Source organism: Pongo pygmaeus, chromosome 2 (assembly GCF_028885625.2).
Source record: "Pongo pygmaeus isolate AG05252 chromosome 2, NHGRI_mPonPyg2-v2.0_pri, whole genome shotgun sequence".
Classification (NCBI taxonomy): domain Eukaryota; kingdom Metazoa; phylum Chordata; class Mammalia; order Primates; family Hominidae; genus Pongo; species Pongo pygmaeus.
Window position 1 is genome coordinate 54,808,901 of NC_085930.1, and position 106,192 is coordinate 54,915,092.

Here is a 106,192-nt window from a genome sequence, read left to right on the forward strand (position 1 = left end):
CCCTCCTGGATCTGGCTTCTCTTTTCCCCAGTGGGCCTCTTCTCTTCCAGAGAGTAAATTCAGGAAGTATGTGGCCAAAGATAGATGGTAAAATGTTTAGGAGCCTTATAGGTCTTCCGTGGAGGGATCCTAGCACAGCAGGAGCAGCAGCAGCAGCAGCAGGAGGAAGCTGCAGTGTGAGGGTTGGGGGTCAAGTCCCTCAACCCCCTCTAAAGACCCTGTACATGCTCCCAGCAACACTGTGTATGTTTGGATGTCTGTGATCCTGAGGGATTTGCATAGTTTCCGGGTTTGTGAATAGTCTTCGGCAAATGCTCAATTCCAGTCTAAAAAGACATGTGAGCCCTGTCTTTCCCACACCTCCCCCCTATACCCCTCAGCCCCCGCTTTGGTATAAAGGCCATTTTAATATTCATCTAAGCCAGCATTTCTCCCATGTTTGTTCCATTGAACAGTAGTTCCCTGGAATGTTAATACACAGTATATGAAAAAAGGGCCCTATTATTAAGTCAATTCAAGAAATGCTGGATTAAACTAAATGAAACAATTTTTCAGGACATATTAAACCTTAGAGTGTTAATGTACATTTGAATATAGAAAGAAATACGGCACTCAGCATTCCCCCAAAGTCATTCAGCCACAAAACCCTTTTTTCTCACATATGGTTTAGGGCAGATGCTCCATGGAACATATTTTGGGAAATCCTGGTGCTGTAAACCAAACATAATTGGGAGGATAAGTTGGAGACTTCTATATAAACAAATGAAAAATAGCTTTAATAAAGTTTATCTCAAGTGCATTAGAATTAGAATTTCCTTATTTTTCCCTTGGGAATTACTTATCCAGTTGAACATCTACCTTCATTGCTTCTCTTGAAGTGAACACTTAGATGACTTATTTTCACCCGTTTCTCTGTCTACCGTGTGCATCTTTTTTCTTCATCATTTATTATGTACTATGTACCAAGCAATGTTCTTAGTGCTTCACATGCTTTATTTCATTAAAGTCTTACAGTAACTGCATGAAATAAGGGCTATTATTATCAATCCCATTTTATAGATGTGGAAACGGAGGTACAAAGAGATAACTTGCTCAATGTTACGATGCTGGTAAATGGCAGAATAATGAGCCTAGGTGAGGTGATCTGACTCCAGAGTTTGTGCTCTTAGCTGGTACACTGTAGACCCTCACATAGCTATTAATATATTTCCATCTGTCTGTGTTTACAGCTAGCTGGCTCTGTCAATGTGTGCTAATACAATTTCTTTCCACATATGTTATTTAGCTCTACATAAGGGAAAACTGAATCCCACAGCTCTGGGCTCTTTTGGGCCAGTCATTCTTCCTACATGTGCCATTCGTCCAATAAAGATTAAATAAGAGTATGTACTTGGCTCAGAACAACAGCAGTTCTTTCATTGCTAGATATAAAGTAAAAATCACTTGACCTGCTGATAGTGACTTCCTCCTATACAAAGTTATAATAATAGCTACCATGTATTAAACACATTGTCTTAGGCACTATTCGGGGCACTTTTTTAAAAATGCTAGCTAAGTGCGCTAGTGAGAATGGGGGAAAGACAACAAGGAATTCTATCTGTAGCTGACTGGGAACAACCAATTGAGATAACTCACTACGCTCAAACTAGCTTCCAAGCACTTTCATTATTGAAGTAAATACAAATACAATAATTTGTATTGAACAGCACTATGATGCAGGGATCATCATTGTCCCCATTTTACAGATGAGGTGCAAAGGTTCATTAACTTACCCAAGTCTACCCAGCTTGTAAGTAGCAGAGCTGAGATGCAAATTTAGGCAATCTATTTTCAGAACACAATACCCTTCACCACCCTAGCTGTACAATGCTTCTGTGTGTTGACTGAGCTAGGATCTGACCACAAAGTACTAAGCTGTTATCTCATCATTTATAATCGTACTTCCTAGTTGAAACTGTGTCTATGAATGTTTCTGAATACTGTGTGTTTTCTGAATACTATATATGTGCATCTGTATTTGAGAATAATGTAATATTTGTACATTTATATGTGTACGGTATTTATCAAGAATGGGGAAGATTTTGTAGACATACAGGGAAAAGAATGAAGAATCAGGTAAGTAAAAATCATGCACCAGGCACTTAAAGCTAAAGGGAGGTAAGAAGTGTAAGTAGGTGATTGACACTAGAAGATTCAGACTATGTCTTATGCATTTTGTATTCCCAGCATCTAGCATAGTATCTGAAATATAGATATACTCAATAAATATTTGTTGCACTCTTTATCAATAATTCCTGGAGGAAGGGACATCTGCTCTAGGTTTGAAAATGAATATGACTTTGCCAGAGCAATCCAAGCAGAGAGACCAGCCTATACAAAAATCACAGCACCAATAAACAGCATAGCTGAACAATAAGCACTTAAGTTTTGCTAGGCTGGTGTGTTAGAGAGCTAGCCAGAATAAAAAAAGAGTTTGTATGACCAGCTGGAGAACTAAGACTTCATGCAGGAGACAATGGAGAACCAATGAAGCATTTTGAATCCAGAGAGGCATAATGAGAATTGTGTTTTCAAAAGATAAACTTGGCAGCAGTGAGAAGAATGGTGTTCAGGAATTTAGAAGAAAGACAGGGAGACTAGTTAGGAAACTGTTACTATAGTTAAGGTGGGAGAACTGAGGGCCCAAGCCAATAACTGGTGTTGGAAATGGAGAAGAGAGAATATTTTGACAGTTATGTAGAATGTGGAACTGACATAATTGATGATCAATTAGTGTGGGGATTGAGAGAAGGATACAGGTTTCTGACTATTGACCCTAGATAGATGGTGATTCCTTTAATGAACATAAACATATAGAAAGAATAAAATGTTTTCAAGCACCTCAGACACATTGCACTAGAGAGTACTGGACCACCAAAATAAAACTCCTAAGGATGGTTGGACACCTTTATTAAGCGCAACTGGCTGAATGAGGTTTGTAGGAGCTGCATGCCTGTACAGGGAAGTCTAGGTCAGCAGGGACTGAGAGACTTACTTCTTGGCTAGTGGCCTAGAACAAAACAATCTTGGAGTAAGGATAAAAGCAGGAGGTGGTGGAAGCTAATGAAAGGGGTCTGGGAACAAGTATGTTTATTATTACAACTCTTATTCAACATGATACTGGATATTCTAGCCAACACAATTATAAAATAGAATTAAAAGGCTGAAAATGAAGAGTAAAAATATTATTGATAATATTACGTTATCTACACAGAATATTAAGAGAATCTATACATTATATATAAGAACTAACAAGAGTGGTTCCTGGAAACAAGATCAATATATTAATGTCACTGACATTTGAATATACCAGCAACATATATTTGGAAGATATGACTTTAAAATACACAATAAATCTATTAAGTAACCAGAAATAAGTCCAACAAAATATGTGGAATAGCTTAATGAAGAAAATTGTAAACAGTTACTGAAAACACTTTTTTCTTTTTTTGTAACTGTTTTAAGTTAGTATCAAGCCAGCATTCTCAATGAAAACATGTTTTGTTTTGTTTTGTTTTTTGAGACGGAGTTTTACTCTTGTCACCCAGGCTGGAGTGCAGTGGCGCAGTCTCGGCTCACTGCAACCTCCACCTCCCAGGTTCAAGAGATTCTCCTGCCTCAGCCTCCTGAATAGTTGGGATTACCGGCCCCCACCACTACGCCCAGCTAATTTTTGTGTTTTTAGTAGAGATGGGGTTTCACCATGTTGGCCAGGCTGGTCTTGAACTCCTGACCTCAAGTGGTCCACCCACCTTGGACCCCCAAAGTGCTGGGATTACAGGAGTGAGCCACTATGCCTGGACTGAAACATTTTTTTAAAGACCTAAATAAATGCAAAGATATATCATGTTCTTGGATAAGAACCCTCAGTATCATTAAGGATGACAATTCTTCCCAAATTAACAAATTCTATGTATTTCTAATAAGAATCTGAAAAATTTTTCAGAATTTTACAAACCATTTCTAAAATTAACTGGAAATTATAAGGTAGTAAATAGACAAGACAATTTAGAAGAAGAAGAATTTGCATTGTCAGACTTCAAAATTAGAAATCTAGAGCAGTGGAAAGTGTGGCATTGGCACATGGATAGACAAACAGACAAGAAGAATGTAAAACTCCGTAAGTAGATACTCATATAGATGGGGAACTTGATATATCACAGAGGTGGCATCGTAATTCAGGGGGACAGCCATAAACTATTCTATAGGTGATGCTGGGGCAATTGATTTTTCTTATGTTAAAAGATAAAATGTATTCTTTCTTGATACCACGTACAAAATGAATTCCAAACTAATTAAAATCTCATTGTTAAATGCAAAAACTTCAAGCTTTTAGAAGAAAATACAGAATACCCATATGACCTTGAAAAAAAGAATGAAAATTTCAACAGAAAATAAAAAGAATAACTCATTAAGGGAGACTGATATATAAACTATTGCAACATAATAAGAAACATGTATTTAGTCTCCCTCACCCCTTTCCTGGCATATAAAACCCTTGGAATCTCTGGAGTAATAATTATGTTTTTGTGTGCTAATATGGTTTGGCTGTGTCTTCACCCAAATCTCATCTTGAATTGTAACTCCCATAATTCCCACATGTTGTGAGAGGGACCCCATGGAAGATAATTGAATCATGGGGCAGTTTTCCCCCATACTGTTCTCAGGGAGTGAATAAGTCTCATGAGAGCTGATGGTTTTATCCAGCATTTCCGCTTTTGCTTGGCTCTCATTTCTCTCTTTTCTGACGCCATGTAAGATGACTCTTTCGCCTTCTGCCGTGATTGTGAGGCCTACCCGGACAAGTGGAACTGTGAGTCCATTAAAGCTCTTTTTCTTTATAAATACCCAATTTTGGGTATGTCTTTATCAGCAGTGTGAAAATTGACTGATAAATATGCTAATAAGATGACTGATGACTCCTAGTTTGTGGATGGGGGGTAGTGCCAGGGAGGGAAGAGGGGCTGGAGATTGAGTTCAGTCACCAATGACAAATGATTTAATCAATCATGTCTGTGTAATGAGGCCTCCATAAAACCCCCAAAGGATGGCGTTTGGAGAGCTTTCATGGTGCCGACCATGTGGAGGTGCTGAGAGGGCAGCGCACCTGGAGAGGGCCTACCTTCCCCCATTCCTTGCCCTGCACATCACTTCCATCTGGCTGTTCCTGAGTTGTATGCTTTATAACAAACTAGTAATCTAGGAAGTAAACTGTTTACCTGAGTTCTGTTAGCAATTCTAGAAAATTATTGAACCTGACAAGGGGGTTGTGAGTACCTCCAATTTATAGCCAGACGATCAGAGATATAGGTGATAACCTTGACTCGCAATTGGCATCTGAAATTGGAAGGGACAGTCTCACGGGGCTGAACCCTTAATCTTTGGGATCTGATGCTATCTCCAGGTAATTGTATTAGAATTGAGTAAAATTGTAGGATGTTCACTTGGTGTCCACCAAGAAGTGGAAAACTGGCCAGGTGCGGTGGCTCATGCCTGTAATCCCATCACTTTGGGAGGCCAAGGCGGGCAGATCACTAGGTCAGGAGATCGAGACCATCCTGGCTAACATGGTGAAACCCTGTCTCTACTAAAAATACAAAAAAAAAAAAATTAGCTGGGCATGGTGGTGGGCGCCTGTAGTCCCAGCTACTTGGGAGGCTGAGGCAGGAGAATGGTGTGAACCCGGGAGGTGGAGCTTGCAGTGAGCCGAGATTGCACCACTGCACTCCAGCCTGGGCGACAGAGCGAGTCTCCATCTCAAAAAAAAAAAAAGAAGAGGAAAACTGCTTGGTATGGAAAAAATACCCTCACATCTTGTGTCAGAAGTGAAGTATTGTGTGAAAGGAAAAACAGTTTGTTATTCTCATTCAACTATATTAAATTAAAAAGTTCTGTAAGCAAAAGACTACATAAAATTTTTTTTTAAAAGTCACAAACTAGGAAAAGATATTTGCTGTTCATGAAAAAGGCAAAAAAGTTATAACTGGAAATATATAAAGAACTCCTTAAAAATCAGTAGAAGACAACCCTCTGCTAAGGCATATAAACATGTAATTCACATAAGAAGCAATCTGATTCACTAGTAAACATTAGAAGACACTCAACTTGTACTGGTAATCAGGACAATGGAAACCAAAACAACAAATGGTATTTCATATCCATCAAATTGGTTAAAATGTAAAAGTCTGAGCTAGCTAAGTATTGGCAAACATGTGAGAAGTATAAATTGAGTCAACCACTTTGTTGAACAATTTGACAATATCTTGTAGAATTAAAAGTGTACATATCCCAGGACCCTGTAATTTCCCTTCAAGGTCTTTACTCTATAGAAACTCATTCTTGAACACAGGTACATGTGCAAGGATGTTCATTGCAAAGCAATTTGTGCAAAACTTGGGAACAACTTTATAATGGAGGAATAATAGACAAATAGGGTGGTGTTTATTCACAAATGAGATTATATGCAGCTGTTAAAGTGAATTAACTAGATTTACAACATGGGTGAATATTAAAAATATAATGTTGTGTGAATAAAGAAGCTGTAAAAGACTAAAGCATTATGCTAATTAAGACACAAAACAATATCGCATAGTATTATGGAAGATACATATGTATGTAGAACAAAGTATAAAAATATACAGGGGGCCAGGCGTGGTGGCTCATGCCTGTAATCCCAGCACTTTGGGAGGCAGAGGTGAGTGGAACACTTGAGGTCAGGAGTTCATGAACAGCCTGGCCAACATGGTGAAACCCCGTCTCTACTAAAAATACAAAAATTAGCCAGGCGTGGTGGTGCACACCTGTAATCCCAACTACTCAGGAGGCTGAGACAGGAAAATCGCTTTAACCAGTGTAGCGGAGTTTGCAGTGAGCCGAGATCCAGCCACTGCACTCCAGCCTGGGCGACGGGTGACACTCCGGCTAAAAAAAAATATATATATATATATATATATTCAGGGGAATGGGACTCACCAGTCTTAAATGTTGTTACTCCTGAGGAGGGAGGGAAGAGAGAGATGGATTAGGGGGTGCTTTAGCTGAATCCTTAACATTTTATTTTTTTACAAACATATGAAACACACTAGACATGCAAAATCATTTAAATTTAGGTGATATAAGATAGACGGTGCCTATTATTTTATGTACTTTTATGTACCTTTGGCATATTTTATCATTATAAATATTTTAAAGACAAAAACTAGTGACCTTTTACTATAGAATTAAACCAAGTGTGTTTGTACCTTGACATTTCCCCTGACATACTGGGTAACCTTACATAAATCACTTTTGTTCAAGTGTGTTTTTAATCTACAAAATGGAAACTGGATGTAATAATCTCTTTGGTTCTTTTCACTTCTGGCATTCTACACTTCAAAGGGGAGAAGAATCCAGGTTAGGAAGATGTCAGGCTCCCTTAGCTGGAAAAAGGAATGGAGAACTAAAGTATCTTTAAGGGTGACCTCTCTCAGAGAAAAGTCTTGCTAGGATCCACCCATTATAAGTAGAAGTGTAGACTCCATGGTCTGCCAAAAGCCACTTATAAAACCAAGGAACTTTAATTGCACTTGCCATGCACAGCCTAAGAATCTAATTCTTGCAACATTTTATTATAAGGGGAGAAACCAAGGACAAATGGGGGCTGCATTCCTAGGACTAGAGCCGCAGAGAAGAGGTTCAAGTCCTCAAGTCATAGCAACAAAGGTAGAGTGTCTGAAGTTTGCCACCACCTCCTTTGACAACATGAAGCAGGGGGAGGGGAGGGAGAGAGAGAAAATTATTAATCAATATGGAAACAGACACAATACCACTCAGCCACATGCTTCTCCCCTTCCCTGTCATTGCCAGTTGCCACTGTCCCCACATCCCCCCATCTCTTTGCAATCTCTTCTTGACCAAAATGCAAGAGGCTGTGATTAGTAGATGTGAATTCCTTGTGCTGAATCATGCCACCACTTTGTAGCCAACTATGGATGATTTTAATGGTTTCCCTTTCATTACCTCTGTGAGCTCAGTCCCAGAACAAAGAGGCAAGGGTTTTGTTTTGTTTTTTTTTTTCTCTCTCTCTAAGTGTTTCTTACTCTTCTGAGCAGTCAGAGCTACTCTGAAATGATGAGGTCAGTCCACATACATCTTGGTTAAGCTCAGTGAGGATCAAAATATCCTATTCTTTCCAGCTCACTCCAGAAAGTCTGTTTCAATTAGTATTTGGGGAGGCCCAGGAAGCAGTATCTTATTAAAGTTCTCAGGTGGTTCTGATGTGCAGCCAGAGCTGAGAAGCTAGTTAAAGCATGAGTTGAATGAGAGAATGTCTTGCATCTTGGTGACAAAATAGGGCATTCCCCAGGGCAACCCCTAAATGGAACACTTTCTAACATGTTTTATATCTCAGCTTCTCTTTGCTAACTTTCTCTTTTTCATCACCTAGAATGACAGACTAGAAGAGTACCTACTCCAAAGCTCATGGCCCTGAGATGTGTAACATTTCCCCTTTCTTCCTTCTCCACCAGAACAGCATAACCTGTGATATTACATTCAGATGGGAATGAATCTCTGGACATTGCCACAAGTAGCTGCATAACTCTAAACAAGTAACAGTCTCTCTAAATATTAGTTTCTTTATTTGTAGCACCAGGGAGTTAGCTAGATCAGTAGTTTTCACACTGTGTTCTGAGAATTTCTGACATCCTGTGGAGTACCTAAGGGGTTGTCTCTGCCAGGGAGGTCAGTTTGAAAAATCACTGGACCAAATGATCCAGAAGGTCTTTTCAGAACCAACATTCTACAACTCAGACTTTGTGGGAATAGACTGATGCTTACCACCAAAGTCTACCACAACTATATGCTTTGAGGCCTGCCACAGATTGCATTTATCAACTGCTAGAGACTGAATATTTCTGTGCTCCCAAATTCATATGTTGAAACCTAGTCCCCAAGGTGATGGTATTTGGAGATGGGATCTTTGGGAGGTGATTAAGTCATGAGGTTGGAGCCCTCATGAATGGGATTAGTGCCCTTAAAAGAGAGACCCCCAAAGAACTCTCTGACCCTTTCTGCCATGTAAGAACTCAGAGAGAAGATAGCCATCTATGAACCAGCAAGTCTGTCCTCGCCAGACATTGAATCTGCCAGAATCTTGATCTTGGACTTCACAGCCTTCAGAACTATGAGAAACAAATTTCTGTTGTTTATAAACCATCCAGTCTATAGTAGTTTTTTATAGCAGCCCAAATGCAATAGGACACCAACCCTGGGTCTAAAGCAGATATTACACACTGGCTACTTTCAAGCCAAATTGCACACATACCTGTTTTCTTTCTTGCTGGAAGAGTACTGTTTATTTCCTTGATATCTTAACAATTTTTAAAAATTGAAGTATAAGGCAATTCTGAAATATGCACAAATCAGTAATGCATGGCTGAACGAGCTATCACAATGTAAATATACCTTTGCAACCACCACTCAGGACAAAATATAGAACGGAACCTCCCTCTTGTAACTCTCTTGTAACCCTGCTTAATTATTCCCTCCTTGCTTCTCCCCAAAGGTAACCACCATTTTGACTTCTTATATTTTAGATTGGCTTTGCCTCCTTTTAACATTTGTATAAAACAACAATGTAGTACACATTCTGGGGGTTTATCTCTTTTGCCTAATAATATGTTGGTGAGATTCTTCTGTGTTTTTGCATGTGTTTGTAGTTTATGTTCATTTCTGAATAGTATTCCATTGTATTAGAATATACTGCAATGTGTTTATCCATTCTATTATTGATAGACATTTAATTTCTGCTAATTGGCTATTATGAATAATGATGCTATAAACATTCTTTCACATGTTACGCTGTTTTGAGGGTCACCCATCCATCCATTTTTGCTTCTATAGCTCGAGGTAAAATTGTTTGGTCATAGGATATGTATGGTGATCTTAATAAGATATGTCCATAAATTCTTCAACCGTCCTCCCTTCAAAAGGAGGAGACTAAATCCATGACCCTCAAGTGTGGGCTGGACTTAGTGACTTACTTCTGGTACACAGAATAGCAGAAGTGGTAGTGTAATACCTCCAGGCCTAGGTCATAAAAGGCATTATAGCTTCTTCCTTGTCCACTCTAGGAAAAGTCAGTTGCCATGTCATGAGAATGCTCAAGCAGTACTATGGAAAGGTCCACGTGGTGAGAAGGGATGGCTCACTCCCATGTGAGGAACCAAGAATTTCTGCCAATAATCAAGGGAGTGAGCCATCTTAAAAAGGAATGTTCCAGCTGCAGTCCAGTCTTCGGAAGAATTGCCACCTTGACTTCTAACTCATGAGAGACACTAAGTTAAAAACCATACAGCCAAGCTGCTGTCAAATTCCTGACGCACAGAAACAGTGAGGAAACATGTTTGTTGTTTTAAATCATTAAGTCTTAGGGTACTTTGTTATGCGGCAATAGATAACTCATGTAGTATGCATATGTCCAAACTTAGTAGGATACGCCAAAGATTTTTCCAAATTTACCTACACATTACCAGTGTTTGAGATTTTTAGTTGTTCCACATCCTTGGCAACATTTGGAGCTAACAATCTTTTCAATTATAGCTCTGCTGGTGGGTGTGAGACGGTATTTTGCTGTGGTTTAATTTGCATTTCCCTAATGACTAATAGCGTTGAACACTTCTTCATGTTTATTGGACTCTTGAACTTTTGGATATCCTTTCTTGAGTCTCGGTGGAATCTTTTGTTTTTTTATTTATTCACTTTCCTTTTTCTTACTGGAGTTTGTAGAAGTTTCTTATGTGTCCTGGATATAGTGTGTTTGTGATTATACAAGTTCAAAGTACCTTCTCTCAATTTGTGACTTGCCATTTTGCTCTCTTAATGCTATTGTTTGATAAACAGATATTTTTATTATTTATTTTAATAAAGTTTAATTTATCAATCTTCTCCTTTAAAGTCCTCAAGATTTTTGTGTTTTATATAAGGAATGCTGTATTCCCCAGGTCATGAAGATTTTTTTCTTCATTATCTCCTAATACTATTATATTTTGCCTCTTACATTTAGATCTACAATCCACGTGGAACTGAGCTGTGAGATAGGGGTTAAGTTTAATTATTATTTCTTTTATGGATAAACAATTTTCTGAGCACATTTTCATTGAAAATGAAATTTATTTCCTGCTGCCCAGCAGTGTCATCTTTACCCCAAATCAAGTGACCATACATGTGTAAATCTGATTCTGGATTCTCTTCCATTGGTCTATTTGCCTGTCCTTGTGCCAGCATCACACTCTTTTAACTATTATAACTCTACAAAAGTCTTGATATCTACCAGAACAAGTCCTTCCACCTCATTTTTCTTCTTCAAGAATGACTTAACTATTCTTGGTTCTTTGCATTTCTACATATATTTTGGAATTGGCTTGTCAATTTCCATAAAAATCTGCTAGGGTTTTAATTGGGATTGCATTAAATCAATAGACCAATTTGGGAAGAATTGGAATTTTTATGTTATTAAGCCTTCCAATGTAAGAACTTAGAAGAAATTTCACATACCCCTTGATGTTAAATAGTATTATTTAATTTTTAACATTTTATTTGTTGTTGGTATATAGAGGTACAGTTGATTTTTAAATATATTGACCACAAGGTTAAATCCAGCAACTTCTTGTGTCTGGTTAATTTTCATTGAGTTCTAGAAATTATATATTAAAAGTTATAGATATTAGTTCTGATTTCACCTCAGAGATGTAGAGAGCTAGAAAGAGAGTTGTTTTCATCCTTATGACAAGAAAATCCTGGACAAACTGCAAACAAATAAAATTTCTTGAATCCCTAAGAGAACTGAGGTCACAGGGCAAAAATTCAACAAAATCTGGAAAAAGCAAGCTCATACACGGAAAAACAAGATCAGAGCATTTTATTACCTTAGCTGATGCTTCCAGATGCCATGTAAGCCAGTAACAAGAATCAAGCTAGAAAACTTTAATAAATTGTTAAATGCTAAGTATGGGCTACTGTGATACAGTAAACCCCTTAGAGTTCACACTTTCTCACAGGTTTTTTTTTTTTTTTTTCTATAAGAACTCTGTGTTAGTCTGTTTTCATGCTGTTGATAAAGACATACCCGAGACTGGGGAATTTACAAAAGAAAGAGGCTTAATTGGACTTACAGTTCCACATGGCTGGGGAAGCCTCACAATCGTGGCAGAAAGCAAGGAGGATCAGGTCACATCTTATGTGGATGGCGGCAGGCAAAGACAGAGCTGTACAAGGGAACACTCCTTTTTGAAACCATCAGATCTTGTGAGACTCATTCACTGTCATGAGAAGAGCATGGGAAAGACCTGCCCCCATGATTCAATCACCTCCCACTGGGTCCCTCCCACAACGTGCAGGAATTCAAGATGAGATTTTGGTAGGGACACAGCCAAACCATATCAAATCCCACTAGGAGCTCAAGAGAAAAATTGGAAAAAATTCTTAGAAAGTTTTCATCACCAGGCTGGCTTGGTGAGGGGACAGCAACTATTGCCAAAACTCTGCCCAGACTCATCTACTCTATCTTCCCTATGGAACAGAACGCTTACCCTGTAGGTATAAAGGAAACAAAAATTTTGTTCTTAGGGTGCTGTGGCAACCCATTGCCACTGGGGTAGGAAAACAAGAAAAAAAAGTTTATCCCTGGGAGAAAGGCAAGAATAGGTTCTAGGCTTAGTACTAGAGCTAGAGGAGGGGTTGTAACACCAGTGAAGGCCCCCATGAAGCAGGTTCACAATGCCTGATTAGAATGGAAACCTAGGATAATCACTCTATGGTTCTCCCTATGTATACATCAATAAATTTGTATGTCTTTTCTCCAAAAAAAGACACCTTATATGGTTTGGATTTGTGTCCCTGCTCAAATCTTATGTCAAATTGGAGGAGAAGCCTGGTAAGAGGTGATTGGATCATGGGGGCAGATTTCCTCCTTGCTATTCTCATGATAGTGAGTGAATTCTCACAAGATTTGATGGTTTGAAAGTGTGTGGCACTTCCCTCTTCCCTCTCTTTCCTGCTCCACCATGGTAAGACGTGCTTGCTTCCCCTTTGCCTTCCACCATGATTGTAAGTTTCTGAGGCTTCCCACCCATGCTTCTGTTCAGCCTGTGGAACAGTGAGTCAATTAAATCTCTTTTCTTCAAAAATTACCCAGTCTCATGTAGTTCTTTAGATCAGTGTGAAAATGAACTAATACAGAATATTGGTATCAGGAAAGTGGGGGATTGCTACAAAGATACCTAAAAATGTGTAAGTGACTTTGGAACTGGGTAATAGGCAGAGGTTGGAACAGTTGGGAGGGCTCAGAAGAAGATAGGAAGATGTGAGAAAGTTTGAAACTTCCTAGAGACTTGTTGAATGATTTTGACCAAAATGCTGATAGTGACATGAACAATGAAGTCTAGGCTGAGGTAGTCTCAGATAGAGATGAGGAACTTATTGGGAACTGGAGTAAAGGTCACCCTTACTATGCTTTAGCAAAGAAACTGGTGGCATTTTGCTCCTGCCCTAGAGATCTGCGAAATTTTGAACTCAAAAGAGATGATTTAGGGCATCTGGTGGAAGAAACTTCTTAGTAGCAAAGTATTCAAGAGGTGACCTTGCTGTTTCTAAAAATGTACATTCATATGCATGAATAAAGAGATTATCTGAAACTGAAACTCATATTTAAAAGGGAAGCAGATGCTAGGTGTGGTGGCTCACGCCTGTAATCCCAGCACTTTGGGAGGCCGTGGGCAGATCACAAGGTCAGGAAATCAAGACAATCCTGGCTAACACACAGAAACCCCATCTCTACTAAAAATACAAAAAATTAGCTGGGCATGGTGGCAGGCACCTGTAGTCCCAGCTACTCAGGAGGCTGAGGCAGGAGAATGGTGTGATCCCGGGAGGTGGAGCTTGCAGTGAGCCGAGATCATGCCACTGCACTCCAGTCTGGGTGACAGAGCAAGACCCCATTTCAAAAAAAAAAAAAGGGAGGAAGCAGAGCATAAACGTTTAGAAAATTTGTAGCCCTGCCATGTGGTAGAAAAGAAAAACCCATTTTCTGGGGAGAAATTCAAGCCTGCTGCAGGAATTTGCATAAGTAAAGAGGAGCCAAATGTTAATAACCAAAACAATGGGGAAAATGTCTCTAGGGCATTTCAGAGACTTTCATAGCAGCCACTCCCATTACAGGCTCAGAGGCCTAGGAGGGAAAAATGGTTTCATGGGCCAGGCCCATGGCCCAACTCCTCTGTGCAGCCTCAGGATATGGCACCCTGCATCCCAGCTGCTCCAGCTCCAGCCATGGCTAAAAGGGGCCAAGGTACAGCTCAGACCACGGCTTCAGAGGGTGCAAGCCCCAAGCCTTGGTGTCTTCCACATGGTGTTAGGCCAGCAGGTGTGCAGAAGGCAAGAGTTGAGGTTTCAAAACTTCTGCCTAGATTTCAGAGGATGTATGGAAATGCCTGGATGTTCAGGCAGAAGTCTGGTGAAAGGGTGGAGCCCTCATGGAGAATCTTTATTAGGGCAGTGCAGAGGGGAATTGTGGGGTTGGAGCCTCCAAACAGAGTCCCCACTGGGGCACTGCCTCGTGGAACTGTGAAAAGAGGACCATCATTCCCAGACCCCAGAATGGTAGGTCCACCAACAGCTCACACTGTGTACCTGGAAAAGCCTCAGGCACTCAACACCAGCCCATGAAAGCAGCCAAAGGGGCCGTACCCTGCAGAGTCACTGGGGCGGAGCCACCCAAGGCTGTGGGAGCCCACCCCTTTCATAAGTGTGCCACGGGTGTGAGACATTGAATCAGAGGATATTATTTTGGAGCTTTAAGATTTAATGACTGCCCTGCTGGGTTTCAGACTTTCATGGGGCCTGTAGCCCCTTTGTTTTGGCCAATTTCTCCCATTTGGAATGGGAGCATTTACCCAAGGCCTGTACCCCTATTGTATCTTGGAAGTCACTAACTTACTTTTGATTTTACAGGCTTATAGAAAGGACTTGCCTTGTCTCAGATGAGACTTTGGACTGTGGACTTTTGAGTTAATGCTGAAATGACTTAAGTCTAGGGGGCTGCTGAGAAGGGATAATTGTATTTTGCAATGTGAGAAGAACATGAGATTTTGGAGGGGCCAGGGGCAGAATGATATGGTTTGGATTTGTGTCCCCACCCAAATCTCATATTGAATTGGAGGAGAGGCCTTATGGGAGGTGACTAGATCATGGGGCAGATTTCCTCCTTATTGTTCTCATGATAGTGAATGAGTTCTCATGATGTTTGATGGCTTAAAAGTGTGTGGTACTTCCTCTCTCTCTCTCTCTGTCTCTCTGTCACTCTGTCTCTGTCTCTCTCTCTTTCCTCTTCCACCATGGTAGGATGTGCTTGCTCCTCCTTCACCTTCTACCATGATTGTAAGTTTCCTGAGGGCTGCCAGCCATGCTTTTGTACACCTGTGGAACTGTGAATCAATTAAACCTCTTTTCTTCAAAAATTACCCAGTCTTAGGTAGTTCTTTATAGAAATGTGAAAATAGACTACTACAAAACCTGATCAGAATATCAGAGAACTGTCCCCCACCATCATAACCACTCTAATAAACCAAGTAAAATAAGAACAGAATATAGCTCAGAGAGTTGCAAGAGACAAATTCATTCTGTGGAGCAGTGTGAAGGGAAGATCCAAAACAAAGCAGGGAAACACAAAGCCAAGTGGGGAGCAGACATTTAGAGAAACACTCTGGCAAATAGCCCATACCCTAGCATAGGTATTACTAAAGAAATCTGAAGCCTATAGTGCACTGAGGTCAAAGATACTAACAACAAACTTCAAATCCAACTGAACTCCATGCTAAATTAATGTAAATCCCCATACTACTAAAGGCCTTGCAGAAGGAAAGGCATGTTTGTCTGCAGCATATAATATATTTACCTCAGTATTTACTATCTTATACAACACACCTAACTTGCAACAAAAAAACTATAGGGCACACAAAATGGCAAGAAATAACAAAATTTGAAGAGACAAAGGAATCTTCAGAATCAGATACAGATATGACAAAGATGTTGGAATTAACTGACATGGAATTTAAAACAGCTATAATTAATATATCAAATAACTTATTGCAAAGGGTAAATAGCATGCAAGCTCAGACAGATATTTTCAGCAGAAAGACAAAAACTGTAAGAGAGAATCAATAGAAATGCTAGATATAAAAAAACGCATGGACAGAAATAAATAATGCCTTAAACCAACCTGTCAGACCACAGCAAAAGAAAGGGAACTTCTGATCTGATCACCGTACATTATGTGTAGCAAAATATTGTTATGCACCCTTTGTGTACAATTATTAATTGTCAATTAAAAAATAAAATTCTGAAAAAATTTTAAAAAGAAAGAGAACTTGAAAATAGGTCAACAGAAATTACACAAACAGATATGCACAGAGGAAAAAGAGAGTGAAAATAAAACAGAACCACTAAGAGCTGGAGGAAAACATCAAGTGATATAACATACATGTATTGAAATTTAAGAGGATCAGAGAGACAGAATATAAGACATAAGAAATATCTGAAGAAATAATAACCAAGAATTTGTTAAAATTAATAGCATACCTCCAACCACAGGTCTAAGAAGCTCAGAGAACACCAGGAAGTATAAATACCAAAAACCAAAAGCAAAAAACTCACTTCTAGGCACGTTAGATTCAAACCACTAAAAACCAAAGACAGAAAATTTTAAAAGTAGCCAGAGAAAAAAAGATATCACAAGTAGAGAAAAAAAGATATTACATGTAGAAAAACAAGATAAGAATTACAGCAGACATTTTCTTCCAGAAACCATGTAAGTAAAAAGACAGTAAAGGGATATATTTAAAGTGCTGTAAGAAAGAAAACTGTTGACCCCATACTCTTTATGCAGCAAAAATATTTTTCAGAAGCAATGGAGAAATAAAGACTTTTTCAGACAAATACTGGTAAAATTCATTGCCAGCAGACATACACCGCAAGAAATTTTAAAAGAAAAAATGTTTTTCAGGCAGAAGAAATATGATGTATAATATGGGTTAGAAACTAGAATATACACGAAGAAATGAAGAGATTTGAAAACAGAATAAATGAGGGTAAGATAAAATTTATTGTTACTTATATTTCAATGTGCTAAAAGATAATTGATTGTTTAAAGCAAAATTTTAACAATGTATTATGTGTTTATAACATGGGGAAAAATAAAATAAATGTTAATAGCACAATTGTAAAATTTACTGACAAGTTCTTAAAAGACTCAGTTAAAGAGAGACTACATTTTAAAATACGATAAAATTACTTCAGAATGTAAATAGAAAGGATAATTACTATGACTTTTGAAGATTTCAAAAATAAATTAAGAGATAGCCTTAATGGATACTAAAATTATTATAAGATATTTTAAATCTATGTTAATTAAGAGTATGATACATAATTGTCCCCACGCTGTATATTATTTCACATACATGAAAGATTTTACAATATTACTAAGAAAACATCACAAATCAGTGGAGGAGTAAACCAGAATTAAACAAATAACAAGGGAACAACTGGTTTAAAATGAGGGAAAGGATTTATTTATATTCTCACCTCACCAACTTAGTAAAGTCAATTTTACATAAAGTTACATGTAAAACTGCAATCTTCTAGTTCTAGATCCCTGAGGAATTGCCACACTGACTTCCACAAGGGTTGAACTAGTTTACAGTCCCACCAACAGTGTAAAAGTGTTCCTATTTCTCCACATCCTCTCCAGCACCTGTTGTTTCCTGACTTTTTAATGATTGCCATTCTAACTGGTGTGAGATGGTATCTCATTGTGGTTTTGATTTGCATTTCTCTGATGGCCAGTGATGGTGAGCATTTTTTCATGTGTTTTTTGGCTGCATAAATGTCTTCTTTTGAGAAGTGTCTGTTCATGTCCTTCGCCCACTTTTTGATGGGGTTGTTTGTTTTTTTCTTGTAAATTTGTTGGAGTTCATTGTAGATTCTGGATATTAGCCCTTTGTCAGATGAGTAGGTTGCGAAAATTTTCTCCCATTTTGTAGGTTGCCTGTTCACTCTGATGGTAGTTTCTTTTGCTGTGCAGAAGCTCTTTAGTTTAATTAGATCCCATTTGTCAATTTTGGCTTTTGTTGCCATTGCTTTTGGTGTTTTAGACATGAAGTCCTTGCCCATGCCTATGTCCTGAATGGTAATGCCTAGGTTTTCTTCTAGGGTTTTTATGGTTTTAGGTCTAACATTTAAGTCTTTAATCCATCTTGAATTGATTTTTGTATAAGGTGTAAGGAAGGGATCCAGTTTCAGCTTTCTACATATGGCTAGCCAGTTTTCCCAGCACCATTTATTAAATAGGGAATCCTTTCCCCATTTCTTGTTTTTGTCAGGTTTGTCAAAGATCAGATACTTGTAGATATGTGGCATTATTTCTGATGGCTCTGTTCTGTTCCATTGATCTATATCTCTGTTTTGGTACCAGTACCATGCTGTTTTGGTTACTGTAGCCTTGTAGTATTGTTTGAAGTCAGGTAGTGTGATGCCTCCAGCTTTGTTCTTTTGGCTTAGGATTGACTTGGCGATGCGGGCTCTTTTTTGGTTCCATATGAACTTTAAAGTAGTTTTTTCCAATTCTGTGAAGAAAGTCATTGGTAGCTTGATGGGGATGGCATTGAATCTGTAAATTACCTTGGGAAGGATGGCCATTTTCATGATATTGATTCTTCCTACCCATGAGCATGGAATGTTCTTCCATTTGTTTGTATCCTCTTTTATTTCCCTGAGCAGTGGTTTGTAGTTCTCCTTGAAGAGGTCTTTCACATCCCTTGTAAGTTGGATTCCTAGGTATTTTATTCTCTTTGAAGCAATTGTGAATGGGAGTTCACTCATGATTTGGCTCTCTGTTTGTCTGTTATTGATGTATAAGAATGCTTGTGATTGATCTAGAACTAGAAATTCCATTCGACCCAGCCATCCCATTACTGGGTATATACCCAAAGGACTGTAAATCATGCTGCTATAAAGACACATGCACACGTATGTTTATTGCGGCATTATTCACAATAGCAAAGACTTGGAACCAACCCAAATGTCCAACAATGATAGACTGGATTAAGAAAATGTGGCACATATACACCATGGAATACTATGCAGCCATAAAAAATGATGAGTTCACGTCCTTTGTAGGGACATGGATGAAACTGGAAATCATCATTCTCAGTAAACTATCACAAGAACAAAAAACCAAACACCGCATATTCTCACTCATAGGTGGGAATTAAACAATGAGAACACATGGACACAGGAAGGGGAACATCACACTCTGGGGACTGTTGTGGGGTGGGGGGAGGGGGGAGGGATAGCACTGGGAGATATACCTAATGCTAGATGACGAGTTGGTGGGTGCAGCGCACCAGCATGGCACATGTATACATATGTAACTTACCTGCACATTGCGCACATGTACCATAAAACCTAAAGTATAATAATAATAATAATAATAATAAAAGAAAAAAAAAAAACTGCAATCTTAGAAACCAAAAAAGATAAAATCGAAAAGTTTTATTTCAAGTTGGGAAATGGGTTTTGTCAGATTCAAAGGGGTTGGAAGAAGTTGCATAAAAAATATCCATAGTTTTACTACAAAATATATAAAATATCTGAATTTCAAAAATGTCTTAGTGCAAACATGTTGGGAAAGGAAAATATAAAAAATAATATCTTAGAAAATTGAAGAAAAACAGCAAACTTGGAGGACTGATACACTTAACTTCAAGACTTATTATAAAGCTACAGTAGTCAAGACAGTGTGGTATTAGCAAAAGAATAGATTATAGATCAATAGAGAGCCCAGAAATAGACCTACAAAAATACAGTCAAGTGATATTTGACAAAGGAGCAAATGGTATACAATGAAGAAGATACCATTTTCAACAAATAATGCTAGAACAACTGGAAATCCAGATGCAAAAAAAAAAAGAAAAGAAAAAAAAAACAAGAATTAGCTCAAAATGGGTCATAGGCCTAAATTTAAAATGAAAAACTGCAATACTAGAAGATGACATAAAAGAAAATATAGATGACCTTGGATCCATTCATGACTGTGTGGGTACAACACCAAAGGCACAATGCATGAAAGAAATAATTGATGAGTTATACTTTATTAAAATTAAAAATCTCTGCTTTGTGAAAGACACCATCAAGAGTATGAAAAGACAAGACACAGACTAGAAGAAAATATTTGCAAAAGACATATTTAATTTTTAAAAAACTGTTATCCAAAATATATAAAGAACTCCTAAAACTCAGCAATAGGAAAATGAACAACTGATTTAAAATGGGCCAAAAACCTTAACAGACACCTTACCAAAGAAGATATGCAGGTGACAAATGCTGTGCTTTGAATGTACCCCCCCAAAAGCAAGTGTTGGAAACTTAATTACCAATGTAACAGTGTTGGGAGATGGGGCCTAATGAGATAATTTTAGGTCAGGAGGACTCCCTCCCTTATGAATGGATTAATGTCATTATCACAGGAGTGGGTTTGTTATCACTGCCATAAGTTTGTTACAGAAGTGAATTAGGTCCCTTTTTGTTCTCTCTCACTGTCTCCCTGTCTTGCCCTTCTGCCTTCTGCCATGGGATGATGCAGCAAGAAGCCCCTTGAAAGATGCTGACAACTTGTTATTGGACTTCCCAGCATGTGAAGCCACGAGAAATAAATTTCTATTGTTTATAAATTACGCAGTGTCAGGTAGTCTGTCATAGCAGCACAAAACAGACTAAGACGGCTATCTTTCCATTTATCTTTGTCTTCTTAATTTCTTTCATTGATGCTTTGCAGTTTTCAGCATATGGGTCTTTTACCTTTTTGTTTAAGTTTATTCCTAAGTTTTTAAGAATTTTTGGTGCTATTATAAATTGAATTGTTTTCTTAATTTCCTTTGCAGGTTGTTCATTGTTAGTGTATAGAAAAGCAACTGATTTTTGTATGTTGATTTTGTATCTTGCAACTTTACTGAATTCGTTTATTAGATCTAACTTTTTTTTTCTGGTGGAATCTTTAGAGTTTTCTATATATAAGATCACATCATCTGTGAACACAGATAATGTTACTTCTTTCTTTCCAATTTGAATGCCGTTTATTTCTTTTTCTTACCCAATTACTTAGCTAGGGCATCCAGCACTGTGTTGAATAGAAGTGATGAAGTAGGCACACTTACCTTGTTCCTCATCAAGGAAAAGCTTTCTGTTTTTCACCATTAAGTGTGATGCTAGCAATGGGATTTTCAAATATTCCCTTTATTATGTTGAGGTAAATTCCTTCTTTCCTTCTATTCCTAGTTTGTTGAGGGTTTTATGATGAAAGAGTGTTGAATTTTACCAAGTATTTTTTCTGTGTCTATTGAGATGACCATATGATTTTAATGATGTACCATATTGATTTTCATATGTTGAATCATCTTTGCATTCCAGGGATAAATCCCACTTGGTCATAGAGTATAATCCTTTTAATGTACAATAGAATTTGGTTTGCTGGTATTTTATTGAAGATTTTTGCATCAGGGATATTGGCCTGTAGTTTTCTTTTCTTGTAGTGTCTTTTTCTGGCTTTGCTGTCAGGTTAACACTGGCCTTGTAAAATGAGTTTGGAAGTGTTCTCTCCTCTTCAAATTTTTGGAAGAGTTTGAGAAGGATTAGTGTTAATTCTTCTTTAAATGTTTGATAGAATTCACCAGTGAAGTCATCTGGTCTTGGGCTTTTCTTTAATGGGAAGTTTTTGATTGATGATTCAATCTGATTACTAGTTATAGGTCTGTTCAGATTGTCTATTTCTTTATGATTCAGCTTTGGTAGGTTCTGTTTCTAGGAATGTGTCCATTTCTTTTAGGTTATCCAATTTGTTGGAACGTAAGTGTTCACAACAGTCTCTTACAACATTTTTTAAATTTCTGTGGAATCAATTGCTATGTCTCCTATTTCATTTTTCCTCTTATCTGAGTCTTCTTTTTTTTTTTTTTGTATAGAGACAGGGTCTTGCTATGTTGCCCAGGCTGGTCTTGGACACCTGGCCTCAAGTGATCCTCCTACCTTGGGTTCCCAAAGTGCTGGGATTACAGGCATAAGCCACCTTTATGTTTTAATCATTACTTCCTTTCTCTGCTAACTTTGGGCTTAGCTTGTTCTTCTTTTTTTAGTTATTTAACATGTAGAGTTAGATTTTTTATTTGAGATATTTTTAATATGTTTATTGTTATCAACTTCCCTTTTAGTATTGCATTTGCTGCATTCCATAAAGGTTGGTATGTTGTCTATTTTCTTTGTTTCTAGATATTTTCTAATTTCCCTTTTGATTCATTCTTTGATCCATTTGTTCAAGAGTATGTTGTTGCATTTCCACATATTTGTGAATTTTCCAATTTTCCTTCTAATATTGATTTCTGGTTTCATTCCATTGTGATTGGAAAAGATACTTGGTATGATTTCAATCTTAAATGTGATAGGACTTGTTTTGTGATCCAGCATGTGATCTATTAAAAAAAAGTTCTGTGTGTTCTTGGGAAAAATGTGAATTCTGCTGCTATTAGGTAGAATGTTCTGTGTATGTTTGTCAGGTCCATTTGGTCTATAGTGTCGATCAAGCCCCTTGTTAACTAATTGATCTTTTGTCTAGATGTTCTAACCTTTATTGGAACTAGGGTATTAAAATCCTCTATTATTATAATGTTGCTGTCTATTTCTCCCTTCAGTTTTGTCAATGTTTGCTTCATATACTTAGGTATTCTGATGTTGGTGCATATAAATTTATCATTGTTATATCTTTCCGGTGAATTCAACCTTTTATCATTATATGATGTCTTTCTGTGTTTCTTTTGACAATTTTTGATTTAAAGTCTGTTATGGTCTGAATGTCCCCAAAAATTCATGTGTTGAAACTTAATCCCCATTGTAGTGGTTTTAAGAGGTGGAGCCTCTTGGGATGTGATTAAATAATGAAATATCCGCCTTCATGGATGGATTATAGCCTCATCAAATGCCTAGAGAGAACTGGCTTAGGCCCTTTTTGCTCTTCTACTCTTCCACCATGTGAGGACACAGCAATTTATCTCTTTTTGTCCTTCTTCCACCATGTGAGGATACAGCAAGAAAGCCTTCACAAGACTTGAATGCCAGCACCTTTGACTTCCCAATCTCCATAGCTGTAAGAAATCAATTTCTGTTATTTATAAATTACCCAATTTCAGATATCTTACTATAGTTGCACAAACTTACGAAGATAAAGTCTATTTTATCTTTTGTAGGTATGGCTACTCCTGCCCTCTTTTGGTTATCATTCGCATGGAATATTTTTCCATCCTTATACTTTCAGCCTATGTGTGTTCTTAAATCTAAAGTGAATCTTGTAGACAGTGCATAGTTGGATCTTATTTTTTTAAAACTCATTCAACTGTGCTATGTCATTTGGGCAGCTTAGTCCATTCATATTTAAAGTAATTATTGATAGAAAAGGGGTTACTATCAACATTTTGAAATTTGTTTTTTGTGTTGTAGCTATTCTGTTGCTCTTTTTATCTCTTGCTATCTTCCTTCGTGTTTCATTGATTTTTTTATAGTGACATGATTTTACACCTTTCTTACTTTCTTTCGTGGAAATTCCACAGGTATTTTCTTTGTGCTCATCGTGGGACTTACATAAAACAGCTTATAGATATAACTATCTTTTTAAAGCCGATAAAACTTAAATTCAGCTTCATATAAAGACTTTGCTTTTACTTCCCCCACACACAGTTACGGATGTCACAAATTATATTTTTAATAATGTACAGCCATTAATATATTTTTATAATTATAATTACTTCTATGCTTTTGTTTTTTTAACTTTTATACCAGAATTAAGTGATTTACACAATACTGTTACACTATTACAGTATTCTGTACCTGTCTATATATCTATCTTTACCAGTTAGCTTTATACTTTCATGTTTTTGTATTGCTGTTTAGTATCTTTCCATTTCAACTTGAAGGACTCTCTTTAGCATTTCTTGAAAGGCAACTCTAGTGATGAACTTATTCTGCTTTTGTTTGTTTAGGAAAGTCTTTATTTCTCATTTTTGAAGGCCAGTTTTGCCAGAGAGAGTATTCTTGGTTGGCTGGTTCTTTTCTTTCAGCACTTTTAATACATCATCTCATTCCCTTTTGTCCTTCAAAGTTTCTGCTAAGAAATCCATTGCTAATCTTATAGGAGTGTCCTTGTATGTAATGAACTGCTTTTCTCTTGTTGCTTTCAAAATTCTCTTTTTGGCTTTTGACAATTTGATTATAATGTGCTTCATTGTGGATTTGTTTGGGTTCATCTTATTTAGGCCTGTTGGGCTTCTTGGATCTGTAGTCCATTTTCTCCCTCAGAATTGAGAAGTTTTCAGCCATTATTTATTTAAATGAGCTCTCCAACCCTTCTCTTTCTTGGACTGCTCTAATACATATATTGGTCCATTTGATGGTGTCCAATAAGTCTCTCGAGCTTTCTTTACTTATTTTCTTTGTTGTTATTTTTATTGTTCCTTTTTGCTCCTCTGGATGATTTCAAATGACTTGTAATTGAATTGCTGATTATTTTTTCTGCTTGATCAAATCTGCAGTTGAACCCCTCTAGTGAATTTTTTAGTTCAGTTAAAATTGCATTCTTCAGCTCTAAAATTTCTGTTTGGTTCCTTTTAATATTTTCTACCCTTATTGAATTTCTCATTGGTTCATGCATCACTTTCCTGAACTGATTGAGCATCAATATGATGGTTATTTGGAATTTTTTTGTCACATAATTCATATACCTCTGTTTCTTTAGGATCTGTTTCTGGAGACTTATTTTGTTTCTTTGACTTGACCATTTCCCATTTCTTCATATTTCTTAGAACTTTGTGTTGGTATCTGCATATTAAAAAACAAAACAAACAAACAACAACAAAAACCAGCCACTTCTTCCAGTCTTTACCAGCTGGCTTTGTACTGGGAAAGACCTTCATAATCTTTAGCCTGGCTAAAGATTCTGGGGACCTCGCAAACATTTTCTGTGGATACGTTTTCTCTGGGCTTGTGCACGTAGATTCCTAAGTAGAGAGATTTTCTGGCTTCTCTTTTTGACGAGTTCATTATCTCTTGCTCCTCCTGTTGTCTGTCTTCTATAGTGTGTGTCCTCCAAAGTAGCAGCACACGGTCCAGCTCTTTTTTTTTGTTCTTGGCAGCCCCTAGTCTTCTAAAGTATGTTAGACCTTCTCTGCCTTAAATGGGGATACATGGAAACCAGTCCCTTTGGCAGCCCCTTGAAAAGCCAGAATTCTGGACACATGTTCTATTTTTCTCTTGCCTTCCTGAAGAAGAGGGCACTGAGCTATATTGGCCTCTGCTGTGCCACAGGTCCGCTGAAATGGCATCATGCTGTTCAGCTCTTTGGTTTCTTTTCATGGGGCCCCAGGCATCTAGAGTATGCCAGTGATTCAAGACAGGCAAGAAAGAAACCAATCCTATGGGCATCTCCCCATTTCCCCAAAACGCAGGAATATTGGTTGCATGCTTCACTCTTTTCCATGTTCCCTAGGGACAGGCCACTGAACTGTATCAGTCTGTATCTGCTGTAGCAAGAACCCTCTAGGACAGCAATATATCACCCAGTATTTTTTTGTTCTCAGTGTCCCCCAGGCATCTAGAGTATGGTGGGTCCTGTTAACTCTCTAAGACAGGTAAGACAGAGGCTAGTCCCTCAGGCAGCCCCCAAGAAAGTCAGAACTTTGGGTTTTTTTGTTGTTGTTTTTTTGAGACGGTGTGTCGCCTCTTTGCCCAGGCTGGAGTGCAATGGTGCAATCTCGGCTCACTGCAACCTCCGCCTCCCGGGTTCAAGCAATTCTCCTGCCTCGGCCTTCCAAGTAGCTGGGAGGAATGTGCCAGCATGCCTGGCTAATTTTTGTATGTTTAGTAGAGATCGGGTTTCACCATGTTGACCGGGCTGGTCTCAAACTCCTGACCTCAAGTGATCCGCCTGCCTTGGCCTCCCAAAGTGCTGGGATTACAGGCGTGAGCCACTGCGCCCGGCCAAAAAGTCAGAACTTTGGTTATATGGTCTAGTCTTCTCATTTCTTCTTCAGGGAGAAGCCAAGAACTGGGAATTTCCTCCTAACCATGTGGCACTGTGCCAAGAGGACAGACTATGGTGAGGGTATACTATGAATTTTCCCACTGGCTTCAGTGCCGTTGCTTTTTTTGCTCATCTAGCGTGATGTAGCCTCTTAGCCAGCTTCTGGATTTCTCACAAAAGGAATCGGTCTGTGTATAGTTAAGTTAGTGTCTCTGTGGGAGGGAGCACAGGCTGGGGTTTCTTATTCTGCCATCTTGCTGACGTTCACTGTGGTTTTGATTTGCATTTCCCTAATGACTAGTGGTTTTGAGCACATTTTCATGTGAGTATTGGCCGTTTGTATATCTCCCTTGAAGAAAGTCTGTTCAACTCTTTTGCCTACTTTTTAATTGTTTGTTGTTTCTTCTGCAAAGTTGTAGGAGTTTTTTTAATCATATATTCTGGATATCAATCCCTAAACATTTATTGTTTTAAGGAAATAAATTTTTGAGATACTTTGTTATATGGCAATGGATAACTAATAAATACTAAAAACTCCTAAATATATATACTAAATATATTAATCAGAAAATTGTAATATAAAAATACTGAAAGCTAAAACTGTCTGATATTAGGAAGATAATTTTACTACAATATATACCTTTTTTGTGTGTATAAGACAAGGTCTCATTATGTTGCCCAAGATGGTCTCAAACTCCTGGGTTCAAGCAATATTCCCACCTCAGCCTCCTGAGTAGCCAGGATTACAGGTATGTGCCATTACAGCCAGCTTTCACAGTGTATACTTGATGTACTATTAATGTACTATTTAATGACTACTAAAAAGTTTATGATAACAGGAGAAAATGCTTATGCTATCTTAAATAAAAATTTGAGTGTATGCATTGATACCAAGAAATGGAAATTTGAGTGTGTACATTGCTACCAAGAAACTGAAAAATGACATCCCATACCTTTAATATTTATACTTATAACAAATGAGATTTACATGGATTTTTTTTATCTCATCTTATTTCTGATGTGTCATGTAGTTATAAATACTATTTTATTTGCACTCCTGCTCTGCAATAATTTTGAAGATAGATAACTTATTTTATATCATTGCTGTCTTCATTTTTAAAAATTCTCAAATCCGGATGAAATTATCAAAGTTGATAAAATAATAATTGTTCTATCTTCTTATTTGAAGATTAATAATTGTGTTGATTTTGCTTCCTTACTCTAGTTAGCAGTGATGTCATCTGTTATTTTTAAACTTCCTTGAAATAATATATGTAATCTACTTCTAATAAGTTTTTCTTATTTAGCATTTTGGTCTAAACTAATTTATAATTATTTAATCTTATTTCTCCATGTTTAACTTGCTTTAAAGCTCAGCACTGGTGTTTTCAGCCATGGCTTCTCCATTTTAAGGCTTTCTATTTTAATTCATTTATTATTCTGGAATATATCCTTAAATAATTTATTTAGGAAGGCTGTCTTGGTGGTGGTATTTCTGTTGCACTTGTTGTTTTCTTGCCTGCTTGGTGACATATTTCTATTGACTTGACACTTAACTGGCATCTTATCTAGGTAGATAATGCTAACTCAAAATTCTGCAGATATTGTTCTGTTATTTTTTGCCATTTAGGGTTGAATAAGATGCCAAGTTGTTTTTTGTTTCTCTGTAGTCATTCTATGTTTTCATTTTGTTTTTAGTTTTGCCTTTGGAATTTAAAATATTCACAATTATTTGCCTGGATGAGAATCAATTTTCATAACTTTTGCTTTGATATACTAAACAGTTTGAGTTTCTAGATGATGCCCATTTTAATTCATACGAGGAAATATCTTCTAGTATAGTTTCTGTTTATTAATTCTATGTTTATCTCTTAGGGACATCTATTAATTTTATAATGCTGCCTTTTTTTCAGACTTCTGTTTCAGAATATTTGCTTTCATCAATGTAATCCTTGGCTATAGAAGGAATGAAATAATAAAAGCAGTAGCTTCTGTTTGCCCTCCTTGGTTATGCAGTCCTCACAGAACATCTCCCCATCTCCCACCGCCACCCCAGCTCAGTGAAACTCTCCAGACTTTGGTTGTGGAAATTGGCAGGGTTAGGTGGCTACTCACTCCCAATCCACATCCACAATAAATCACTTTTTATTATCTTACCAAAATCTGTAGAATGCCTCTTTATTCTATTTTGTAGCTGCGGAGGTTTGTTTTCTCTTTCTAATTATTTTATTTTCTAGGTTTTTTGAGGGAATTTCAAGAGGGGAGATTTTTTTTAGTCAGGCTCATCTTAACCTCATGTCTGGAACTCAAGCTACTGAATTATATATTCTTTAATACATGTAGACCTATGTCAATGAATTTAAACTGCAAGGAAAGGGTTAAATTTCTTCCTCAAGTGTGGTCAAAATCTGTAGAGAAAAGAGGAACAGCTTCTCTTAAAGAAAGTTAGCTGGGTAGGTATACAGTCATTGCCGAGGAAGACTTGCACAGGGTGAAAGCTTTGCTTCTCTGCTGTTGTAACAGGGACTAGCACAGACACACGGATGAGTGGGGTCATTTCCAGGTATTAGGTCACAGCAGAAGCAGCCAAAATGGATCCCCAGTGGTGAGTAAGAATTCTTATTCTTTGCAGAGAAGTTATAAGTTGTGACTGCAGTGAAAGGCTGAGGTTGAAGATGGTGCTTTGATGTGTGTCCTTCACTTAGTTCCTAAGTGGAGAAGCTTTTTTTTTCTACAAAAGATCTTTGTCGCATGAAGGCAAGAATTATTTGCAATGCCCAAAGCAGTTCATTGGTGGTAGTTATATATATTTTTAGGTGCCTAATTTTGGTTTTGTAAATCTGTTATTCAAATACTGAATGTTACAGTCATTGATTTTAAGTGAAGAATCAGGAATTTTTAAAATATCTGCATACGAATGACAAATAACAGGGAATATGTTTTTTGTCTACCAGGGTCAGTTTGGTCTGAGGGTGGAGGAATGAGATAGAGAAGGTAGAGGGAGAGAGATCAAGAAAGAGAAAGAGAAAAAAGAGGTATAAGGAGAAAATGCAAAACTCAGTTAATATGTCATAGTCAGGCCATGGGAGATTTTGGGCAGGGTTGGGTAGTGGAAGGAGGTAGAGTGATTAAATTAGTTACCATGTATTGAACATGCATGGTGTGCTGGGTACTTTACTGGTGTTATTTCACTGAATTTTATTCTTCACAATGACTTTTGGAAAGATACCGTCATTCTTTTTGACAGATGAGGTAACTGTGGCTTAAAGAGGCTAAATAACTTGCCCAAGTTCACACTATTCATAAGGGATAGAGCTAAAATCTTTACTGCCCGCTTCGCTGTGTGCCAGAAGGTTTCTCCATGCTGTGGAGACTTCCTGGAAGGAGTCACACCCGCCCTTCTCTTGGATGGCGGCAGCTGGCACCAGTCACTGTGTATTTATTTATTTATTTATTTTTAATTATTTATTTTTGAGACAGAGTCTCACTCTGTCGCCAAGCTGGAGTGCAGTGGTGCAATCTCAGCTCACTGCAACCTCTGCCTCTCGGATTCAAACGATTCTCCTTCCTCAGTCTCCTGAGTAGCTGGGACTACAGGCACGCACCACCACGCCCGGCTAATTTTTGTATTTTTAGTAGAGACGGGGTTTCATCATGTCGGCCAGGATGGTCTCAATCTCTTGACCTTGTGATCTGCCCACCTCGGCCTCCCAAAGTGCTGGGATTACAGGCGGGAGCCACCGCGCACCCGGCCGTCACTATGTATTTATAATTACTGTTCTTTGAAAATCGAAGTAACTTTCATCTACCCAGTGCTTACTGGTTTGAGAAAAAGCTTTGTTGCTTTTATTTCAGAAGATTAAAATTTAATTTTCCAGTAAAGATTCCTTTTGCTCCAGGGGAATTTTGAAGTGTTATACTTGTATGAAGAAAAAAAGAATTTCAAAATTTATAATTTTTGTGGTACCATAGAGGGGATACTACTTAATTATGCTAGCACTGTCTGCAGAGGTCTAAAAAACCATAGGCTGCTGTCTATATTGAACTTGTTAAGATTCCTTTTGTTTCACAGTGCCTGAAGATTGGTCATGAACCAATAATAGCCATTAAACAATGTTTGCTCTCATAAGAGATGAAATAAATGCAAATTAAAACAACAGTGAAGTATCATTTTTTTCTCTGTCAAAGAGATAAATATTAAGTTTTAAAAAGCAAGCAAGCAAGAATCCTCTATCTTGCTAAGAAGGGAGGATTATTTGTACCCTAGTTGCCCACTAGTGGTGATATCATCTTTCTGGAAAATAATCTAGTGATACATATCAAAAGCCTTTAAAATGTATATGCCCTTTAACCAAGCAATTCACCTTTTAGGAATTTATTTTAAGATATAATAATACATGTTTGTAAAGTTTTAGTGATGGATATTTTTCTTGCTATTGTTTCTAATAAGGAAAATCTTAGAAACAATTTACATGTTTAAAAACAAGTGATTGGTTGATTATGGAACATCCATAATGGAATACCATGTAATTATTTGAAATTCCATTGTAGAACAATTCATAATGGTTTAGTTAAAGGGGAAAAATGCAGAATGAACAGTGCTATCACTTTTATACATGATACATGTATACAAACAATATTAATCAGAAATATAGGTAGTTTGTATTTTCCACTGTGTGCTTTTCAATTTGAATCCCATCTGTTGGCAGAAAAATAAAGTTAAATATTTAAGATTAAAAAAAACAATAGCTGGTTTTTCTCAGAGAAGTAACCATCTAGCGATGTGTGATAATTTATAAGTTGTGAGATTCCATAGTTAGGGCTTTAGCCCTTTGCATTTATCTTTCTTCATCTCTTGAATCCTCTTCTAAATACACCCACTCTACCCATAACTCATTAGATCTTGAAAGGCATGTTCTGATAGAATTTTATATTTAGAACAGGCTGGAGCACTCTTCCCTTATTTTACGGAAGTGATCGCATGGCTCTCTAGGGTGAGTTGCATATTGAGAGGGAGGACAGTGCAGTGGCTAACTGGCCGCACATTGAAGCCAGGCTGCTGGGGTTTGAATACCAGTTCCCCAACTTCCTAGCTGTGTGATTTTGGACAAGTTGCTTAACCATTGTAATTCCCAGTTTCTTGTGTGTAAAATGGGAGTATGGTAATATGTCATAAAGTAGTTGTGAAATTTTAATGAGATAATCCATATCCTGCTAAGTACTCAAGAATTGTTAGTAGTTTTTATTACTATTACTGTTTGGATTAAGAAACAGAGGAAAAGTGATTTGTCCAAGATTATACAACCACTTAACGGCATTACTAAGAACAGAATGGAGGAAGGTTTTTTCCAGCAGAAATGTTCAGTATCCTCTGAGCCTGGCAGGACAACCCCAAGTTGTGCTTTTGGGATGGAGGAGCTGATCTAAAACAAGCAGAACCCAAGGACAAGGCCAGCCTCCAGGGAGTGACTGATGATAGCGGGAAGCCAAATGGTAGAAAGGCAGGTGAAGTTAAGGAAACTGAGAGTCAAGTTAGGAGCAGGAATGAAGCCTGGAGCAAAGAGCTAGTGCAAGAGAGAGCAGATGACTCAGAGACACTGGGGCTTTTGTAGGCCACCAGCTATGGGCTTCATGGGAGGTTAATGTAGTTTAAAGTCTCAAGGCCTGGGTAATTAAATAGACAAACGGGGTCTAGGTGCATGGGGGAATTTTAAGTATAGCTTTGAGAAGATGCCTAATGGGGAGTAATAATAGAGGATGAAGCTGGGTGGGGCCAGAACAAGGAGCCCACAGTCCAGGCATCCAACTATAATCATCCTAAAGGAACAGCCTAAGTTTGAAGAATCATCAACAAATAGAGACATGATAAAATTTACTTTAAAAAAATCCCCTGGCAGAAGAATGCAAACTGATTTGGAGTGACACGGAGATCATTTAGGAGACTATTGGAGTAAGCCAAGGGGAAATGGTGAGGGCATGAAACCAGGGCAGTTATGGTGGGATCAGAGAGGAGAGGATGCATTTAAGAGATATTTTAGCACCAGAATTGACAGAATTTGGTTTTTGACAGATGTAGACACTGGGAGAGGAGGAGAGATCTAAGTGCATAGTGGCATCCTTCACAAAATGGAAGGTATAGGAAGCAGAGTGGGTTTGCGTCAGGCAGAGAGAAAAGACAGATGGTGAATTCCTTCTCTAACGTGTTGAGTTTGAGGTGCCTGTGGAGCAGTTGGATGGAGATGTCCAAGCAGACAAGTAGATATTTAGGTGCAAGTTCAAAAAAGAGGGATGGCCTGGAATGCACATGAAGAGTCTTCTGCATAAGTACGGTTGACAGTTGAAATTCTCACTGTGGGTCAATTCAGTAGCAGAGAGGATGGAGGATTGAGAGGAAGCCAAGGACAGAACTTGGAAAACCTTGACATTTAAGGAGGGAGATGAGGAAGAAGAATCTACAATAGATACTGAGGAGGGGCTAGAGAGACTGGAGCAGCTCAGGAGAAAAGTGGTATCATAGAAATCAAGTGGGCCTGTAGTCCCAGCTACTTGGGAGACTGAGGCACGAGAATAACTTGAACCCGGGAGGCAGAGGTTGCAGTGAGCTGAGATAGCACCATTGCACTCCAGCCTGGGTGACAGAGTGAGACTCCATCTCAAAAAAAAAAAAAAAAAAAAGAAAGAAATCAAGTGGGGAGATGGGTGCAAGAAAGAGGAGAATGCATTCATGGAAAGAGCATATTTACCAAGCTTTCCATGTTGAACACATGAGATGTGGCATGAAAGGTAACTGTAGTGACTACATGTTAAGCATTGAATTGTGGCTCCCTCAAAATTCATATGTTGAAATCCTAACTCCCAGGACTTCAGGATTTGATCATATTTGGAGATAGGGTCTTTACAGAGATAATAAAATTTAAATGAGGTCATTAGGGTGGGTCCTAATCCAAGACAATTGTTGTGCTTATTGTAAGGAAGGGAAACACACAGCAGAAAAGCGGTGTGAAGACACAGGGAGAAGGCGGCCATCCACATACAAGCCAGGGAGAAAGGCTCGCAACAGAGTCTTTCCCCACAACCTCCAGAAAGAACCAACCCTGTGGAAACCCTAAGTTTGGACTCCTGGCTTCCAGAAAAAAAATAAATTTTTGTTGTTTAAGCCACCCCAGTTTGTGGTACTTTGTTACCACAGCCCCAGCAAACTAATACACTTGGTGAGAGTGCATACAGCCAGAGAAAGAAGTTGTGAATAAGTGCATCAGGGAGGAGGGAAAGAAACCAAAACAGGATTACATCACTTAAATTAAGAGTAGAAACATTTCACAAAGCAGAGTGTAGTCACAGGTCAAATTCTGCAGAAAGGCGAAGTAGGAGAATGACTGAAAATGTCAGTCCAGAGGCCCTCAGTGACCTTTGCAGAACACTCCCAGTTGAGTGGAGGCAGTAGACTTTGGAGAGCTCGGAAAATGGAGGCAGCACAGATGGTCTCCTGCAGAAAATCTGGTGATAAAATGAGACCTCCTCACTGGAGTAAACTCACCTCTGCTGTCCGTGGAAATAATCTGGAGCCAAGCCAGCCAGACCCAGAGTTCTTCCTTCCTCCATTTTAAAGGTTAAACAGCGCTGAGGTCAATGGCTCATGCCTGTAATCCCAGTGACTCAGGAGGCTGAGGTGGGAGGATGGCTTGAGGCGAGGAGTTCCGTTCAAGACCAGTCTGAGCAACATAGCGAGACTCCCATTCCTAAAAAAATTTTAATTTAAATTAAAAAAAAAAAAGGGTAACCAAAAATAAAATCCAATACTTTATTTTTCCCACCCAAAACTAGTTTGGGAAGGATTTCAGGAAGAAAATAATTTTTGCAGTCATTTTACTTGTTGGATTTTGAGTGCACATAACATACAGATTCTATTCTGTATTGTCAGTTCAGAGGCAAGTCGAGATTTGAGGCTTCGCAAAGGTAAAGCCTCTGGTGAATCTGGTGAGATAAAGAAGAAAACAAGCCCAAGAGGAATTTCAGGGATCATTTATAATTTACATCAATAAACAGAATGGGGAAAAAAACCCATTGGAGATTGGAATAGAGAAGTATTAAAACACTTTCTTAGAAAGCTTTGAGTCAAAATTAATCTTTCTGTAGTGGCAGGAATATGATAAGCCAAACAACCCTAATGTCACAGCTCTATATTATTAGGTGCCAAATGAATCAGATTTGCACTGAAACATCAAGTAAAAATAAAAGGAATGAACATTTGGTTAAGTGAACCAATTAGTCAATACAGGCCAGAAAATGGTAAAACTGGATAAACCTAAAATACTCGACTACCTAGATTAATCAAGGCCAACCTAGATTATCACCCCAATATTACAACTATTTTCAACCAACTAAACAATAAATCTTTATCAAGAGCCTGATAGTTTAAGGTACTGTGATGAATACAAATGAAATTGCTGATACTTTTTTTAAGTCTATTTAGAAATAGAAACCCACAATTATGAAATGACAAAAGCAATTAATGCAGTTAATAATTCAGTAATTGTTTTAAAAAGAAATAAACATGACAAAAAGTTCATTCTCACCAAATACTAAAGAAATGCCAATTCAAACACCAATGAGATATTTTCCTGTATCAGATTAGACAGTAAAACAAACAATCCAATCAGAAAAATGGGCAAAAGATATAAAAAGACATTTCTCCAAAGAAAATACACAGATGGTGAACAACCATATAAGAGAGTCAACATCATTTGTCTTTATGAAAAAATTAAACCACTACCTACCTATAAAAATGGTTAAAATAATAAAAGATAATGACAACACCAAATGCTGGCAGGATGCAGAGAAACTGGATCATGCATAGATTGCTTGTTGGGAATGTACAATGGTTAAGCCACTCTAGAAAACAGTTTGGCAGTTTCTTATAAAACCAAACATGCATTTAGTATATGACCCAGCAACTGTATTCTTGGGTTTTGATCCCAGAGAAATAAAAGCCTATGCTCCTTCAAAAATCAGTATATGAATATTTATACCAGCTTTATTCATAATAGTAAAAAACTGGGAAAAAAAGTCCCTCAGTGGGTGAATCGTAACACAAACTGTGTATGCAAGATGTTACCACTGAAGGAAGCTGGGTGAAGGTACACAGGACTTCCCTGTACATTTTTTCAACTTCTTTTGAATCAATAATTATTTAAAAATGAAAAGTTTAAAAAGTAAAAAAAAAAAAACTAAAAATGTTCATCTTCACTAAATATTAAAGAAATGCCAATTCAAACACAAGATATTCTCCTTTTATGTGGATTTTGGGATGGTTGGGAGTAATCATGCTAATAAGTATGCAATAAGAGGATACTTTCATATACTACTGATTGTGGGAATATGAATGGGAAGAACATTTCTGGAAAGCAATATGTCAACATATATCAAGAGTCTTAAAAATGGTTGTACAAGCAGACACCCATTCTGGGCACTGCCAATTTCTCCATGTCCTTAGTACATTTTTTTTCAGTTCATTCAGCATCTTTGTTCCAGACACTGTGCTAAACATTAAAAATACACCAAAGATGAGTATGAGTAAACATGATTTCTGTTCTCAAGAATTTCAGTTTTGTGGTAAATATATGAAAGGTGATTTTTTATAAGATTTTTATAACAGGGTGTGACGTTTCACAGGAGCATGAAGGTAGCTGTTTCCTATTTGTCTGTAGGCAGTATGATGTCTTAGATAAATGCCAGGGTTTTGAGCTAGTTTGGTTGGTACCAAATAATAAGTAGTTAATAAATCATCTTCTATTTATTAGTGGTATCACTTTGGGAAACCTATCAGCTTCCTGAACTTCAGTGTCCTCTGTAAGATTAGGCTACTAAGCACTTGCCAATGCCATGAGGAATATAACAATTTATAATGGACAGGAAGTCCTATGGAAATAAGATATTTTAGGACTCGCATTCTTTGCTTTAAAATCTATTATTTCCTATATTTTTAATTGTCAGAGTTCTTTAGTTCTGCCTTTTCTGTTTGATTTCCAGCAGATGGACTCTTACCTATAACCTAGAAGTTGCTATAGTAGACCTCCTGACTATAGATAAGAGAAGGGCATGCCAAATGCAGTTGAATCAGGTGAAAGTCAAGCAATAAAGCCGCCTAAAATAAATTTCATGTAAGGTAGGATGCCAAAATCATTAAAATAAAATTCTATTCTATAATAGTAATCATGTAAGTGCTTTCATGAAGTTGTCTGTGAAAACTTTCTTTTTCTCTTTCTGGACTTCAAATATTTTAAGTTTGCTTTTCATTTACAAAGATTTTTTTGCTCATTAGTAATCAAGAACTGTATTCAAACTTACACTTCTAATTCTAGAAGATATATAAACTACCGTTTTTTAATTATAAAAATATTTATATATCTTGCTTTAATAATTTCACCTCTAGGGATCTAACTAGTTAAATAACAAGGGCTACAGAAACATATTTGTGCACCAAAATGTTTATTACATTATTTAATATAATGAAAAATAAGAATCAACCTAAATAAGTAGATGAATAGGTAAGTAAGTTAAAAATGAAGTTAATAATGACTCCTTAATGAGAGAAGACAACATAAGGCTACATACAGAATTGTAAAGAAAATAATCCACAGAATGTGTGTTTTATTTTGGTAAATGGTTCCTAAAACTAAGTAAGTACATAGAAAGAATTTTTTTTTTTTTTTTTTAAAGACAGAGTCTCACTCACTTTGTCACCTAGGCTGGAGTGCAGTAGTGCAATCTCAGTTCACTGCAACCTTCACCTCCTGGGTTCAGAACACGCCACCACACCCAGCTAATTTTCTTGTATTTTTAGTAGAGACACAGTTTCATCATGGGGCTGGTTTCAAACTCCTGACCTCAAGTGATCTGCCCACCTCGGCCTTCTAAAGTGCTGGATTATAGGTGTGACCCACCGCACCTGGCCTAGAAAGAATTTTAGAAAGAAAGCTCCATATCAGGAATTGAGAAGCCGGTGTTTTAATTGAGAATATATTTGCACAGAAAAACCTTGGCATAAATATTGGTTTACAAAACAAATAAACAATGTTCTTTAATCTTGGATCAGGAGCTGCCCAACAACTCCAAAAAGTCAGCTTATGCAAAACCATCCAAGGACAGATGAATCAGCCAAACAAGAGAGAAAGGGGAAGGGAAAGTGTCTTTTCACAGGCAGCCTTTGAGGCAGTGCATAAACCATGCCTCTCCACCATCCAGACCAGACAGTTGTGACACACGGCTGACAAAGCAGGACAACGAAGCGTAGCTGCTCCTAAGGTGGGGATGATGCTGGAGCAAGGGGGAGCACCAAGAGGAAAAAAAAAAAGCATAAAAATAACATAGCAAACAAATATGTCAAAATAGTCATAGTAGTTACCTCTTGATTGGTGGGATTATGGAAATAGGGTTATTTCTTTGACTAAAATTGCCAGATCTTCAGTACAATTACATTGCTCTGCTGAGCAGGATGAAATCAAGTTGAAAAGTAATCTAGTAGTGAGGTACAGCCCCTATGCCATGAATGGCAAACATAGATCCTCAGATGACGGAAGTGAGTGATGCAGGCCTGTGGTTTATGTACAGCTCTGTGACGTATGAATGGTAGAAGCTGTGTATGCCCACAGGCGAGCCCCATTTCGAGAAGTGCTTCTGGTCACCACTCTGTTGTCCTGTGTATAAGGATGTGATTCAGAACAGCCAAGTCTTATATTTCAGGAGGAGCCAGAAAGACAAACTTACCAGTGAAATCCTAATATTTATATAATAGCTCAATGTCTGGAGGGGCTGGTTTGGTATAAATCACCAGTTTTACCTCTGACCTCTGTTAGTGCATCAGAGGTTCAGGAGAGAGTGAGAAAATTGTAAATGGAATATTTTAGGAATATTATATTGGGGCCCAGGCTGTAGTGAGTCAGAGCGAGAAAGTAGTGGGCTGAAACTATTTGACTGTTAATTTATTCAATAAAGTTTTATTTAATGTTGGAAAGATGAACATGAATCAGATAGAAATCCTGTTTAGAAGTTTCTATGGGAAGAGATATCACCATATCTAATATGTCTTAGCCTCTGACAGTAATTATGGTATACTATATTGTATCATATATGATCTCATTTAATCATCATAACTGCAGGAGGTAAGTAGTATTATCCCTGATTTTCCATAAGTGAAAACTGAGTCTCGCTTAGTTACATAGCTGACAACAGAATCAGGATTCCAAATGCCAATCTGATTCCAGAGCCAAGCTATGAACAACCATGCTATATATTATGGCAGATCAGGGAAGGAAGACATTACTTCTAGCAGCAAGAAACATTTGTGGATGAAAAGATTTGAGCTTGGAGAGAGCTGTGTTGAGCCATGTCCAAAACAATTTCTGGCAACTATACGATAAAGGTAAAAGCCAGAGATTGAAAAGTAAAAGCTGGTGGACTAAAAATGGTCCATAGACAATGGTCATCAAAACAACAAAACAAAACAAAAACCTTAATCATAATTAATTGCCAATATTTCAAAAATCTGGAGAATTCACATAAGTTTAGATTTCCAGCTCTTCTGGAGAATTGGAATATCTAGTAACAGTGTGCTAATAATCCCACATGGTAACAACTGGTGAATCTGGCAGAGGCTGCCCAGCTTCCAGTGGGTATAAACTCTCCTCTTCCTATGCAACCTGCCTGCCTCATTTATATGAGCTGCTTGGATGCTGCAGATGCTTGAGTCTAAGAGCTTTGGTCTGGAAAGTGAGGCCCCAAAAAGGAAGAAGGAATAACCTATGGATCAAGGAGGTGAGAACTGGGAGTCCAGAAATGAAGGTCATTTGCAAGTCTGGACCCAGCCATTCCACTCCTTTGAGGAGATAAGATTCTAAGGAAAAGGCCATTTGCATTCTGCTCTCCAAGATCTCTGGGTGTTAGAAGAAATTGAATTGGGGGAGAGGGGGAAACTTGACTGGGGGCTCAATACAGACATGTAAATTTGAAGGAAACAGAGAGTTTAGATGACAGGCAGTAGAAAAGTTAATGTGTCCATTCTGTGGCTGACCCAAGATTCTGTTTCCAGGAGACCTCTCTGGCTTGTTAAGTGTTCATGGTTGCAGGGGAAAAGTTAGAAAAAAAGAAAAACAAGCCAAAACCCAGCTCCTTAAATGTTTCTAATTTTATTTTCAAACAATCAGGCAGAGTAATCCCTTTACACACTCTTCAGGCATTGGCTGAGGGTACCAGTCAAGAACCATTCAGTTCTGGGGGCCTTAGGAAAAATATTTCCTATGATTAAAGGAACTTTGGACAGGTTATTACCTTCTTTGAGCCTCAGTTTCTTTGTCACTTAGAAGGTTGAATGGTTTCCACGTTCCGAGGGTAAGGAATACGAGGGTGAATGAAGAAATATCAAGTGCATAGCTCAGAGTCAGAAGAAAGAAGTGACCAGGGACAAGGCTAAGAACTTACTTAAAAGGTGCCCAGCTGCTCAGCATTCTATCCAAAAAAGGGACACTGACATCTATCCAACATTCTAACAGCAGTCACATAGCATTATCAGCTAGAAATGAAAACAGATTCAATTCTATATCCTGCTAAAAGCTTGAGGGTCACACTAGCTGTGTGATCTTTGGCAGCTGGCCAAAACCCTCTGAAAGTCAGTTTCCTCACCTATAAATTTTTTAAAAATATTTATTGTGAGGATTAAATGAAGTAATGCATTTAAAATACTTAGGGTGCCTTAGAGTTCTAGCAGAGTGCGTAGCTCATAGTAATCAGTTAATAGAGATTGACTTTAATAAATAGATACTTAACTGAGCCTCCACTCTGGGCCTGTTACTATGCTAAGTACCAGGAGTGCAAAGGGAAATGAAACACGTTCCCCAAACTTGTGGAACTCAGAGCAGGCCAGCTGTATGAGTAGTGGATTTTTAACACGATGAGGAAACTGTTATAATGGAAAAACAAATAGTGTGAAGAGGGACTAAGGAAGATAAAGATATGGTGAAAAAAAGAGGGAAGGGTTCGGGCTCCAACTGTGGCATGATCTAGATCTGTAAGGAAGAGTAGAGTATTGCAGTAGAGAAAGCAGGGAAGACATTCCAGGCAGAAGAAACAGCTTCCAGAAAGGTAAAGACAGCAAAACGTTTTCAAAGGTTCTAGGGGTGGGGGATGGTGGGGAAGATGGTCACGGAACAGTGAATGGTTCAAGTGAAACTGTTGTATGGGTTGTGGGGGCAGTTTTATGGGTTGGGTGATAAAATCAGAAGAGAAAAATTGAATTCATGCTTTGAAAGGCCTTGTGTTTCTTGCTGAGAAGTGTGACCACTAACTCATGAGGAGTAAGGCATGGGTCTTTAAAGGAAGGAAGTTTCATAATCAAATTGTTTTCCATGAAAGATAATGAAGGGAGCCAGCCACAAGGCTGTTGCAGTCAATCGTCCAAACAAGAGATGACAAAGACTCTAAAACTGGCCACCAATGAATTGAAAGTGAATGGTGAGGAAGAAAGAATACAGGGTGACATAAACACAATATGTAAAATCCAAGGTATGAAAATGGCCTGGTCCCTTCGTCCTTACCACAGTCATCCCAAGAGACCAAAACAAAAACACAGAAAATCTCTTTTTAAAAATAATCTCTTTTGTTTGTATGCAAATAGGCCATCCACAGTGAAAATGCAACTCAAATGCAATATTTTATCTGCAGTCCACCAAATGCAAAGATCAAATTGGTTTACAAATGCTGTCCTTCTTAAAAATTCCAACTCCTCACATTAAAACTGTAGCCAGCTAGTGCAAGTTAAGATTGTTTGCAATATTAAATAAGATTTGAGTAAAGCTGAAATTGAGACACTTTTCAAAAGAGGCCATCCCTTACTCACATTGCTGAAGAGTAGAAAGAATGACACCTTCTTTCACCAGAAAATTTCTTTCAGGCAGTAATGCCTCTGTGTGGTGGCAGACCCTTCAAGTCTTCCAGATAAAGCATGTGATGGAAGTAGCAAGGAGCTGCAAAAATTGCAACTCTATGATTCTGCATCACCGACTTGAAAACTACAAGCCCAGGTTGACAAATGTACATTTTAAGTGTTCAGAGAAGTCTTAAGTGCCTTGCTTTGGTCACAAAGATGCCACAGGGAAGTAAGTTTTTGAATGTGCAGTGCCCCGTCCCCACCTCTGTTGTGAAATGGAAACTTAAAAAAAAAATCACTGATTTAAAAAACCACTGGTTTTGTTTTTTAACAAGTTTAGTCATATTGCCTGTGTTCTATATACCCCAATCTATTTTATTTTACTTTGTAGTGTACATTTAATTTATACTCAAATAAATATTTTACATAAGGTGCTTTCACAGATCTTCATGCTTCCCTAAATATTAAATATGCTGCTCATTTGTTAAAATGTGTTAGTTTTGTTATGTATTATATCCCTTCCCCTGCACACATAGAAAAAAAATATGAACTTAACCTTCAAGCAACTTTTATGTTTAGAATATTACCTCATTTTATTTCTTCTAACTGAGGTTATAAAGAAAATGGCAAATGTCATGTGCTTTGTAAAGAAATGACAGTTTCTCAGAATATGTAAATGCACACCCTTAGACAAATAGGCCACTTAAATTCAGAATCACAGTCTTCTGAATATTGGTTTAATATTCTCAGATAAAGATCGAAAAGATAACAAGTTTTGGAATCAGGTATTTACTTTGAGTTCTGAAAGGTGACATCACAGGTGTTGGTAGTTTATTGATATTTAATTTTTAAATGTGCCGCTGTATATATTTCATTTGATTAGAAATATTTTACATAGTTATGTTATTTGTTAAATAATAGACCATCTTTTGTATAACCTATCAGAAGAAGCCCTGAGATTGTAAGATTAGATTGTAAATCCTACTGAATAACTAGAATACAGAATTATTAAATTGGAAAGGAAGTTAAATCATTTAGACCGTCCTTCCCCCAGGAAGTCCTCTCTACAGTGTTATCCATGACAAATGTTTATGCAGGCACCCTAACCATTTAAAATATGAAGAGAAGAACAGATATATCGAGAAACCTATTCCTGAGACAAGAGACCAGGGGAAAACTTTTCTTAGTTGTAACCTACACAACTAACTAGAATCTACCTCCTGCTCTTAAGATGGTGTTTAATCATGAGGATATCATACATAACTGAAATTGTATAATGTTGAAAATCTTTTGGTGACTAGTACCCTGACTTTATTAAATCAGTGTAGGTCTCCTGCATTCAACTATGGTCTCTAGGAGGGCGGGGACCACACTTCTTAGCTCATCTTGGATCTCAAGACCAGTCCAAGGCCTTCATTCAGTCAGAGCTAGTTAAGCATTTGTTAATTGAATGAAGGAAATAAAAAAAAAAAAACTAGAAATTCCAAATGGTGAAATTACATCTGTGAATTTTAAGGTGTTATTGGAAAATGGGAAATATTACTGAGATTCGAAGATGGATAGGAACAAAGGTAAAGCATGAAAATGTGCATATTTGTGTGTTGCTAGAGTCAATAGTGATTGCCAGTTCCTATGCAGCCCTGGCACCACCTCTGAAACCTTGGCCAACCCCTGCCATGAGGTGTTGAGATACACGACAGGCAGGTGAGGAAGGAGGGGTGCTCTGGATGTAGTCTTGCTGCTAGACTGTGGTCTTTAGTGTCCGTGTCCATGGAGTGAGTTGTGAGCCCATCAGTTTCCCACACTACACTCCTTCTCTGGCTTAGCCTTCCTTCCCTGCCCTGTGGTCCAGGTTCCCCCTGGCCCCTGTGGCCTGCCTCCAGGGATGGACCTTCCTCCACACACTTCTCAGGAGCTCCTGATTGTGGGCATGCTCCAGAACACCTCAACTCCACTCTGCCCTGTCTCCATCAGACCAGAGACCTCACTTAGACCCTGGGTATGGGGTTGTTTGTTCTCCACGTGCTGCAGTTGTCACTAGCCTGAGCTCTATCCAGGCACCCATCCTTCTCATCTTCCTCATTGCCCTTTCTGCTAAAGCAACTGCACATCTGAAGGCTATACTTATCCCCAGTACAATGGTACTTTTTCTAAAATGCATACACCCTAATGCTTACCCTTTTGACAATTTTTTCCTGAACCTACCTTTTAATATAAGCAAATTCAGTCTTCAATCCAAATAAGTGTATTTTGCTGCCGAAGCCACCATGTGATTTTGAGAGACAGTGAAGACAGTCTTCTGCATTCACTTGTAGAATCCTGAAAATACCTCTTGGTATCCCTTGCCTTTCTGACTTCTTGCTTGAAGACATCTAGAAAAAATGTGTCCCTGGGTCCTAGTTTCTGGGTTCAGAAATTGATCGAATGCAAGAAAACAATACACATTGCCTCTTCCTTAGCATGCATGAATGGTAGGTGTGAATTTGCATCATGAGAAAGTAAATAAAAGAAGATTCCCCAGGGCAGCTAGGGAGGCAGAAAAACCCAGCCTAGGATGGGAATGGAGGACGTGTTAGAGGTTATGAGAGTGAGGGTCCATCCCATCCCACCTCGGTAACTCACTGGTATGGTATAAATGCAAAATTTTGGCTCACACAAAGAAAAATACTCAACTTCTAATGCTTAACTATGTAAAATTTGCTTTTAAAGTACAAGTTAAAATTGTATCGCCCCCTCAAAGAAACAAGAAACTCATTACATTTCTAAGAATGTTCCTTCAGAAACATGGAACTGAAAGCTATTTTTAAAAATTGATCTGGCCCTTAGAAAACTGGGGCCTTTTCTTTAATTTACCTAAGGAATTGACATAAAAGTCTAGGGTTCTGCACCAGAAAAATGCAGAAAGTGTCAAAATAAAAGGTAGAAATACAAAAGGAGACTTTTTGCAACAACGTTCTATGTATAGCATTTGATTCCAAGGTGCAACATGGGGAAGTGAACACGTGGACTGTGAAATTGATGCTAATTTTCTTTCCCACTAGTCTAGCAGCCCTCTAAAATGTCACATTATTAATTTAGTTACTTTACCAGAAATCTGTGTATGTGGTTAGTGAGTGTGTTTTTTTTTTAATTAACAGACTTTACTTATTTTTAGAACAGTTTTAGATTTTCAAAAAATTGAGCACATAGTACGAGAATTCCCATCTACTCCCTTTGTGGCACACAATTTCCCCTATTTTTACCATCTTGCATTAGTGTGATGTATTTCTTACAATTAAGCCATTGTTGCTTCGTTATTATTATTATTTAAAGCCCATAATTTACATTAAGTTTCTCTCTTTGGGTTGTACAGTTCTATGGATTTTGACAAATACGCAATGTCATGTATCCACCATTATAGTATCATACAGAATAGCTTCACTGCCCTAAGAATCCCCTGTGCTCTGCCTGTTCACCATTCCCACCCCTCCCCAACCCCTGGAAACCACTGATCTTTTTACTGTCTCCACAGTTTTGTCTTTTCCAGAATGTTCTATCTTTGGAATCATACAGTATGTACCCTTTTCAGATTGGCTTCTTTCATTAAGCAATATGCATTTAAGTTTTCTCCATGTCTTTTCACATCTTGATGGCTCATTTCTATTTATTACCACATAATATTTCATTGTCTGGATATACCACAGCTTTACCAACTGAGGGGCATCTTAGTTGCTAATTATGAATAAAGTGGCTATACATATTCATGTGTAGGTTTTGTGTGGACATAAGTCTTCAATTCAATTGAGTAAATATACCTAGAAGTGTGACTGCTGGATCATATGGTAAGAGTATATTTAGTTTTTTAAGAAACTGCTGAACTATCTCCCCAAGTAGTTTTACCGTTTTGCATTCTTACCAGCAATGAATGAGGCTTCCTGTTGCTCCACATCCTCAGCAGCATTTGGTATTGTCAAATTTTTGGATTTTAGCCATTCTAGTAGATGTGTAGTGGTATCTTACTGTTTTAATTTGCAATTCTCTAGTGATGTATGATGCTGATCATCTTTTCATTTGCTTATTTGCTGTCCGTGTACCTTCTTTGGTGAGGTATATGTTCAGATCTTTTGCTCCTTATTAAATTGGGCTGTTTGTTCTTTTATCTTTGAGTTATAAGAGTTCTTTGTGTATTTTGGATACCAGTCCTTTATCAGATATATCTTTTGCAATTTTTTTTTTCCCAATCTGTGGCATGTCTTTTTATTCATATAATGGTTGATACATGTTTCTGCTTTAAGGAGGAAGGGTTTTAAAAATACAATTTACAGTAGCAGTAAAAACAAAAATTTATTGCAAATGTCTTATGTTCACTCTCAGGTGATGTCAGGGAACTATGGACCCAGCAGGGTTTAATTAAAGGGGAGTGTCAAGTCCTGGGGGCTGTGGCTGACAATCCTGCTTTATTGGCAATTGTGCAGCAGGGCTGGGAGTAAGAAGACAACCCAGTCCTGAGCTGCATCACTTCTAAATTAAGAATAATTCAGGAACTGTGTTTACAGTGAAATCCTGGCCCTTCTCACATAGATTATATTATGCATAGGATATGAATTTCTGTCCATGAATCCAAGTACATGCGAAATCATCACTTTGAAAACTTCCTTTAACTCAACTTAATCCTACCTGTGAGCCTCAATTCTGCCAGTTGAACAAGAGACTGTAACTGGGTCATGCAGGAGTCTCCTTCCTTTCCTGCAGCCCAGTCAGAATTCAAGAAGTTCACCTGGTACCCGGAAAATGATGGAAGGGCCTCAAGTCCCTAGTCTGTCCTGGTTGCCATTGGCACCCTTACTATCTGAGCCCATAGTGGTCTGTGAAGTCCGGCAGCTCCCTGCCCCCATGCCACAGTGGGGAAAGAGAATATCTACTGACGCTGGGCCCCATGAGCAAAGCACGCTGCCTTTCTAGGCATGAGCCATCACACCTGAGGTTGCTACACCCTCGGGAGCACTGACAGAGGGGCAGTTGGGTTTCTACTGCTCACAGGACCCAGACAACCATCCCCTGCCCTCCCTTCTTCTTGCATTTCGAAAGCACTCTCTTCCTCTCTTTTCACCTCTAAGCCACCGGTATCACCTCTTCCATGGGCTTTCACAAAAGTCTGGATGAACCTTTGAACTTGTATCTCTTCTGCTTTCCCCCTTGCACAAACCTCTGCATCAAGAAAGCTTAGGAAACAAACACTAATTAACGTTTCAATAAATAATGCTGCTCTAATTATTTGTGGAAACTATTCTGTATTAGAACTACCATCAGCACCACCTCCTAGAGTGCTTTTAGACTTGACCACTGGCCACAGGAGGCCACTTCCATATAACAACAAACAGATGGCTGAAATTGGAAAACTCAGCTAAATGTTCAGATGTTTCTAGACTCCCACGGGTTTCTGGCTCTGGCACATGGAGTAGATCTTGATTGTGTGGTCCTCAGGGGACTCTCTCTGGTGAAGTTTGGTGAGGTCAACTTCCACACCCACACACACCAGCTGCTGTGTGTAGCCTCTCCTCCTCTGGTTGCTTCTCCTTGCAGCCTTGGCCTCTTCAGTCCTGAGAGCGTTGGAGAATGAGGCAGTGGAGGAAGCAGCGCCACACAGAAAGCAGCTTTCTGAAGTAACCTCAGCAACTTCCTCCTCACCAAACACAAGGAACTGATCTTCTCCACCGGGCTCGGCCTCTTGTCAGCCAAGGACAACACTGTTGGCCACCATCACAGTTGGCCCCGCTCCACCCTTGGCTCTGATGACATATGTGGGAGTCAGAGGAATTTTGATTGGCTGACTGCTAGCCTGTGACACAAACAAGATGGGGCAAGGGGGTTGCGATCTGACTTGACATGTGAAAAAAAAAAGCCGTGGTCAGCAACCCCCTGCAACTGTTGAAAGGCTAATTCAATCTCTGACTCATTAACAAAAGTGATCTTGTTCGCTGCCTGTTCTGCCCTGAGAGCCTTCTCTGCTAGGAGGTAGGTTGACTGACTCAGGGAGAAGGGTTCTGGTGGCAGAGCTGCCAATGGATGAGGGTCCTAGAGACCATCGACATGAGGGGCAGTTGAGAACACTGTAGTATTTAGCTGAGAGGAGAGACTATTAAGAAAATTTACAAAATCAGCTTTCAGCTGTTTGGAAGGGTTTATATAAAAGGATAAAATAATATGTTCTGGTAGTTCTAGAAAACAGGACAGAGACAAGTAAATGGTACTTACGGATTGGAGGAGTGAGTGGCAGTAGTTTGGGGATTATTTATAAAAAAGACATTTTTCTGTTAACTCTCTTTTCAAATAGTGAATTTCCCAACTTGACAAGTAAGAAAGTACAGGCTAGACACGCATCTGTCATGACACTGAAAGGGTCCTTGCTTGAGTGAGAGACTGGAATGATGACTTTTGAGGTCCCTTACAGTCCAGCAACTCTAGCTAAGTTGGAGAATAAGAGAATTCCATGACACCGTATCACCCCTCATTTCTGCTGCCTGCCTCACCATTCATCTCTCTTTACTCCTTTTAATATCATTCTACGTTACAGCATTGAAGGAGGCTGCTCTAAGTAGGAACTGAAATAAGTAGATTAAAGAAGTGCTATGGAAGGGAAAACAATAAAACAACTTGTTTTTTAAGAGTCTACTATTGCCAGGATCTGTGCTAAGCACCATATATATGCCATTCTATTTACCCGTCATGACATGCCTATGAGATATTTAGTATTACTTCTGTGAGGAAGCCAAAGCTCAGAGAGGTTAAATAACTGCCCCAAGAACACACAGGCATTAAGTAGTGGAGCAGGGTTTGAACACAGGTCTCTATGACTCCAAAGCTCAGTGTGATATGTTATTTTTACTGATATGTTTATGGATAATGATACTGCTTTCTAATTTAGTATTAACACAAAGATTTTTTTCTAAACAGATTTACTTAAAGTATGTTATAAAAATACTGTATAAATAATGAAACAGATTTTACATGAGTATGAAGTGGTACTAGTAGCTAGAATGATGAAAGTTTGGGAAATACTACTCCAAATATTTTGATAGCTAGCCTTTCAATTTAGCCTGTCTTATATTTGGACTGCTGAGTACAAGGAAAAGAAGGAAACATGAAAATTAAGTGAAATATGAGTTACTTCCCCTATGCTCTGATAGGTGGGTAATTGATCATATGTCACAATAAGAAAATCAAATGAACCTTTTCAAACAACAGCAAAATCTGTGATTGTAAAATCCAGAGGAAAACCCCAGATGGGATCTATCTGTATGAAGGATGAAATTTCCAGGGTCTGAACATAGAATGGCTGAGAGGAAGTGATGACCCTGTGAGTCAAGACCCTGGACCCTGGGGGAGCCCTGTGGGTTTGAGAAGCCCTGGGTGAAAGGTGAAGGGTTTTACAGACCTGTTTACAGACCTCTGTAGTGACAGAAGGGAGATCTTTGTGCAAAGGTCAAAGTAAGAATTGGGAAAGTCTGAAAAGAAAATAGGAAAGTAATAATGAAGACGAAATAACTACTTGGCATACTCTGCCACATGATTTACAGGCAAGGTTTCCTTTGTTTTTCACAACAATGCAGCAAAGAAGTGATTATAAGTCACATTTCATAAGTGAGAAGACTGACATTCAAACATGTTCAATAATTGGCCCAGGGTCCAGTGGTCAAGCCAGGACTGGACCTCGGACCACCAGTTCCAAACCCACACCCCTTCCCTTGCACCACACGCTTTTGTGTGGATGAGCCTTCCCAACCCTGTCAACAACAAACTGTCACTTTGTCACTTTTAATGTCTCCTGCTTCACAGGACACAGCTAGCCTCCAAGAGATCAGGGAGGCATGCCCAGAGGGTGCTGCTTCTCTCTTTTTAAGCTCAAGTGCCACAGACCTCAGAGGCACATAAATGTCCCCCACACTGAGCAGAGGACTTTGCAGTGCCTGATCAGGGCAGAAAAAGGAGGCACGCACCTGGGGGAGGATCATATACGAGTGAAACTGTCCCCGCTGAAGCACTAGGTTTGGAGAAATCTACTGGGCATTTACACACTTTTCCCACTTCTGCTTATGACTTGTAGCCAAACTCAAGAGTACCACCCACTTCCAGGAATAGTGTACCAAGGTAACAGAAACATTCTAGATTCGTACAATTGGGGTTAGATTAGGATCATCTGAAAATGAAGTTTGTGTATGTCAATTGCCTTCTAACAGGATGGGTGGAGAGATGTACTTAATGAATGATTTTGGGGAAGGGCTAGAAGTGAAGCACATGGCCTCTCTGCCCTCACTCATTGAAGGCTGTCTTCTGAAGCCCTGTGGAGCTCAGTGCCGTCCACATGGTTGCCCACATTTGTTGAACTGAACTGTATTTTCACCTATGGGCTTCAAAGGCTGTGTGTACTCTGGGATCTCTGGGAATCTGTCAGGGAAGGTGTCTTTGTCACGTTTGTGGATGGGGCTGCCTTTGGGGGTTTCCCAGGGCTTTACACTCATGCTCCGAGGGTACGTTTGTAGTCATTCTCATCAGTGGAAATGCCCACCTGCCGGCAGAAGTTATTTGGAACCAAGCAAGAGCACTGTCCCTGGCTGTGGTGTTGTTTCTCTAGTCAGTTCCCCTTTCTGTATTTGAGTTCTACCGTCAGTCCTGGCATTATTTCTCTCTCTACAAGGAGCCTTAGGAGGTACGGGGAGCTCGCAAATACTCCTTTTGGTTTATTCTTACCACCTTGCTTCTGTGTTCCTTGGGAATGCTGCTGTGCTTATGCATCTGGTCTCTTTTTGGAGCTGCAGTGGACAGGCATTTGTGACAGGTATGTTTGTGGAGGCTCAGACGCCTAGGGAGTGGCATGAGATAAAGCTGCAAGCTGCATCTGGGGCAGAGATGCTGATGTGCTAATGGCCGGCCAGAGACTGAGTAAAAGGGATTGCAGAGAGCATGCTTAAAACCTCTGACCATCAGGTTTGCTTCTCAGATTGACTACATTGGAGGTAGGATATTACAAAAATCTGTCTCTTCCTGCCAGATCCCTTCATCTGTTTTTCGTGAGCTGAGACAGAATAGGCAGGAAATAGAAGGTGCCACTTACCAAATAACTGGCAGCTGTTCTTGGCTTTGGGGTGCTGGGGTCTCCGAGCAGCCTCTGTTCTAGAAGAAGCAATTCAAAGATGTCAGCTGGCCCCGCCTGAGTCCCCTGTGCCAGTGGGAAATCCAGAGAAGGGGGATTTCCTCCTCTTGCAGCCTCTCTGCAACGGACTTACTTGGCTTTCCTGTTTGACCTTTCCCTTCTCTGGTCCAGAGACCCTTCCCCAATATTTCTTCCCATCCAAGTGCCCCATCCCAAAATTAGCCCCACTTGGCACCAGAGACCAAGATCTAATTTAAAAAGAAATATTCTTGGGTCAAAAAAGAGCCCAGGCAAGTGATTGAACATACTGTGTTTCACATACGGTGAACCTATTTGCATTTGTATTTGCAAACGGGCTTAAAATATCATCTCTATTAATAGTAATTTAAGGTTCTGGAGAGCCAGATGAAAATAGTTTTTGACAAAGGGAACTTCCTACTCCTGTTAAACTGTAATAATGAAGGAAATGAACTGCTTATCTTACATGTAACCTCAATCTTGGGACTAAGGCCCTGTACTAAAATGTGTCTATTTATGTGCTCAGACTTGCAGTTCGTGTTATGTCTGCTGCTGCAGATACCATTAATATTATTTATGTGAGCTATCCTGTGTATAATGGAAGCTTTTATAAATCTCTATTTATGTATTCCTAATATAGTTATTAAGTGCTTGCTATGTTCCAAGTGCTAGGGACTTAACAGGTAGCATAAAAGACATAAGGAAAAGCTGTACTCTTGGTTTCTAGCCTAGTGGGGAAATCACATTAATTTAATCACACTAAACATGACTACATAGCAATAGTGCTTTAAAGGGAAGGAAATTGTTCTATGTGACTATATCAGCTGATTAATTACTAAGCCTTTGCATTTGATATTTTGGTTAGTCTATTCTTGAATTTCATATTCCTCTTCCTGGGTGGGGGTGAGGATGGGATTGTATGGAGTTGAGGCTAGGGCAGGTGGGGAGAAAACATGAGAAAGATGAAGAGATGAGCCAAGCCAGATTCTTCAGTAGAAAAATCAAGGTTGAAATACCATGTTTCAAAAATCAGACTGAGGTGGGAGTTGAGGTTAGGGGTCCCTAGGCCAGGGGATTGAAGCTTCAAAGAGATAAAACTAGAGCAAAAGCAAGCACAGAGAGTGGCAGAGAGGTCCCTGGGCATTTTTCCACAGTCCATTCTAGTGCGGGCAATCCACCTTTCATGGCCGGGCAGGTAAGAGTATCTGTGGGGTGGGAGAAAGGATAGGGCCATAGGCTGGGCACACAGCCCTTTACTGGCCCTTATCTCTCCTCTCTTCTCCTATACAGCGCTGTTTCCGAACTGTACATTGGCTTACACTCGGGCTGAGGTTTGGGAAATAGGCGCCATTTTGAATATGTGTGGAGGAAGAAAAGTGTGTCTTCAGCACTTTCCACCTCCCCATCACCACCCTGAGACCTCAACACCAGGAAGCAAATCGTTCCCAATTCGTCCTCCTTTATTCATGGATGGATATGATTCCTTTCTAAGTTCCATGTCCTTTTTAGATAAATCAACTTGAAACTAATGTCTAATAGCTTAAAAACAAACAAACAAAAAAACCCTCCTCCTTCCAGCTAGCATTTGCATTTTAACAGGGGCTTTCAAAAAATGCCTTAGCCCAAAGAATGAGTAATGTGGGAATTCCAAGCAGCAGGGTAGGACTGGTGCACAGAATGGGGAGAGAAGGCCCCTCAAGTTGTGGCCCTGAAACGTTGGCTTCCTCTCTTTGACCATGATGCTGTTTCTGAGAAAACAAGAATCAGGCTACCTTAGGGGACCAGGATGGGCATGGCTCCCTTTTAGTGAGTTCTATGAGCCTCATTCCTGGCAGTCAGAGCCCTCGAGTGGGTGAGTACAGACTAGGAGAAGCACTGTGAAACTTTGCATGATCCTTACCTTTTTGGCAAAAAGGAAAAAAAAGTCGTTTTCAAATTCATCAATAGTTTGAAATAGGGTGTGCCTTGATTCAGAAAGTTTCGATTCTAGATACAACTCGGAGAACTAGGCGTATGTCTTGTACACAGATTTGCTCTTGGGGGAACGGAAAAGCTAAATGCTATCGCCATGCTATGCTCCTTCTTCTAGGCCAGTGAGGGGAACACACTCTTCATTTTAATATTTCAGTTGCCTACAATATTGGAAGGTGGATAAAAGCACTCTCTGCTCCTTCTAAATCTGCAAAGACATTTCTTCTCTGCACCTACACATCCCTGATGCAGCTCTCCTCATGTCTCCGTGGAAACACTGTGCTCTCAAATGAGTTTCAGAAAGAACAACTCACGAAAGAAAACAAGCATTCGGTCAGAAAACTCTCCACAAATGGGGATAAGGGGGATTTGCTCCAAGGAGAGACTGGAAACCAAGTCAGACATAAAATCCAGCCTAAGCCAGAAGGAGACATGGCTGGTGGGAGCTTGAGGAAAACAGAGCTCAGGATGGAGGACGTCTCCACCTCCAGTCGTGTCCTCTGTCCACCAGACACCAAGAAGTGTTCATGTTCCATCGAGGCAGCCCTCACACCCATCCCTTCCTCATCATGCCGACCGCCTCTTTACTGCTTCAGGCTCACCATCTCAAGTCGATGAGCCTGTAATACTGGCTTTCTTGATCACCCTGATACCAGCCGTCACCTCTTGACAGGCTTATTTTCTTTAAGCTGACATTACACCATTTTTCTGCTCCCAAACTATTAATTCCAAACTTCCAATTTTCTGTTAAATTAAATATGAATTCCTTATTTGACTTTCCATGCCCTATTAAGCTATCTTGCTCCTTGCTTTACTTATAGAAACTAATCTCCCGTTATTTATCCAAAGACATCCTCTGCTGCAGTCCAGTCAGCTTTTCTTATTGTCCTATAAAAATTCCATGGTCACTCCTCCATTTCCATGTGTACTTAAAAACTGTTATTTGATTGTGTCTCAGAAAGCTGTCAAAGAATATATACCAATGAAAATCATCAAAAAGGTTATACTTGATGTTTTTACATGTGCGTGCATGTATGTGTGTATCAAAAATATGGCTGAAATATTTATCCAATGAAACTCAATCGACACTAAAAAGTGGTTCTTTCGGAAGCATCAGTTCTTTGAGACCCATTAAACAGATGCCTCGGATGCAGGGTTATATATTATCAGGAATCTGTCTAGGGGAGAATTATTGGAAGCTTGCAGAGCCTTTCAAGGACAGAGGAAGATAGCTACCACGTTGAGTTCTAGGAAATTAACAATTGTTATTGTTAAAGGAAGACAGCGTTTCTCAGAGGAAGACTGTTAAACAGTGCAGTGGCCCAGGCTAACAGCCCTCATGAGTTGGAGTATCAGAATGAGTGGACTTAATTACTTAGAACCAATACAGGGTGGAACCTCATCTGCTATAACAGAAATCGACTCGTGCAAGTTCTAACATGCAGGGTACAGTTCTGAGACCAAGTCTGACTCACCTGTCAAAGCTCAGCTCAACTATTACCACCTTTACACCACCCTTCCAAGCTGTAGGAGTGCTTGCTATTCTCCTTCTGAAGCCCTGGATCACTTGTAGCCAGCTCAGCAGACTCTACCCAGACAGGGATTCTTTAAATGTACCATATTGTCTACTGTGTTAAAAATGAGAGGAACTGACTCAGGGTGAGAGCGATGGAGTGTCCAGATGTTCTCCTTTATTTCTTCTTATTCCTGGAAATGTAATGAGAATCTTAGAGGTGAACTGAAAAGTTATGAGTTCAACCACTCACTCAATTAGAGATTCGCTCCTAAAATGTCTCTTCTGTGTTATTACCCCCTCTTTGGTTTGAATAGTACTTGTGACAGGGAGCTTATCACCACACAAGAAATGGTTGTAGCTTTCTATTAAAAGTTTTCCATCGTCTGGAACTGAAATCTGGCTCCCTGTAACTTTTAGTTATTGGAACTACTTGCCCTTCAGCAACAGTGTATGTATCCTCCCATGGAAGGGCCCTTACATATTTGCAGACACCCAGCATATACTTGCAATCTTTTCTTCTTCAGGTTCATTACCCTAGTCCTTTTAGTTGTTCTTCATTTTACATAATTTCATTATTCACTAGTGAACCTTGCTGCCCTTCCCCTTGATAAACCGAATTTGTCAGTGTCATTCAAGTATAACTGACCTCACAGAATGTGATACCACAAGTGATGTGGTCTGATTAGCACAGAGTTCAGTGAATGAATCCTACACTAGGATTGGATGAAATTTTAGTTAGCCATGCCACACTAACATTTATGTGATTTTTATGTTTACTATGGATAGACTATTTCTCCTGTGTCCACTTCTTCCTCTTACACAGTGGTTATTTCAAAACTGAAGTACAGATTCTTACACTTACCCTCAGGAGATTCATCATGTTAGTATTAGTCTCTCTTTTCAGGCTTTATGAATATTAATTCAGCTAACCCATTTTTGAGGTATCTGTCTCATTTTGTGCCATCTGCACAGCAGAAGTTTGATTTCTGTTGCTTTTATTAGTAGTTTTACTAAATACATAAAAGTGAAATAGTGAAACACAGAGTCTTGTAGCATCCACAGTGGGATCAGTCTTTTAGACAGGAATGATGCAGTTGCTGAGTCAAATGAATAAATGAATAAATCAGACGATACTTTGTGCTCATTTCCCGTATTGATCTATCACCACATCCTGTTAATTATTATTCTAAATATTTCTTGATCTATCCACTTTTCCCTCACTTCACCTGCTACTATCCCAGACCAAACAGCCATCTTCTTTCACTCAAACAATTGCAGTAGCCAACTGATTGGTCTTCCTGCATCTGTCCTGGCTTCCCTATCATCCATTTGCTACACAGAAACCACGGTCATCTTTTCAAAATGCAAATCTGATGATGTCACTCTCAGTTCTAATTTCTTTGGTGGTTCACATATAAAGACCGAAATCTTTAACTGACCCATAACACAAGTGTGATCTGGCCCCTGCTCACCTCTTCAGCCTTGTCTTTCACCTGTCTCTTCATTTTGGCCACAGGGACTTCCTCATACCTTCTCTCACGTGTCTTCCTGCCTCAGCACCTTTGCATATGCTGTTCCCTTTGCCGAGAACTCTTCCTGTCAATTCCCAAGCCCTTCAGCTACTTAGCACCTACCTATTCAATCTGTTCTGTTTGCGTATTGGTACGTTACAAAGTGTCCCCAAACTTAGCAGCTTAGAACAATGAATCCTTTACCCTCTCTCACAATGTTTGGGGTCAGGAATTTGAGCAGGCCTTGGCTGATTTTTCTGTTCCTCATGCCATCAATTGATATCACCTGATGTTATTAAGCTGATGGATGGGCTGATCTGGAGATGCACTGTCCAGTTTGGTAGCCACTGATCACCTGAAATGCAGCCAGTTCTAATTGAGATGTGCTATAACTATAAAACACCCACATGATTATTGGAGATTTGGTACCACCAAAAAAAATTTAAAATATTCATTAATAATTTTTATTCTGATTACATGTTGAGATTATAATATTTCAGATACATTAGACAACATAAAATATGTTATTAAAATTAATGTCACCTATTTCTTTTTAATTTCTTTAATGTGACTACTACAAGTTTTCAAATTATATCTGTGGCTTGTAATTGTGGCTTGTATTATATTCTTTTTTTCTGAGATGGAGTCTTACTCTGTTGCCCAGGGTGGAGTGCAGTGGCGTGATCTCTGCTCATCGCAAACTCTGCCTCCCAGGTTCAAGTGATTCTCCTGCCTCAGCCTCCTGAGTAGCTGAAATTACAGGCGCCCGCCACTATGCCCAGCTAATTTTTGTATTTAGAGACGTATTAGAGACGGGGTTTCCCCATAATGGCCAGGCTGGTCTCAAACTCCTGACCTCAGGTGATCCGCCCACCTCAGCCTCCCAAAGTACTGGGATTACAAGCATGAGCCACCACACCTGGCCTGTTTTATATTCTTATTGGACAGTGCTGATCTAGAGCAGGGGTCAAGCAGTTTTTTCTATGAAAGGCCACATAGAAAATGTTTTCAGCTTTGCAGGCCATGCGGTCTCCATCATAGCTGTTCAACTCTTCCATTGTACTGCAAAAGCAGCCATAGATAATAATTTACAATAGACATAGCGGTGTTCCAGTACAACTATTAATAAAAATAGGTGGTAGCCCGATTTGGCCTACAGGCTGTAGTTTGCTGACCCCTGATCTAGAAGATCCAAGATTTTATTCACATGTCTGGTGGCTTCGCAGGGATAGGTGGAAGGCTCAGCTGGGACCATTGACCCAAACAGCTATACAGGCCTCTCTAGCATGATGGTCTCGGAGTAGTGGGACATCTTACTTGGTGGCTCAGAACTCCAGAAAATGTACTCCCAGAGAGACAGGTAGAAGCTGTGAGGCTTCTTATGACCAAGCTCTCGAAGTCCCAGAATATCCCTTGTACTGCATTCTATGGTCAAACAGGTCACTCAGGCTAGCCCAGATTCAAAGAGAGAAGATCCAACTCTACCTTTTCATGGGAGGAGGAGTAGCCAAGAATATGTGTTTCTTTTTAATCTATTATATCATTCTTCAGATCTCAGTTTAGGCTGGTCCTCTTATGGGCTCTCAAAGTACCGTGAACCTCTCTTTTGTAGCACTTGTCATAGCTAGTTTTACATTTCTTTGTATGATTACTTGATCACTATCTTGCTTTTCTACTAAACCGTAGGCAACCATGTGAAGAGGAACTGTTTCTGGTTTTGCTCATTATATTCCTAGCACCAAACACAATGCCTGGTTCAATAAATATTTGTGGAAGAAACGAATGAATGAATGAACCAACAGCAAATGAATGAATGAGTAATAACTGTATCAATATTAATCCCACATTTCTCCATATTGCTGTCAAGTATATCATGAGACACTCTGTCAGAAGCCTTGCTAAAATTCAAATATATTTGATTCCCAGTAATCTTCTTATTTTGTAGTTCAGAAACTTTATAAAGAAGGAAATAAGCCTATCTTACTCCTCCCAGTATCTCAAAGAGAGTTTCTGCCCTGAGCTGCTCAAGACGGTTTCTGCCCTGAGCTGCTATTCATTCTGCAAACACTGCTCGAATACCCACTGTGTGCCAGGTACAGAGTTCTTCTCTGCTGTAACCTGGACAGGCACCAGCTTCCCAGCGTGGGTTTAGGCTTCAGGTGCACACTATTGTGGACCGTCTAAGCCACATCTAGAAGAGCTCTGGGGAAATACGACTACTTGGGCAGAAAAGGAAGGAACTAAGAAGAGGTATCTTTGTGTCTGAGGTCTGAAGGAGCGTATGCGCTCTTGTTCAGGCAAAGGGCAGGATGAGGGGAGGTGGGGTGGCAGCAGCCAGTAATGGGGTGGGACAGGGGAATGCAGAAGACGAAACTTCAGGTCCTGGTGCTCTGAGAAGTAACGCTGTGCAGCATGTCACACCCAGAGGCAAGCCAAGGCCCCAGGCAGCTGGTGTTGCACTGGAGCTCTACTCTCCTCTCAGCGAGCTGATGACATGCCAGTCCAGCAGGCCTGGCTTATCCAAACACAAGTATGAATCTGCAGAAGGCAGTGAGCTGGGCCCTGAATGCTGCTGGGCTGAGGCCGACCTAATCCTTCCTCCACAGAGACTGTGGTGTCCCCTGCTTTGCTCAGGGCAAGAACTCTTGTATACCTCACGAGAAGCCAAGGACTACCTACCACCTTCCACACTGGCCCTGGAGCCTGCATTGTAGTTATTTGTGGACACTTTTTCTTCTTTTTAGTGCCAGGTGAGGGACCAAGGCCTACAGGTCTTTACAACCCCTCAACCTCTAGAACAAGTCTGACACTGAGTAGATGTAGCAAATGTTTGCCTGAAAGACTACCTCAATAAATAACCTTCTGAGGCACCAGCAAACTTCTCAGCATTTTTCCTGATACTCCGGTTACCACTAACATTCTAGACAAAGTTGTGAAATAAATCTTTTTCTTTGTTGCTCTCCAACATCTACTGTGGACCCCTCCTCTCACTTCCTGTTTCATCCCCTCTGCACTCCCCTGTCCCACCCCATTACTGGCTGCTGCCATCCTACCTCCCCTCATCCTGCCCTTTGCCTGAACAAGAGCGCATACGCTCCTTCAGACCTCAGACACAAAGATACCTCTTCTTAGCTCCTTCCTTTTCTTCCCAAGTAGTCATATTTCCCCAGAGCTCTTCTAGATGTGGCTTAGACGGTCCACAATAGTGTGCACCTGAAGCCTAAACCCACGCTGGGAAGCTGGTGCCTGACCAGGTTAAAGTGGAGAAGAACTCTCTGTACCTGGCACACAGTGGGTATTCAAGCAGTGTTTGCAGAATGAACAGCAGCTCAGGGCAGAAACCCTCCTGATGCAAAGGGATGCTTTGGGGCCTCTTCTTCTCCCACCCCAGTCTGTCTCTCTGGAGTCCTCTCGATTCCAGGAGCCACCATCACACCTGGCCCTAGGCTGTGCTGCTCCTCTCTGTCTCAGAGGCTAGATAACATCAGAGTCCTTTCCACTGGCTCCTGTGGCAGAACAAAAACTGGTTGGCATTTTTAAAGGTGCTACACCAGTGTGAAAGAAACACAGTGAGGCTGCATGGGTTTAAATCTCAGCTGTACCATTTACTAGCTGGGCAGCCTAGGGCAAGTACTGTGACCTCTCTGAGACTCCATTCCTTCATCTGTAACACGGGGACAAATAATCTCACCCTGTTGTGAGCAGTAATAGTACAATTAATCATTTAGCCAACTCTTACTCGTGTTCTCTGATGGGCCAGACATACAAAGTAAGTGAAAGTGGATTACAGCAGGTGCTCTTCTTGGTTTCTGGAGTGAACCTCCAGTTATGTGGAGGCTCCTCTTTTTAGATTTCTGACTAGTTCACCCACCTTATTCATAGAACTTATTCTGTACTTAGCTGACAGAAATCTCCTCTCAGAGAATCCCCCCAGTAAATTCTTAGGTTCTTTCCTCTTCCATTCCCCTTTTTGCTCTCTCCCTCCGAAGGCAAGAGTTTCCACTTTACAGGCCCACTGGAGAAAGTTATGGCTTCTGGTTGTGGTTGGAGGTTCATTCCTGAGGGAGTGGGGACATTTCTACTCTTCTTCACGGCCAATGACATTGGAGAAACTGGCTTCCTAACCCAGCCCACACCCTCGCACACACACATCATGGCTAGAACGGAGAGAAATTCTTCATATGGGGCACTTGTACTTCATAAAAGAAAATCATATCAATCTTGAGTATTTTAGCATCCTATTACGACAGGGTCACTGATAAACTAAGTGTCCAGAGTGTTTTCTAGGATGGTGTATGGTCTCCAAATTAACATTAATGAAGCTTACTGGAAGGATTGTTACTCCTGGGCCAGGCCAGGATTTTGAGGAGAGATGTGGTTGCTGTCACCAAATCCTTGACGGACTTTGGCAGAAGTGTGTTAGGCTTACTCTGGATAGCTTCAGAGGACAAAACTAGTATTGACAGAAGGAAGGTAAGGAGAAGCAGCTTCTAACCCAGGGGAGGAGAGAGTTTCCAAACTGAGAAATCAAAAATGGTACTGATTCCTTGTCAGGGTCAGTGCTTCTCCCCACTGTGTGAACTACAGGGGCCATTTGTCCAAGATTCCTCAGAGCAATACTGATTTCATGTAATTATTTGAATGAAAGGTGATTTGTTAAATTTATAGTAAAATATAATTTGATTTGTGTCCCTGTTTGTCATGCCACCCCAGAAGAAAAATTGTCTTTGGTTAGGTCAAACAGAATGGTTTTTTAGTTTGCAAACCATGAGCGATTCCTATATTAGGTGGGAGTTCAGATTCAAAAGGCCCTCTTCTTTTTTTTTTTTTTTTTTTTAGTAGTAGCCAGCCTAATGAGTAGGAAGTGGTTCTCACTGTCATTTTATATTGAATTTCTTTTATTTTGAGTATGACCATCTTTTCAAATGTATGAGTTAGTTATTTCCAGTTCCACATACTATCTGTACATTTCTTTTGCCCGCTTTTAATTTGGGTCTTTGGCTTTTTTCTTATTTTTCTTATTGATTTGTAGAAACTCTTTTATACATATAAAATTAATACTTTGTGACTAGTTGCAAATATTTTCAGTTGCTAAAATATGCAGTAGGTGTTCCATGTAAGAGCTGAACAGCTGGTTCCTGATTGCTGCCTCCCTCCCTTCCAGCCAATAGATTTCAGAGTTTGGGCATTACCTATTGAGCCAAAGCTGACACCACACAAGCGCACAGCATGGGAACAGAGTTCTCTGTCTGATTCCAGTGAGCTTCCTCATACTAAATCACCAACAGCAACCTACTTATCACAGAATATGAGAATTGAACAAGTGTTGGCAAGGATGTGGAGAAATTGGAGCTCTTGTTCCAGTTGTCGATGGGAATGTAAAGTGATGTAGCTGCTATGGAAAATAGTGTAGCAGTTCCTCAGAAAATTAAAAATAGAATGACCACATGATCTAGCAATTCCCCTTCTGGGTATATACCCAAAAGAACTGAAAGCAGAGTCTTAAAGAGATATTTGTACACCCTTGTTCATACCAGCATTATGCACAATAGCCAAAAGGTGGAAGCAACTCAAATGTCCATCAAAAATGAATGTATAAACAAAATGTAGTATGTACATAGAGTGGAATATCAGTTAGTCTTAGAAAGAAAGGAAATTCAAACACATGCTACAATGTGGATGGCCCTTGAATACATTATGCTAAGTGAAATAAGCCAGTCACAAAAAGACAAATACTGTATGAGTTTACTTATACCCTAAGCAGTCAAATTCATGGAAACAGAAGCTGGAATGGTGGTTGGCAAGAGCTGAGAGGAGGAGAGAAAGAAGAGTTATTGTTTAATGGGTATAGAGGCTTAGTTTTGCAAGATGAAAGAGTTCTGAAGATGGATGTAGTGATGACTGCACAACAATGTGAATGTATTTCATACCACTGTACACTCAAAAGGTGAAGATGGCAAATTTTATGTGTATTATGCCACAACTAATAAAGATTTCTAAAACTTATGAGATGTAATTTCACCCTTTCCTATTGCTAAAGATCACAAATTAGAAAACACGTTGGCAAAAGGTACATGAAAATAAGCACTCTTGTGTTGATCAGAGCATAAACATATAATCTCAGGGGAGAACAATTTGCAACTATTCTTCAACCTTTTGGTCAAACAATTCTACTTCTAGGAATATAGCTTACTCCCACCTGTGTGATATGGCATATAATCCAGGTTTTCCATTGCAACAAAAGATTGGAAACAACGTTAGTATCCATCAGTAGTGGTCTGGAAATATATATATATTATTATCATCCAACAGAATACAATATACTAATATGCAACTTTTAGCATGAGGATACTCATTACATGCTGATACAGAATAATCTCCAAGGTAGTCATATGTGTGCAAAACTGTACATAGTATGCTACCATTTGTGCTTAAAAATAAAAAGAAAACAGAATATGGGTCAATGTTTTTGTTTAGTTTTGTCTAAAGTAACTTTAAATAGAGGCAAGAAACCGGTAACATGTAACAATGATCACCCTGTTACCTCTGTGGAAGAAAACTAGACAGCTAGGGGACAAGGCTGGGAGGGAGACTTGCTTTCCACTATTTATCACCTTTATCTTTCAAATTTAGTACCATCTACATTTAGTACCATGATCAATTCAAAACTATTTATTAAAAAAAAAAAAGATATAGTCTAGAAGGAAAAAAAAAAACATAACAGACACTTCTAGCCCAATGCCCTGCACTGGGTGCTATGAGAGCAGAGGAAAGAAACACAGATGGCTTCTAGACAACACCGTCTGGGGAATACATTTCTGCTATTCAATCAAGAATAGTTGTGCATCTTTTCCTGGAAAGAATTGATTTGTTTTTATCAACAGACATATGAATTTAGTGGACAGACCTGTGAATTAATTCACTGGTTAGGCTTTCCTTTTTTACATTGGCTGTTAAAAAGCTATAAACCAAACTTATGTCCCCCTCAGTGCAAATTGGGCAGATTTCTAGGGCAGGCATTTAGCACTGGCCTTGTCCCTGGCTCTGTATTTGGTTTGCTTTTCCACCTGTTTCTCATGTTGGTCATCTTTCCTGTGTATGGCCATACCATCCTGAATGTGCCTGATCACATCTAATGTTGGTCACCTCTCCTTATTCTTTGCTTCCTTATAAGCCACTAAGCAGCCTTTTTGGTGCTAGTTAGGGTAAGTGCATGGGTAGTGAAGCAGGGAGGAGGGAGAGGAAGAAAGAAGATAGAGGTTATAAAGCAAAGCATATCCTTTTTCTTGGCTTCATCATGTAGATTAAGTGAATTGCTCTCAAAGTGTGGTCCTTGGGCCGGCAGCACTGTCATCACCTTATGTTGTTAAACATAAAAATTCATGGGTTTCATCCCAACTTACTAAGCCAGACTTTCTGTGGATGAGGCCCAGGAAACTCTCCAGGTGATTTTTACTCACATTCAAGTTGGAGTAAAAGTTGAGAACCACAGGAAAACAGAAGGAAGGCTGATTTCTAAGCGTAAATGCAATACTCTCTGATTGCCCCCATCATGCCTGTTGTGTTGGTCAAGATAAATAATACTAGCTACGGCAATAATCAATCCCTCAAATTTTATTTTTTGCCAATATTACAATCCAATGTAGATCAGTTGTGGGAGAGGTGTAAAGAGAGCTGCTTTACTAGTTTATTAAGCAAACCAGTTCCCTTCCATTGTAACTTTGCGATTTTCTAGGCCCTTGGACATTTCCTCTGGATCCCCTGCTGCTAAGAAGGCAGGAGAGAGAGGAAAGAGAGGAGACTTTAGCAGCCAGATCTGGAAGAAACATCTTTTCTGCCCACAATTCCATTGGCTAGAAGCCAGTCTCATGGCCTATATAACTGCAGGGGAGGCTGGGAAATGTGACCTATCGATGGAGCTAAGAGCAAAAGGAAATGGCTTTGATGAAGCCCTGGCATTGTCTCTGCACACCCGAGAACCCAAGTGAATCTCAAACTCCACTTCCAAGTCATGTTTTGGTGAACATCGGTTTTCAGTTTCCTTTTCTAATCAAGTTTTATCTTTTCTTTTTTGACTCTAGCACTATGGGACTGAGTAACACTCTCTTTGTGATGGCCTTCCTGCTCTCTGGTAAGAACCTTTCAGCTTTGTTAAGTCCTGGAATCCTACTGTCTCCTGATGAGTCTGACCACAGCAAGCCCAGGCCTGAGACTTGGTGGGTTTTACTCACTTTCTACTGAGCATTGTACAAGACCACATGCAAAAAAGACTTTCCTGGAGAAGAAGGAAGTGTTATGATTGAGAGCAGCTGATGGCAGGCAGCTGGGATGGAGCTCTCCCCCTGTATGCTTCTTCCTCCTCTGCAGTCTCACATCAGTGAGCCTAGATGCTCAGAGTAGGGTAGCCTGGCCTATCCCATGGGGATGGGGGAAGGCTGCTGCACTGAGGCTCCTGAGACTTGACTCTTTTGTTCCACACATATTCTCTTCTGGTCTTCGCTGACCCTGTTTCTGTCTTTCTCAGGCTCCTAGGAAACAACTGATAGAATTCCAAAAGTCTCCCTTCATACGGAGCACTGGCTTTCACGTCCCTGACTTCCCTACCCTCTCTCACTCCCTTCCCTATAGCCCATGCACATATATCATGGTTGCCATGGCTTCCTGACAACTATGGATCTTCAGCTAATTGTGTCAGCTGATTTATAGTGGAGCCAATGAAGCTGAAGCTTCAGAGCCCTCCATTGGCACAACTCTTTCTAAATCCCCCTCAAGACCCTGTGAAGCGCCCCCTAGCAGTGTGGTCACATGTCTTATGCTTTGGTAAAATTTGAATAAGTAAGATATTTTAACCACAATCAGTTATGACCAATGTCTCCTTCCTCTGCAACTTTCCCCTCCATGCCATTCTCCTCCTGTCTGGTGGTGTTAGCAGTCAGGGGCATTTTGTATTTGAATTCTACATTCTTTTTCTTAACTATCCACCACCTCCCCTCAAAATTTTAACAGCATTCAGCCTCACAAAACTCAGATCTTCCCTGTTTACAGTTCCACTTTGAGTTTCAGTTTCTTCATCTATAAACAAGAGTTGGCTGCGGTCCCTGCCATGTACCCTGTGACTCAGTGTCTTGTAGTTACTCCTGGCCCACCCCTTCCTGCTGCTCCTTGTCTCCACCTGCAGGCCTGAGAGGGAAGCCACCCCACTAAGACAGGGAGGTGAACTGAGCCTGAAGTTTGGCTACAGCACCCACAGGCCACCAGCCATGAGTTCACTTCCTCCAGATGGCCACACACCAGGCCCTTGGCCACTGTCCCCATGTCTGCTGTGCATGATGAGGAGTCAGGGAACTACAAAGAGATGGTCCCTCAGATCCATGCTGGCTGGGATAAGCCTTTTGGGATTTCTGTTTTTCTGCTTAGCACCTTGAGCTTGTGGAGTCCTTGAGTGTGAGGTCTGTAGATGTGCCAGCTGATCACTGACTTAGGTAACAACAGCAGCTTCCAACCCCCAGGGCCCATGACCTGCTACCTTAGCTCCTGGGGAGGTGGGAGGTATGTGTGTGTCAGAGAGCAAGGCAAGGAGACAAGACTCTAGAGAACATTATCCAATAAGATTCCCTTCTCATCCCACTTCTTATTTGTTTATTTATTATTATTATTATTTTTTTGAGACAGCATCTCTCTCTGTCACCCAGGCTGGAGTACAGTGGCACAGTCACAGCTCACTGTGGCTTCGATTACCTGGGCTCAAGCAATTCTCCCACCTCAGCCTCCCCAAGTGCTAGAATTATATGCATGAGCCATCGCACATGACTTATTTTTATTTATTTGATAAGTGCGTATATACACACAGTCATGAATTGTTTAACAACAGGGGTATGTTCTGAGAAACACATTGTTAGGCGATTTTGTCATTTTGTAATCATCACAGGGTGTCCTTACACAAAACTAGATAGCATAGCCTGCTCCGTACCTAGGCTACCTGGCACAGCCTATTGCTCCTAGGCTACAAGCCTGCACAGCATGTTACTGTGCTGAATACTGTAGGTGTTGTAACACAATGGTAAGTATTTTAGTATCTGAACATATCTAAGCATAGAAAAGATACAGTAAAAATATGGTGTTATAATCTTATGGGACCACCATTGTATATGACTGAAATGTTGCTGTGCAGTACATGACTGTATATGCATATATATACATATATATTTGCCTTACTTTGTGCCTGGTACTGTTCTAAGTACCTCATAAATATTAACTCATTTGAGCCTCACAATAACTTTCTGCTTTAGGTCTTGTTATTATTTCCCATTTTAAGAAGTGGACACTAAAGCCCAGAGAGGTGAAGTAATTTACCCAAGAGCGACAGAGCTACTAAGTGGCAGAGCTTGGATTCACACCCAGCAATGTAGATTTAGCATTTGTTCACTTGACTCTTCTCCTAACTCTTGTGGTAAACCATGAATAAGTGGTAAGACTTCTTCCATGGGGCCTGAACAGCTTTGGTGGATAAAATAGCTTCCGCCTCATCCATGTTCATCCAGTGACACCTCAGTTGACCCAAGAGCTTGGGCCCAAGCCCTTCTCATCAAAGTGACCAGCCCAGCTCTCAAGATCTGGGAGAGAAGGAAGAAAAATGCCCTGGAAACACATTTCCAGAAAACACTAAACTGGAACACTATTTCCCACCAAATTTTCTGACTCTGCACACTGAAAGTGAGAAAGTAAAGCCGAGACACTCTATGAAAACTGAGTTCAGGTGTCACTTTTGGCCTTTACTTGCCGTTGACACTTCTTAGAAGTTTCTTAGCTCCTGAGAAGAGAGTTATCAATATTGAAGGCAACAACCTCAAATGGTAACTGTTTAAGTTTTACGGTGATGAGAGAATAAGTGACTATATTTTTGGCAGTACAATTTTAAAGTGGAATAGAAAGCCCATGACATCAGATCAGAAAATAACATTGCCAGTAATTCACACACGATGAAAAGCAACAACAAATCAGATTCTATTTGAATTATTTCTTCTCAGGGCACACCTCTGCTTACTGGGCTGGTGAACAGTGACCTAGCCACGGGGCAGGCTTCCAAAGGGAGAAAGGAGATGCAATTGGCCCACATAATCCACCCCCAAAATATAGAGCTGAATAATTCATTTCATGGCATAGAAATAGCAATACAGTGAAGCAATTCTGTTTCACTTTTCCCTCCCTTATATTTTGTGTCCTCTGTCATGGAAATTTGACACAGTACTATTTGCTGCCCCTGCTCTTGAGGGTAAAATTGGATGGGAGTTTAAGACTGAAACGGGCACCCGTGGCCTTGCAGAATTAGGTTACAGTTTGTGCCTTATATTTATAAAGCGAAAGGAATTCCTAGTGCCACTTGCAGAGGCACTTCTAACTTTCAAGCTCTGTTTGCTGCTGCCCTGGCACCTCCATCACAATTTTAGGCTGGAGCCAGAGAGGTTTTTGAAAAATCAGTAGCTCCCACATCAGGAGGAAGTATCTTTCCAGTTTGAGTTTTGGTAGCTGCTCTCTTTTTGTCTGAGGGTTCTCTGGGTCCTAGGGCTTCTCATTTCTCTTGAACAACACCTCTAGTTAATTTCATACACCTGGAGTGGTAGTTGGAATATTTCTTCACTTTAAGATTTTTTTTTTTTTTTGAGATGGAGTCTCACTCTGTTGTCCAGGCTAAAGTGCAATGGCATGATCTTGGCTCATGGCAACCCCCGCCTCCCAGGTTCAAGTGATTCTCTTGCCTCAGCCTCCCAAGTAGCAGAGATTACAGACACCTACCACCACACCCAGCTAATTTTTGTATTTTTGGTAGAGACGGGGTTTCACCATGTTGGCCATGCTAGTCTCAAACTCCTGACCTCAGGTGATCTGCCCGCCTCGACCTCCCAAAGTGCTGGGATTACAGACAGGCATGAGCCACTGCGCCCGCCCACTTTAAGATTTATGTAAGATTGGCTCAAACCCTCATTCCTGTGGAAAGGTCCACTGTTTTCCCCCCAGATTTTTGCAGATATCTGCGTGGATGGTTACTTTTGACTCCCATTTCCTGCTGTTGTTGATAGCCCTCATTAAAACCATCACCTGGAGGTGAATAGACCGCTGAGACCTATCATTCCCAAAGAATTGTCATGGAGCCTAATAGTTCTATTGGATTCACCGCTTTATGTTAAGCCACCATTTCAGTGTTTTTAAAAATAGATGTATGTTATCTAGTAGGGAGTATCTTACCCCCAAATTAGTTGATTGTTTCAGGAGGGCTTTTAGTGGGTTCCAGAGAAAATGAGCAATCAGACCAGTTGATTTAGTGGAAGACAATCACTGAATAGGATGTGTATAGGGTTGTTTGGGAGCGAGAGTGAAATTGGTATGGAACAGAGAGACTCCCAAGGCAAGCAGACATTTTTTTTGGAAGGAGCAAGTGTTTGAGAGACTGTGGCTTATTTTTCCTTTGTGAGAGGGGAGTTTTAATACCATTTCCAAAATATGTAACCTGGTTATTTTGTCCCCAGAAATACTGTTGAGATTTATGGAAGCAAAAAACTCTGTCACCCAGGCTAGAGGAGTGCAGTGGTGCCATCAAAGCTTACTGCAGCCTCTAATTCCCAGGCTTAAGAGATGTTTCTGCCTCAGCCACCTGAAAAGCTGGCACTATAAGTACATGCCACCATGCCTGGCTAGTTTTTTTTGTTGTTGTTTTGTTTTGCTTTAGAGACGGGGTCTCGCTTTGTGCCCAGGCTGATCTTGAACTCCTTTTAAGTGATTATCTCTTCTCTGCTTCTTAAAGTCCTGGGATTATAGGCATGGCCTATTTATTTTTATGTTTTATAATTTTTTGTACTTTTTGATGTTACTTCAAATATCTTTTTAAGTATCCTAAATATACTTATTTAAAATTTTTTGAGTAAATTTATCTATAAATTATTGATTTTATGTCGATAGACATTGTTCTCTATCATTAATAATGTTAAAAATAAATAAAAAAACAAAAACAAGTAAATCAATTAATGCTTACCACAGGCCAGTATTTGATCCAACACTAACTCAAATATTCATTTCTTTAATCCTCACAACAAACCTATGAGGTAGGTACCATTATTGTTCCTGTTTTTCGCAAGAGGAAACTGAGACCCAGGGGAGTTAAGTAATTTGCCTATAGTAACACAGGCAGTGCGTAGTTGAGCTGAGATTGAACTCACGCTGTCCAGAATCCATACTATTAGTTATAATAGTGTACTGCTTTATAGCTTTCTGTTTCACAGCTACATGGCATTACTTTATATGGATATATCATTATTTGTTAAACCATTTAACTTATTTCCAGTGTATTGTTCTTATAAACAATGCCTACCTGTGTACCTCTAATTTTGTGCACATGTATCTTTTTGTAGAATGAATTCTTAAGAAATTGAGTTGTTAAGTCAATGCTTAAGCCCATAATTAATTTTCTTACATATTACCAACTGTCTTCCAAAAAGGTTGTACCAATTTAGAATTTTACCAGCAGTAAATTCAGCAGTTAGGACCCATTTTCCTAACACTCTCGTGGACACTGGGTATTACCAGTATTTTTTTTAATATGTGCCAATCAGATGGGCAAAAAGAATGGTTTCTCACTGAGGTTTAAATTGCATTTCCCTAGTTATTCTTGAGATTTTTCCATTCATTTCTTCAACAATTACTTATTGAGTGCTTCATATTTGTAAGGGACAATTGCAGGTACTGGAAATGTCGCAGTGAGGAAAAGTGACAAAGCCCCTGCTGTCATGGAGCTTATTCTAATGGGAGATGTCAGCTGCTCAGCTGAGCTGGGAGAGAGAGAGCTGAGTTGTCAGGTGTCAGAGGAGCCAATTATAGCAGTAAAACAGAAATAAAATAGTTCAGCTTTTAATCTCTTACTACGACGGTATAATCAAGAGGCTAAAATGGGAGGAAGGGCAGACTCTGCCTGTTCCATTTCCCCACATAGAGTGAGTATACCAGTCGAGGATCAGGTGAATCAGTGCAGACTTAGGGGGTCGCCTTACCATTGAAAAAGCCCCAAATGAGAGGCTCTAGCAGTTTTATGGACCTGGGGGTGGAGGAATCCAAGGGTGGGGAGAATTCATGAGGAAAATGAGGCGAGAGGGCTAGGAATGGAAAAGTACAAGGTACTGAGTTAGCGTGGGGAATAGTGTCTTTAAGGCTAGGAGTGGAAAAAATACTAGGTACTGAGTCAGAGTGGAAAACAGTGTCTTCAAGGCAGGGAGTGGAAAAGTGCTAGGTACTGCGTCTGAGTGGGGAAAAGTGTCTTCTCCATGATGAGGAGGCTTCAGCAGAGGTGCCTGAAGACCTCATCCCAGAGCCTCAGATAAAGAGACCTAAGAATGAGGGTGCCTGGGCTAAGATTGCAAGTATGTGAAAAAGCATGACTGGCGGGAGGCTGAGATATTGATTGCAACCCCCTTCAGCGACTGCCGTGCACTGACTGTGCACCAAGTCTGCTGTAGAAAGGGCAACTTCCTCAGCAAGGCTTGTCAGATTAAGCCTCTTTAATTGCCTGTGGTCAGGTCTGAAAAATCACACATAGATTTTTAATCAGAACTCAGACCTCTCAGGAGAGACAGACAATAACCAAACATACCATGTCATGTCATGTCATGTCATGATAAGTACCGCTATAAATATAAGTCAGCATGAGGGACAGAATGCCAAGGATGCTATCTTCAATAGACTAGTTAGAGAAATCTCCCTGGGAGGTAGCATTTAATGAAAGACCTACATGAAGTGAAGGAGTAGCTGTGAGACTGTCTGGAGGAAGAACCTTCCAGACAGAGGGAACAACATGAGAAGAGGACTTGAGACAGAGGCGTGTGATCTTTTGGAGGTATGTCAAGGAAGCCAGTGTGGCTGGGGCAGAGTAAGCAGGGGAAAGAGGCCTGATAGGTATTGGGGACCCAATTACATGACATCTTGTAAGGCCAGGGGAAGGACTTGGGATATAGTTCTCAGTGTGAGGGGAAGGGATCTGGATATAATTTTCAGTTTGGTGGGAAGGCATCAGAGGCTTCTGAGCAGGAGGATTATGTGATTGGAGCTGTATTTTTAAGGGATCATTTTGGCTTGAGAAACTAGACCTGGGGACAAGGATGGAGCAGGCAGATGAGTTAGGAGACAATTACATTAGTCTCCTCCACCCTTTTCTTAACATATTGGAGTTCAGCTCTGGCTGTAGTAGTTCTAGATCTCCTCAGACACACTTGTGTAGAGCCTCTGTTGGGTATTTTGGGTACACAGATGATTCATCTTGGTTATACAGATGATTTAGATGATTGTAGACAGAAGAGGGTTGTCTGGCCATTCCCAGACAGGGAAGCATTCCTTGAGATAGAGTAGAGGAAGGCTGAAGGGGAGGAAGAGAGTACCTGTTGCTATCTAGGTAGAGACATCCAGCAGGAAGTTGAATACAGGTATCTGAAACTCTAGTGAAAGTTATAGGCTAGCAGTAAGCACCTGGGAGTTATTAGCTTTTACTTGACAGTTGAATCCATGGGGCTAGAGGAGAAAAACCAGGAAAGTATGGAGAATAAGAAGATCAAGAACACGCACTCAAGGTTACCAAAATTAAACAGTGATTTGAGAAAATTAATGAGGAAATCAGAGATTGGGAAAGAATAGAGCATTTCAATGAGGAGAGATGCCAACACTTAACATTTGACACAGCGGTCAAATGAGTTGAGATCTGAAAAGAGCTCAAGCCTTGGCCATGGTGTGAAGTCACCAACAACCTTTGTCAGGGAGTTTCAGTAGAGAGGTGGGGGTGGGAGGCTGGGAGTAAAGGCAGCAATTGCTGCTTACTCTTTCAGGGAGTTTGACTCCAAGGGAAAGAGAAACTAAAAGCAGTAGCACAAGGTTTGTGTTTGAAGTAACGGTGGTGAACCAGGTGAATAGCCTGGAGGCCAAGTGAAGTGAGATGACACTGCAGATTTGGAATGTCACCAGTCTGCACAACTGAATAATTTCCTCCAGAACTGCTCAATTGCCCAGTTGTAAGAACAAATATGTAGACCAAAAGTAGAGTGTCCCCAGGGTAAATTTTATAGAGACAAAGGGGTGTGTTTATTGAAGTTGTGGCAAGGAATAATTACAAAGACATACTATTGTTGCATTGTTTCAATATAATAACCACTAGCCATATGTGACTACTTAAATTTCAGTTAATTAAAAATTCAGCTTCTCAGTCATACTAGCTATGTATCAATTGCTCAATAGCCACAGGGGCTGGTGGCTATCATATTGTTCAGCACAGAGACAGAGCATTTCCATTATCACTAAGAGTTCTTGTGGAAAACACTGCACTACAGGGTCTGGATAAAGCTGAGGTCTTGATGAAGTTGAACAACAGATGCAGAAGGAGTAAGCAAGAGTAAAACCTGAATGAGTAGGAGGTTGTGGACAGAGATTAGTATATTGAGATTAAGATTCTAGGGACTGAGCTGCTCCAGGTGAAAAGTTTTAGGGTTATGTCATAAGAGGGTGGGGGGCAGCTGCTGAAATAGTCTGTGGGTGAAGACCTGTGGAGTTGACAAGATCAAAGAAATTTGAGGCAAGGTTGTTAGACTCATTCATGAAGAAGTCACCCAAATTGTTAGCAAGACCTTGCATCTAATGCCAAAATCCTCATTGAGCAAGGTGGTAGTGATTTAGTAGCTACAAGCAATGAGAGTCAGACACCTCAAAAGTGGAGGGTGTTGCTCAAAGTCCCCACAAAGTGTGATAAAACAAACAGTAGCTGGGGCTGGAGCAAGTGGCTTCCTTTGGGTGAAGCCAGATTTCACTGAAATAATAAACTCAGGGGAAACAGTCAATGAAGGGGTTAAAGATGTGGGAGAGTTTCCTTGTAGTAAGTAATGGAATGAGGCTTCCAAAGGGCCAAGTAAAACTTTGGAGGAAGTTTAGTAAAAGAAGGAATTTTTTTTAGTACAGATAAGCATAGGAACATAAAGAAGAGATAATTCTTAAATATATAAGATACGCATTTGGGGATAGCAGCCAGGGAACACTGAAGTCCCAGTGGGGTCAGAGACTTCGTAAGGCTAGCAAATTACAGTTTTTGAGTGGCATTCCAACAGTAGAGTATATTGCTCAGAAAGTCCTTAATTATCCTTTGAAACAAATTCCTTCAGCTGATTACGAAGGCATCTCGCTGTATTCTTGAGCAACTTGTTCCTGACATCATAGCAACCCATTGTAACTAGACTTCGACCATTCCTCTTACCCAAGTGCTGGGGAAGGGAGAGATTCTCAATGCTTACCCACCTATGGAGTCCCAGTAAGTCCAGTTGCTAGGTGGCTTGAGGTCTGGGGTCATAAAATGGAAGGCCTGAAGTCATTTGGTGATCACAGACCTTGAGCCAAACTTTCCCCATTTAGTCAGAGAAAGGATTAGCAGCATCCCCCATGCCTGGCTCTGTGTGAGATCATGGAAGCCAATGGTTGGTGAGGTGCTATGGAGTATAAATTGCAAAATACTTTCAGTTCCACTCAGAATGGATTTCAAAGTGATTTCCACCCCATGGGGAGGAGAGGGAGTCTGAGGAGGAATGGATGGAAAAAAATTTTTCATGTCATTTTCTGTGATCCACTCTGGAGACAGAGGCAGAGATTCTCTACAGCAGCTGCTCAAACTATAGCTCTTGTTAAAATGCAGGTTCTGAATCAGTAGTCTTGGGTGGGGCCAGAGATTCCGTGTTTCAGACCAGCCCACAGGTGACGTGAATCTCATTGGTCCATACATCACACTTTCAGTTGCTAGGTGAAGAAGGGAGCACTCGATGAGTGGAAGAGAAAGCCGTTGTAATCTTTGGGAGAAGGGGCCTGGGTCAGCGGAGTTAGACTGGTCTGTGAGTAGAGAGAATGGATGGGAAGGAAAGAAGATACTGTGAGGCTCTACAGAAAAAAACAAACAAACATATATGTAAATCAAGGGGACAGAAGCAGCTAAAGACGAAGTCATTTCCAGGTCCAGAAGGCACAACTGACAGCTGAGTAATAACATAACATTGACTGTTAATTGGCAGAATTTTTAACTGTGTGTTTGGTTTCTCCGTTAGGTCATCTGCCCTATATTACATGACAATTTAGACTAAAACCAGTATTTCCTCAGAGACAATGCTAGAAGCTTTTACAGTAGGTGGCACTCTTGCATTACATTAAGAGCTCAGCAAAGGCTGCAGAAGCCTCAGGTTTGCCTTGTAAGGTGATTAATAAACACACTAAATATTCCTTAGGTCTCCCTTCCACTGTCAGGGTACCCATATAGATTTTCCCTCCTCCCTCCAATACCGGTATGCATCCTCTACAGGTGGTGCATTTTATACCTCAAGTACTTCACAGGGTCCTAGTGAGTGTAGTGAAATAGGCAGTGATTCATATTTGTGCAAACTCCCACTGATGCCTGCTGTCTGCTTCCCTAAGAGTTCAAGACCACCACCAACCCCTTGATTATGTATTCTCACTGGGCCACTCTGTACACAGTTTAGTTTGACAAGTGCATGTCACTGTTATTTGTCCTTCTATTCCCTCTTTCAAGAGAAACCACATCAATTTAATTACTCCCCCACTAAGAACTCTTCAAATGAAACTCCTCTCATCTCTATCATCAACCCATCTCCTCCCTTTCCTCCTCAATGTCAACATGCCTTCACATAAATCCTGAATGATGAAATTTTATTTAGAACTTACACTAACTTCCTCTCCAAGGTGGCATCTAACTTCGTATTAAGTAAGAAACAGCCTTCCCACTCTCCACCCCCGTACTTCTCACCCACCACTGCTTACTTTTTTTTTTTTTTTTTTTTTTTTGCCAAGTCTCAAGTAATTCTGTAACCTAGAAAAGGTCCTACACAAACCCTGTGATCATTCACATTTAAGTAGTTGGGTGGCCCACATCCTTCCCACAAACCCCAAAGTGCCCTCAAGGACTAAAGCCTTTCTCTGAACACTTCCAGCATGATGTCTATGGTTGTAAAATTGTCCAGGGTCAGTGCATACTGGGAGCAGCAAGTTTGTGGTGCCTGGGGTTTCCCCAATACTCCCAAAGCACATCCTCACCTGCCCATCTATGATTCATTTCCAGCATTTCACTCATGTGCCTTAAATGGTCATTGACCACCACAATCCCAAAACAACCATCAAATTTGCCCAGTTCTCTTTCTGATCTCTGAAAGGGCTTAGAGAGGTCACTGAAAATAAAGGCCTTGGTTCACTATCGAAGTCATTTCTAAAGCATTTGACATCCTTGGGAGTGCTGGCCATGGGAGCAGCAGTCATAGGGGAAGTTCTGTAAAGGGAGCTATTTGAATTTCAAAGATGTTACTCAATGTGATTCCCCAACTAATGAAGTATAATAAAGGGGGGCTGTAATTTATTACCATTATCAGCAATATTTTCATCATAGCAGACCAAGGAATATGTGGATGGGGGAGAGGGGAAAGCTTTTGGTGATGGTGTAGACGTTATGGAACATGTAACAGCTACAGTGATGAGAACTAAAATTAAGGTTATAGGAAGGTAACTGGTGGGTGAATGGGTTGTCTAACTCTACTGGTTTTTCCCTGTCCTGCAATTTAAATTCACAGAACCACAGTGCTAGAGAGACCCTTAGAACATTTAGTCAACCACTTCATTAATCAGATGAGGAAACTGAGGCTCATAAAGATTGCACTTTGTACAAGGCCACACATTTAGTCAGCAGTGAAGCAAGGACAAAGGTCCTAATCTCCAGATGCCAAGCATGTGTGCACAGTTCCAGAGCTTAATATTATTCTTCAGCATGATTACTGATAAGATAGTATCTGGGTATTGTATAAAGAGAAATGGAGGTTTTTTCCCCTTTCCTCTTGTTTCTCCCTCCCTAATCCTTAGCCTTCCTTTTTAGGTGCTGCTCCCCTGAAGATTCAAGCTTATTTCAATGAGACTGCAGACCTGCCATGCCAATTTGCAAACTCTCAAAACCGAAGCCTGAGTGAGCTAGTAGTATTTTGGCAGGACCAGGAAAACTTGGTTCTGAACGAGGTATACTTAGGCAAAGAGAAATTTGACAGCGTTCATTCCAAGTATATGGGCCGCACAAGTTTTGATCCGGACAGTTGGACCCTGAGACTTCACAATCTTCAGATCAAGGACAAGGGCTTGTATCAATGTATCATCCATCACAAAAAGCCCACAGGAATGATTCGCATCCACCAGATGAATTCTGAACTGTCAGTGCTTGGTATGTGGTCAATGGTGTGTTCAGATTCTTAGCCTTCTCAGATGGGACTGCAAATGAGTTAGAAAAACGTTGGAGGGGGACTTGAGGGGCCCAGGGGAAAAGGGGGGTCTATAGAGAGAAGGCAGAGGACAGCCACTTCTGGGAAGTGCATTTGAAGGGAGTGTAGAGTCTGGGAGTAGGGAACTGAAAGTCTTTTGTACTTTTTATAGTCTGCTTCTGAAGGATCAGTAAAAATCTGCTTTGGGGAAAAAAATAGAGCTAATTGAACAAATATGGCTAATTACCCATGGTAAAAACCATGGGTAATTTGGCCATCACAAAGTTTGTATAACCATAAAGGCCTCAGATGTCTTATATTCATTTTTTTTCCTTGGGTCCAAGATTTTTCACCTACTAAATCTTTGCCTGGAGCTCCTAGCAAAGGGGACAGCTGACACATTTGGGTTTTCCCTTCAGCCTCCTCTAGGTTGCTTATGAGTTGTTTACTGCCACAACCATGAACCTGGTAGACAGAACGGAAAAAAACCCAACAAACATAACCCACAAACTTACAAACCAGCTCCTCTGCTTCACCAGACCTTGGAAGGCATAAATGCCACTACAGATTTTTTTAAAACTATCACACAGTAAAATTATTTTTTTTTTGTTTTGGTATACTGTTCTGCTGATTTTATAGATCTTGTATGGATTTAGGTAACCGCCACAGGACATAGAGCATTTCTATCACCCTAAAAATTTCCCTCAGGCTATCCCTTCATAGAGTCATACCCTGTCTGCACTCGTAACCCTTGTTGGGCATCCTATAGTTTTGTCTTTTTGACAGTGTCACATAAGTGGAGCCATACAGTATGTAACCTTTTAAGACTGGCTTCTTTCATTTAGCATGCCTTTGAGATTCACCCAAGTTGTTGCACATATCGATCTTGTCCCTTTTTATTGCTGAGTAGCATTTTATTGTTTATCCATTCAACTCAGTAAAAGACATTGGGTTGTTTCTGGTTTGGGGTTCTTATGAATAAGGCTGCTGTAAACATTCACATACAGGTTTTTGTGTGAACATAAGTTCTCAGTTCTCTAGAGAAAATACCCAGGTGTGGTATTACTGGATCCAGGTTAATTTTTGATGAAACTTGAAAAGGCAGATCAACACCTATTCTAAAACCATAGAGTAAAACAGAAGCAAAAGTAAAAATAGAATGGAGAGCTGCTCCCTTTGAACCCTGTGTGATTTAAACTAGGCTGCAGGGCTTTAGGAACAGTTAACCAAGTGCTAAATCCGTGTTTTCAAAATGTGATCAGGTACCATTGGAAATGTTTTAGGTGGGACACAGATAAGCATTTTGAAAAGTCATGTTGTATTTGTTTTAATGTATATTAGAAAAACTCTAACTTACGCAACATGTGATTTCACAGATGTTGTTAATAAAGCTAAATACAGTCTGGCAATTCACCTTCTATAGACCACATAGAGTCCAAGAAGAGTGCTCAAATAGTACATTGATATAGCAAAACTTATAAAGATGACACACAAATGACAGACCTTTTAGTAAGAATATACTAAATTATAAATTAGTTTGTAGAACCTGCAAACTACCTAGTAACTATAAAAGAACAAGAGATTTTTTCTGACAGAAGGCACATGACACAGGTCTAGGGGCTCCATGCCAGTGATCCTGGACAGCCAGAAAGTGAGAATGGCAAACAAAGGCAAGAGAAACACTGTGTTTATTAAGAGCATGTATTTTTCCCTAAAATAGCTGGATTTGGCCTTCTTCTTAGAGTATGTTATGAAGACACTTTGATGATCATGCCAAAAATCAGTGTTCTGAACTTCAAATTCCAAAATCTCCACCCACTCACTTACCACAATCCTGCTTGGGTTTCTGAAAGATATGACACAGGGCATCTCAGCACCATGAAATCTGTCAGTTCCTGGTGAGACTCCAGCTCAATCCCTTTCTGCTCTCTTAGTCTGGTGAGCTGGAATGTGCCCCATGGGACACCTGGGCCCTAGAGTCAGACCACTTCTCCTTCCAAAGACTCTACTCCCTGGAAACAGTGGCTTCATTGTAAATCTTTGGTGACTCAATTACAGCCCTCCTTTCACTTAGAGAGCACCCCCTTGATTTGGATAAGCAGGAAGTAAGTATGGCCCCAAACTCTATTGTTGAAAAATAAGCATGAAGTCATTATGTGGCACTCACCTTGGGCTGAGGGTCACATTTTAGACACCCTGAGGCTCCCAGGTGTGCCCCCAATGAGCCCCAGATCAAGTACCCAGTTATTTGCTACTCCCTCCTGGATACATCTAAACTTAGATTGATTTTTTTGTATCTCTCTTCTGCTTTCAGCTAACTTCAGTCAACCTGAAATAGTACCAATTTCTAATATAACAGAAAATGTGTACATAAATTTGACCTGCTCATCTATACATGGTTACCCAGAACCTAAGAAGATGAGTGTTTTGCTAAGAACCAAGAATTCAACTATCGAGTATGATGGTGTTATGCAGAAATCTCAAGATAATGTCACAGAACTGTACGATGTTTCCATCAGCTTGTCTGTTTCATTCCCTGATGTTACGAGCAATATGACCATCTTCTGTGTTCTGGAAACTGACAAGATACGGCTTTTATCCTCACCTTTCTCTATAGGTAAAGCTGTTTTCCAAGACTATTTCTTTCAGCAGGTATTACACACAAATGCTTAAGGCAGATCATCCAACGTCCCCGACTTGCTAGGAAACCTCCAACTGGGCCATTTTATGACGCTGTTAGGAAGGACCCAGATGGAGGGCTCCTGCTTCTCCTGAGTGATGCAGGGTCCAGGAGGCTACGAGCCTATGTTGCACTTGAAGAAATATGCTTTTAGCCCTGAAACTGACTCAGTCTCTTGGTTTACCTTTGGATGGAGGATTCTGAAGTTTTGATTAAAAATTGCAGGATTCCTCCAGGCTAGAATTCTTTCTTTGATTACAACACATACATGTGCTTGCACACACACACACACACACACACACACCATGCATACATGCAGACATACAAATGGTATTTATTGTGAATATAGAACCATTTGGGACATTATTGGTCGCAGGAGTGAAAACAAAAAGATATGACACCCCCTCTGCCCTTGAGGACCTTCCAATAGAATCAGAACCCTGTAATGTGCACACATGAAAAACTGGATTTTTAAAAGGTTGAATTGGAATCTAAATTTTATTCCATGGAAATATCTGACTAAATTTAAAACAAAAGTGACTGGTAATGAGTTTTATGGGCATTCAGAGGTAGGCAAGATCCCTGAGGGTCAGGGAATGGTTCCTAAAGGAAGGGGTACCTTGTAACATGTAAAATAAATTATTGGGGTTAATAAATGTGGTGAGGAGGGGAGGGCATTCTGGATGACAGGTTCCCAAAATTGTGGTGACTTCCGTAGCAGAAAAAATTTGAGACAATATCTGGGCTCAGCAGGTGAGAGGACCACAGTGGCTCAACTGTATCTGACATAAGTGCAGGAGGTATGTCAAAGAAAGCCTTGGAGGCAGAAATGCTTGGGTGTTCACAAGTATTCTTCAGGGACCAGTTCAGTGGAGGAAAGGATTGAAACTAAGCAGTAGCCACTAATAGGAGCCTGACATTTTAAAGTCCTGGATTTACCCGGGAGGGCATGTGTCTATATTTGACTCCTGTTTTAAGAAGCTGTAACTGCAAGATTCCCTCCTGGAATAAAGGTGGTCTGCATCTACCCTGTCCCATCACTGCCTGTGCTGACCTTGACCCCCACATCTGCCTTCTTCTTACCTTGACCCCTTCTCCAGCAATGATTCTTGGCTTGCCCCCTCCAGTGACATCCATCCAACTCCTTGCTCCATACCCTGGCTTTATCGCCTCCTTTCTCCCAGTGTCTTGTTGTTCAGATATAATTTGGTCTGTGAACAGCCCATGGGGCCAATCCCCATGAACCAACTTTACAACTGGGCCAATCTCATCTCCTGCTACTGACTTCTTCCTACTCAGACACTTCAGCCTCTGAGAGTCCAGTAAATGGTGGAGCCACTCGTCCTGTCCCAGTTGCTTCTCCTGTATCCTCTCTTGGCCAGATAGAAGCCTCTCCAAGCTATGCCTGAAGTTCAGTACCTCCTTCAATGTGTAATTAGTTTGATTGGTGGCCATCTTGTGGCCACCAACATCACCATATATGACATGCCCCAGGGCCCTCTGTTACGGCTCCCATAGTCTACAAATTAACAGGGGCTTGCCACCACTATAACCTCATCATGGCTCACCTTCCTGCTGCTTCTCAACTACTGTTCTGCCAAACTTCAACAGGTACCCCCATCTTCAGAAATGTTTCAGCTCTAGCTGCCTCAGGAAGATGGGGCTTGCCTCTCTGGGTTTCCCATTCTATCGCTTGATCAGAGATAGGTTAGACTCTGAGTCAAGGGGTCTTTTTTGCATGTTGAAAGGTAGCAGCCTCCACATTAGTAAGTATAACCCCTAACCCCCTTTAGTGGGAGTGCCAAACTGGCTCAAGTGGAATAGACTGGGACAGACTCAAAAGGGATTAAATATGGCCTGCAATGCCAACAACTTCTTACCATCCCAGAAACAGGGCATGTGTCTACAAATTATAGCTAAGCTAATAGATCAGCTGGTCCTAGTTTTCCTGAAATTTGGGATTAGCTACCAGAACTGTTCCCAAAAATGTCTTTAAAGTGGGTGACTCCATTCTAAGTTTTCCCCACAAAGTCTGTTTTCCAACTGTCCAGAAACTTAGGAGTTCTCATGTAAGGAAGTAGGTCCTGAAGGCGTGAAGGTTCCTCAAGGCATGAAGAAACATCAAAGGTTTTTTAGTAGATGAGACACGCTGAAAGCCATGCAGAGGAAACCTGCTGTGACCTCAGTAGGAAAAAACTAAACAAACAAGCAAATGAAAACTAGAGGTAGAGGCCTGTGGAAGCTGTTGCATTTGTCCAAGTGAGAGGTGTCTGGAGATGATAGTGGACAGAAGAATCATCACGAGAGGATCTTCAGGGCTTGGGAAATGACTGCAGAGGGGGGCAGGATAGCAGGCACAGCACAAATGACTGCACGTGCAGAGCCTCAGCACAGACACCTCACCCAGATTCCAGAATCACGGGCCAGGCTGACCCTCTTCTTCCTGATCATGGTCGGTGTTATCCCCACCTCCAGGAAGGCATGGCAGCTCAGTCCAGGCATTTGGCCAGAGGCATGGGCTTGATTCTTAGGTCACTGCCGAGGCCCAGAGACTGGGACTTTCTATGGCCTCCTATTGTGGATTTCAGGCTTCTCTGGCCTTAGAACCCTGGGGAGAGGCTGGCAGGTAAATAAAGAGAAGAGCAGCTAGCAGAACCCTTTTGTAAATGACTCTCCTGGCTGATTGAAAATTTGTGGTCATTTGTAGAGCTTGAGGACCCTCAGCCTCCCCCAGACCACATCCCTTGGATTACAGCTGTACTTCCAACAGTTATTATATGTGTGATGGCTTTCTGTCTAATTCTATGGAAATGGAAGAAGAAGAAGCAGCCTCGCAACTCTTATAAATGTGGTGAGTGAGTCCTTGTCCTCCCCACAGACTGCCACTTTGCACCTACTTCCCAATCGGCTGGCAGCCTTCTGCAGCTTGTTGGCTGAGCCTAGACTGGCAAAAAGTCAGGAAGTTGTTGGGAAAAAAGGTTTTTCCTTGGAGTTTTGAGCCTATACAGACTGGCAGCAGCAGATTATGTTGCTCTTGGACTTCAAAGAAAGGCAACATTTCTAACCTCAGGTTTACAAATGTACTTCTGGTTTCCAGGGAAAACTGATTATTATTTGCTTTATCTACCTCACTTCTTGAGGTTACTGTGACATATACATAAAGTAAAATGGTGAAACCACTCCTAAATGTTAAAGACTGTGGACCTGGTGGTGTTTAAGCAGGGATATTTGCTAAATGACCACAAGAATCAGCTTCTCGTCTCTAAAAAAATCTAGGTTTCTTATGAAATAAGTTAGATGAATTATTGCCCATTGACTTATAACAAACAATATTAACTTTTACTAATTTCTAAGTAATACATATCCATTATCATATATACCAAAAATAAAATCACCTATAACTCTACTAATAAGAAAAAATGATTACACAAACATTTTTGGTGCCTATCTTTAAGATTTTTCTATGTATCAATCTATGTTGTTTTCCATAATTAGGATTATCATAAGGGCTATTTTTCATAATTTGGATAATATATGTACTGTGTTCTAACTTTGTTATACTAAATGTAGCAAGACAATTTTCAATGTCATAAATATCATTCTACAGCATCATTTTAAATGGCTGCAAGATATTCCCTTATGTGGATACACCTTAATTTATTTATTTAACCAACCTCATTTTTTGGACACTTGAGTTAGTCCAATAGTTTTGTTATTATAAACACCTTCCCCACTGACTTCTGTTATAAAAATGTTTAATGGGGACAAAGTGGTCCCTAACTTTATAATAATGCCATGCTTTTTTTGTAGTTTGGGCAGGTTCTAAGCTAAGATTGGACTTTATCTTAGTAATTGCCTCCAGTAGTAATTAGTTTGATTGGCGCTAATAATTAAGGTAACCTTCTAACTCACTTATGGTAGAAAGCACGAGATGAGTATTGCCTCTGGCCAGCATCTTGTTTTTCAGTATACTGATTTTAAAATCTATCTAGAAAATAGATGGATGACATTAGCAGTCATTCAATGCATCCTGCTGTACTTTAAAAATAAGAAATTGGGGAGCAATCATAAAATTTAAATAAATTAATACAAAGCATGTGGCAGAGCCATTCAAACTGCCAATGTATGGAGTGTGCTGAGAGATTTCTATGATATAAAAGTATAAAATTCATAGCACAGATGTAAAGACATATCATGCTTGTCCAGGATTTGACTTTTCAAGGTGAGAGTTTTGAGCTTCACTTTCTTTCAACCTCATTGCCATTTAAAATTAGTCAAATATAAAGAAGTGACTTACATCTTGGGAATAAGCTGTTTCCTAAATTTTTCTTCACATTAGAATGATCAGCTTACAAATGAAACGAAGAAGGGATAGAGAAAAAGATTAAGGATGTTTCTTCCTCCATGGGGCAATCAGAAAAAAATCAGGAGACTAGATAGGGGAGATAAACAGGATATGTGTGTTCACATGAGAGAAGTTAGAAGGTGGTTAAATAAGCTCTGTAGGTACAGATGAGATGGTCAGATTGGGCTGGGTGGTACATATATGACCCCTAAGAATGTAATGAAGAATATTGGTAAGAAAAAGTTATTTATTCAGACAGTCATCCATGCCAATGAGTTTGATCAAAGACAGTAGCCTTGCCATCACTGTAGGGAGGGAGGTGCAACAGGTATAACTATGCCATTATAGATATGATATATTTGTAAATTTGGATTCTGTAACTTCAGCAATATCTACCATTGCTTTGTGGGTACTCCTGGCATTGGCCATGTGATAGGCAAAATAATGCCCCCCACAAGACGTCCACCTCCTATACTCCAGAACCTGTAATATGTTCTTACATGGCAAAAGGAACTTCACATAGGTGATTAAGGCACCAAGCTTGAGATGGTGAGATTAGCCTGGATTATCCAGGTGGGCCCAATGTAATCACATGAGTCAGAGAATCTTTCCTAGCTGGGATAGAGAAATGAACTGGAAGAAGGAGAGATCTGAAACTTAAGAAGCTCAATCCAGCATTTCTAGCTTTGAAGATGGAAGGAGGAAGCCATGAGCCAAGGAATGTAAGTAGCTTCTAGAAGCTGGAAGTGGCTCTCAGTTGACAGCCAGCCATTAAGGAAATTAGGATCTCAGTTCTGCAACTATAAGGAGCTGAATTCTGCCAAGAGACCAATGTGGAAACAGCAGATCCCTCCACAGAGACACAAGCTTACTGATAACTGGTAGGAATTTCTCCAAAAGTGGAGCTTCCTCCTACTCCAGTGTTAATCCCTTTCTCAGAGGAGACAGTCCTCAAACTAACTAACTTGGCACCAAAAGTCCTGTCCAGTGTTTTCTCATTATAGATTTTCTATGCCTCAACTGTATATATTTACCCAGTTTAGGCTGTTTAAATGACTAAAAAGGAAATGCCATAGTTATTCTAGCCAGTTTCCAATCTCTCTTCTCTTTTTTTGTTTTGTCAAATAGGGCAGATAAGGCATGAGAATTTATAACTATGAATTACTGTCTTTTCCCAAACAGAAATCACCCTATCAGCTTACACATTGGGAGAAAGACTAAAATAGCTCTCCCTGAAATTTTACTTCCTCATTTGGGTTTTGTGTGACTGAAATCTGTATACAATGCCCTAGCAACAATGGTTTTTACAACTTGCCTCCCTAGAACAAACCTAGGAGTCTCAGCTGTTTCAGGAATGATTTCTTAAAGGTAAAGTTTGTTTTTCAAAAGAAATTATTATTATTATTATTATTTTTTCTTTGTGTGTGTGTGTGTGTGTGTGTGTGTGTGAGACAGAGCCTCACTCTGTCACCAGGCTGGAGTGCAGTGGCACGATCTCAGCTCACCGCAACCTCTGCCTCCCAGGTTCAAACGATTCTCCTGCCTCAGCCTCCCAGGTAGCTGGGACTACAGGTGCGCATCACCAAGCCCAGCTAATTTTTGTATTTTTAGTAGAGACGGGGTTTTACCATGTTGGCCAGGATGGTCTTGATCTCTTGACCTCGTGATACATTTTTAACCAACATTTAAACAGAAATATTCACAGGCTTAAAAACTGAAAGTTAGTGATATCATCACATTTCCCCTTCAAAATGCTAAATTTGTAATCAAATTTAAAAGTTTAGAATCTACCTTTTAGTTGTCTCTTTCATTTTTTTGATAGTGGCTTTTTTTGATATGGTGACTATTTTGTCATGGGTATAAAAGGATAATTTATTTTGTGTTAGTCTGAAGACATCTGAAATACTGCATTCAACTATAAGTACCTTTTTTTTACATTTATAATAAGATTCTTTTTCAAAATTTTTATTTGAATAGTTTTTTGGGAACTACTGAACTAAACTAGGTGGTTTTTGGTTACATGGATAAGTTATTTAGTGGTGATTTCTGAGACTTTGGTGCCACCTGTCACTCAAGCAGTGTACACTGCACCAGTGTGTAGTCTTTTATCTCTCACCCCTCCCACTCTTTCCTCTGAGTCCCCAAAGTCCATTATATTATTCTTATGTCTTTGCATCCTCATAGTTTAGCTCCCACTTATCAGTGAAAACATACAATATTTGTTTCTCAATTCTTGAGTTACTTCACTTAGAATAATGGTCTCTGGTTCCATCCAAGTTGCTGCAAATGCCATTATTTTGTTTCTTTTTATGGCTGAGTAATATTCCATGAGGGATATTTACCACATTTTCCTTATCCACTCATTGGTTGATGGACATTTAGGTTGGTTCCTTATTTTTGGAATTGCAAATTGTGCTGCTATAAACATGCGTGTGCATGTGTCTTTTTCATATAATGAATTATTTTCCTTTGGGTATATACCCAGTAGTAGGATTGCTGAATTAAATAGTAGAGTTCTACTTTTACTTCTTTAAGGAATCTCCATACTGTTTTCCATAGTGTTTGTACTAGTTTACATTCCCACCAGCAGTGTAAACATGTTCCCTTTTCACCATATCCATGCCAACATCTATTATTTTTTGATTTTTTAATAATAGCCATTCTTGCAGGAGTAAGGTGGTATCTTATGGTGGTTTTAATTTGCATTTCCCTGATAGTTAGTGATATTGAAGTTTTTTCATGTTTATTGGCCATTTGTATATTTTCTTTTGAGAATTGTCTATTCATGTCCTTATAAACACCATTATTTTTAAGAAGAAACTTTACAAAAATAGAACATAACCAGATTTATAAAGCATCTGGGAACTCAGTCAATTAAGAAATAGCTCAAGTAACTGATGATGCTTCACCTGAAAGAAGGCCTGGAGAGAACAGAAATGCTGTCTTCAAATATCTAAAGAGCTACCATAGGATGCAAAGATTGAGCTTGGTGGTATGACTCTAAAGGGCATCTCAATGAATGAAGGTCATGAGAGGGTATAAGGAATTAAGAGAGACTTTTCTAATAATTAAAAGGTCTTTTAGGCCAGGGGTGGTGGCTCACACCTGTAATCCCAGCACTTTTGGAGGCTGAGGCAGGCAGATCACCTTAAGTCAGGAGTTCGAGACCTGCCTGGCCAACATGGTGAAATCCCATTTCTACTAAACATACAAAAATTAGCTGGGTGTGATGGTGGGCACCTGTAATCCCAGCTACTTGGGAGGCTGAGGCAGGAGAATCGCTTGAACCTGGGAGGCAGAGGTTGCAGTGAGCCAAGATCACACCACTGCACTCCAGCCTGGGTGACAGAAGATCGAGATTCCGTCTTAAAAAATATAAATAAATAAATAAATAAATAAATAAATAAATAGTCTTTAAAATTGTATAGAAGAAGTAGACTTCTTCTTCCTCCAACAAAGGATTAACTGCTATAGGAATTGCCCTCTTTCCATAAACAACTAGAAAGCAGACAAAATATATGAAACAACTGTTTTCAGAGATCGGATGACAGACAGCAGAAAACTGTAGTCCCTGAGTGAAGGAAAGAAAAAATGAGATAAGCCCTATGATGTCTCTAGTTTGCTGCCTGGAGCCAGTGTCCAGGCCCCTCTGAAGGCAGGGAAGCCCTGATACTGAACTAGGAAAAGACATTGCAAGAAAAGAAAACTACAAACATCTCTCGTGAAATGCTTAACAAAATTAGCAACTAAAATCTAGCAATATGTTAAAAGTATAATACATCATGATCAAGTGGGGTTTATTCAAGAAACACAGGTAAGCTCAACATTCAAAAATCAGGCAATAACCTTTACTACATAAATAAACTAAAAAGAAAAAAAACATATGATCATGTCAATGGATACAGGAAAAGCTTTTGACAAAATTAATAACCATTCATAGTTTTAAATGGAAAGAAAAACTCTCATAAAAATAGGAATACAGGATGACTTCCTCAACCTGACTAAGAACGTCTACCAAAAATTCTTCTGTTAGCATAATATTTCATGATAAAAGACTGATTGCTTTTACCTTAAGATGGGGAAAGTAGGAGGATGTCCACTCTCTCTACTTTTGTTCCACATTGTGCTGGAGGTCATAGCCAGAGAAACAAGACTAGAAAAAGAAATAAAAGACATAGAGATTGGAAAGGAAGTAAAACTGTCTTTTTTCACAGATAATGATCATGCTTGTAGAAAATCCTGAGGAGTCTATCAAAAACCTATTAAAACTGATAAGTGAGTGTAGCAAAGACACAGGATACAAAGTCAATACACAAAATCAATTATTTCTATATACTAACAAAAGCAATTTACACTGAAAAAAATTAATAGCATTTACAATAGCATCAAATAATATTAAAAACTTGGAAATAAATTTAACAAAACAAGTACAAGGTCTATATACTGAAAACTATACAATATTACTACTGGAGAAATTAAAGTAAACCAAAATAAATGGAGACATAGGCCATGTTTATGAATCAGAAGACTAGATGTTAAGATATCCATTCTCTCCAAGTTAATCTATGGATTAAATGTAATTACAATCAAAATCCTGGTAAGCTCTTTAATAGATACTAAAAATCTTACTCTAAAAGTTATAGGGAAATGCAAAGAACCTACAATTGCCAAAACAATTCTGAAAAATAAGAACAAAGGTTAAAAATACAAAATTAGCCAGGCATGGTGGCGCATGCCTGTAATCCCAGCTACTCCGGAGGCTGAGGCAGGAGAATGGCTTGAACCCGGGAGGCAGAGGTTGCTGTGAGCTGAGATCATGCCACTGCACTCCAGCCTGGGTAACAAGAGCGAAACTCCCTCTCAAAAAAAAAAAAGAACAAAGGTGGACTTAACCTACCTAATTTCAATATTTACTATATAGTTATAGTAATTAATACAGTGTGATATTTGTAAAAGGACAGACATATCAGTCAATGGAACAAAATAGAGAGTCAAAAATAGATTCACACTGTTGACAAAGGTACCAAGGTAATTCCATGCAGAAAGGATAGTCTTTTCAACAGATAGTGTTGAGACAATTAGATATCCACATGGAAAAAGTATGAACCTAGACACACACAAAGTAACTTATATATTAAAAATTAAAATGAAAGGACTTCTGAAAGAAAACAGGGGAGAAAATCTTTGTAAACTTAAGTTAGGCAAGTCTTCTTAGATAGGACACAGAAAGCAAAAACCATATCATAAAAAGATAAAATGGATGTCATCAATATGGAAAACTTTTGTTCTTTGACTTTGTTTAAAAAAGGAAAAGTCAAACCACCGACAGGGAGAAAACGTTTGCAAAATATATATCTGATAAAGGACTTGTATCCAGAATATATAATTACATATTGCAACTCATTAGGAAGAAGACAATCCATTTAATAAAAGGCATGAAGCAAGAGACTTGAACAGATACATAACAGAAGAAGATATACAAATGGCCGATGAGCACAGTCACAACATCATTAGTCATCAGGGAAGTACAAATTAAAACTATAATGAGATACCACTGCACACCCTCTAGAATGGCTAAAATTAAAAGGTCTGATAAACATCAAGTGTTGGAGAGGATAAGAAGCAACTGAAACTCTCATGTACTGCTATACAACCCAGAAATCCTAGACATTCACCAAACAGAAATTTTTAAAAATTTAAAAATATATAAAGACTCATACACAAATGTTCATAGCAGCTTGCTTCATAATACCAAACCTGGCATCCTAAATTTTCATCAGTTGGCGGTGGTATATTTATACAATGAAATACTGCAAAGCTATAGAAAGGAATGGACTACTAATAATACACAAGAACATAGATAAATCTCAAAAGCATTATGCTAAGTGAAACAATCCAGGCACAAGAAGAATACACATTATACAATTTCATGTATATGAAATTTGAGAAAAAGCAAAACTATTGTAAGTAGATTCATGGTTATCCATGGGATGGGGGAAGGGAATCAGCTGAAAAGCGAACTATTTTGGCTTATAAAAATGTTCTCGATCTTGATTGTGGTGGTGGTTATGTGACTATATATATTCGTTAAAATCACCAAACTCTAAACTGAAAATGATTGGGTTTTATTATTTATTAATTATACCTCCATAAAGCTGATTGTTTTTATCTTTTATTTTTATTTTATTTCAATAGTTTTTGGGGAACAGGTGGTTTTCGGTTACATGGATGAGTTCTTTAGTGGTGATTTCTGAGATTTTGATGCACCTGTCACCCAAGCAATGTCCACTGTACCCAATGTGTAGTCTTTTATCCCTCATCCACCTCTCACTCTTCCCCCCAAGTACCCAAGTCCATTATATCATTCTTATGACTTTGTGGCCTCATAAAAGCTGATTGTTTTTAAATACACACATACACACATAAAAGAGAACTTCCAATGACAGGAAGTGTTCAAGAATGCTCTATTTAGTAAAGACAGAATCACAAAACCATCAGAGGTATTGTTGAGTGGATTCTTGTGGTCTATAAATACCTCCATGGACACCCAGGTTAGCAACCTGTTGGGGTTTATGTGGGACAATAGCATCATCACAACAGTCAGCCTAGAGAAATTTACATCCCAAGTTGTGTCAGTAGCAAGTCCCTATCAATAGCAACTCAGGCTTTGTGAGTTCTAGCTGGCTAGAAATTTCCCACTTCTCCTTGCCCATGCAACATTGTGTAATATTCTTAGCACCATCTGGCTAGCCCATTTAGGCATCAACATCTTCAAGACTTCTTTTCCTCCTCCTTATAAAGCTTGCTTTCAGAAAAGGATTAGAAACTCTTCCAAACACAAAATGATTGCTAAAACTAAATATATTACCCCTCCCAATGGTATTTTTGGTTAGCCAGGATAAAGATATAAGTGAAAAATCTATTTCCAGTGTTAGAACTTAAGGCACAGTGAGCAAGGGAAGGCATATACTTTTTGAATGCAAGAAACTTCTTCCCAATCCCCCTGAAATTGCATCATTTGAGTAACTATCTCTTCCATATATAAAGTTACAACAATTTCTCTCTGAGTCCCAGAACTTTGAAGCCTTTTCAAACTTTCCTTCTCTTGGTATCTATGAGGAATACATTTTTGAAGATTGTTCTTGGTGTCTTTCAGGAACCAACACAATGGAGAGGGAAGAGAGTGAACAGACCAAGAAAAGGTAAATCCTGACCCTGAGACATTGATGAGAGAGGTATAATCCCCAGAGTGCCTGTTACTTGAATAGGCTTATGCCTAACATATGTTGAGACCTCAGCAAACCTGAACTAATGGAGAGGGAGAGGAAAATAAAACTAGTTAAGACCTAGAAGAAAATAACCTGTTAATGGATGACAGGGTATCCAATGCACAATGCCCAGAAAGCATGACAAGCTCTGTCATGGTCAAGTAAAAGTCAACACCAAAGATTTCAGAGGTGGTGAACATGGGCTGCATCTTATCTGCCACAGTAACCCCAGTACCTGGCACAGTGCCTAGATTAGTGGGCATCCTACATGTGTGGAATGAATAAATGAAGAAGTGGGGAATGATAACATGTTTGCTTCAGCCTGAGCATCTTAGTATTTGCTATGACCCTGTTTAGATGTTCTTCTGCCACTTCTTTACCTCATTCTTCAGATCTTGCCTCAAGCAGCACTTTCTTAAAAACCCTTTCCCAAACTAGAAAATGTCAACTTGTTACAGTATCATGTGGATCCCTTGGCTTTTTCTTAATAACACCAGATTATGGTTACATATTTGTGTAATTATCTTATTAAACTCTATAAACTAGACTAAACTAAATCCTATGAAGGGCAAAGACCATACCAGTTAAGCTCATCATTGTGCTGCTAGCACTTAGCATGGTGTCTGGCATATAGCAGGTTCTCAATAAATGTTGAAAGAGTGATTGATGCATGATGAATACATAAAAGTTCGTGGTGATCAGTCCTTTCACAACGTGAAGCTATCAGATAGTCTGTACCTCTATCCGTCCTGAGAAATTAAGCTCTCAGGAATATCAAGGCTCTGACTGCATACCCATAGGATCAAAGCAACCCTCAGTCACAAGCCTGGTTTCAGAGATAACGGTCATAACCCCCAGGGTGCAGAGACAACCAAGAGTACCCAGCACTAATCCAGATATACCAGCCACTGTGATTCTAGCAACAAGACTAATAATTCTGGGCACCCTTGGACAATAAGAAAGGGTGCTGAAATCCTGCCTACCCTGTCACACTCAGTTTCAGAAATGGTCTGGAAGAGCCTGCAGAGGGCAGGCAGCAGAGAACCAGCAGAGGGCATGGGAAGGGCCAGGCAGAAATAGAGGGTAGCTGTTGAAGCACAGATGACAGTGTAGACCGTGGTTCTTTTCTCTTGCCTTCTCCATCTTTCTCTTCAATAGTTTGTTTTTCCTCATTGCTGTTCCAATGGCAACCTCTATTCTGCCCTATCATTGAAATCTAGAAAAAGAAAGTAGCTCAAATGTGAAATATTACCTAATCTTTTCTTCTATTTCTCCAGAGAAAAAATCCATATACCTGAAAGATCTGATGAAGCCCAGCGTGTTTTTAAAAGTTCGAAGACATCTTCCTGCGACAAAAGTGATACATGTTTTTAATTAAAGAGTAAAGCCCATACAAGTATTCATTTTTTCTACCTTTTTCCTTTGTAAGTTTCTGGGCAACTTTTTGATTTCTTCCAGAAGGCAAAAAGACATTACCATCAGTAATAAGGGCGCTCCAGGACTCCCCCTAAGTGGAATAGCCTCCCTGTGACTCCAGCTCTGCTCCGTATGCCAAGAGCAGACTTTAATTCTCTTACTGCTTCTTTTCACTTCAGAGCACACTTATGGGCCAAGCACAGCTTAGTGGTTCATGACCTGGAAATAAAATTTAGGACCAATACCTCCTCCAGATCAGATTCTTCTCTTAATTTCATAGATTGTGTTTTTTTAAATAGACCTCTCAATTTCTGGAAAACTGCCTTTTATCTGCCCAGAATTCTAAGCTGGTGCCCCACTGAATCTTGTGTACCTGTGACTAAACAACTACCTCCTCAGTCTGGGTGATACTTATGTATTTATGACCTTACAGTGTTAATATCTTGAAACATAGAGATCTATGTACTGTAATAGTGTGATTACTATGCTCTAGAGAAAAGTCTACCCCTGCTAAGGAGTTCTCATCCCTCTGTCAGGGTCAGTAAGGAAAACGGTGGCCTAGAGTACAGGCAACAATGAGCAGACCAACCTAAATTTGGGGAAATTAGGAGAGGCAGAGTTAGAACCTGGAGCCACTTCTATCTGGGCTGTTGCTAATATTGAGGAGGCTTGCTCCGCCCAACAAGCCCTAGTGGAGAGAACTGAAAAAACAGGAAAATGCCGGAGCTTGTGAACCCTGTTTCTCTTGAAGAACTGACTAGTGAGATGGCCTGGGGAAGCTGTGAAAGAACCAAAAAAGATCACAATACTCAAAAGAGAGAGAGAAAAAAAAGAGAGATCTTGATCCACAGAAATACATGAAATGTCTGGTCTGTCCACCCCATCAACAAGTCTTGAAACAAGCAACAGATGGACAGTCTGTCCAAATGGACATAAGACAGACAGCAGTTTCCCTGGTGGTCAGGGAGGGGTTTTGGTGATACCCAAGTTATTGGGATGTCATCTTCCTGGAAGCAGAGCTGGGGAGGGAGAGCCATCACCTTGACACTGGGATGAATGGAAGGAGGCTTAGGACTTTCCACTCCTGGCTGAGAGAGGAAGAGCTGCAACGGAATTAGGAAGACCAAGACGCAGATCACCCAGGGGCTTACTTAGCCTACAGATGTCCTACGGGAACATGGGCTGGCCCAGCATAGGGCTAGCAAATTTGAGTTGGATGATTGTTTTTGCTCAAGGCAACCAGAGGAAACTTGCATACAGAGACAGATATACTGGGAGAAATGACTTTGGAAACCTGGCTCTAAGGTGGGATCAGTAAGGGATGGGGCAGTCTCTGCCCAAACATAAAGAGAACTCTGGGGAGCCTGAGCCACGAAAATATTCCTTTATTTTATGTAAACCCTCAAGGGTTATAGACTGCCATGCTAGACAAGCTTGTCCATGTAATATTCTCATGTGTGTACCCTGCCCCTGCCTTGATTAGACTCCTAGCACCTGGCTAGTTTCTAACATGTTTTGTGCAGCACAGTTTTTAATAAATGTTTTTTACATTCATTTAAAAGTCTACATTTTCTGCTTTGGCTTCAAGAGTACTACTCAACCCTTGTGGTCTGATGTTCCCCACTCTGTCCTCTGAATGTACTTCCTTTCTCTTTACATCTCTATGGCTAGAAGCCTCTGACACATCCTGTATCTTCTCCTCCTCCCTTTCCCCTACCATTATTTGAGAAAGGAGGCTTGTATACTTCTGTATGTTTATCTCAGTAATGAGTCATAAAAAATCAAGTAAGAATGGTTGTTTTTGAGGACAACTAAGAAATCTGGAATAAGGAAGGGAAGCTTACTTTTGAGTTTGTAACCTGTAGTGTGTAATTTTTTAATTATGTACTTATATGTACATTAAACAAAAGCTTAATGTAAAAATATTCCTTGAAAACACCATGATTATAAAATAAATGCATATATACATACAGCATGTGAGAAGAGCCAGGAAAACTCTGGACAAAAGAAAATGACCTAGACTCTGTGAGGGCAGGAATGTGTTTAATTTCTCACCAATGGATCCTTAGACAACTAAGATAGTTGTCTATCCTATTATCCATCTTTTTGTCTTTTGCTGTATTTCTTAAAGAGTCCCTCAACTTTGTCTTCTAACTTCTGTTATATTTTTATTTCTGATGTCATGTATTCTTTTCAGAATTCTTTTTTGTTTTCTCAAAACATATCTATTTAAAGATTGAATGAAATATTAACATGCCCTTTGGTGAGAACATCCCTCCTTTGTATATTAAATTATCTGAACTGCCGTATTCTAAGACTAGGGGAAAGAAAAAGAAGGTTGAAAAAGGTCATTAGGCAGAATAGTACTAGCTAACATTATTTCACATTTACCATATACCAGTCATTCATCTAAACCTTTAAACTCATTATCCTATTTAATCCTCACAATGACCCTATGATGTAGGTAATGGAATATTATGCCCATTATGCTGATGAGAAAATCTAAACATAGAGATAAGTCAGAGTAATTTACCCAACATTGTTAACTTTGTAAGTGGCAGAGCTTGGTAACAGGCAGAGGTTGGAACAGTTTGGAGGGCTCAGAAGAAGATAGGAAGATGTAGGAAAGTTTGGAACTTCCTAGAGACTTGTTGAATGGCTTTGACCAAAATGCTGATAGTAATATGGACAATGAAATACAGGCTGAGGTGGTCTCAGATAGAGAAGAGGAACTTGTTGGGAACTGGAATAAAGGTTACTCTTGCTGTTTTAGCAAAGACACTGGTGGCATTTTTCCCCTGCCCTAGATATTTGTGGGACTTTGAACTTGAGAGAGATGATTTAGGGTATCTGGCAGAAGAAATTTCTAAGCAGCAAAGCATCCAAGATGTAACTTTTGTGCTGTTAAAAGCATTCAGTTTTATGTATTCCCAAAAATATGTTTGGAATTGGAACTTTTGTTTAAAAGTTTGGAAAATTTGCAGCCTGACAATGTGATAGAAAAGAAAACCCATTTTCTGAGGAGAAATTCAAGCCAGCTGCAGAAATTTGCATAAGTAACAAGGAGCCAAATGTTAATTGCCAAGATAATGGGAAAATGCCTCCAGGACATGTCAGAAGTCTTCACAGCAGCCCTTCTCATCACAGGCTAAGAGGCCTAGGAGGGAAAAATGGTTTCCTGGGCCAGGCCTGAGGCCTTGCTGCTTTGTGCAGTTTTGGGACTTGGTGCCCTGCATCCCAGCCATGGCTAAAAGAGGCCAAGATACAGTTCAGGTCATGGCTTCAGAGGGTGCAAGCCCCAAGTCTTGGCAGCTTCAGCACAGTGAGCCTGCAGGTACACACAAGTCAAGAATTGAGGTTTGGGAACCTCCCTGTAGATTTCAGAGGATGTATGGGAACACCTGGATGTCCAGGCAGAAGTTTGCTGCAGTGGTAGAGCTCTCATGGAGAACCTCTGCAAGGGCAGTGCAGAAGGGAAATGTGGGGTTGGAGCCCCCACACAGAGTCCCCACTGGGGCACTGCCTAGGGGAGCTATGAGAAGAGGGCCACCATCATCCAGACCCCAGAACTGTAGGTCCACAAACCATGCACCTGGAAAAGTCACCGACACTCAATGCCAACCCATGAAGGAAGACAGGAGGGGGCTGTACCCTGCAAAGCCACAGAGGCCAAGCTGCCCAAGGCCATGGGAGCCCACCTCTTGCATCAGCATGACCTAGATGTGAGAGATAGAGTCAAAAGAGATCATTTTGGAGCTTTAAGATTTCACTGCCCCACTGGATTTTGGACTTGCACGGGGCCTGTAGTCCCTTTGTTTTAGCGAATTTCTCCCATTTGGAATGGGTATATTTACTCGATGCCTGTACCCCCATTGTATCTAGGAAGTTACTAACTTTCTTTTGATTTTACAGGCTCATAGGCAGAAGATACTTGCCTTGTCTCAGATGAGACTTTGGACTTGGACTTTTGGGTTAATGCTGGAATGAGTTAAGACTTTGGGGGACTGTTGGAAAGCCATGATTGTATTTTGAAATGTAAGGACATGAGATTTGGGAGGAGCCAGGGGTGAAATTGTATGGTTTGGCTGTGTCCCCATCCAAATCTCATCTTGAATTGTAGTTTCCATAATCTCCACGTGTTGTGGGAGGGACCCAGTGGGAGGTAATTGAATCATGTGGGCAGTTACCCCCATGCTGCTGTTCTCATGATAGTGAGTGAGTTCTCATGAGATGTGATGGTTTTATAAGAGGCTTTTCTGCCTTTTGCTTGGCACTTCTCCTTCCTATCATCCTGTGAAAGAGGATATGTTTGCTTCCCCTTCCACCATGATTTAAGTTTCCTGAGGCCTCATCAGCCCTGCTGAACTGTGAGTCAATTAAACCTCCTTCCTTTATAAATTATCCAGTCTTGGGTGTGTCTTTATTAGCAGTGTGAGAAGGAACTAATACATTAACCGAGGCTTGAAAGCAAAGAGTCATCTCTGATGACTGCATTCAACCTTTCCCTCAGCACCCACTGCTCACCCCTTTGCTCCTGCCTCATTCTGTTATCAGTCATCACTAGGCCAGGAAAGCATTCCTCCCACTTTCACACCCACCTCTTATTTTCTCATTCAGGACCTTCTTTATTCATACCAAAAACATGTCAGTCACCTCCCAACTGATCCCAGTCTCCTATCTCTCTTACCCTGCATTCTGTCCAACACACCAAGAGAAATAAGAAGGTAAATAGTGAAAAGGTCTCCCTCACATTCCCTTTCCCTAGCCACACAACTCTGGTCTCCAGCTTCCTGGGTATCCATTCATAGTCACACTATGCCTATATATAAGTGTGTGTACACACACATATACATATTCCTCTTATTCAGGCAGATTTGGTTTTACTTTACACTACAGTCTACAGAAACAAGAATACTCTTTCTAGGATGATTGACATCAGTCTTCAGTGTAATCCTTCATATTAAAAACATACATCTGTATGTATAAGTTTTCATTCTCACCAATATTCTAGCATCATTGTGGATCTTATAATAAAAGTGAGATTCCATTGGATTTTACTATGTCTACCTGTTCACTTCAGAAGAAAAGATACTTACAGATATAGAATCCTTCACTGTCCTTAGTTACAAAGTTTAAAACCTGCTCCAATCTGAACAAGTTACACCCTAGGTCTGGTGAGCAACAGTTACCCTGAAGGGATCTCCCAATTCCTATGTCCATATAGTTGTCTTTCTTGATTTACCCCCTCACTTTGGTGGTGCATATCCTTCAGTAGCTTGCTCCAGCAGCTTTCTGAGAAAGGATCTGTAGGAAATATATTTAATGAAATTTTATGTATCTGAAAATGTCTTTATCTTACTTTCCTGCTTAACTATTAATAATAATTTTGCTTGGTATAAAAATTTGGGCTGGAAATTATTTTCATTGTCCATAGTTTCCAGTGTTGCTCTTGAGAAATCTACAAATATTCTGACTCCTTATCTTTTTACATGAAAGCTTTTAGAATCTGCTCAGTGTTCTAAGATTTTGTCATGAAATGCCTGTTTGTCCATTGTGATTAACACTCAAATGGACTTTTCTTCTGGAAACTCATGTCTTTTCCTCCAGGAAAATTTTCCTGAATTATTTCATTGATTATTTTTCCCCTCTATTTCACTAGTCTCTCATTTTAGAATGTCAGATTCCTGAATGTTGAATCTCCTAGACTGATCCTCCAATTTTGTTATTTTCTCTCCTGTTGCCCATATTTTGTTTTTTGTTCCATTTCCTAGAGATTTTCTCGTTTATCTTCCAGCCTTTCTGTTGTATTTTTTACTTCTGCTATCATGTTTTATTTTCAGAGCTCTTTTTTGTTTTCTGAATGTTTCTTTTTGCAAGGAGCCTGTTCCTAATGGTTGAAATATTATCTCTTAACTGTCTTAGGATATTAACGATTAGGTTGTTTGTTTTTAAAGTTTTATATTCCAAGTTATTTCTTCCTGTTTGTTTGCTTTGATCTATATCATCCATGTTAAAGGATTCCCAGCTGTCTGATGATACTTGATTGTCTGTTCACAATTAAGAGTGAAAAACTAAAAATTTGGAGGATCTGAGTTTATGGATGGGTTTGTCAACTTTAGCTTCATGGCAGAGGGATCTGGAGCAAGACATTTTTAGGAAATCATTTTTAGATCTTCTTTTTTGAGCTGGTAATTTTTCAGTATCTTGCTTGGAAGGTGGAGGTATAGCTGCTAGTATTTTGGGAGCCAAGTGAGAGAAGAGGGGTGGGTGTGAGTAGTGATGGAACCTCTACATTCCTTATTCAGTATGCATAAATTTACTTACTCCATGTGTTTTTAGTACCATAGCCCTATCGTACTTGTAGCATGTGGCAAAGTGGGTTTCTCTTCCCATGATCTGATTATAACATTGACTCAGATTAAACATTGTGAACTCACTTTCCTAAATATACCAAGTACAGAGTAAAAAGTCACTAAATTGTCCTAACAGTCTATTAGAAATGGAAGAAATTCAGAAAGCAATGAGAAGAACCTTTGCATTGTATGTGGCAGATGAGGGCAGAGAAGGGAGCAATTCACCCAACACCAAAAAGAGCCATGACCAGAACTCAGGTTCCTGATTTTTCAGTCCAGGGTTCTTCCCACCCCACTGTGCCCCTCTAAACTTCCTGTTAACTAGAAGAGCTGGAAAATGAGTGTCAACAGAGCATAATGAAGGAAGATCATGGACTTCAGGTCAGATAGACCTGACACCACTACACTTGACTGTGTGACCTTGGGCTAATTACTTAATCTCTCTGATTTTCAGTTTTCTTATTTGTAAAATAGGGTTAATAATATCTACCTACCTTACAGGATCAACGGCAATCCAAAAGATAAGGATTATACTGTTTAAAAAAGGAAAGGGAAGAAAAATAAAAAAGCCATGACAAACAAGCAATTGGGTAGCTTGTTTCAACAGGGTGGGCTTGAGGATGGTGAGTGAGAATTAGTAGTGGGAGGATGGCAACTTCATGTGAGGCTGATGTAGGAGGAGTTGTAGGTTGGGCTGTACATGGATTAACAGGCGTGGGCTTGGATTCTTTCATAGAACACTCAGCCCAGAAGTCTTCCAACACCCTGCTGAAAGCCAGAAATGCTCCTACAACTCCTCCTGCATCAGCCTCACATGAAGTCCCACTCTCAGGATCTCATCTTGGGGACTGAGATGATTCATGCTCTCACCTTACGCACATGGAACTTTTCCATCTTTACCTTCTGAGACCAAAGCCAAGTTCCTGGGACCTCCTTTATCTTTCCTTTGTCAAGATTATTTCCAGACAATCAATAATATCTACTTCTTTGTGAAGATAAGAGGAAGCTCATTCCTTACTAAATATAACATGAAATTCTAAGCAGTTAAGCAGAGAATAAAAAGGAACAAAGGCTCCCAGTTAATATTTTGGAAAGCCCTTGTCTTGAGGAGCAGCCGTGTAGAGGATGGTTTGTATCAGGGAGGGCTGTGCAAATTGGAGGCAGGTAAACCAATTAGGAAACAGGCACAGTTAGCCTCAACAAGTTTGGCATTTCTAAGGAGCTGAACTAGCAGAAGCCTCCTGAAATTTCTAGATTAGATCTTGGTGCCCAAGCTTATCAGACCAGGAGCAGGACAAGGTAGACTCCATAACAAAAGTAAACTCAAATCAGAGGGAAATAGAAACTAACAGGAGCTGCTTTATTGGAGATGGACCACAGGAGCTTTCTGCACTCAAATGATATGGGGAAAAAGAAATCCTAAAATATAATGTTGGAAAAGTTGGATAGCCCAGGCATAGCTAGCAGATTGGAAATAGTATTAGAAATCACAGTTTTTTATTTAGTCACCATGTTGAAAAGATCCTTTTCTTTAGCATAGACCCAGCACAGGGGTGAGGTAGGGGCTAATTTCTGGCATGAGAGACCAGAGGCACAGAGTATGGAGCAAGAAGCAGGAGCCGATTGCTTTCAGATCACTAACTGCCAAATAATTAAAACATTTTCTTAAATTCATATTTTGCAACCCAGAACATATACCTGAAGCTTATTATTAGAACATATTAGGGTATAGTTACAATGCTAACTGGTGACACAAACTAGTTACATGCTGTTTCCACCAGTCTATCTGCCACTTTTTAACTACACACATCAAGTATTTGCCCCCAGGTTTCAGGTCTCAACCTCTGTAAGAACAGTTGAGCTGTGTCCACTTGATGGAAAAACAAGTCTATTCCACTTTTTGCTTCAAAAAGTCAACCCATCCAATCAAATAAGTTCCTTTACACATTTTTTAAAAAACACATTTACTAGCTTTCCTCCAATTTTCAATGTGTTTGTTGAACTCTCTTGGAGTTACAGTCTGGGAGTATTTTTGAGACTCCTGTTATCAATTTAAAAAGAAAAGAAAAGGAAGAAATGCTTTTTTAAAAAACAATAAATCTTGTTCCTGTGTCTAAACCAGCCATGCATATTAATATGTGTGACTGTTCTCAGAGTTTAAAGTGTTTTAGCTGGGAAAAAATATATTGTAGAAGACTTAAAGAAACAAGATGGCATATCAATGAGAATTTTAAGAGTTTTCATTCTCCCTGAGAAATTACTTATATGGAGAACTTATTAGGAGTGGTTTATTTGCAGCAGGAAATACAGTTACGATATAAGAAAACTCTTGATCATCAGGGTCTTAGGCATTAGAAACACTCAGATGCTATGATCCTATATCTAGAAAACCCCGTAGTCTCTTCCGAAAGGCTCTGGATCTGATAAACAACTTCAGCAAAGTTTCAGGACTCAGAATCAATGTATCCAGGGTACAAAGTAACATTTTTATATACCAGTAACATGGTACATAAGTGCCAACTCAAGAATGCAATCCCATTCACAATTGCCACAAAAAAAATAAAATACAGCTAAACCAGGGAAGTGAACAATCTCTACAATGAGAATTACAAAATACTGCTGAAAGAAATCAGAGAAGATACAAACAAATGGAAATATATCACATGCTCATAGATAGGAAGAATCAATATCGTTAAAATGGCCATGCTACCCAAAGCAATTTACAGATTCAATGCTATTCTTACCAAACAACCAATGACATTTTTCACAGAATTAGAAACATCTATTCTAAAATTCAGATGGAATTCATGAAAGGCAGACGAGCCTCAAATTGGGGCTTATCCTGGGAGAGTCCTTGGCTTTGCTCAGTAAAGAATTCAAAAGTGAGTTGGTGGCTCATGCCTGTAATCCCAGCACTTTGGGAGGCCGAAGCAGGCGGATCATGAGGTCAGGAGATAGAAACCATCCTGGCTATGGTGAAACCCGGTCAGTATTAACCCGGTTAATACTAACTCAGTTAGTACTAACCCGGTTAGTATTTTTTGTACTAAAAATACAAAAAATTAGCCAGGTGTGGTGGCTGGCACCTGTAGTCCCAGCTACTTGGGAGGCTGAGGGAGGAGAATGGCGTGAACCTGGGAGGCAGAGCTTGCAGTGAGCCGAGATCACGCCACTGCACTCCAGCCTGGGTGACAGAGTTAAACTCCATCTCAAAAAAAAAAAAAGTGAGTTGGTGGTAAAAGAAAACAGCTTTATTGAGGTGGCAGTGTTATAGCTCTGTGACTGCTCCTGTAGAGCAGGGCTACCCCACATGCAGTGTGCTGACAGCAGTAGCTCAAAGGCAGTTCTGCAGTCATATCTACTTTTAATTACATGCAAATTAAGGGGTGGATTATGCAGAAATTTCTAGAAAGAGTGGTAACTTCTGGGTTGTCAGGTCACTGCCATGAAAAGGGGCAGTAACTTGCAGGTGTTGCCATGGAAATTGTAAGCTGACATAGCACACTGGTGGGTATGTCTTATGGAAAGCTGCTTGTGCCCCATCCCTAGGGCATGTCTCAATTGAGCTAGTCCTCAATTTGGTCTGATGTCTGAGCCCAGAGTCCAGTCCTGCCTCTTACTTCAGAATCAAAAAGGAGCCCAAATAGCCAAAGTGATCCTAAGCAAAAAGAACAAAGCCAGAGGCATCACATTACCTGACTTCAAACTATACTACAAGGCTATCATAACCCAAACAGCATGGTACTGTTACAAAAACAGATACATAGACAAATGGAACAGGTTAGAGAACCCAGAAATAAAGCCACACACCTACAACCATCTGATATTTGACAAAATCAACATTAACAAACAATGGGAAAGGATTCTCTATTCAATAAATGGTGCTGGGATAGCTGGCTAGCCAATAGGCAGAAGATTGAAACTGGACTCCTACATTTCACCATATACAAAAATCAACTCAAGATGGATTAAAGACTTAAATGTAAAACCTAAAACTATAAAACCATAGAAGAAAACCTAGGAAATACTGTTCTGGACATTGGCCCTGGCAAAGACTTCATGATGAAGACTCCAAAAGGAATTACAACAAAAACAAAAACTGGCAAGTGGGTCCTAATTAAACTAAAAAGCTTCTGCACAGCAAAAGAAACTATCAACACAGAAAAGAGACAACCTACAGAATGGGAGAAAATATTTGCAAACCATGCATCTGACAAAGGTCTAATATTCAGAATATAAAAGGAACTTAAATCAACAGGCAAAAACCAAACAACCCCATTTAAAAGTGGGCAAAGGACATTAATGAACAGACAGTTTTCAAAAGAAGATACACATATAGCCAACAAGCATATGACAAAATGCTCAGTATCACTAATCATTGGGGAAATGCAAATCAAAACCACAGTGAGATACCATCTCATACCAGTCATAATGGCTACTATTAAAAAGCCAAAAAATAACAGATGCTGGCAAGGTTGCAGAGAAAAGGGAACACTTGTGCACTGCTGGTAGGAGTGTAAATTAGTTCAGCTGCTGTGTAAAGCAGTCTGGAGAGTTCTCAAAGAACTTAAAACAGAACTACCATTCGACCCAGCAATCCTGTTATTGTGTATAAAACTGGAATACAAATTGGAATACAAAGGAATACAAATTGTTCTACCATAAAGATACATGCACACATATGTTCATGACAGTACTATTTACAATTACCAAAGACATGGAATCAACCCAGATGCCCATGAATGGTGGACTGAATAAAGAAAATGTAGTAAAGTTGCAAAGACAAAAAAAAAATTTATATCTTCTTAAACCTATGTAAGGTACATTATTGTTCGTCCCTTCCTCCTCTTCTTCCTCCTTCTCCTCCACAGTGCTGTTTATTGAGCATACCATGTGCCAGGTACTGTGTTAAATAGTTTACATACATTATCTTGGGAAGAAAAAAAAAAGGCTACCTTGCAAAAGTCTAAAAAGTTGTTTTAAGAAGAGAAGGGGGAATCAAACGGAAAGAAGAGTAAATTGAGACATTCTGAGAATTTAGAGAAGAAAAAAATTATGAGAGCAGCAAAACAGTGAACTTGTGTTTTGCTGTATTGTGGCAGGAGGAAGAGGTGTGATATGAGCCCATGTTGTCCTCTGCTATGATTCAGGTATAAGTGATCATGAGGAGAAAACTGGTGGAGAAAAGGAGGATGCTAGGAAATAATCCATCCTGAAGAAAGCAGAATCCAGGCATGGATGTTTGATTCAGGAATCATGGAACCATTGTCAAAAGTGGATAAGTAGAGTTTTGAGGAAACCAGAATATCTGTCACTCAGCTTATTGTCTGATTCATATTTGACCTGAAGATGGAGCCAGTTCTAAGAAAGAAGATCCATGGATCATGGTGATGTCATGCACAACCTTTTTCCAGCCACACTTGAAACAAATCTACTCCTGGGCTTTTCCATTATGTGAGCCAATAGACTGTTTTCTTCTTGCTCTCTCTCTCCTTCTCTCCTTCAACCCCCTTTTTATTCCTCAAGTTGGTTTTGCTCCTTAATTCAAGCTTTCTATTCCATACAAAAAATAATTCCTAACTGATAAATTATAGAATGGAAAAGTGTTGACCTTGCTGAGTCCAAAGGCACAATCAATATTTTCAGCCCACCCGCTTTCTCTCTCAGGTTTTGTTCTTGGCTCAGATTTTCTTTTCATGTTGATCTCTGTCTCTCCTATTATAGGAAGATTCCTCTGTGCAGCTGGCAAAAATGACCAGAGATGGCTCCAGTGTATGTTGTCTGCAGCATCTTTTCTGTTACCTCCAGCAAAAACATCCTTGAGGAGGATGCAGATTGGGCTCATTTGGGTCACAAGTTCATCCCTAAAGCAATCACCATGGCCAGAGATTTTTGGCTTTATTAAAAAGACCAAGTATTTTTCTCTTCTGCTCCCTCCCCCAAATCCTAGGAGAATAGAGTTAACCCAAAATTAAGTAAATAGAATGGGAGAAAGGTGGTATAATAGATATTGTTGGTTCCCCACCCTTACCTGGCCAAGGCATCCATCCCCCAGATGCTGTGTTGACTGTTAACAACCTATAGTTGCTCTCTTTGTGAGACTTGTCCTTGACCAAATAAGAACCCCTTCCCCTAATTCTATCTTTATTTAAAACTTCATTGTGTTCATCATGAATTTTTAAATTCATTTTTATTTATTTAATATATCGTATTAAAATCATATTAATTTTGATTGTTGAGTTTTTTACTTTCTCTCAAATTTTACCCTGCTCACTTCACCCTAGTCCTGGCCCTGGCTAAGAAGCTATACTCCAGCCCTCCATCACCCCTCTAGGGACAGACCTCAGCCAATGATTAACTGACGTAGGGGTACAAAAGGTCACCCCCCTGCCTCAGGGTAGGGATAACTCTGCAGTAGAATTTGTGTTCCAGAGTTGCCCCAGGATCAGGCACTAAAGCTAGTCACTAGCTAAGACCACATTCTTGCTTTCATCCTTACCCTGTCCTGCCTTCCTCACTCTCTTTTCTTGAGAGTGTTCCACACATATCACTTGGATAAGATTACCTGCCTTAGGTTCTGCTTCTGAGGAAGCCTACCTAAGAAAGTTGATACCAGGAAGGGTCCTAGGAAGCAGACAGTAAGTGCAGGATTTTGTCGCTGGATTACTCACCAGCTGGACAACAATAGGACCAGGTGATGATACTGCCTGGATGCTGCGTGCCACACACCAAAAAGTATTTTTGTGGCAACAGAAAAGGACTAAGACACTGTGAAAGTGGATTTTTAAGGCTTTTACCTGTAGTGAGCTGTAACAGGATACAGGTGCAAGGGGATGCTCTAACTGGTACAATATCCTAGGCTAGTGGTTCCAGTGATCTGCACATTAAAGTCACCTGGGAAACTTAAAAATTCCTAGGCCCAGACCACACCTAAGACTAATTACATTACAATCTCTGGGTTTAGGACACTGGCACCGGTATTTTTAGACACTCCCAGGTTATTCCCATGTGCTGACAAGTTTAGAAACTCCTGCCTCAGGCAGTTGGGGCTTGTAGGGTAATAGTACCTGCAAGAAAGGATTGTGGAATTGGATAGCTATTGTTAATTATTATTGATTCACGGCAGAAAGAAAAATCTCAGGCTCAGATCTATTAATCAACAACTTTAAGGCCAGGTGCAGTGGCCCACACCTGTAATTCCAGCACTTTGGGAGGCCGAGGGGGTTGAATCATTTGAGGTCAGCAGGTCAAGACCAGCTTGGCCAACATGCTGAGACCCCATCTCTACTAAAAATACAAAAAATTAGCCTGTTGTGGTGGCAGGTGCCTGTAATCCCAGCTATTCAGGAGGCTGAGGCAGGAGAATCGCTTGAACCTGGGAGGTGGAGGTTGCATTGAGCTGAGATCACGCCACTGCACTCCAGCCTGGGCGACAGAGTGAGTCTCAAAAAAAAAAAAAAGTTTAAGCAAACTGTGAGAGTCAAAGTATCTCCTTGGAAGCATTTAAAGACACTCATTTCCTGCAGCAGGAGAGCTGCACAACTGAAGATCAGGTTGAGGATTTTAAAAAGAATTTTTAGTTGCCTAAACCCCTTGGTCTGCAGAAGTGACCAACTCTCCCTTGTTAGATAGAGACCTTCTATTTCTTGAAGGCTATTAAGAGGTATCAAATGAGGCAATGCTTTGCAAATAAAGTTGCCAGATAAAATGCAAGATGCCCAATTAAATTTTAATTTCAGATAAACTGTGAATAATTATTAAATTTTCATGAATTATTACAGTATCATAATCTCCTGTATCCTGTATTTTTATTGCTAAATCTGTCAACCCTATTTATAAGGTAATACTTACTCTACTCAGGATCTGCCCTAACTTTTCATCTGGCTTCCAGACACATTTTTAAAGGTGGAGGGTGGGAAGAGGGTGAGAATCAAAAAACTATCTATCGGGTTCTATGCGCATTACCTAAGTGATGAAATAATCTGTACGCCAAATCCCCAAGACATGCAATTTACCCATATAACAAACCTGCACATGTACCCCCAAACCTAAAATAAAAGTTAGAAAGGAAAAAAAAATCAGCAAAACTTGATTGAGGAAGTACGAGGCTTGCTAAGGGAACAGAGAGAAAATATGCCAAAGGAACTGTAGGACCTGGTAAGAGGGGAATAAGGGTTATTGAAAATCCAGTAATATCTGTTAAATTCTATGTCAGAAGTGGGCTTTACATTATCAATGGGATAAGTGTATTAGTTTGTTCTGTACTGAATACCTGATAGAATACCTGAGACTGGGAAATTCATAAAAATTAGAGATTTATCTCTTCCAGTTCTGGAAGCTGGGAAGTCAGGCTGAGGGGCCCTCATCTGGCAAGGGCCTTCTTGCTGTGTCATCCCATGGTGGAAGGTGGAAAGGCAAGAGAGCACACAAGCACACAGGCATAAACATGCATGAGACAGAGAGAGAGAAAAGGGGGCAAATCTGCTTTTATGAAGAACTCACTCTCACAATAATGAACCCACTCCTGCAATAATGACATAATCCATTTATGAGAGCAGAGCCCTCATAACTTA

The 106,192-nt window shown here is 39.8% G+C and overlaps 1 protein-coding gene across 7 annotated transcripts; it reads left to right on the top strand.

The window, feature by feature from the left end:
* The first annotated feature begins 26,602 nt into the window (after positions 1-26,602).
* CD86 (CD86 molecule) lies at positions 26,603-92,821 on the top strand. Of its 7 annotated transcripts, none has more exons than XM_054482105.2 (7): positions 26,603-26,937; positions 63,336-63,385; positions 75,185-75,520; positions 77,872-78,174; positions 80,945-81,088; positions 89,739-89,784; positions 91,128-92,821. In XM_054482105.2, exons 2-7 carry the CDS (start codon positions 63,340-63,342, stop codon positions 91,222-91,224), a joined length of 972 nt encoding a protein of 323 aa, XP_054338080.1. In that variant the 5' UTR covers positions 26,603-26,937; positions 63,336-63,339; the 3' UTR covers positions 91,225-92,821. The 7 variants fall into 7 exon arrangements, with proteins under 7 accessions (XP_054338080.1, XP_054338079.1, XP_054338082.1 ...); XM_054482104.1 differs by lacking the exon at positions 26,603-26,937 and adding an exon at positions 28,630-28,793; XM_054482107.1 differs by lacking the exon at positions 26,603-26,937 and adding an exon at positions 36,208-36,353.
* Positions 92,822-106,192: the final 13,371 nt, after the last annotated feature.

Coding starts and splice junctions, on each gene's coding strand:
- CD86 (XM_054482100.2), top strand. CDS start 49,646: ATGCCCACCTGCCGGCAGAAGTTATTTGGAACCAAGCAAGAGCACTGT. Junction 63,386..75,184: donor GATGGCCTTCCTGCTCTCTG/GTAAGAACCTTT, acceptor CTTCCTTTTTAG/GTGCTGCTCCCCTGAAGATT. Junction 89,785..91,127: donor AGTGAACAGACCAAGAAAAG/GTAAATCCTGAC, acceptor CTATTTCTCCAG/AGAAAAAATCCATATACCTG.